Source organism: Papio anubis, chromosome 7, assembly GCF_008728515.1.
Source record: "Papio anubis isolate 15944 chromosome 7, Panubis1.0, whole genome shotgun sequence".
In the NCBI taxonomy this organism is placed as follows: domain Eukaryota; kingdom Metazoa; phylum Chordata; class Mammalia; order Primates; family Cercopithecidae; genus Papio; species Papio anubis.
This window is the reverse complement of record NC_044982.1, coordinates 83,134,680-83,241,650: the sequence shown is the minus strand read 5'-3', so window position 1 is coordinate 83,241,650 and position 106,971 is coordinate 83,134,680. Positions and strand designations below refer to the sequence as shown.

The 106,971-nt window shown below is 42.9% G+C and overlaps 3 protein-coding genes, 1 long non-coding RNA gene and 1 other non-coding gene across 27 annotated transcripts; 2 read left to right on the top strand and 3 right to left on the bottom strand.

Annotated features, from left to right (window-relative positions):
- Positions 1 to 35,709: 35,709 nt before the first annotated feature.
- Positions 35,710 to 74,773, top strand: RNF212B (ring finger protein 212B). 11 transcript variants are annotated; one of them, XM_009211196.3, is made up of 15 exons: positions 35,710 to 36,405; positions 38,635 to 38,735; positions 41,558 to 41,610; positions 42,605 to 42,679; positions 59,222 to 59,337; positions 60,554 to 60,614; positions 61,331 to 61,359; positions 63,933 to 63,979; positions 64,197 to 64,239; positions 65,784 to 65,844; positions 66,232 to 66,280; positions 69,877 to 69,916; positions 70,813 to 70,910; positions 71,881 to 71,942; positions 74,116 to 74,773. In XM_009211196.3, exons 2-15 carry the CDS (start codon positions 38,636 to 38,638, stop codon positions 74,182 to 74,184), a joined length of 903 nt encoding a protein of 300 aa, XP_009209460.1. In that variant the 5' UTR covers positions 35,710 to 36,405; position 38,635; the 3' UTR covers positions 74,185 to 74,773. The 11 variants fall into 11 exon arrangements, with proteins under 11 accessions (XP_009209460.1, XP_021796712.1, XP_031524104.1 ...); XM_021941016.2 differs by lacking the exon at positions 35,710 to 36,405 and having other exon boundaries at positions 38,144 to 38,735; XM_021941021.2 differs by lacking the exons at positions 35,710 to 36,405; positions 61,331 to 61,359 and having other exon boundaries at positions 38,136 to 38,735; positions 60,556 to 60,614; positions 74,116 to 74,223.
- LOC116276031 lies at positions 60,133 to 60,235 on the bottom strand. The gene has a single exon (XR_004185486.1). It is a non-coding gene; the product is annotated as a U6 spliceosomal RNA (small nuclear RNA).
- Positions 74,774 to 75,351: 578 nt separating the features above from the next.
- On the bottom strand, positions 75,352 to 88,420 carry HOMEZ (homeobox and leucine zipper encoding). 2 transcript variants are annotated; one of them, XM_003901592.5, is made up of 2 exons: positions 88,205 to 88,420; positions 75,352 to 78,478 (listed from the first exon to the last, which is right to left on the bottom strand). In XM_003901592.5, exons 1-2 carry the CDS (start codon positions 88,242 to 88,244, stop codon positions 76,872 to 76,874), a joined length of 1,647 nt encoding a protein of 548 aa, XP_003901641.1. In that variant the 5' UTR covers positions 88,245 to 88,420; the 3' UTR covers positions 75,352 to 76,871. The 2 variants fall into 2 exon arrangements, with proteins under 2 accessions (XP_003901641.1, XP_009209474.1); XM_009211210.2 differs by lacking the exon at positions 88,205 to 88,420 and adding an exon at positions 88,037 to 88,180.
- LOC103886137 lies at positions 80,709 to 85,030 on the top strand. Its single transcript, XR_001904673.2, has 2 exons — positions 80,709 to 80,925; positions 84,405 to 85,030. It is a non-coding gene; the product is annotated as an uncharacterized LOC103886137 (long non-coding RNA).
- An 885-nt stretch (positions 88,421 to 89,305) lies between the features above and the next one.
- Positions 89,306 to 105,631, bottom strand: PPP1R3E (protein phosphatase 1 regulatory subunit 3E). 12 transcript variants are annotated; one of them, XR_002523254.2, is made up of 6 exons: positions 104,847 to 105,631; positions 103,452 to 104,544; positions 101,869 to 102,009; positions 95,441 to 95,598; positions 90,641 to 90,848; positions 89,306 to 89,448 (listed from the first exon to the last, which is right to left on the bottom strand). XR_002523254.2 is itself a non-coding variant. In XM_021941025.2 (3 exons), exons 1-2 carry the CDS (start codon positions 105,261 to 105,263, stop codon positions 104,122 to 104,124), a joined length of 840 nt encoding a protein of 279 aa, XP_021796717.2. In that variant the 5' UTR covers positions 105,264 to 105,631; the 3' UTR covers positions 100,757 to 102,009; positions 104,084 to 104,121. The 12 variants fall into 12 exon arrangements, 2 of the variants coding, with proteins under 2 accessions (XP_021796717.2, XP_009209471.2); XR_001904670.3 differs by lacking the exon at positions 89,306 to 89,448 and adding an exon at positions 89,456 to 89,640; XR_001904669.3 differs by lacking the exon at positions 90,641 to 90,848.
- Between the last annotated feature and the right edge of the window lie 1,340 nt (positions 105,632 to 106,971).

Sequence of the window (106,971 nt, the reverse complement as noted above, 5' to 3'; positions counted from 1 at the left end):
GTACTTTTTAGTAGAGACGGGGTTTCACCATATTAACCAGGATGGTTAATATGGTGAAACCCCGTCTCTACTAAAAAGTACAAAAAAACTAGCTGGGCAAGGTGGCGGGCGCCTGTAGTCCCAGCTACTTGGGAGGCTGAGGCAGGAGAATGGCGTGAACCCGGGAGGCGGAGCTTGTAGTGAGCTGAGATCCGGCCACTGCACTCCAGCCTGGGCGACAGAGCGAAACTCCGTCTCAAAAAAAAAAAAAAAAAAAAAAAAAAATCAGATAACTTTTGACAAGAACTATGTATAAAGATAAAAATGAACTACCTACTAAATAAATTACAGATATTATGTATAATACCACATTTTAGTTTAAGTGTATATAATATATATTTATGTTGTGTGTTGGTATATGCATTGAAAGAAATTCTGGAAGGATTTATATGAAGGCTGTCAACCATGTTTGTCTTTGGGGAATAAGATCAGAGGTGATGGGCTTTCAATTTCTAATTTATAAACTTGTGGCTGGGCGTGGTGGCTCACACCTGTAATTCCAGCACTTTGGGAGGCCAAGGCGGGCAGATTACCTGTTTTGATACTATCAAAAGGAAATTTTAGATTACCTTTAGATAATGTTCCACGTTATCTAGGAATTTAGTCTAAAAGGTATAATTACAGGAATTTTAATTTCTTTTAAGGTTATTTGTGCCAGGCACAGTGGCTCATGCCTATAATCCCAACACTTTGGGAGGCCGAGGAGGGTTGATCACTTGAGGTCAGGAGTTCGAGACTAGCCTGGCCAACATGGTGAAACCCCGTCTCTACTAAAAATACAAAAATTAGCTGGGTGTGGTGGTGGGTGCCTGTACCATAGCTACTTGGGAGGTTGAGGCAGGAAAATCGCTTGAACCTGAGAGGCAGAGGTTGCAGTGAACTGAGAATGCGCCACTGCACTCTAGTCTGGGCGACAGAGCAAGACTCTGTTTCAAAATAAATAAATAAATAAATAACAATACTTTATAAACATGTGTTTTAATCTTTTTTAATAACTAAATGCAACGTGATTCTGGATAGAGAAAACACTTTTTTTCTCTCTCTCTTTTTCTTTTTCTTTTTTTTTTTTTTGTTGAGACGGAGTCTTGTTCTGTCGCCCAGGCTGGATTGCAGTGGCATGATCTCAGCTCACTGCCAGCTCCGCCTCCCGGGTTCATGCCATTCTTCTGCCTCAGCTTCCTGAGCAGCTGGGACAACAGGCACCCACCACCATGCCCAGCTAATTTTTTTGTATTTTTAGTACAGACGAGGTTTCACCGTGTGTTAGCCAGGATTGTCTCAATCTCCTGACCTTGTGATCCGCCCGCCTTGGCCTCCCAAAGTGCTGGGATTACAGGTGTGAGTCACTGCACCTGGTCTCTTTCTTTTTCTATAAAGGATATTTGTGGGAAAATTGGCAAAATTTGCATAAAATTTCTAGATTAGACAATGCAATATCAATGTTAATTTCTTGATTTTGATAACTGAACTCTGCTTATGTAAGAGAATGTCCTTATTTCTAGGAAGTACACACTAAAGTATTTAGGGGTAACAGGGCATTATGTCTGCAACTTATTCTCAAATAACACAGAAGAAAACAATAATGGAGAGAGAATAACAAAGCAAAGATGGTAAAATAACATTTGGAGAATCTGGATTACGGTAAACAGGAATTCTTTTTCTTTTTCTTTTCTTTCTTTTTTTTTTTTTTTTTTTTTTGCTAGTCAAGTGAAACAATAGGAATGGAGAAAGAACAAGGAAATCTGTAAGAGGGGTCAGGGTGCCGTGGCTCACATCTGTAATCCTAGCACTTTGCGAAGCTGAGGGGGAAGGACTGCTTGAGTCCAGGAGTTCAAGACCAGCTTGGACAACCTAGGGAGATCCCCACCATCTCTACAAAGAAAAAAAAACATTTTTTTAAAAAATTAGCCTGGGTCAGACGCAGTGGCTCATGTCTGTAATCCCAGCACTTTGGGAGGCCCAGGTGGGTGGATCACCTGAGGCCAGGAGTTTCAGACCTGCCTGACCAACATGGCGAAACCCTGTCTCTACTTAAAATACAAAAATTAGCTGGGAGTGGTGGCAGGCACCTGTAATCCCAGGTGCTCGGGAAGCTGAGACAGGAGAATTGCTTGAACCCAGGAGGTGGAGACTGCAGTGAGCTGAAATCACGCCATTGCACTCCAGCCTGGGTGACAAGAGCAAGATTCTGTCTTAAAAATAAACAAACAAACAAAAAATTAGCCTGGCATGGTGATGTGCACCTGTAGTCCCAACATCTTGGGAGGCTGGAGTGGGAGGATTGCATGAGCCCAGGAGGCAGAGACTGCAGTGAGCCGTTATCATGCCACTTTGCTTTGGCCTGGGTGACAGTCAGATCCTGTCTCAAAAAAAAAAAAGAAAAAAAAGAAATCTATAAATGGTTGTGCTCAATTAGTTGTAAACACCACTGTGCTTGGACAGCCCAAAATTCTTTGTTCTACATTTGTACTTTTCTGTATGTCTGAAATTATAAATGGAAAGTTTTAAAAGAGGTCTAGAACAAGATATAAAGTCGGTTACCATTTGTGTGTGTAAAAATGGAATATATGTAGATATTTGCAATATGCAAATGATCTGTGGAAAGATACACAAGAACTAGTACTATTAATGGCCTTTGGAAGTGAAAATTTGGTGACTGAGAACAGAGGAAAAACGAAGACTAATTTTTTATTGCAAGCCTTTTGATAGCTTTTGAATTTTCACTAATTTGCCTATTTTAAAAGTAAATATAATTAAATAAGTAAATTAAAAATTATTTTTAAAAAGCAAACATAATTTAAAAATAATACAAAATATTGTATAATAAAGAATTTCAAACATTCCCCAAAGGAGAGAGAATACAATGAACTCTCACACATCAGAATCATCACCCAGATTCTACAATTATCAAGATTTTGCTATGTTGTTTTATCTACCTATTTCCCCCTTCTATGTCTTGTCTTCTTTACTGAAATGTTTAAAAAATAACTACAGACATCATGCTATTTCATCCCCACATATCTCAATAAACACCTCTGAAAAAAATTATGGAATTGTCTTACATAACTCAAGGCCATTATCACACCTAATGAAATTAACAATTCCATTGGTATCAACTAATATCCAGTTTATAATAAAATATCTTCAAATATCAAAAAAGGTCCACATACTGGAGTCAAGCGTGATGGCTCATGCCTGAAATCCCATCACTCTGGGAGGCTGAAGTGGGTGGATCACCTGAGGTCAGGAGACCAGCCTGGCCAGCATAGTGAAACCCCCATCTCTACTAAAAATAAAAAATACTAGCTGGGCGTGATGGCAGGTACCTGTAATCCCAGCTACTAGGGAGGCTGAAGCAGGAGAATCGCTTGAACCTGGGAAGCAGAGGTTGCAGTGAGCCGAGATCGCACCATGGCACTACAGTCTCAAAACAAGAGCGAAACTCCGTCTCAAAAAAAAAAAAAAAAAAAAAAAGGTCCACACTGCATGTAAACACTATACTCTACCTGGTAAGTTTTTTTCTCATGGTATATGGATTAATAGTTGTCAAAAGGCTTTACATGTATACTGGGGCTGAACAAATAAGTAAATGTATAGTGGATTTTGGGAGGCAGGGTTTTCACTATGAGAAAGAGAAGTAACATAAGCAAGGAGGGAAAAATAGAATGAGCCCTTGGGTACTGGATTAGAGTTGGTTAGCTAGCTTGGTATATATATAGACAGAAATATGTGTATATTCATCAGTCGGTATACACACAAATATTACCTAATGCTATACCTCACGCTGTCCACTGAGAGGGCCTAGAGGCAAACACACCCCCATAGCAATGGGCACATCTTGTGTCCAGATTTTGGTTTCAAAATAATGTGAACTCCGAAAATTTGAGACAGGTCTCAGTTAATTGTTTATTTTGCCAAGGTTGGGGACATGTGTCCGTGACAGTCTCAGGAAGTCCTGAAGACTTGTGCCCAAAGTGGTTGGGGTATAAAACTAATACATTTTAGGGAGGCATGCGACATCAATCAGTATGGAAGAAGTACATTGGTTCAGTCTGGAAAGGCAGGAAGACTTGAAGTGGGGAGGGGGCTACCAGGTCACAGATAGGTGGTATACAAATGGTTACATTCTTTGAATTTCTGTTAACCTTTCCAAAGGAGGCAATCAGATATGCATCTATCTCAGTGAGCAGAGGGGTGACTTTGAATAGAATGGGAGGCAGGTTTGCCCTAAGCTGTCCCCAGCTTGACTATTCCTTTTAGCTTAGTGATTTGGGGGCCCCAAACTTTATTTTCCTTTCATATTTACCCCCTTTTAAAAAATATTTTGGAGAAGGCATTTTACAAGAAAATTAATCGCTGGTCTCAGGTTTCATTTGCTCTCTCATGGCAAGGATGGTTTATTACTAGACAGGTAGGTCCCGAAAACTGATTTTTAGCAGGTTGTGAAGTCTCATGTCCTATGAAGGGAAAATAGTGGGGAGGAAGGGAGAAAAAACAACAACAAACAAAAGAACACTCCTGGAAAATCTATATAGGCCACATTTCTCTGAAGTCTATAGTCAGCAGGCAGGTATGAAAGTGGCTTATGTAGCTGGGCGCGGTGGCTCACGCCTGTAATCCCAGCACTTTGGGAGGCCGAGGCGGGCGGATCACAAGATCAGAAGATCGAGACCACGGTGAAACCCCGTCCCTACTAAAAATACAAAAATTAGCCCGGCGAGGTGGCGGGCGCCTGTAGTCCCAGCTACTAGGGAGGCTGAGGCAGGAGAATGGCTGAACCCGGGAGGCGGAGCTTGCAGTGAGCCGAGATCGCGCCACTGCACTCCAGCCTGGGGGACAGAGCGACACTCCGTCTCAAACAAACAAACAAAACAAAACAAAACAAAAAAGAAAATGGCTTATGTATGTAAATAGGTTGCTGTTATTTTCTTCTGAAGTTTAAGTTGTTTAGTTTCAGTTCGCAGGGCTTTAAGAAAGCACAGCTAAGCCGGGTGCGGTGGCTCAAGCCTGTAATCCCAGCACTTTGGGAGGCTGAGACGGGTGGATCAGGAGGTCAGGAGATCGAGACCATCCTGGCTAACACCGTGAAACCCCGTCTCTAATAAAAAATACAAAAAACTAGCCGGGCGAGGTGGCGGGCGCCTGTAGTCCCAGCTACTCGGGAGGCTGAGGCAGGAGAATGGCGTGAACGCGGGAGGTGGAGCTTGCAGTGAGCTGAGATCCGGCCACTGCACTCCAGCCTGGGCGACAGAGCGAGACTCCGTCTCAAAAAAAAAAAAAAAAAAAAAGAAAGCACAGCTTAGTTTTCGGTGACTCCTAATTAGGAAAAATGGGGAAAAAAAGAAGGAAAAAAAGAAAAAAATTGAAAACATTATTTTGAAGACTTGTAACCAAGAAACAATTAGAATTCAGCCCAAACTGTAGAACATAAACAAACAAACAAACAAACAAAAAACTTAGGCAAGGCTAGACTCTAACAACAAGTGTACTATTGTCTTAAAACATATATATTTTTTTCTCTGTCTAGTTTCCCATTTTACTAGAGACAAATCATGGTAGGACTGGTTTGCTTATTATGCTTGGCCTAATTATTTGTATACAGTGCAGCAAGAATAATTATTTTTTTTTTTTTTTTTTTTTTTGAGACGGAGTCTCGCTCTGTCACCCAGGCTGGAGTGCAGTGGCCGGATCTCAGCTCACTGCAAGCTCCGCCTCCCGGGTTCCCGCCATTCTCCTGCCTCAGCCTCCGAGTAGCTGGGACTACAGGCGCCCGCCACCTCGCCCGGCTAGTTTTTTTGTATTTAATAGAGACGGGGTTTCACCGTGTTAGCCAGGATGGTCTCGATCTCCTGACCTCGTGATCCGCCCGTCTCGGCCTCCCAAAGTGCTGGGATTACAGGCTTGAGCCACCACGCCCGGCAGAATAATTATTTTTTATATAGGCTTTTAAATGGGCTTTGATGAAACTTTGTGCCATAGGAGGAATCTCAGATAAGATTTTAAAGCTGAGTCCAGCCCTGAATTTGTGCCATCAAATATCTACGAGTTGGGTGAATTTCCTCTCCCCCAACTTTTTTTTTTTTGAGAGAGATTCTTGCTCTGTCACCCAGGGTAGAGTGCAATGGCATGATCTTGGCTCACTGCAACCTCCCCTTCCCGGGTTCAAGCGATTCTCATGCCTCAGCCTCCCAAGTAGATGGGATTACAGGTGTGTGCCACCATGTCTGGCTAATTTTTGTAATTTCAGTAGAGATGGGGTTTCACCATGTTGGTCAGACTGGTGTTAAACTCCTGACCTCATGTGATCCGCCTGCCTCAGCCTCCCAAAGTGCTGAGATTACAAGCATGAGCCACTGTGGCTGGCCTTACTTTTAGTTTTTTAAGGAATCTCCACACGGTTTTCCCTAGCAGTTGTACTAGTTTACATTACCACCAGCAGTGTAGAAGTGTTCCCTGATCACCGTATCCATGCCAACATCTACTGTTTTTTGATTTTTTGATTATAGCCATTCTTGCAGGAGTAAGGTGGTATTGCCTTGTGGTTTTTATGTGCATTTCCCAGATCATTAGTGATGTTGAGCAGATGTTTGTTGGCCATTTATATATCTTCTTTTGAGAATTGTCCATTCATGTCCTTAGCCCACTTTTTGATGGGATTGTTTGTTTTTTTTTTTTTTTTTACTGATTTGTTTGAGTTCATTGTAGATTCTGGATATTAGTCCTTTGTCAGATGGATAGATTGTGAAGATTTTCTCCCATTCTGTGGGTTGTCTGTTTACTCTGCTGACTGTTCCTTTTGTCGTGCAAAAAAGCTCTTTAGTTTAATTAAGTCCCAACTATTTATCTTTGTTTTTATTACATTTGCTTTTGGGTTCTTGGTCTTGAAATCCTTGCCTAAGCCAATGTTTAGAAGCATTTTTCCAATATTATCTTCTAGAGTTTGTATAGTTTCAGGTCTTAGGTTTAAGTCCTTAATCCATCTGGAGTTGATTTTTGTATAAGGTGAGAGATGAGGATCTAGTTTCATTCTCCTACCTGTGGCTAGCCAATTATCCCAGCACCATTTATTAAAAAGTGTCCTTTTCCCACTTTATGTTTTTGTTTGCTTTGTCAAAGATCAGTTGGCTGTAAGTATTTGGGTTTATTTCTGGATTCTCTATTCTGCTCCATTGGTGTATGTGCCTATTTTTATACCAGTACCATGCTGTTTTGTTGACTATGACCTTATAGTATAGTTTGAAATCAGTTAGTGTGATACCTCCAGATTTGTCCTTTTTGTTTAGTCTTGCTTTGGCTATGCAGGCACTTTTTTCATTCCATATGAAGTTTAGAATTGTTTTTTCTAATTCTGTGAAGAATGATGGTAGTATTTTGATGGGGATTGTGTTGAATTTGTAGATTGCTTTTGGCAGTATGGCCATTTTCACAATATTGATTCTACCCATCCATGAGCATGGGATATATTTCCATTTGTTTCTGTCATCTATGATTTCTCTCAGCAGTGTTTTGTACTTTTCCTTGTAGAGGTCAACAAGGACTTTAAAAGCACATATACATGGATGTAATACCTTAGTTTAAAAAAATGTTTTATCTCGGTTTTTTTCCTAAGCAAACCAAAACTTAATAATAATATTTGGACTTTCTGGTTTGTCCTGAACATCCCTCCTTCTTAAACAACCAGTCATTTTATTTTAGGACTAAAAATTTACTATATAAGATTCTTTCTCATATACAATTATTTCTCTTTAAGTTTTCTTACCACACACACAAAAAAAATCTCTTTATTTTTATTTTACATCTGTTTTTATTTCCTGGTTCCTTTTACCTTGTTTTATACATAACCTTTAAATAAGCTTTGAATTAGACAAAAATTTTTCACCTTTTTTTTTAGAAAAGGACTTTTTTTTTTTAAAGCAAGAATGTTTTCCTACAATATATATTTATTGGAAAATACCCAAATAACAAAATACCTATTATTTAATTTAACTTTATTTCTAAATTACGACCAGTTAGTCTACAAGTATTTATCCCATTACATTTACCTAATTATTTTAATTTTTTACCTAGATTATTTATGAAAACTGTGATAGTCATGATTTAAAACTATGAAACTGCCATTGCAAAATTATAACTGAGACAGTGAAAAAAGATTTGACTTAACTGACTCCATATTGCTCTTAACCTCCAAGCTGTCCTTGTTCATTCCTGAACATAGGCTGAACTAATTTTGGGAAGGAACTGAGTTTATAGTTTTGCTTTGCAACAAAGACAATAACCATCCTTTCCCAAAACAAACCTCCTTACTGTCTGTGGACCAGACTGCCTAAAGCCACAGGTTTAGAAGTTATGGCAATCTTATTAGATTCAAAATGCAGCTATTTTTATTAAACCCATATCAATGTCTTATTTATTAAAAATTACACAAGCATAGATCATTCTGCTTTGGCCTAGGTTTATAGTTTTGTAATCTCTATGCCAAATTTTGACACCTCACAGTATTTGGCAGGGATAAGTATGAAATTTGGTTGATTAATAAATGCAAACAAAGTGTATGCTGGCAATTCTTTTTTTTTTTTTTTGAGACGGAGTCTTGCCTGCAGTCTGGCTGAGGCAGTGCCGGATTCAGCTCACTGCAAGCTCCGGCCCCGGGAGTTCACGATTCGCCTCAGCCTCCCAAGCTGGGACTACATGGCGCCTGCCACCGGCCTGCTTTTTGTATTTTTAGTAGAGACGGGGTTTCAATGTGTTAGCCAGGGATGGCCCCACCTCCTGAGCTCAAGGATCCTCCCGCCTCGGCCTCCCAAAGTGCTGGGGACGTAGGCTTGAGCCACCGCTACCGCCCAGCTGGCAATTCTTTTAGACATTTGACAGTAATTTTACCAGTAATTTTAAAGCTAGTTTACTTATTTGTTGTTGTTGTTGTTGTTGTTGAGACAGAGACTCGCTCTGTCGCCCAAGTTGGAGTGCTGTGGCCGGATCTCAGCTCACTGCAAGCTCCGCCTCCCGGGTTTACGCTGCCTCAGCCTCCGGAGTAGCTGGGACTACAGGCGCGCCCGCCTAGTTTTTTGTATTTTTTTTTAGTAGAGACGGGGTTTCACCGTGTTAGCCAGGATGGTCTACGATCTCCTGACCTCGTGATCCGCCCGTCTGGGCCTCCCAAAGTGCTGGGATTACAGGCTTGAGCCACCGCGCCCGGCCCAAAGCTAGTTTACTTCTTAAAGATTTTACTTATTACAAAAACTTGAAAGAGCATTTGACTAGTCTTTTTTTTTTTTTTTTTTTTTTGAGTCGGAGTCTTGCTCTTGTCAGTCAGGCTGCAGTGCAGTGGCACGATCTCAGCTCACTTCAGCCTCTGCCTCCTGAGTTCAAGCCATTCTCCTGCCTCAGCCTCCCCAGTAGCTGGCATTATGGGTGTGCACCACCATGCCCACCTAATTTTTTTATTTTTAGTAGAGACAGGGTTTCACCATGTTGACCAGGCTGGTCTCAAACTCCTGACCTCTTGATCCACCTGCTTCGGCCTCCCAAAGTGCTGGGATTACAGGCGTGAGCCACTGCGCCCAGCCTAGTCTTTTTTTTTTTTTAGTATCTGATTTGCATGCTTGTATTTTTCTTTAAGCCAATTAATTAGAGCTCTTTCATATATTTTTAGTAGTGAAACATTTTGTACACAACACATAAATACTTATAAAGACATATTAGGCATGCTGACAGAAGTACATTTTACAGATTTATAAAGACCCCCCCCCCCTTTTTTCCTATCTTAGACTTTCAGATTCTTGATAACCTGTTTCACAAGCCTAGGCAGCTGTCAGCTAAATAGCCTTAAATTTGCCCATTTAAGGAAACAACTCAGGTGAAAATCAAATAGCAAAATTTACATCATAAGGTACAGAGAGAAAAAAATCTGGTGGTGCTAGAGGGAGACACTTTTATTTTTCTTTGAGTCAAATTAAACATAAAATTAAACTACATTCTGTCTTAAAAACCCAAGAGTAGCTTCTGTTGCAATAAGTATTTTAGTAAAAAAAAAAAAAAAAAATCAGGTGAAAACAGGATTCAGATAACTGAGAAGAAAAAGAAAAACTTTTGCTAAAAAAATAAAGACAAGGTCTTAGGAGAGAAAAACAAACAAACAACAACAAAAAACCAAAAACATGAAGGCCTTTCAAATACAAACATGCACACATACACACATGTATCTTGAGTGTGTTATCCTTTTAATTAAGCTGACTTTTAACCATTGAGCTCCTTAAAAAAAAAAAGTTTCTTTAACTCTTATTACTATATTTCAGCGAGGATAAAATGCTGCTATTTCAGAAGTACAGTCAACAACAAGAGTTAAGCAAAACTAACAATGATCACACAAATTATACAATTTCTGAGTGTTCTAAGTGTAAATAGAAATTAACACCAGCTGGCTGGTAAATGCTAACTTTAGTCACTTAAAAGGAATTTGCAAGACAGAATCCCAAACCAGTTTCTTACCTAGTGATTGGTTTTGGGCTGTAGACTGCTCTCTACCAGCCTAGAGGCAGGAAAAAAACCCTCATCTTCCCTGTTGGAAGCCGGCTCAAACTCCATAAAGGAGTTACCTGCCTTTCATCGTCACAGAAGCAGGAAAACTTGCCTTCCTGTTGGAAGCAAGTAAAACTCCAAAAAACAAAAAGAGGAGTTGTACAGCAAAATAAACTTTAGACCTCCACCAAATTTGGGGAGATCAGGCATTTTCTGTAGAGGGTATTTCAGACCTCAGCAAATTGTCCTATTGGTTTGAGGCATAGAGTTAGCTCATGCTGGTACCATGCACCGATAGGAGATTTGTCAAAGGTGGGGGGCACCTCCACTCAGAATCCCCCCGTGGTTACCAAAATGTGAATCCTGAAAATTTGAGACAGGTCTCAGTTAATTTAGAAAGTTTATTTTGCCGAGGTTGAGAACACGCGCCCGTGACAAAGCCTCAGGAAGTCCTGACAACATGTGCCCAAGGTGGTCGGGGTCCAGCTTAGTTTTATACATTTTAGGAAAACATGAGACATCAATCAATATATGTAAGAAGAACATTGGTTCAGTCTGGAAAGGTGGGACAACTTGAAGCAAAGGTAGGCAGACTCTAAGCGGAGAGGGGGCTTCCAGGTCACAGACAGATGAGAGACATTGCCTTCTTTTGAGTTTCTGTTAGCCTTTCCAAAGGAGGCAATCAGATATGCATACAGGGGTGACTTTGAATAGAATGGGAGGCAGGTTGGCCCTAAGCAGTTCCCAGCTTGACTTTTCCCTTTAACTTAGTGATTTGGGGGCCCCAAGATTTATTTTCCTTTCACAATAAGGGCAACCTGGGCTCCTTGGAGAAATGGCTGATTTTAGAGCTGGGGCAAGGAAAGCACAGGATAAATCTGGCACATTTCAAAAGACTTAGGAGTCAGCCGGATGTGGTGACTCATACCTGTAATTCCAGCACACTGGATGAGAAGACCGCTGGAGGCTGGGAGTTTGAGACCCTGTCTCTCCAAAAATAAATAAATACATAAATTAGTCCGGAGTGATGGTGTGTCCCTGTAGACCTAGCTACCTGGAAGATTGAGGCTGGAGAATCACTTGAGCCCAGGAGTTCAAGACTGCAATGAGCTATGATCACACTGCACTCTAGACTGGGTGATAGAGTGAGATCCTATCTCTAAAAATATATATTATATACATATTTATATATACATATATATGTATATACACACACACACATATATATGACATAGGAGTCAACCTGAAAGTGCTTTTCCATCGCCAAAGCTGGAATAATTTGAGCAACAAAATAAGTAGCATAGTATTGTTACAGGAAAGGGGTCCAGACCCAGACCCCAAGAAACCAAGGGTTCTTGGATCTCACGCAAGAAAGAACTCAGGGTTAGTCTGCAATGCAAAGTGAAAGCAAGTTTATTAAGAAAGTAAAAGAATAAAAGAATGGCTACTCCATCGACAGAGCAGCCCAGAGGGCTGCTGGTTGCCTTTTTTTTTTTTTTTTTTTTTTTTGAGACAGAGTCTAGCTCTGTCGCCCAGGCTGGAGTGCAGTGGCGGGATCTTGACTCACTGCAAGCTCCACCTGCCGGGTTCACGCCATTCTCCTGCCTCAGCCTCCAGAGTAGCTGGGACTACAGGCGCCCGCCACCAAGCCTGGCTAATTTTTTGTATTTTTAGTAGAGAGGGGGTTTCACCATGTTAGCCAGGATGGTCTCAATCTCCTGACCTTGTGATCCGCCTGCCTCGGCCTCCCAACGTGCTGGGATTACAGGCGTCAGCCACCGAGCCCGGCCTGGTTGCTGTTTTGTTTTGTTTTTTTTTTTGAGATTGCACCACTGCACTCCAGCCTGGGCAACAGAGTGAGACTGTCTCAAAACACAAACAAAAAATACCCCTATGACTAAGTTGAATCATGATACAAGCATCAGACAAGCCCAAACTGAGGGACATTCTACAAAACACCTGACCCATTTTCCTTAAAACTGTCAAGGTCATGAAACACAACGAAAGATTGAGAAACCGTCACTGACCAGAGAATGCTGATGCGACATGACAATGAAATGCAATGTGATACATAGGATTGGATTATAGAATAGAGAAAGGATATTAGTGGGAAAATATGAGATTTGAACAAAGTCTGGAGTTTAGTTAATCATAATGTGCCAATGTTGGCTTATCAGTTTTGACAAATATCACATAGAAATGTAGGATGGGGTGGGCGTGGTTGCTCACGCCTATAATCCCAGAACTTTGGGAGGCCGAGGTAGGTGGATCACGAGGTCAGTTTGAGACCAGTCTTGCCAACATAGTGAAACCCCGTCTCTACTAAAAATAAAAAAATTAGCTGGGTGTGGTGGCGTGTGCCTGTAATCCCAGCTACTCGGGAGGCTGAGGCAGGAGAATTGCTTGAACCTGGGAGGCGAAAGTTGCTGTGAGCCAAGATCGCGCCACTGCCCTCCAGTCTGGGCAACAAAGCAAGACTCTGTCTCAAAAAAGAAAAAAACAAGCAACGAGTTGAACAACTTAGATGAAAATGAACAAGCTCCTTGAAAGACATAAACTTGAAAGACATAAACACAGGCAAGATGAATAGACAACCTAAATGTCTCTGCATCTATTAAAATAATTGAATTTGTAGCTAAAAATCTTCCCACAAGGAAAACTCCAGGCTTAGATGGTTTCACTGGTAAGTTCTACCAAACATTTAAGAAAGAAATAATGCCAGTTCTACACAAATACTCCCCAAAAATTAAAGAGAGAGGAATAGTTCCCCAATGATTCTTAGAGGTCAGCATTATTCAGATACCAAAATCATACAAAGATCATACCAGAAAACTAAAGACCAGTTCCTCTCATGAACATAAATGCAGCAAATAAAATCAAACAATGCATAAGAAAGATAATACGCCATGAACAAATTTATCCCAGGAACACATAATTGGTTTAACATTCAAAAACAATGTAATTCACCATAGAGACACACTTAAAAAACAATAATAATAATAATTATTATTATTATTATTATTGAGACAGAGTCTCCCACTGTCACCCAGGCTGGAGTGCAGTGATGCAATCTTGGATCACTGAAACCTCTGCCTCCAGAGTTCCAGCATTTCTCCTGCCTCAGCCTCCCAAGTAGCTACAGGCACACGCCACCATGCCTGGCTAATTTTTTTGTATTTTTTTTTAGTAGAGACAGGGTTTTGCCATGTTGGCCAGGCTGGTCTTGAAGTCCTGACCTCAAGTTATCTGCCCGCTTCAGCCTCCCAAAGTGCTGGGATTACAGGCATGAGCCACCGTGCCCGACCAAAAAAGAAAAATTATGTTAACAGATACAGCAAAAGCATTTAACACAATCCAATATCCAATCCTGACTTTTAAACAATCTCAACAAATTAGAAATAGAAGGGAACATCCTTGAAAGGGCACTTAGAAGAAAACTGTAGCCAGCCTTATACATAATGGTGAAATACTGAATGCTTTTTCCCTATGATCAAGACTAAGACAAGGATGTCTGCCTTCACCACTTCTCTTCAACATTATGCTGATGGCTATGGCCACTGCAGTTAGGCAACAAAAAATAAAGGTATACAAACTGGGAAGGAAGAAATAAAACTGTTTTTTCTTTTTTTGAGCTCTACTGCTTAAGAAGTAAAACTTAAAAGTGTTTTTACTCACAGATGGCATGATTATCTATCTGGAAAATCAAATGAAATCTGTGAAAGAGCTCTATAATAATGGGGTTTGACAAGTTTGTAGAATACAAGATCAATACCAGAAAAATCAATTGTATTTCTATACAATAAGCAATCAGAAATTTAAATTTTATTTTTTATTTTTAAATTTTATTTTTTAATTTAATAGAGTTGGAGTCTTGCTGTGTTGCCCAGGGTGGTCTCCTCCAACCTCAGCCTCCCAAAGTGCTGGGATTACAGGTGTGAGCCACCAGGCCCACCCAGAAATTTAAATTCTAAAAGACAATACCACTTTTTAGGGTTTTTTTATTTTTCTAAAATTATTTAATTTCTTTTTACAATTTTTTGAAATAATTTCTTTTTTGCCAGCCTAACAGTAGATTTCAGACATTATCATTTATGATAGTATCAGCAAATATAAAATTCTTAGGGATAAATCCGATAAAACATGTGAAAGACCTGGACACTAAAAATTATAAACCAGGCTGGGCGCGGTGGCTCATGCCTGTAATCCCAGCATTTTGGGAGGCCGAGGTGGGTGGATCACGAGGTCAGGAGATTGAGACCATCCTGGCTAACACGGTGAAACCCCGTCTCTACTAAAAAATACAAAAAATTAGCCTGGCGTGGTGGCGGGCGCCTGTAGTCCTAGCTACTCGGGAGGCTGAGGCAGGAGAATGGCGTGAACCCGGGAAGCGGAGCTTGCAGTGAGCCGAGATTGCGCCACTGCACTCCAGCCTGGGCGACAGAGCGAGACTCCATCTCAAAAAAAAAAAAAAAAAAATTATAAAACATTACAGAGAGAAATTAAAGAAGACCAAAAAAAAAGAAGAGATATACTTTGTTCATGAGATGGAAGACTCAATATTGTTAAGAAGTCAATTTTTCCCAATTTGATCTATATATTCAATGCATTTCCAATAAAAATTTCACCAGGAGTCATGAGGTGGAAAGAAGTATTGAGACAATTAATCCACATTCTCCTGCCCCTCTGGGTATCAGCGTATCACTGCAGAGAGCTAAACTTCCACCCCGACTTGGCAGCAAGAAGGTGGTGGGAGTCAGTGCTCAGCTTTCCCTGGAAAGGTGTCAGTGGGATCCAGTGGGGAGCTGAACATTTACCACTTTTAGGAACTGTGTGCTATACCTAAACAGGGTGACTGCATGCTGAATGAAGAAAGAAAGAGAGAGAAGGAGTGAGGAAGAGAGGTAGAGAGAGAAAAAATGATTCAGTCTCACAAAATAATACTCAAAATGTCCAGTATATAATCAAAAAGCACTCATCATACAAGAACCAGGAAAATCTCAATTTAAATGGAAAAAACCCCAATAGTCAACAGGCACTAACATTTCAGTGTCACATAGATGTTAGCATTATCTAACAAGGATTTTAAAGGAGCCACCATAAAAAGTGCTTCAATGAATTGGGTGTACCTGTAGTCCTAGCTACTTGAGAGGCTAGCACAGGAGGATCACTTGAGCCCAGGAGTTCAAGGTTGTAGTGTGCTATAATGTAATCCATAGGCAACATAGTAAGACTCTGTATCTTTTTAAAAAAAAAACTTCAATAAACAATTACAAAAACACTTATAAAAACTTTTTAAAGTAGAAAGTCTCAGCAAAGAAATAGAAGATACAAAGAAAAACTAAGGCTGAGCACAGTGGCTCAAGCCTGTAATCCCAGCATTTTGGGAGACCAAGGCAGGTGGATCATTTGAGGTCAGGAGTCTGAGACCAGCCTGGCCTACATGGTGAAACCCCATCTCTACTAAAAATACAAAAGTTAGCCGGGCATGGTGGTGCATGCCTGTAATCTCAGTTACTTGGGAGGCTGAGGCAGAAGAATCATTTGAACCCAGGAGGTGGAGGTTGCGGTGAGCCAAAATTGCACCAATGTACTCCAGCCTGGGCAACAGAGTGTGACTCAGTTCTTTTAAAAAAAAGGAGAACCAAATAGAAACCTCAGACCTGAATAATGTAACAACAACAAAAAAAATGTTTAAACTTCATTGGATAGAATCAATAACAGAATGAATAAAGCACAGGAAAAAGTCAGTGAACTTGAAGATAAAATAATAATCTCATCATCGAAATAGAGAGAAAATGGGCCTAACAAATGTTAGGACTTCAGAAATCAGATCTAACATTTGTGTCATTGTAGTCCCAGAAAAAGAGGAGAAAGAGCGTAGGGCTGAAAACATATTAGAAGAAATAATGGCTGAAACCTTTCCAAACCTGGTGAAAGAAATAAGCCCATAAATTCAAAAAGCTGAGTGAGCTTCAAGAAGAATAAACCCAAATAAATCCATGCCAAGACATATCATAATTAACACTAATAATTTTCAGAAAAAAATAAAGACAAAGTCTTGATAGCTAGAGAGGAGTGATATATTACTGATATGGTTTGGCTCTGTGTCCCCACGCAAATCTCATCTTGAATTGTAATTCCAATGTGTTGAGGGAGGAACCTGGTGGGAGGTGATTGGATGGTGGGGGCAGTTTCCCCCATACTGTTCTCATGATAGTGAGTGAGTTCTCATGAGACATGATGGTTTAAAAGTGTTTGGCAGTTCCCCCCATCCCTCTCCCTCTCCTGTTGCCATGTAAGGTGTGCCTTGCTTCTCCTTCATTTTCTGCCACGATTGTAAGTTTCCTGAGGCCTCCCTAGCTGTGCAGAACTGTGAGTCAATTAAACCTCTTTTCTTTATAAATTTCCCAGTTCTTTATAGCAGCATCAAAACAGACTAATACAGTTACTTATAGAGAAACAAAGATTCAAATGACAGTGTATTTCTCCTTAGAAACCATCAATGCTTAAACCAAGGAATTTGAGCTTACAATGAACCATGATTGTGTCATACCCTTCTAGCCTGGGTGACAGAGCAAGACTCTGTCTCTTTAAACACACACACACACACACACACACACACACACAAATAAACAAACAGAAATAATCAATGCCCAAAGAAAATTGCACAACATTATTCAAGTGCTGAAAGAAAAGAACTGTTAATCCAGAATTCTATACTCAGCAAAAATATTCTTTAGGAATAAGGGGAACTCAAGACATTCCCAGATGAAGGAAAACTAAGAAAATGTGTCAAGAGCAGATGTACCCTAAAAGAATGGCTAACGGAAGTTCTTCAAACAGAAAGGAAATGATAAACGAAAGACACATGGAACACAATTAGTGAAAAAAGAACAACAGAAAGAGTAAAAACATGGGTAAATATTGACTATCCTTCTCCTAGTCCTTATCCATTCTTAGTGAGTTATCTAATTATGTTTCATATTGAATTATATTGACACCACTAGACTAAGTTATTTTATGCATGTACAATGTAATCTCTACAGCAACCATTAAAACATTTACTGGGTGTGGTGGCTCACGCCTGTAATCCCAGCACTTTGGGAGGCCAAGGTGGGCAGACTGCTTGAGCTCAGGAGTTCAAGACAAGCTTGGGCAACATGGTGAAACCCCATCTCTACCAAAAATCCAAAACTTAGCTGGATGTGGTGACATGCATCTGTGGTCTCAGCTACTTGGGAAGGTAAGGTGGAAGGATTGCTCAAGCCTGGGGAACAGAGGTTGTAATGAGCTGAGATTGCACTACTGCATCCCGGTCTGGGTGACTGAATGTGACCCTGCCTCAAAAAAAAAAAAAAAAAAAAAAAAGACCAATCTCAAAGGTTACATATCGTGTGATTCCACTTATACAGCATTCTTGAAATGATAAAATTATAGAACTGGAGAACAGATTAGTGACTGACAGATGTTAAGAATGGGGTCAGGTACAGAAGGGTGATGCAACAAGCAGGTTCCTGGGGTCCCTGAATCCAGGCCTAGGCTCTTGGACAGCATTTCTGAACCTGCCATGGGCCAGAGTGGAGCCCCCTGCCCTGAAGGATGAGTTTTAGGCCTAGCAGAATTCACCACAAGCTGACGGAGAAGCCTCTGGGTTTCAAGTGAACATCAGCAGTGGCCTGGCAGAACCACCGTGGACCAGTGATGGCAGTGGTGGCCACATGGAGGGGCTCCTCTGCCTGTGGAAATGGGAGGGAAGAGTGGGAAGAACTTTATGTTGTGGTGTGAGTGCCAGCTTAGCTGCAATAGAACATCAGGTAAACTGCTAAGATTTTTAACTTCAATTCCTGGCTCCCAGACAGCATTTCTGGACACCTCCAGGTCCCGGGGAACTCGCTGCCCTGAAGAGAAGGGCCTTGGCCAAGAACTAGTGCTGTGCTGGCTTCATGCCTGACCCAGCACAGTCCCAGTGGTGGTTACCCCATGGGTGCCTGCATCACCACACCCACAGCTCCATGTGGCTGAGCACAGAGAGAGAGAGATTCTATTTTGGGGTGGGGGAGAAAGTAAGGGAAAAGAATAAGAGTCTCTGCTTGGTGATCCATAGAATTCTTCCAGATCATATCCAAGACCACCAACGTGGTACTTCTATGAGTCTGCAAAAATCACATTATTATAGGGCTTGGGGCCCAGGTCTGTTTGAATACCTAGAAAGCGTTCCCAAGAAGGACAGGCACAAACAAGCCCAGAACGTGAAGACTACAATAAATAACTAACTCGCCAGTTCCCAGACACTGATGAACATCTACAAGCATCAACACCATCCAGGGAAACATGACCTCATCAAATGAACTAAATAAGGCACCAGGGATCAATACCGGAGAAACAGGGATATATGACTTTTGAGGCAGAGAATTCAAAATAGCTGTTTTAAGGAACTCAAAAAAACTCAAGATAATACGGAGAGGAAATTCAGAATTCTATCAGATACATTTAACAAAGAGATTGAAATAATTAAAAAGAATCAAGCAGAAATTCTAGAGTTGAAAATTGCAGGCGGGATGCTTGGCTCACATCTGTAATGCCAGCACTTTGGGAGGCTGAGGTGGGCGGATCACGAGGTCAGGAGATCGAGACCATCCTGGCTAACACAGTGAAACCCCATCTCTACTAAAAATACAAAAAAGTAGCCAGGCATGGTGGCACACACCTGTAGTCCTAGCTACTCAGGAGGCTGAGACAGGAGAATTGCTTGAACCTGGGAGGTGGAGGTTGCAGTAAGCCAAGATTGCACCACTGCACTACAGCCTGGGTTACAGAGCGAGACTCTGTCTCAAGAAAAAATAAATAAATAAAAAGAAAATGCAATTAACATGCTGAAGAAAGTCTCTTAAAAGTAGTCTCTTAAAAGTAGAATTGATCAAGCAGAAGAAAGAATTAGTGAGTTTGAAGACAGGCTATTTGAAAATACAGAGTTACAGAAGAAGGAATTATGTGAGTCTGGGAAGTTGAGGCTGCAGTGAGCCATGATCACACCGCTGCACCCTAGCCTGGGTGACAGGAGTGAGATGCTGTCTCAAAAGAAAATACAGAACCAGAGGAGACAAAAGAAAAAAGAATAAAAAACAATAAAACACACCTACAAGGTCTAGAAAATAGTCTCAAAAGGGCAAATCTGAGTTATTGGCCTTAAAAAGGAGGTAGAGAAAGAGCTAGGGGTGGAAAGTTTATTCAAAGGGATTATATCAGAGAAGTTCCTAAACCTAGAGAAAGATATCAACATTCAAATACAAGAAAGTTATAGAACACGAAACAGATTTAACCCAAAGAAGAGTACCTCAGGGTATTTAATAATCAAACTCCTAAAGGTCAAGGATTTAAAAAAAAAAAGGATTCTAAAAGTACTAGGAGAAAAGAAACAAATAACATACAATAGAGCACCAATATGTCTGGCAGCAGACTTTTCAGTGGAGACTTACAAGCCTTGAGAGAGTGGGATGGCATATTTAAAATGCTGAAAGAAAAAAACTTTTACCTTAGAATAATATATTCAGTGAAATATCCTTCAAACATGAAGGAGAAATAAAGGCCTTCCCAGACAAACAAAAGCTGAGGGATTTCATTAACACCAGACCTGTCCTACAAGAAATGCTAAAGGGAGTTCTTCGATCTGAAAGAAAAGGATGCTAATGAGCAAGAAGAAATCATCAGAAGGTACAAAACTCACCGGTAATAGTAAGTACCCAGAAAACCACAGAATAGTGTAACACTGTAATGGTGGTAATTTCTACTCTTGTCTTAAGTAGAAAGACTAAATGACGAACTAATAAAAAACAACAACAACTTTTCAAGACATAGACAGTACAATAAAACATAAAGAGAAATAACAAAACGTTTAAAAGCAGAGGAATGAAGTTAAAGTGTAGAGCTCTCCTTCTCCTTCTCCTTTTTTTTTTCTTTTTTTTTTTTGAGACAGAGTCTCACTCTGTCACCCAGACTGGAGTGCAGTGGCATGATCTTGGCTCACTGCAACCTCTGCCACCTGGGTTCAAGTGATTCTCGTGCCTTAGCCTCCCAAGTAGCTGGGATGACAGGCGTGCACCACCACGCCCAGTTAGTTTTTGTATTTTTAGTAGAGATGTTGGTCAGGCTGGTCTCAAACTCCCAACCTCAGGTGATCTGCCTGCCTCAGTCTCCCAAAGTGCTGGGATTACAGACATGAGCCAGCCTTTATTAGATTTCTTTTAGTTTGTTTGTTTGTATATGCAATTAGTGTTGTCATCAGTTTAAAATAACGGGTTCTAAGATAGTATTTGCAAGCCTCGTGATAACCTCAAATCAAAAAAACACACAACAAGGGGCTGGGCACAGTGGCTCACACCTGTAATCCCAGCATTTTGGGAGGCCAAGGCAGGCAGATCACTTGAGGTCAGGAGTTTGAGACTAGCCTAGCCAAAATAGTGAAACTCCATCGCTACCAAAAATACAAAAATTAGCCAGACATGGTGGCACATGCCTGTAATCCCAGCTACTCCAGAGGCTGAGGCAGGAGTATCCCTTGAACCTGGGAGGCAGAGGTTGCAGTGAGCCCAGAAGGCACCATTGTACTCCAGCCTGGGCAACAAGAGCAAAACTCCGTCTCAGGAAAAACAAAAACAAAAACCATACAACAAGGCCAGGCACGGTGGCTTATGCCTGTAATCTCAGCACTTTGGGAGATCGAGGTGGGTGGATTGCTTGAGGCCAAGAGTTCAAGACCAGCCTGGCTAGCATGGCAAAATCCCATCTTTACTAAAAATACAAAAGTTAGCTGGGTCTGGTAGTGCACACCTATAGTTCCAGCTACTTGGGAGGCTGAGACACAAGAATTATTGGAACCCAGGGGATGGAGGTTGCTGTGAGCTGAGATCACACCACTGCATTCCAGCCCAGGCAACATAGTGAGACTGCCTCAAAAAACAAAACAAAACAAATACACAACAAATAAAAGCAAGAAATTAAAGCATACCACCAGAGAAAATCACTTCACTAAAAGGAAGAGAGGAAGAAAGGAATAAAGGAAGAGAAGACTGCAAAACAACCAGAAAACAAATACAATAGCAGGAGTAAGTTGCTATTTATCAATAATAACATTGAGTGCAAATGGACTAAACTCTCCAATCAAAAGTGGCTGAATGGATGAAAAAACAAGACGCATTGATCTGTCACCTACAAGAAATACGCTTCAGGGCAGGCGCAGTGGCTCACGCCTGTAATCCCAACACTTTGGGAAGCTGAGGTGGGCGGATCACTTGAGGTTAGGAGTTTGAGACCAGCCTGGCCAGCATGGTGAAACCCCGTCTCTACTAAAAATAGAAAAAAAAAAAAGAAACATGCTTCACTTAGAAAGATACCCATAGATTGAAAATAAAGAGATGTAAAAAGATATGCCATGACAATGGAAACCAAAAAAGAGCAAGATAGCTTTACTTATAGATTTCAAGACAAAAACTGTAAGAAGAGACAAAGAAGCTCATTCTGTAATGATAAAGAGGTCAATTCAGCATGAGAGTATAACAATTGTAAGTATAAATGTAACCAATGCTGGAGTACCCAGATATATAAAGCAAATATTATTAGAGCTAAAGAGAGAGATGGACTCCAATACGGTAATAGCTGGAGATTTCAACACTCCATTTTTAGCATTGGACAGATCTCCCAGGCAGAAAATCAACAAACATCGGACTTAATCTGCAATACTGAGCAAGTGAACCTAATAAACATTTACAAAACATTTTATCCAACAGCTGTAGAATACACATTCTTCTTTTTAACACATGGATGATTCTTAAGGATAGACGATATGTTATGTCACCAAACAAATCTGAAAACATTCAAAAAACATTCAGGCATCTTCTCTGACCACAATGGAATAAAACTACAAATCACTAACAAGAGGAATTTTGGAAAGTATACAAACACATGGAAATTAAACAGTATGCTTCTGAATGAACAGTGGGCCAATGAAGATATTAGGAAGGACACTGAAAAATGTCTTGAAACAAGTGATAATGGAAACACAACATACCAAACTCTATGGGATATAGTGAAAGCAGTATTAAGAGGGAAATGTATAAGTGCCTACATCAGAAAGGAAGAAAAACTTCAAACAAATAACCTAATCATGCATCTTAAAGAATTAGAAAAGCAAGAGCAAATCAAACCCAAAATTAGGAGAAGAAAGCAAAAATATGGATCAGAGCAGAAATAAATGAATTTGACATGAAGAAAACAACACAAAAGGTCAATGAAACAAAAAAAAGTTCTTTTGAAAAGATTAACAAAATTGATAAACATTTAGCCAGACTGAATAAGAAAAAAAAAGAGAAGACCCAAATAAATAAAATCAGAGAAGAAAAAGGAGACATAACTGATACCACAGGAATTCAAAGGATTATTAGTGGCTACTATGAACAACTATATGTCAATAAATTGGAAAATCTAGAAGAAATGGATAAATTTTTAGGCATATACAACCTACCAAGATTGAACCATGAAGAAAAACCAAAACCTAAACAGAAAAATAACAAGTAACACGGTAGAAGTCACAATAAAAAGTCTCTCAATAAAGAAAAGTCCAAGACCCGATGGCTTCATTGCTGAATTCTACCAAACATTTAAAGAACTACTACCAATCCTATTCAAACTGTTCTGAAAAGTAGAGGAGGAGAGAATACTTCCAAACTCATTCTATGAGGCCAGTATTACCCCTGTACCAAAACTAGACAAAGAAACATCAAAAAAAGAAAACTACAGGCCAATATCTCTGAGGAATATTGATGCAAAAATCCTTAAGAAAATGCTAGTAAACCAAATTCAACAATACATTAAAAAGATTGTTCATCAGCTGGGTGTGGTGGCTCACACCTGTAATCCCAGCATTTTGGGAGGCCGAGGTAGGCGGATCACCTGAGATCAGGAGTTCGAGACCAGCCTGGCTAACATGGTGAACCCCCGTTTCTACTAAAAATACAAAAAATTAGCCAGGCGTGGTGGCACGTGCCTGTAATCCTAGCTACTCGGGAGGTTGAGGCAGGAGAATGGCTTGAACCTGGGAGGCAAAGGTTGCAGTGAGCCGAAATCACACCATTGCACTCTAGCTTGGGCAACAAGCGTGAAACTCTGTCTCAAAAAAAAAAAAAAAGGAAAAGAAAAGAAAAGATTGTTCATCATGATCAAGTGAGATTTATCTCAGGGATGCAAGGACGGTTCAGATATGCAAATCAATATATGTTATACATCATATTAACAGAACGAAGGACAAACCATATGATCATTTCAATTGATGCTGAAATACCATTTGATAAAGTTCAATGTCCCTTCATGACAAAAAAAAAATCCTTAAAAAACTGGGTATAGAAGAATGTACATCAATATAATAAAAGCCACGTATGACAGACACACAGCTAATATTATACTGAATGGAGAAAAACTGACAGCCTTTGCTTTTCGATCTGGAACGTGATAAGAATGCCCATTTTCACAACTGTTATTCAACATACTGCTGGAAGTCTTAGCTAGAGTAATCAGACAAGAGAAAGAAATAAAGGGAATCCAAATTGGAAAGGAAAAGGTCAAATTATCCTTGTTTGCAGATGTTATAATTTTATATTTGGAAAAACCTAAAGACTCCACCAAAAACTATTAGAATTGATTTTTAAAAATCCAGTAAACTTGCAGGATACAAAATCAACATACAAAAACCAGTAACATTTTTATATGCCAACAGTGAATAATCTGAAAGAGAAATAAAAAAGTAATCTTATTTACAACAGCCACAAATAAAATTAATTACCGAGGAATTAACCAAAGAAGTAAAAGATCTCTACAATGAAAACTATAAAATATTGATGAAAGAAATCGAAGAGAACACACACACACGCCAAGGAAATATATTTCATGTTCACAGATTGGAAGAATCAATATTGTTAAAATGTCCATGCTACCCAAAATAATCTACAGATTCAATGCAATTCTTATCAAAATACCAATGACATTCTTCACAAATGTGGAATGTCAAAAGACAAAAAAAAAACTATCCTAAAATTTATATGAAACAACAAAAGACCCAGAATAGCCAAAGCTATCCTGAGCAAAAAGAACAAAAAGGGAGGAATCATATTATTTGACTCCAAATTATGCTACAGAGCTATAGTAACCAAAACAGCATGCTACTAGCATAAAACCAGACACACAGACCAATGGAACAAACTAGAGAACCCAGAAACAAATCCACACACCAACAGTGAACTCATTTTGGGCAAGGATGCGAACAACGTACACTGGGGAAAAGACAGTCTCTTCAGCAAATAGTGCTGGGAAAACTTGATGTCCGTATGCAGAAGAATGAAACCAAACCACTATCTCTTGCTCATATGCAAAAGTCAAATCAAAATGAATTAAGGAATTAAATCTAAGACCTCAAATTATGAAACCACTACAAGAAAACATTGGGGAAACTTTCCAGGACACTGGTCTGGGCAAAAATTTCTTGAGTAATACCCCACAAGCTCAGGCAACCAAAACAAAAATGGACAAATGGGATCACATCAAGTTAAAAAGCTTCTGCACAGCAAAGGAAACAATCAACAAAGTGAAGAGACAATCCACAGAATGAGAGAAAAATATTTGCAAACTTTCCATCTGACAAGGGATTAATAACCAGACTATATAAGGAGCTCAAACAACTGTATAGGAAAAAATCTAATAATCTGATTTTTTAATGGGCAAAAGATTTGAATAGACATTTCTCAAAAGAAGACATACAAATGGCAAACAGACATATAAAAAGGTGCTCAACATCATTGATCACATAAATGCAAATCAAAACTACAGTGATCAGATTAAGACACCTTGATGTCCCCCCCCAAAAAAAACCTACAATAAGATATCATCTCACCCCAGTTAAAGTGGCTTTTATTCAAAAGTCAGGCAATAACAAGTGCTGGTGAGGATGTGGAGAAAAGAAAACATTTGTACACTGTTGGTGGGAATGTAAATTAGTACAACCACTATGGAGAACAGTTTGGGGATTCCTCAAAAAACTAAAAATAGAGCTACCACATGATCCAGCAATCCCACTACTGGGTATATACCCAAAAGAAAGGAAATCAGTATATCAAAGAGATATCTGCACTCCCTTGTGTGTTGCAGCACTGTTCACAATAGCCAAGACTTGGAAGCAACTTAAGTGTCCATCAACAGATGAATGGATAAAGAATGGGAAAAGATGCCTTGTGCCATCTTTTTGGTGCTGGACCAGTTTCCCCTCCCTTCCCCTCCCCTCCCCTCCCCTCCCCTCCCTTCCCCTCTCCTCTCCTTATCTTTCCTCTTTTTTTTTCTTTCCTTTCCTTCCTTTCTTCTTCTCCTTCTCCTTCTCCTTCTCCTTCTTTTTAATAGATAGGAGGTCTCCTGTGTTGCTCAGGCTGGTCTTAAACTCCTGAGCTCAAGTAATCCTCCGGCTTTGGCCTCTCAAATTGCTAGAATTACAGACATGAACCATCACACCCTGCCCTTCAACCTGTTTCTTGATTGTAGTGGTGGCTTCACAAATCTTCACATGTGATAAAATTGTGAACACACACACAAATGAGCGTATGTAAGACTAATGAAATCTGAATAATGTCATGATGTCTGTGGATGGTACCAATGTCAATTTATTGGTTTTGATATTGTATTATAGTTATATAAGAAGTTATCACTGGGGAAATAAATGAGTCAAGGGTAGATGGAACTTTTCTACACTACTTTTGGCAATTTCCTATGAATCTACAGCTATTTTATTTTATTCTTTTTTTTTCTTTTTGTAAACCAGAGTAGAAACTTTATTTGTTGATCAGGGAATGGAGAAGGGGAGTTTGTGCTCAAAGCACCTTCTCTCTGTAATTATTTTAAAACAAAAATTTACAATTTATAGTATTAGAAAGCAGGACAGTGGTTGCCTTTAGGGTAGATGGTGTATGGAAGCAGGCACAGGGGTTTTCTGGGTGTTGGGAATGTTATGATTTCTGATCAGGGTGGCTGATTACATGGGTGTGTTGAGTTTGTGGAAATTCAGTAAGCTATATTTGTAAGAAATAGGCATACTTCCGTATGTATATTATACATCAATATACATTGAATATACATTAAATATCAATATACATTGAATATATGTTCAATCAAACAAAAAGTGTTTTTTTGTTTGTTTTGAGACTAGGTCTCGCCCTGTCACCCAGGCTGGAGGCAGTGGTGCAATCACCGCTCACTGCAGCCTCAACCTGCAGGTTCAAGAGATTCTCCTACCTCAACCTCCCTAGTAGCTGGGACTACAGGCACGCATCAGCATGCCTGGCTAATTTTGTATTTTTTGTAGAGACAGGATTTTACTACATTGGCCAGGCTGGTCTCAAACTCCTGGACTTAAGTGATTCACCCACCTCAGCCCCTCAAAGTGCTGGGATTACAGGCTTGAGCCACCACACCTGGTCAATAAAAAGTTCTAAAAATATAAAAGTTTTTAAAAAATCTCATCAGGAAATTCCAGGCATGGTGGCTCAAGCCTGTAATCCCAGCACTTTGGGAGGCCGAGGCAGGCGGATCACCTGAAGTCAGGAATTCCAGACCAGCCTGCTCAACATGGAGAAACCCCGTCTCTACTAAAAATACAAAATTAGCCTGGTGTGGTAGCGCGTGCCTGTAATCCCAGCTACTCAGGAAGCTGAGGCAGGAGAATCGCTTGAACCCAGGGGGTGGAGATTGAGGTGAGCTGAGATCGTGCCATTGCACTCCAGCCTGGGCGACAAGAACGAAACTCTGTCTAAACAAAAAAACAAACAAACAAACAAAAAACCACAACAACAACTCATCAGACTCCTTTTAGAAATCGTTTATCTGATAATAAAATTCACTTGGAAATGCAAATGAGTTAGAACAGTCAAAGCAACTCTGAAAAAGAAGAACAGGCTGGCCAGGTGCAGTGGATCACAGCTGTAATCCCAGAGCCTTGGGAAGCCAAGGCAGGAAAATAACTTGAGGCCACGAGTTTGAGGCCAGCCTGGACCACATAGTAAAACCCTGTCTCTACCAAAAAAAAAAACCAACAAAAAAACCTCACAGGTGTGGTGGCATGTATCTGTAGTCCTAACTACTTGGGAGGATAAGCAGGGAGGATCATTTGAGCCCAGGACTTCCAGGTTGCAGTGAGTTGTGATCACATTAATGCACTCCAGCCTGGGTGATAGAGCAAGACTCTCTCAAAAAAAAAAAAAAACCAAAAAAAAAAACAAAAAAATCACAAGAAGAAGAAGAAAGAAAAGAGAACAAAGTTAGAGGATCAAGACTACCTCATTTCAAGACTTATCATAAGGCTACAGTAGTGACAGTATGGTGCTGGCATCAAGACAGACAAATCGATCAGTGGAACAGAATAGAGCATGCAGAAATGGGCTTGGATATGTAATAGACAACTGGTTTTCCTTTTTATTTCGGTAAAATATATATAACATAAAATTTGCCATTTTAGCCATTGTTAGTGTGCAATTCAGTAGCAATTGGTACATTCACAATGTTGTACAATCATCACCTCTACTTCCATAATTTTTCATAACCACTAACAGAGACTCTGCACCCATTAAGCAATTACTTCCTATCTCTCATTCCCCAAGTTCCTGCTAACCTCTAATCTACTTTCTGTCTGTATAAATCTGACTGTTCTAGATATTTCAGTGAGATTATACAATATTTCTCTTTTTGTGTCTGGTTTATTTCACTTAGCATAATTTTTTCAAGGTTCATCCATGTTGTAGCATGTGTCAAAACTTTATTTCCTTTATGACTGAATAATATTCCATCATACATATATATGTTGTGTGTATATATATGTGGTATATACATGTATATATAACACATTGCTTATCCATTCATCTACTAATGGACATTTGGGTTGTTTCTATCTTTTGGTTATTGTGAGTAATGCTGCTATAAATATTGGTGTATACATATCTGTTTGAGACCCTGTCTTAAATTATTCTGTATACACCTAGGAATGGAATTGCTGGGTCACATGGCAGGATAGTTCTATTTTTCACTTTTTGAGGAACCACCAAATTGTTTTCCAAAGCAGGGGCATCATTGTACATTCCCATCAGCAATGTACAAGGGTTCTGATTTCTCCATATCCTCCTAACACATATTTTCATTTAGAAAATTATAGCCATCCCACCACGTGTGAAATGATATTTCACTGTGGTTTTAATTTGCATTTCCCCTATGACTAATGATACTGAGCATCTTTTCATGTGTCTGCTGGACACTTATATATCTTCTTTGTAGAAATACCTATTCAAATATTTTGCCTGTTTTTAATTGAGTTGTTTGACATTTTTGTTGTTGAGTTATTCTTTTTTTTAAACAAAAGGTCTTACATATTTATTACTGAACCCAGTCTACTAGCCCACAGCAAATAAACAAACAGAAAAAATATATTCCCAATAAAACATGCCCAATTGTCCAGACAGTGGTGACATTTTTAGCTTGATATAGTAAGATGGTTATGACCCTGATACTGCATAAATATGTGTGCCATCTCGTGTGCAATTCCTTATGGATCCAGCTTGAATCTTCTCCAATGTCTCCTTTTAAAGTTGTACCTGATTTTATAATCAGTTTTCATCCAAATCCACTGGGGAATGGGATGATTTTGCTTTTGTTTCTTGGTAAGGAATTGCTTAATACTGAAAGTCTTGTGAGAAGACATGGCGAAGAAGCGAAGTCGAATACACACCACAATGGTGGAAAAAGGAAGAGAGAGAGAGTTGTAGTTCTTTTTATATTTTGAATATTCAACCCTTATCAGATATATGATTTACTAATATTTTCTCCCATTCTGTGGGTTGCCTTTCACTTTCTTGATAGTGTCCTTTGTTGCACAAAAGCTTTTAATTTTAACTAAGTCCCTTTTATTTATTTTTCTTTTGTTGCCTGTGCTATTTTTGTATTTAAAAAAACATTGCCAAATACAAGGTCATGAAGATTTTCCCCTATATTTTCTTCTAAGAGTTTTATGGTTTTCACCTACACATTTAGGTCTTTGATCCATTTTGAGTTAATTTTTTTTTTTTTTTTTTTTTTTGAGACAGAGTCTCGCTCTGTCGCCCAGGCTGGAGTGCAGTGGCCGGATCTCAGCTCACTGCAAGCTCCGCCTCCCGGGTTCACGCCGCCATTCTCCTGCCTCAGCCTCCCGAGTAGCTGGGACTACAGACGCCCGCCACCTCGCCCGGCTAGTTTTCTGTATTTTTTAGTAGAGACGGGGTTTCACCGTGTTAGCCAGGATGGTCTCGAACTCCTGACCTCGTGATCCGCCCGTCTCGGCCTCCCAAAGTGCTGGGATTACAGGCTTGAGCCACCGCGCCCGGCCTTTGAGTTAATTTTTGTATATGGTGTAAGTTAAGGATTCAACTTTATTCTTTTGCATATGGACATAGATTTCCCAGCACTGTTTGTTGCAGAGACTGCTCTTTCCCCTATTCAATGGTCTTGACACCCTTGTCAAAAATCATCTGACCATAGATGTGAGGGTTTATTTCTGGATTCTCAGTTCTATTCCATTGGTCTATATATGTCAATCCTTATGCTAGAAACACACTGTTTGGATTACAGTCACTTTGTAGTAAGTTTTGAAATTGGGAAATATGAGTCTTCCACATTTGTTCCTTTTTAAGATTGTTTTGACTATTCTAAGTTCTTTGAAATTTTATATGAATTTTAGGATGGATTTTTCAATTTCTGAAAAAAACAGTTGGAATTTTGATAGGGATGACATTGAATCTGTATATAGCTTGGGATGCTATTGTAAACAATATTAAGTAGTGTTCTATGTACAAACAAGTCTTGTGCCTCTCCTTGATTAAATTTATTCCTAAATATTTTATTATTCTGGATGCTCTCACAAATGGAATTATTTTCTCTGGGCAATCAATTTTTGACAAAGGCAATTTAGTTGAGAGAAGTTAATCTTTAAAAAAAATGATGCTGAAACAATTGGATATCCACATGAAAAACACACGCACATACACACATGCAAATTTTAATCCATACCTCACACCACATAGAAAATTAACTCAAATGAATAATATACCTAAATGTAAAATCAAAATCACAAATCTACATTTCTAGAATTTTTGAAGAAAATTTCCAGAGGTACCCCATTTTCCTTTCAGAGTAGAAGATAATAATATTTAAAGAAAAGAAAATTTTGTCTGGGTTTGGTGGCTCATGCCTGTAATCCCAGCACTTTAGGAGGCTGAGGTGGGAGGATCAGTTGAGCCCAGGAGTTTGAGACCAGCCTGGACAACATGGTGAAACCCTATCTCTATCAAAAAAAAAAGAAAAAGAAAAATTAGCCGGATGTGGTGGTGTGTGCTTTTAGTCCCAGCTACTCGGGAGGCTGAGGTTGGGGGAATCATTTGAGCCTGGGAGGTTGAGGCTGCAGTGAGCCATAATCATGACACTACACTTCAGCCTGGGCAACAGAGTGAGACCCTATCTCAAAAAAAAAAAAAAAAAAGAATTCTCAAAACTCAACAGTAATAAAATAAACAACCCAATTAAAAATGAGTAGGCTGGGCATGGTGGCTCATGCCTGTAATCCCAGCACTTTGGGAAGCCAAGGTGGGCAGATCACCTGAGGTCAGGAGTTCGAGACCAGCCTGGTCAACACAGTGAAACCCTGTCTCTACCAAAATACAAAAATTAGCCAGGCCTGGTGGTGCATGCCAATAGTCCCAGCTACTCAGGAGGCGAAGGCAGGAGAATTGCTTGAACCTGGGAGGCAGAGGCTGCAGTGAGCCGAGATAGTACCACTGTACTTGCACTCCAGCCATATATACCATGTTTAAGAAAGCACACCCAAAAAGCCCAGAACACTCAAAACCAAGATATTTTCTAGGAAAACTGTTGGTCTCTTTTTTTTTCTTCAACTGTTCAAATTTCTATTAAGTTGTTGGTTTTCTTTTTTAAAAAGCTCTTTGTATATTAAAGCTACTAGCCCGGCCAGGCGCAGTGGCTCACGCCTGTAATCCCAGCACTTTGGGAGGCTGAGGTGGGGAGATCATGAGGTCAGGAGATCGAGACCATCCTGGCTAACATGGTGAAACCCTGTCTCTACTAAAAATACAAAAAATTAGCTGGGCATGGTGGCGGGTGCCTGTAGTCCCAGCTGCTTGGGAGGCTGAGGCAGGAGAATGGCATGAACCCTGAGGGCAGAGCTTGTAGTGAGCCAAGATCATGCCACTGCACTCCAGCCTGGGTGACAGAGCAAGACTCCGTCTCGGGAAAAAAAAAAAAAAAAAAAAAGCTATTAGCCCTTTATAATTTAAGTTGATTTTTTTGTAATTTGTCACTTTGTGCTTTACTTTTCCTGTATGTGTGTGTGTGTGTACATGCAAAAAGTTTTTTTAAATTACTTAGTCAAATTTGTCAATCCTTTCTTTTCTTTCTTCTAGATTTTTGGATCCTAGGAAGATTTCCTGCACATCTAGGTTATAAGAGTATTTACTCATATTTTCGTCTGGTACTTGTCTGTTTAGATTTCTGATCCATTTGAAATTTATCCTGGTAAACAGTATGAGAAACAGACTCAATTTTATATTTTTTCAAATGGCTATTCAGTTGTCACAATTCTATGTATATAAAAATTCAATTCCCCATGCACACTCACCAATTAAAATTTATTAACGTACTTGGTTCTATTTCTAGACTTGATTCTGTTTCATTGGTCTACATGTTTATGCACCAATACCACACTTTAAATTACAGATGTTTTATAATATATTTTAATATTGGATGGGGCTAACACCCCACTCCACATGGCATTAAAATATTTTCAAATGAAAACTTTTATTTAAGTAGAATTAAGATTACTCAAGCATGATGCCACATACCTGTAATCCCAGCTACTGGGAAGGCTGAGGCAGGAAGATCATTTGAGGTTAGGAATTTGAGACCGGTCAGGAATTTGAGACCAGCCTGGGCAACATAGTGAGAACTTGTCTCTTAAAAAAATATAAAAAATTAGGGCTGGGTGTGGTGGCTCATGCCTGTAATCCCAGCACTTTGGGAGGCCGAGGCAGGTGGATCACGAGATCAAGAGTTCAAGACCAGCCTGGCCAACATGGTGAAACCCCATCTCTACTAAGCATACAAAGATTAGCCAGGTGTAGCGGCGAATGCCTGTAATCCCAGCTACTTGGGAGGCTGACGCAGGAGAACTGCTGGAACCCAGGGGGTGGAGATTGCAGTGAGCCAAGATGGCGCCATTGCCCTCCAGCCTGGGTGACAGAGCAATACTCCGTCTGGGAAAAAAAAAAAAAAATAGCCGGGAAACGTAGAGGAGGCTGAGGCAGAAGGATCCCTTGAGTTCAGGAATTCTAGGCTGTAGCAGGTTATGATTGTGCCACTAAACTCTAGCCTAGGCAGCAGAGGGAGACACCCATCTCTTAAAAACTATTATATTTAAGAAAAGTATTTATGGAATAGTTTGATTTGTAACCTGAGCTAATCACTTTGTTCATGGAATATTGTTTTTACTTGAAAGAACATCTAACATACAAACTATTCACACTTGGGTATTTGGTAGGCATTTTCTCAAAAAAAAACAAAATGGCCCTGTCACTTCAAGGAAAACCAGTGACAGTATTTGTTGCCAATGATAACATTCAAGGTTTCAGATAAAAATTAGAATTTTGGAAAACTTATACCTGCAATTGTGAGCTTGACAGCTTCCCAAGACTCAAATACTCACCTGATGAGATAGGTAGTGATATTAACAAAAGTGATTTTTTATATTGTATAATGAATGGTGTCAATATTTAATCTTCTATAACAAAATGCACCAATGTGTATAACTCAGTGAACCAAAATTTTTCAGATGACTAGTTTGGTCTAAATGTATGATGTTACAAAATCGTGCATGGGCAAAAGATCCATTTAAAGTGCAAAACAGACCAACTCATTTTAATGTAACAGGCTATAAAAAGTTCATTGATATGGTTTCAGATCCCACTTTGCAATCAACTTTTAACTCAGACTTCCTGAATTTTGATGTGATATCAAAGAGAAATGTTCACAATTATCTGAAAAGGCCATTTAAATACCATTCTCTTTCCCTACATATTTGAGTGAATCCAAATGTTCTTCACATACTCCAACCAAAACAGCGTACTGCAAAAGTTAAAGCAGAAGCAAATATAGGACTCCACCAGCTTTCTATTTAGCTACATAGTAAGAGATTACAAAAATGTAAAAACAATGCCACTCTTTTCACTAAATTTTTCTTGTTTTGGAAAATACATTTTCCATAGATTATTTATATTAACATCGTGGCCGGGCGTGGTGGCTCACACCTGCAATCCCAGCACTTTGGGAGGCCGAGGCGGGTGGATCACGATGTCAGGAATTCCAGAGCAGCCTGGCCAACACGGTGAAACCCCGTCTCTATTAAAAATACAGAAAAGTAGCTGGGCCTAATGGCAGGTGCCTGTAATCCCAGTTAATCCGGAGGCTGAGACGGGAGAATCGCTTGAACACAGCAGGCGGAGGTTGCAGTGAGCCGAGATGGGCGCTACTGCACTCCAGCCCGGGCGACAGAGTGAGACTCCATCTCAAAAAACAACAACAAACAAACAAACAAACATACATTTAATGGGTTTATTATTGTTTTCAAATGAATTAATAAATATTTTAAAAATTCTCTTTTAATTGCTAATCTGGTAAATATTGGTAGATGCAATTTACATTAACAAAAGCTCTTTGGAGGGTCTTCAATAATTTTGTAAAGGAAGCCTGCAACCAAAAAGTTTGAGAACTACTACTCTAAGTGGATTCCTCAGGAAAAGCTCATTTGCATGCTTTTTGCCAGTGGCCTTTACACCTGAACACAATATAAGGGAATATAAATTTATTGGATCATAATTTCCGTAAAAATCTGGAAAACGTTGTTTCATTGCTATCTAGAATGCTTCTGTGGAGACATCTGATGCCAATCTTATTCTCTCTCTCTCTCTTTTTTTTTGTTTTTGTTTTTGTTTTTTTTGTTAGTTTGAGGCAGTGTCTTGCTCTCTCAACCAGGCTGGCGTGCAGTGGCGTGAACACAGCTCACTGCGGCCTCGACCCCCTGGGATTAAGTGATACACCTGCCTCAGCCTCCCAAAGTAGCTGGGACTACAGGCACCTGCCACCACACCACCGGCTAATTTTTTTTTTTTTTTTTTTTTTTTTTGAGACAGGTCCTGGCTCTGTGGCCCCAGGCTGGAAGTGCAGTGGCGGATCTCAGCTCCACCAAGCCTCCAGCCTCCCGGGTTTCATGCCATTCTCCTGCCCCTCAGCCTCCGGAGTAGCTGGGACCACAGGCATCGCCACCTCACCCGGCCTAGTTTTTGTATTTTTTAGTAGAGGCGGGGTTTCACCGTGTTAGCCAGGATGGTCTCGATCTCCTGACCTTGTGATCCATCCGTCTCAGCCTCTAAAGTGCTGGGATTACAGGCAGGCCAGCCCGGCTTTTTTTTCTTTTTTTTAAGCGGGCCTCTCCTCTGTCTCCCAGGCTGGAGTGCAGTGGCTTGGCGATCTTGGCTCACTGCAACCTCCACCTTCCGGGTTCAAACGATTCTCCTGCCTCAGCCTCCTCAGTAGCTGGGATTACAGGTGCGTGCCACCACACTCGGCTAATTTTTGTATTTTTAGTAGAAGTGGGGTTTCGCCATGTTGGCCAGGCTGGTTTGTAACTCCTGACCTCAAGTGATCCGCCTGCCTCGGCCTCCCAAGGTGCTGGGATTACAGGTGTGAGCCACCCACTGCTCCTGGCCAAAATTTTCTGAATAAAGTTTGACCTTTTCTTTTTCTTTTTTTTTTTTTTTTGAGATGGAGTCTCGCTCTGTCGCCCAGGCTGGAGTGCAGTGGTGCGATCTCGGCCCACTGCAAACTCCGCCCCCCGGGTTCACGCCATTCTCCTGCCTCAGCCTCCCGTGTAGCCGGGACTACAGGCGCCCACCACCTCCCCCGGCTAATTTTTTTTGTATTCTTAGTAGAGACGGGGTTTCACCGTGTTAGCCAAGATGGTCTCGATCTCCTGACCTCGTGATCCGCCCGCCTCGGCCTCCCAAAGTGCTGGGGTTACAGGTGTGAGCCACCGCGCCCGGCCAAGTTTGACATTTTTTTAACTGAAATTTGTTAGTTCTCAATTAATATCACATTGTTCTTTGTCCACATCATTTTAAAATTTTCCTATTTCTGATTTTACGCTATTCTTTCAAAGCACCCATTATTTTCATTTCATTTTAGAATATTAGGCAAAAGTTTTCGCCCACTTTATGACCACATTTTATATTGCGTTCTCATCGTTTATTGGAACATTAATTAGGCTTTATTTTCACTTTTTTGTTTCCACAGTAACATGTATGGGATTAGGTTATAGTGTTTGTTTGCCCCAATCTTTTAAGCGAGGTGAATTTTCCTCGGCTGCTAGGAAAAGTTCCTACACCCCTCTCCCGCCACCGCGAGCCGCTCCTCGCCCTGTGAACGCCTCTGCCGGCCCCGCCCACGTCCCGTGAACGCCACGGAGCCACGTCCACTCTTTTAGCATAGCGCCAGGCCCCGCCCACATCTCACACACCACCCCGGCTGCGCTTAGTCTCTTGCCTCACCCGGTGCCAAGCCAGCTGTTTATTTTCCCGCCATTTCCAGCTCTTCGTGAGGAGAAGTGGATGATTTCCTGAGATCTGAGGCCTTCTGGAATCACAGCGGCCAAGCGGGTAGGGAGTGTAGCCAGAAAAAGAACTGGTAAGTTTGAGACGGCTGAGGCCACATCGCCTCTGGAAAGCAGGCGAGTTTTGCCCTCGGGATCGCCTTAATCACTCTGTTCACTGCCTTTTTTATGTTGGATTCATCTTGTCAGTTCAGGTTATGACATTGTTGCCGCCCTTAAACAAACCTGGGCATATAGAACGGGGCCTTTTCAGTGGTTTTTTAAGACTCACTTACTGATGAAAGTTAGTGTATTAGGAGCAAACAAATAGGACAACGAAGCTCGTGGCACTGTGAGATGCGTTTGCGTTGAGCTGTTTATTCAGTACTTTTTTTTTTTAATCGTAAATCTTACGAAGTTTGTATCCCTCCGCGGTTACACACACACACATCCAACGAAAAGGCCGGGTGCAGTGGCTCCCGCCTGTAATCCCAGCACTTTGGGGAGGCCGAGGTGGGAGGATCGCTTGAGTCCGGGAGTTCCAGACCAGCCTGGTTAACACAGAGAGGCCTTGTCTCTACGAAAAATAAAAACAAAGATAAAAAATAGCCAGGCGTGGTGGTGCTCCTGTAGTCCCAGCTACTCCAGAGGCTGAGGAGGAAAGATTGCTTGAGCCCAGGAGTTCCAGGCTACAGCGAGCCCTGATCTGCCTCTGCACTCCAGCCTGGAGACAGAGTCAGACCCTGTCTCAAAATAATAATAATTATCCCACACACAAAACAAACCTTACAAAGTCATATTTACTCAGGTATTTAACAAAGTATATGAAATTGGTATTGGCAGAAAATACAGGATATATGGTTACCATGTCTAACACAAAAGCTATTTAATGTGGGAGCAAGAACTTTACGTAGGGAATCAGGAAACCAATAATTAAAGATGGTACTTTTGGCAAGTCATTTAATTTCGCTGAATATCAGGTATCTCTTTTGAAAAATGGTGGGAATGAACAAAACTTTAAGTGATTTTTCAAAGCCCATTTCAGATCTATGATTCTGAGTTTCTTTTTTTTGAGACGGACTCACTCTGTCACCCAGGCTGGAGTGCAGTGGCATGATCTTGGCTCACTGCAACCTCCTGGGTTCAAGCAATTATCCTGTCTCAGCCTCCCAAGTAGCTGGGAGTACAGGCGTGCACCACCACGCTCAGCTAATTTTTTTATTTTTAGTAGAGACGGGGTTTTGCCATGTTGGCCAGGCTGGTCTTGAAACATCTGACCTCAGGTGATCCACGTGCCTCGGCCTCCCAAAGTGTTGGAATTACAGGCGTGAGCCACCACACCTGGCCTGATTCTGAGTTTCTATAGAGTAGAAGGAAAGTATATAAACTGAGACCATACTATCATTTATCAGCCCTATTTTCCTTAGATAAAATGTGTCCCAAGTGGCTAATATGTGATCTTCTCTTTCTGGTTCACTACCTTCTCTTGGCTCTACTCTCACCATATCACAGGAAATAATTAAAAAAGAAATGGATAATTCGTTTTTTGTTTTTATATTTTTAAGATTGTATTTTCTTTTTTCTTTTCTTTTCTTTCTTTTTTTTTTTTTTTGAAACAGAGTCTGGCTCTGTTGCAGGCTGGAGTGCAATGGCGCGATCTCAGCTCACTGCAACCTCTGCCTCCCATGTTCAAGTGATTCTCCTGCCTCAGCCTCCTGATTAGCTGGGATTACAGGCACCTGCCACCACGCCCAGCTAATTTTTATATTTTTAAAATGTAGAGATGGGGTTTCACCATGTTGGCCAGGCTGGTCTTAAACTCTTGACTTCAGGTGATCCACCTGCCTTGACCTCCCAAAGTGCTGGGATTACAGGCGTGAGCCACTGTGCTTGGCCAGGATTGTATTTTCTAATTACAAATTGGCACATGTATTAATCCAGAAAACCTGGGGAAAAAAAGTAAAGGAAAACACACACACACACACACACACACACTCTCATAACCTTGCTACTCAAAAAAAAAAATCTCACCACTGTCCATTACTTTTCTAAATGTGTGTTTATATGTATATATATGTATATGTATATATATCCACATTTATATATAAAATGTTATAACAGTCTGCTGTTATAAAAAGCAGTCTGCTTTTTTTCCACTTTATAGGTACATGTACTTCTTCACAACCAACTGGAATACCCACAATGATATGCCGCATCCCAAAAAGCTATCAGAAGCTAAGCAAGCATAGTTACATAGATTTTGGAACAGCTACAATTATGTTATGCCCTAGGCTATTCTTACTGTTTCTCTTTATCTGCTCCAGAATGGATTGGTTTCATTGCAACCAGTGCTTCCGAAAAGATGGAGCCCATTTCTTTGTCACCAGCTGCGGTCATATTTTCTGTAAAACATGTGTGACTCTGGGTGAGTGATTCAACTGTTTTCAGATTCAGGGAAAAATGTTTTCATGTAAGGATGTAAGCAGTAGCCATTTCTATGTGTGTCTTAGGATAAAAATCACTTATTAGGTCAATGGTGATACAGATACTGTAGAAAACTGTCAATTTTAGAAATTGAAGGAATCCATTAATAAAGAATGGTGCTAAATTATTTAGCAAATGATTTAGCAAATCTATTACTTGAGGACCAGAGTGTACTCATTAGTGTTTTGAAGTCTGGCAGGGAAAGCCACAAGGCATCAGACTCTTCAGGGAAAAGAGATAGAATAAGTATAATGGATGGGAATAGAGGAAAGTTTGGCTGATAGAAGAGCCATTTCTAAAGGGGAAGTGGTCTAGTATGTGACATCAATTTGATTAGAAATGATGATGATGATACCTTTGCAGCTTAAAAAGCAGTTTCATGTCAACCAATTTTATGTAAGCCGCGCCACACGCCCCAGTGGTAATTATTAGTAGAACCGTTTTACAAATGAAGAGACTGGCTCAGAGAGGATAAGTGATTTGACCAAGTTCTTATTGCTATTAAGTCTTAGAAAGGATACGTAAATTTAAGTTTTCTTTCTTTCTTTCTTTCTTTTCTTTCTTTCTTTCTTTCTTTCTTTCTTTCTTTCTTTCTTTCTTTCTTTCTTTCTTTCTTTCTTTCTTTCTTTCTTTCTTTCCTTCCTTCCTTCCTTCCTTCCTTCCTTCCTTCCTTCCTTCTTTCTTTCTTTCTTTTCTTTCTTTCTTTTCTTTCTTTCTTTCTTTTCTTTCTTTCCTTCTTTCTTTCCTTCTTTCTTTCTTTCTTTCTTTCTCTCTCTCTCTTTCTTTCTTTCTTTCTTTCTTTCTTTCTTTCTTTCTTTCTTTCTTTCTTTCTTTCCTTCTTTCTTTCTCTCTCTCTCTCTCTCTCTCTCTCTCTCTCGCTCTCTTCTTTCATGCTGCAATACTTACAAGGTGTGTAAATCCCTAGAAGAGGGACTTGGGGTAGGGTGTTTTGATCATAGAAGACATCACAGAAGGAGTGATGCTTCAATAGAGTTTTGAATGATAAAATGGAATTTACCAAGTGGATAAGGCAGGGAAGATTTATTCTAGTTTAAGAGAACAGCATGTACAAAGACGTATTACATCATAAAACCATAGTGCAGGGGACTACACATAATTGGGATTGTTAGAGTATAAACAGTAAGGTAAGACGTGGTGAGAGATGAGGCTAGTGAAGTAGGGAGTGTCGGATGATGGAAGGCTCTATGCACTGGGCTAAAGAGCCTGAACTTCATCCTGCAGGTGATGGAGACCTGTGGAAGTTTTTGTTTTGTTTTGTTTTTGACACAGTCTCACTTCGTCACCGAGGCTGTAATGCAATGGTGCAATCTTGGCTCACTGCAACCTCTGCTTCCCAGGTTCAAGGATTCTCATGTCTCAGCCACTTGAGTAGCTGGAATTATAGGCATGCACCACGATGCCGGGCTAACTATTGTATTTTTAGTAGAGATGGGGTTTCACCATGTTGGCCAGGCTGATCTTGAACTCCCAGCCTCAAGTGATCCACCTGCCTCAGCCTCCTAAAGTGCTGGGATTACAGGTGTGAGCCATTTTTTGTTTTGTTTTGTTTTGTTTTAAGAGAAGAATGTTATGTACTTGCTAGCTCACTCTGGCAACGATATGGACTGGGAAAAAGAAAAACCTTTAGTCCCCAGAAAAAGAACAGTCAAGTTAAGTAGCCTCAGGGGAAGCTTTTTTCTCTGTACAAATCTCATGACCTTTTAAAGTTGTCGCTAATGTAAAAAGCTGTTTACTATGGTAACAGCAGCTCACTTTGGAGTGGTTTGTCTCCATAAAGCATATGCCATGTGATGTTTTCTGCTGACATGGCATTTGTCTTAATCAATGACCAGTCCCACTACTAAAATTTCACTTTACAGGGAAAGATTAGGAATCTTAATTTTTGCTTCTTTCAGATTGGGTTGATTGGGGAATGAGAGTAGCAGAGCTTCAAAGCAAGATTAACAAATATTAGCAAAGTGATGACAAGGTAGGCATAACTGGGGAGTTTCTTACAGTACCCAATGTGTGCCTGCTGTCAGGTCAATAGAATACAAAAGAGTAACTTAAAGATCTTTGGTATCTTGTACTTTTCCCTACTCTTGTAAACGTACTGCAGTACTTCTGCTGGGAGTTTAGAATTGTCCTTTCTGTTCCACAGAAGAAAACTGGGAATTTATAAAAAGATGGGGCAGGAGGTGCTGGGATGGTGGCTCATGCTTATAAACTTACCACTTTGCGGGGGCCAAGGTGGGAGGATCACTTGAGCCCAGGAGTTCAAGACCAGCTTGAGCAACATATGGAGACTCCATCTCTAAAGATAATAACAAAATTAAAATGAGCTGAGGTGGTGATGTACGCCTGTAGTCCCAGCTAACTGGAAGACTGAAGCAGGAGGATCACTTGAGCCTGGGAGGTTGAGGCTGCAGTGAGCCATAATTGTGCCACTGCATTCCAGCCTGGGTGACAGAGTGAGACCCTGTCTCAAAAAAAACATAAAATAAAATTTTAAAAGATAGGGAGATGGGTAGAGGTACAGTGTGAAAGCCCTACTTATACCTCAACATACTAGTTTGGAAACACTTACTTAGAGAACAGACCTTAAGTTGGTGTCCTTTTATAACACAATGATATTCTAAATTCAGTAAGAACCCTTTTTTTCTTCTATTGCTAGCATACTAGATTGTTGCCATGTACTTTAAGTCTTTAAATCTTACCTCTTGCTCATGAGAGCCAAACATTTTTTTCCCCTTTTCCTTCCAGAAAAATGTGCTGTTTGTGGAACTGCCTGCAAGCATCTGGCTCTTTCTGATAATGTAAGTTTTTCTCCCCCTGCCACAAATGGTCTCATCCCATTTCTGGCCTGTAGGAAGTATATACAAAGTACAGATGATGAATTGTTTTAAAAAGAAAGAGAAGAAGACCGGGCGTGGTGGCTCACACCTGTAATCCCAGCATTTTGGGAGGTCAAGGCGGGTGGATCGCCTGAGCTCAGGAATTTGAGACCACCCTGGGCAACATAGTAAAACTCTGTCTCTACTAAAATATAAAAAATTAGCCAGGCTTGGTGGTGCGGGCCTGTAGTCCCAGCTACTTGGGAGGCTGAAGCACGAGAATCACTTGAGCCTGGGAGGCGGAAGTTGCAGTGAGCCAAGATCGCACCACTACACTCCAGCTTGGGAGTAAGACTCTGTCTTAAAAAAAAAAAGAAAAGAAGAAGAAAAAGAAAGCAAAGAAACAAACTTGCAAATAGCCATTTGTAAAAAGAGTGTAAATAATAGGCCAGCTGAAGAGGCTCGCACCTGTAATCCCAGCACTTTGGGAGGCTGAGGTGGATAGATCACCTGAAATCAGAAGTTCGAGACCAGCCTGGCCAACATGATGAAACCCCCATCTCTACTAAAAATACAAAAATTAGCTGGGTGTGTTGGTGGGCACCTGTAATCCCAGCTACTCAGGAGGCTGAGGCAGAAGAATCACTTGAACCCAAGAGGCGAGGGTTGCAATGAGCCTAGATCACACCACTGCACTCCAGCCTGGGTGACAACAGCAAAACTCTGTCTCAAAGAAAAAAAAAAAAGAATATAAACAACAGATGGAAGCATTATTTGTGATCACTGTTACAGATGCACAAGGTAAGGAGAATTGGACATATAATGTACATCTAGAACAGTGGTGATCTCCCTTTTATACAGAGTGGAGATAATGCCAGGTACATTAGAAAAGGTGGTACATCCTTTGTCATATTAGTCAGTATTTTATTTTATTCAATTGTGGATATTCTCACAGTGTGTATTGCTCTCTTTATAGCTGAAGCCTCAGGAGAAGATGTTTTTCAAAAGTCCTGTGGAGACAGCTTTGCAGTATTTTAGTCACATCTCTCAGGTATGAGAAACAAAAGTGAAGAAAATCTGATTCTCCAGGCAAATTCTAATTGCATCTTATTTCTTTATCAAAGGTTTTCTTTAAACTGCATTTGTACACAATGGAGGGAAATTAACTGCTTTCTTTGCTTTCTTCCTTGATGATACAAATTTCAATCAGTTAACTTTTTATTGACCCAGAATCTGTGATAGGCTGTAAAAATCACTATGTAGCTAACATCTTGCCTTGTATTTCCTCGTTGTATTAATTAATTTCTAAGACTAAAGGTTGTTCTAGGGAGCTTTATCATTTTTCTCAGCAGATAGATGCATCTTCTAAAAATTGCTTTGAGTATATAGGCCTGGCCCTGCAAACAATGGGTGTGATGGTTTAACTCGCAACCAGTAACTTATAGCACTAAGATCATGAGACTACTTCTTGTTTCCCATTCTTACTTTTCAATAACCTTTTTAGTAATACTTAACTCTTCATTTAGTGTTAATAACTGGTTTCTTGAATTTTAGGAAATATTTGTCTTTTCCTGATGTGTCATATGTTGGCATACAATTGACTTGGTCAGGAGCAACAGGAATGTAGAAGAAGGTAGAGAGAAGGCAGGACAACCATTTGAGAGAATTCCCTAGTTGTAAAAACTTTGATTTTTTTCTTTCTACTCCCCAGTTATCTTAGATCATGCTACTGCCTCATGGAATTCCTATTGTGGCATATTTCTTGAGATTTGTATCACTGTTCCCTTTCTATACTCTTACTTCTTATTCTTTTGAAAGTACCCCTTTTCTAAACCTCAAGATGATCCTTAGTCATTTTCTGGTTGAAGATTTATTTTTCAGTGTCCTGCCTCTCAATCCTCACTCTAGAGATAGAGTAAGGGGAATTAAGGCTTGCTGCTTGCTGTCTTTAGCTGCTGGGTTGAGCCATCATATTTGACATACACTATATTTAACATTATAAGTATATTAAAATCCAGCTGAGACTCAAGGAGAAATGTAAACAAGGTCATAGGAACAAGAGAAAGAGCAGACCTTTGGTTAATAAATAAACCTAGGCATAGTTAATGATCAGTAGAGAAATCATATGTAGTCTGAATCCTAACCTGCCTGATCATGGGACCAATTACACATGGTCAAACAATCAAGATAAAAGAAATGGAAAGGGTCAGTTAATCATCACTGTAGTGAAGGGTCAATTTAGTGAAGTCAGCAAAGTCTAAAAATGTGTTTTCCTAATTTGTGAAGCTGAATAACTGATCCAGTACCTAGACTGTTTCATTCAGGCTTCTGCTCAAAACATTCTTCTTCAGTCAGTCCTTTAGTGACTCTCATATTTCAAATAGTAGCCCCAGCATTTTCTACTCCTTACCATGCTTTTTTTTCATCATAGTTCTTTTCTCTAACATTATGTTATATAATTGTTGTCTGAATCCTGCACTGGAATATAAGCTCCATGAAAACAGATTTGGTTGTTTTGTTTATTGTTCTCTTTTAATAGTCTTTAATAAGTAGTGGACACTCAAAATGTTGTCATTGAATGAATGATGGAATGTTGCTCTAAATATCTATTTATGTTCCAATTTTAGTATTTATGTTCTTACGTTCTCCAATCTCTACAATGACTTAAGGCCATTTCTTCTGCTGCACTTTGTGCTAATAGTTGATCAAACTGCCTGTTTTGAATCCTTTTCCCACCTCAAGATAATCTTTCTGAGGGATCGGAGAACCTCATGTAGATCTGTAAGTTTTCTTTTCTTTTCTTTCTTTCTTTTTTTTTTTTTTTGAGTTGGAGTCTTGCTTTTGTCGCCCAGGCTGGAGTGCGGTGGCGAGATCTCAGCTCACAGAAACCTCTGCCTCCAGGGTTCAAGCAATTCTCCTGGGGGCAGGGGCAATTTCAGTCTTATTCATTTTATATGACTCCTAACGTAGCACCAGGAACATAGAAGGATTCAATAAATACTTTTTGAAAGAATTAATGAAATAATCTTTCCTATTGAAGTTATCCTTTAATGTATATGAAATACAGTAAAGTGATAATACTGGGAAAACTGTTGGTGTAGAAATCTAATGACCAACTCGGCCTGCTAACTTATCGCTTTATTTCTTTGAGCCAGTCATACTTCCTCACATGTAATATGAAATAATAATACTCATCCTACTTCTTATGAAGATCCAATGAGACAATGTTTATGGAAATATTCTAAAAACCATAAAGTACTTAAAAAAAAAAACAAAAAAACCCCACAAAAACAGAGACAGTCTTGCTATATTGCCCAGGCTGTTCTCAAACTCCTGGCCTCAAGCAGTCCTCCCACCTTGGCCTCCCAAAGTGCCAGGATTACAGGTGTGAGCCACCACGTCCAACCTGAAAATTGTACTTTATTAGTTTAAAAAATAATGTGGAAAAGTCATGAAAGGTTATGAGTGATCACAAACTCACTTAAAAATAGTTAAAGATCATATACGTAAAAAGAAGTTTGTGTTTTAAAAAATTGTTGGCCGGGCGTAGTGGCTCACGCCTGTAATCCTAGCACTTTGGGAGGCCAACGTAGGCAGGCGGATCACCTGAGGTCAGGAGCTCGTGACCAACCTGGCCAATATGGAGAAACCCCTTCTCTACTAAAAATAAAAAATTAGCCAAGTATGGTGGCACATGTCTGTACTCCCAGCTACTCAAGAGGCTGAGGCAGAATTGCCTGAACCCGGGAGGTAGAGATTGCGGTGAGCCGAGATCGCGCCATTGCACTTCAGCCTGGGCAACCAGAGCAAAACTCCATCTCAAAAAAAAAAAAAAAAAAAAAAAAAAAAAAAAAAATTGTTTTCAAAGGGAAATATAAACACCCCATGTGCTTTTTTTTTTTTTGAGACGGAGTCTCGCTCTGTCGCCCAGCCTGGAGTGCAGTCAGTGGCTTGATCTCAGCTCACTGCAAGCTCCGCCTCCCGGATTCACGCCATTCTCCTGCCTCAGCCTCCCAAGTAGCTGGGACTATAGGCGCCCACCACCACGCCAGGCTAATTTTTTTATATTTTTAGTAGAGACGGGGTTTCACCGTGTTAGCCGGGATGGTCTCCATTTCCTGACCTCGTGATCTGCCCGCCTCGGCCTCCCAAAGTGCTGGAATTACAGGCGTGAGCCACTGCACCCGGCCCTTTTTTTTTTTTTTTTTTCGGTCCACTAGTTTTCATGCAATCTCCTACTTTTTTTAATAACAGCTTTATTGAGATGTAGTTAACATACCATAAAATTCACCCTTTTAAAGTATGCAATTCAGTGGTTTTTAATACATCCACAGAATTGCACAAACACTACTGCCTAATTTTCAAACATTTTCATCTCACCCCAGAAAGAAGCTCTGTACTTATTGGCAGGCACTTCCCAAACCCTTCCCACCCTCCCCATCCCCAGGCAATCACTAATTTACTTTCTGTTCCTATGGTTTTGCCTGTTCAGGACATAAATATAGAATCATGTAATGTATGGTCTTTTGTGACTTGCTGCATTCACTAAGTATAATGCTCTCAAGTTTCATCCATGTCGTAGCATCTATTAGGACTTTATTAATATTTCATTCCATTTTATGGCCAAATAACAATCTATTATATAAATGGATGTACATTTTACTTATGTATTCATTAGTTGATAGACATTTGGGTTGTTCCTACTTTGGGGCTATTATAAGTAATATTGCTGTGGAACATTTATGTACAAGTTTTTTTTTTTGGGGGCCCAGGTCAGCTGTCGCCAGGCTGGGAGTGCAGTGGCGGATCTCAGCTCACTGCAGCTTCGCCTCGGGTTCACGCCATTCTCCTGCCTCAGCCTCCCGAGTAGCTGGGACTACAGAGGCAGCTGCCACCTGCTTGGCTATTTTTGTATTTCCTTAAGTAGAGACGGGGTTTCACCGTGTAGGATGGTCGGTCTCCTGACCTCGTGATCCGCCCATCTCGGCCTCCCAAAGTGCTGGGATTACAGGCTTGAGCCACCGCGCCCGGCCATATGTACAAGTTTTTACATGGACATATATTTTTATTTCTGTTGGGTATATACCTAGGAGTGGAATTTCTGGGTCAAATGGTAACTCTATATTTAACTTTTTTAGGAACTGCCAGACTATTTTCCCAAGTGGCTGTAGTGTTTTACATCCTTAGCAGCTGTTTTAGTCTGTCTGGGCTGCTATAATAAAATACCTTAGACTGGACAATTTCTAAATAACAGAAATTTAATTCTCACAGTTCTGGAGGCTGGGAAGTTCAACATGAAGGCCCCAATAGATGCAGTGTCTGGTAACGGCTTACTCTTTGCTTCCAAGATAATGCCTTCTTGCTGCATCCTCACATGGCAAAAGTGGCAAACAGGCTTCTTTTTTACTTATTTTTTTGAGACAGGGTCTCACTCTGTCACAAAGGCTGGAGTGCAGTAGTGTGGTTGTGGCCAGTGGTGCAATCATGGCTCCCTGCAGCCTTGCCCTCTTGAGCTCAGGTGATCCTCTCACCTCACTCTCCCAGGTAGCTGGGACTAAAAGCACATGTCACCTCACCCAGCTAGTTTTTGTATTTTTTTAAAATAAATACAGGGTTTCACCACGTTGCCCAGGCTGGTCTTGAACCTGGGCTCACGCAGTCTGCCCGCCTCAGCCTCCCAAAGTGCTGCAATTACAGGCGTGAGCCACCGCGCCCAACCCCAAGCCTTTTTTTTTTTTTTTTTGAGACAGAGTCTCGCTCTGTCGCCCAGGCTGGAGTGCTGTGGCACGATCTCGGCTCACTGCAACCTCTGCTTCCTGGGTTCAAGCAATTCTCCTGCCTACACCTCCTGAGTAGCTGGGATTATAGGCGTGCGCCACCACGCCTGGCTAATTTTTGTATTTTTAATAGAGACTGGGTTTCACCATGTTGGTCAGGCTAGTCCGGAATTCCTGACCTCGTGATCCGCTCACCTCAGCCTCCCAAGGTGCTGAGATTACAGACGTGCCACCATGCTCACCCCCCAAGCCTCTTTTTATTTATAAGGCACTGATCCCATTTATAAGGCACTAATCCCATTCACAAGAGCAAAGCCTTCAGGACATAATAACCTCCTAAAGCCTCCATATCTTAATACTATTGCATTGAGAGTTGAGTGTCAACAAATGAATTTTTGTGGGACACAAACATTCAGACCACAGCAGGCCAGTAAATATTTTAAGCTTTGCAGGCCATACAATTTCCGATGCAGCTATCCAACTCTGCTGTTGTAGCATGGAAGCAGCCATAGACAGCATGTAAGCAAATGGGTATAATTATGTTCCAATAAAACTTATTTATAAAAACAGACAGCTAGCCCAGCACGGTGGCTCACGCCTGTAATCCCAGCACTTTGGGAGGCCAAGGCCGGCGGATCACGAGGTCAGGAGATCAAGACCATCCTGGCTAACACAGTGAAACCCCATCTCCACTAAAAATACAAAAAATTAGCTGGGCGTGGTGGCGGGCGCCTGCAGTTCCAGCTACTGGGAAGGCTGAGGTAGGAGAATGGCATGAAACCCAGGAGGCAGAGGTTGCAGTGAACTGAGATGGCGCCACTGCACTCCAGCCTGGGCGACAAAGTGAGACTGTCTCAAAAAAAAAAAAAAAAAAACCCAAAAAAACAAAACAGACAGCTGGTCATGTTCAGTTGTTTGCTGACTATTGGTCTATGTTATGTTTTTAAAGGATTTTTGAAGTCTCATGTTTTTACTAATATATACATCCATAATTGCTACATATACTGTTGGAATAAAATCAGGTCAAGATTTGATCTCATCAATAGACCAGAGCTTCTCCATCCCTCATTTGAATTAAGAATTTGAACAACTGAGGTACTCAGTGGGCCAGATGCAGTGGCTCACACCACTTTGGAGGCCAAGGTGGGAGGATTGCATGAGGCCAGGAGTTTGAGACTAGCTTGGGTAACATAGTGAAACCCCATCTCTACAAAAAATTTAAAAATTAGGTGGGCATGGTGGCGCACACCTGTAATCCCAGCTACTCAGGAGGCTGAGGTGGGAGGATCGCTTGATCCCAAGAGGTTGAGGTTGCAGTGAGCCGTGATTGCACCACCGTACTCCAGCTTGGGTAAAAATAGAGAAATTAAAAAGAGATACTCAATGGTGCTTTTGAAGAAAAGTTGTATTTAGTTTAATGTTATTTTACCTAAAAAGGAAAAGCTGTCAGTATTTAGGACTTCTGAAACAGTGTAGTTGAATTCTTCATCACTACTGAGCAGGGGATGGAGGAGCCTTAGGCCAGTGTGAGGTTGTATTCCTTTGATCATACAAACTGTGCAACCCAAAACATAACTCTCCGCCTGGTGGGCTGCTGTGGCTCTCATTCAGAGTGGGTACTTCAGACATCTTACTAACAATCCTCCAGTTGCTTTTGCTAAGAAAGCATTTTTAGGGTTCTTTTTTGCTCTACTCTGTTCCCTCTGAGCCATCATGATGATCTATTTCAATTGCAAATCTGAACAAGTAACTGCCTTTTCAGAATCCTTTGGTGGCTTCCTATCACTAAGTTTCAGACTGCTCAGAGTAATACATAGTTACCTTAATGATCTGGTTCCTCCTAAACTCTCCAATTTCAATCACAACTACCACCTCACATCTCATATACAAACACAAGTTTTTACATAAGGTTATTTATTACTGAATCTATTAGGCAGATTTAGTTCTTTGCAGTTCTTTTACAGACCATATACTTTCATACCTTTATATCTGAAACACCTAACTTCTACACTTTAAAGACTAAGTTAGGCTGGGCGTGGTGGCTCACGCCTGTAATCCCAGCACTTTTGGAGGCTGACGGGGGTGGATCACCTGAGGTTGAGGGTTCAAGATCTGCCTGGCCAATATGGTGAAACCCCATCTCTACTAAAAATACAAAAAAAGTAGCCGGGTGTGGTAGTGGTGTGTGCCTGTAATCCCAGCTGCTTGTGAGACTGAGGCATGAGAATCACTTGAACCTGGGAGGCAGAGGTTGCAGCGAGCCTAGATTGCGCCACTGCACTCCAGCCTGGGTGACGGAGCGAGACTGTCTCAAAAAAAAAAAAAAAAAACTGAATTAATAATTACCTCTTAATCATTATCTCTATCTTGTAAATTCTTGTGTTCTGCATATAACATAGTGTTTTACTTATTGGTTCATGTGTCAGAATGTCTCTTCTACTAGACTGTGATAAGCTACTATGAAACTGGAAAATCTCAGACGAGTCTCAGTTAATTTAGAAAGTTTATTTTGCCAAGATTGAGGACATGTGCCCATGACACAGCCTCAGGAGGTTCAGACGACATGTGCCCAAGGTCAGAGCGCAGTTTGGTTTTATACATTTTCGGGAGACATGAGACATCAATCAACATATGTAAGATGAACGTTGGTTCGGTCTGGAAAGGTGGGACAGCTCAAAGTGGGAGAGGGCTTCTAGGTCCTAGGTAGATAAGAGACCAATGGTTGCCTTCTTTTGAGTTTCTGATTAGCCTCTCCAAAGGAGGCAATCAGATATGCATGTATCTCAGTGAGCAGACCGGTGACTTTGAATAGAATGGGAGGCAGGTTTGCCCTAAGCATTTCTCAGCTTGACTTTTCCTTTTAGCTTAGTGATTTGGGGGGTCCAAGATATTTTCGTTTGACACTACTAAAAGACAAGAACCCATACTGTTCATCTTAGCATTTCCAGTTCTTATGCCTGGCATAAAGTGTTCAGTAAAGTTTTGCTAAATGAAATATAATCTTTGCACTATATATTTTCTGCCCCTGTGTGAGACATTTTCTGATACCAACCGGTTCTCTGACACCAACTAGGTGTGGAACAATTCAATTCAATTCAATTCAATTCTAACACTTAATTCCTAGAGTTTTAGTGTCATACTTCACATGTTTAGGGCTCAGCCTCACAAGACTGCCCCCACTCTGGACACCAGCCACAAATGGGGTACCTAGGCTACAATACTTCAGACTGGCCAACCACAAACTTGAGGATTCTCATGAACTTCCTCCTGCTCCCCCAAGCTTCAATAACTTGCTAGAATGACTCACAGAACTCAGAAAAGTACTTTACTTATTATTACCAGTTTATTATAAAAGATACAACAGCCGGGCGCGGTGGCTCAAGCCTGTAATCCCAGCACTTTGGGAGGCCGAGACGGGCGGATCACGAGGTCAGGAGATCGAGACCATCCTGGCTAACACAGTGAGAGCCCGTCTCTACTAAAAATACAAAAACTTAGCGGGTGAGGTGGCGGGCGCCTGTAGTCCCAGCTACTCCGGGAGAGCTGAGGCAGGAAATGGCGTAAACCGGGGAGCTTGCAGTGAGCTGAGATCCGGCCACTGCACTCCAGCCTGGGTGACAGAGCAAGACTCCGTCTCAAAAAAAAAAAAATAAAAAAAATAAATAAAATAAAAGATACAACATAGGGGCCAGGTGCAGTGGCTCACACCTGTAATCCCAGCACTTTGGGAGGCCGAGGTGGGTGGATCACCTGAGGTCAGGAGTTCGAGACCAGCCTGGCCAACATGGTGAAACTCTGCCTCTACTAAAAATACAAAAAGTAGATGGGTGTGGTGGTGGGCACCTGTAATTCCAGCTACTCTGGAGGCTGAAGCAGGAGAATCACTTGAACCTGGGAGGCGGAGGTTGCAGTGAGCCAAGATCATGCCACCGCACTCCAGCCTGGGTGACAGCGCAAGACTGTGTCTCAAAAAAAGAAAAGGAAAGAAAAGAAAACAATACATCATGGGAATAGCCAAATGGAAAAGATGCAAAGTATGTGAGGAGGGGTGCAGAGCTTCCATACCCTCTCCAGATGCACTACTCTCCCAGCACCTCCAAGTGTTCACCAACTTGGTAACTCTCTGAACTCCCTTGTTCAGGAGTTGTTATGAAGGTTCCATTACATAGGCGTGATTGATTAAAGAATTGGTCGTTGGTGATTGAACTCAATCTCTAGCGCCTTTTCCTTCTCTGGTTGTCGGGGGTGGGGGTGGGGTGGGAAGAAGGGTTGGGACCCCAACCCTCCAAACAGTGTTTGGTTCCTCTGGCAACAAGCCCCCATTTTGATGCTATCTAGGACCCCACCAAGAGTCACCTCATTAGCACAAATTCAGGTATGGTTGAAAGGGGCTTGTTATGAATAACAAAAGATGCTCCTATCACTCAGGAAATGCCAAGGGTTTTAGTAACTCTGTGAGGAACCAGGGACAAAGACCGTATATATATTTCTTTTTTTTTTTTTTTTTTTTTTTTTTTGAGACGGAGTCTGGCTCTGTGGCCCAGGCTGGAGTGCAGTGGCCGGATCTCAGCTCACTGCAAGCTCCGCGTCCTGGGTTTACGCCATTCTCCTGCCTCAGCCTCCCGAGTAGCTGGGACTACAGGCGCCCGCCATCTCGCCCGGCTAGTTTTTTGTATTTTTTTAGTAGAGACGAGGTTTCACCGGGTTGGTCTCGATCTCCTGACCTCGTGATCCGCCCGTCTCGGCCTCCCAAAGTGCTGGGATTACAGGCTTGAGCCACCGCGCCCGGCCCCGTATATATATTTCTTACACCACACCCTGTTCAAAAGATCCCCCTCAAAATCAGCCCATTAAAAAAAAGTTTATTATGATTTTATCACATATAATTTCAAATGTCTAAAAAGAGTATAATCATATGTATAATATAATTAATTTCTGAACCGTATCAGTTTCATTGCCCCGTGCATGGCAAGTTAGTACACCAAGACACTGGGTTGCAGCAGAGAAAGAGGTTTAATCATAAGACAGCTGAACAAGGAGATAGGAAACCTCAAATTTGCCTCTAGGAGGAGTTCGAGGCTAGAGGTTTTTAAAGAGTTGGATGAGTAGTAAGCCATGGTGTGGGGATCATTGCTTGGTTAAAGAATGCAGGGTGGAGTCATGAGAAGGGTAGATGAAGAAACTGCATTCTCGAAAATGTGATTGTAAAAGTTTACAAAAACCCCAATTCCCCAGAGAGCTATGAAATGAGCAGAGTGCAGAATATATTCTGTCAGTCTCTTGAAATATTATTTGCCCTCTTAACTGATAAGGCAATGGAGGAAGAAAGTAAGAATGTAATAAAAATATGAAAAAAGTGAAAAAAAAAAACCCCTGCATTCTCATGCTGATTCGATTCCTCTGTGAGGGTCTTCAGACTTGCTAGTGTCAGCTGTTCCACTGGAATTCAAGATCTGAAAAATATCTTAAGCAACTTTTAAGCAAAAGCCTTATGATTCTAATATCATATTCTGTTTATGAGAACAATGAGGATGCAGATGGTCAGCATCTAGTGTGATGTGACTTTCGCAGCTAAAAGGAAGTGTGCCAAAGTGCAGCCTGATTAATCCTTAATTATAACTATATTTCTGTCCAGCACCAAGCATGTAATTCTTGTTAAACCCTATGAGGACGGTTTCATTTCTATGCATCCATCACTCCACTTCAACAATTATCGGTGAATGGCTGATTTTCCTCCATCCATACCTCTTGCCACCCCCACCCCGATTATTTTAAAGCCAAAACCAGATATTACATCATTTCAATCTGTAAATATTTCAGTGTGTATCTCTAAAAGATAGGAACTTTTTTCTTAAATATAACCACATCCTGCTAAGATAACAATTTTATAATATTATCAAATAATCAGGCTGCATTCACATTTCTCCGGTTGTCTCAGTTTTAAAATGTTCCCACATTTTGAACTGAGTTTCAATAAACGTATATATTTCAGTGGTTATGTCTCTTAAGTTTCTTTTACACTATAAGTTTTCTCTCATTTCTTTTTAAGTTATTGTTGAAGAAAATGGTCTTTTGTCCTATAGAGTTGTTCACAGTGTGGATTTTGTTTATTGTACCTATGGAGTCATTTTATATGTTCCTCTGTCCTCTATTTCCTGTAAATTGATAGGTAGGTTTAGGGTTAATCACCATCATTGGTTTGGGGGCAGGGGAAGGTAAGGCAAGACCACTTTATTCCAGTGTCGTATTCCACCAAGAGGTACTTAATGGTCTGTGTCTCTTATTTTGTGTGAGGGTAGCCATTGATGAACTTTGCAGAGATCCTTAATTCATTAGAAGTTGTAAAATTCCAATTCTGTCATCCTTTCTCATTTTTTTAGTTGGAGTACTTAGAGAAATGTCCTTTTATCAAGTGAATGATTATCCAGATACATAGTTCAAAAATACTAAGACTTGCTTGTAGATATTGTGGAATGAGGGAGTTTCACAAAAGATAGATAAGGCAAACTAATAGGCTTTGAATGTCAAAGAGAGATCGTGAATTTACCATTATCTTTAAAGTGAATTTCTAAAACTTGGTGACTTATTTACAGATGTTCAAAAATTAAATTGCATGCAAAAATAAATCTTCAACTAAATAAAAATGCTGACATTTAAAAATAAGAACTAAGGCTAGGCACAGTGGCTCATGCCTATAATCCCAACACTTTGGGAGGCCGAAGTGGGAGGACTGCTAGAACCCAGGAGTTTGAGATCAGCCTGGGCAACATAGTGAGATCCTTTCTCTTAAGAAAAAAAAAATTAAAAAATTAGAGGGGTATGGTGGCATGCACCTGTTGTCCCAGCTACTCGGGAGGCTCAAGTGGGAAGATCACTTGAGCCTGGGAGGTTGAGCCTACAGTGAACTGTGAACAAACCCCTGCACTCTAGCCTGGTTGAAAGGGCAAAACTCTATCTCAAAAAAAAAAAAAAAAAAAAAGAACTAAGACTGGGCATGGTGGCTCAATTCCAGTAGTTCCAGCACTTGGAGGATGACCTGAGGCCAGAAGTTTGAGACCAGTTTGGGCAACACAGCAGGACCCCATCTCTATCAAAATAAAAATAAATAAAAATAAGAACTGGGAAGGTCCTTCTTTAGTACAAAAATGATAATCAAACTGATATTCATTTCCAAAGCATATATTACTTTTTTGTATGTGTGTGCTTTTGGTAGAGATAGCGTTTTGCCATGTTGCCCAGGCTGGTCTCAAACTCCTGAGTTCAAGTGATCTGCCCACCTTGGCTTCCCAAAGTGGTAAGATTACAGGCATGAGCCACTGCACCTGGCCTACTTTTATAAACAAACAGGAATGTTTTGTTTATAATAACCCACATTGGACCAAAACGTCTTATTGTAGTAAACCTACTAAGCTCCCCCTTTGCTTCCATTACTGTGCCTCTCTCGGTATTTTTCAGTTATTTCTCCTTTACTCTTTCTACCCTTTTGTTGGACTTAATTCAGAACTGAAGTTTTAATATACTCTCTCAAGCATATAAAATAAAAATTATGTTTCATATATAAAATAAAGTTTATACAAGGCTGTTGGTTTGGACTGAGTTTCTGCACTAGGTCCAGCAGTCCAAACCAAAATGGAATTACTCATGCTGACAGTTAATCTGATCTTCCAAGAAATCAGGAGACAGAGAGGTAATAGGTAAATCTCCAAACAGGCCAATTTTAGCTGGCATAATAAAGAAGTCCCCTCTGCTTTAACCTTTACAAGGAGAGTAACTTTGAACCAACCCATGCACTTTTTGTTCTCTGTTTCTGCTTTCTTCAGCCCTTTTCTGCCTAAAAAGCCAACTTGTCTTCTCAGTTAATCAGAACACTCATTCTGTTTTTTAGAACAATGTGTTGCTCAAGTCTAGAATTGCAAATCGAAGCCAGTTAAAATCTTTAAACTAGCTGGGCATGGTGGCTCATGCCTGTAATCCCAGCACTTTGGGAGGCCGAGGCAGGCGGATCACCTGAGGTCCGGAGTTCAAGACCAGCCTGACCAACATGGAGAGACCCCGTCTCTACTAAAAATACAAAATTAGCCAGGTGTGGTGGTGCATGCCTGTAATCCCAGCTACTCTGGAGCCTTAGGCAGGAGAATGGCTTGAACCCGGCAATTGGAGGTTGCTGTGAGCCAAGATCGCGCCATTGCACTCCAGCCTGGGCAACAAGAGCGAAACTCCATCTCAAAAAAAAAGAAAGAAAAAAAAAACTAAATTTGTTGTAATTTTGTATTTTGACACGTTATCAATAGTAAAATGGTAGGAATCTAGAGCGTGAAGACCATTATATCCTTACCTGGTCCTATTATGGAGATAAAGGAAAGGAATCAGGGTATAGAAGTAGACAGTTTCATACCAATAAAATGTTGGTATCAACGTTCCAATAAAACAATATTTAACACTTGAATTATCCAGACAATGTTAAGTGTTATCATCAATAGAACTACTTTTATTATTATCAGCTCTGTGTTACTGTATTAACAAAATAATCCCACCTTTAAGAAAAAGTAAGTGATTGGGAGGCCAAGGCAGGAGGATTGTTTGAGGCCAGGAGTTCAAGACCGGTCTGGGCAATATAGCAAGCTATCATTTCTAAAAAAATTTTTTAAATTTTTAAAAAAGCAAGTGAGCAAGCAAAAGTTAATCTTCTTTGGAGAAAGGAAAGAGACCAACCTTTTCATGAGGCTGAGGGATTTGAAGGATTGCTAACTATTGGTAATTTTTTTAAGTACTGTACTGAGGTACATTACTGAGTTAGATTTTAGAATCTTCTTCAGTGAATGTGTTTGATATAGGCTAAACATTTGTACCCTGGTATCAGGCAAAATCACTTCTTCTTCTTTAATACTCCTTGCTGGTTGTTTTCTGGACTGGTCTTTCTTCTTCTTGGAATGATGAGTTTTTTGGGACAAGTAGATAAAGTAGGTCTGCTTAGGCCTGGCAAAAGACCTTCCCGGGGGCCGGGCGCGGTGGCTCAAGCCTGTAATCCCAGCACTTTGGGAGGCCAAGACGGGCGGATCACGAGGTCAGGAGATCGAGACCATCCTGGCTAACATGGTGAAACCCCGTCTCTACTAAAAAATACAAAAAACTAGCCGGGCAAGGTGGCGGGCGCCTGTAGTCCCAGCTACTCCGGAGGCTGAGGCAGGAGAATGGCGTAAACCCAGGAGGTGGAGCTTGCAGTGAGCTGAGATCCGGCCACTGCACTCCAGCCTGGGTGACAGAGCAAGAATCCGTCTCAAAAAAAATAAAAATAAAAATAAAAAGACCTTCCCATAATCCAGTCTGGCTCCCTGGAGTTCCACAGTGGGGTCTGTTTATGCACTTATGACCCTTGGTAATGTTAAACGGAGGGCTAACTAATCTAGGGTAGGATTTGGCTTTTCTTGATGCTAGCCTGATTTTGACTTAATTTTACTTCCAACTATCCCCAAGGGTAGGATTAGGATATTTGGGATACTAACACTGTGATTTGGCTGTCTATTATATAGCTTTATCTCTGTTGCTTCTCATCCCTACCCCTGCCATTTTAGGTAATTCCCAGGATTCAGAGTAACTTTTATTTTGCTTCTCCACTGTTCAATTTTTTTTTTTTTTTTTTTTGAGATGGGGTCTCACTCTGTTGCCCAGGCTGGAGTGCAGTGGCACGATCTTGGCTCACTGCAACCTCCACCTTCTGGGTTCAAGTGATTCTCCTGCCTCAGCCTCTCCATTAGCTGGAATTTCAGGTGCACACCACCGTGCCTGGCTAATTTTTGCATTTTTAGTAGAGACGGGGTTTTGCCATATTGACCAGGCTGGTCTCAAACTCCTGACCTCAAGTGATCTGCCCACCTTGGTCTCCCAAAGTGCTGGGATTACAGGCATGAGCCACCACACCTGGCCTCCACTATTCAAATTTTCTAAAATAATTTTTTTAAGTTGGGCTCTTGCTCTGTTGCCCAGACTGCAGTGCAGAGGCACAATCATGGCTCCCTGCAGCCTCGAACTCCTGGGTTCAAGCAATCCACCCACTTCAGCCTCTCAAGTAGTTGAGATTACAGGCATGTACCATCGCCCCTCCTAAATTTTTAAAATTATTTTTTGGCTGGGCACAGTGGCTCACGCCTGTAATCCCAGCACTTTGGGAGGCCGAGGTGGGTGGATCAAGAGGTCAGGAGTTCGAGACCATCCTGACCAACATGGTGAAACCCCATCTCCATTAAAAGTACATATATTAGCCAGGCATGGTGGCAGGCGCCTGTAGTCCCAGCTACTCAGGAGGCTGAGGGAGAATAATCGCTTGAACCTGGGTGGCGGAGGTTGCAGTGAGCTGAGATCACGCCACTGCACTCTAGCCTTGGTGACAGAGTGAGACTCAGTCTCAAAAAAAAAATTAAATTAAATTAAATTAATAAATGAAATTATTTTTTTGTAGAGACAAGGTCTTGCTATGTTGCTTAGGCTGGTCTCAAATTCCTATCCTTAAGCAATCCTCCTGTCTTAGCCTTGGCTTCCCGAGTCTCTGAGATTATAGGCGTGATCACCATGCCTGGCTTAAAATAAACATTTTCTTTTCACAGCTTAAAATAAACATATTAGTTTTATTAAAAATGAGGGTTTAAAAAAAATAGACTAGAGTAAATTCTTATCTATCTAGAACTAGTTTAGTTTACCTTTAAGTAGAACGGAAACTCTTAAGTACAATTCTTTAGTAAGGTGGCAAGAGCAATTTGAAAATTGAGTGAGAACAAAAAGTTTATGAGAAGAGTACCAAGATCTAGGAAAGGACCCTAGACAAAAGAGGGTTTATAGTCTGAACAGGGAGGAAGCAGATGAGACATAAATACTGCTGTGTACTCAAAAGTAGAGCCTGACAAAGCTAAAACACTTTCTAAATATTAACTTTTCATCTGATTCAGCAATCCCATGATAGACACATCAGTATAGCAAATGGTAAAGTGAGGCAAAAGATAAAATTATGTGTGCATGCCCAGAAAAAAATTCAAGCATAGTTAATCTCTTTCTGTGCCTCTCCACCCTTTCCTATAGCAGCATAAGCAGCCTGCAGGTGACTCTGTGTAGGTGTCTTTAGGGAAAGTAAATTGGTCACTAAGGCTCTGTAATAGCTATGAATGTGGAAGCTGATCCAAACTAATAGTTGACAAGTTAGAACCAATTCTAAGCTCGAAAAACAGTTTTTAAAAAAATCTCTCTTCTTGCACGGGATGCAAAACCATATTTTTAAAGGGTCATTCTGCTATGGTAGAATATTCTCATTAAGATAGTAGAAGGGGCCGGGTGTGGTGGCTCACGCCTGTAATCCCAACACTTTGGGAGGCTGAGGTGGGCAGATCACCTGAGGTTGGGAGTTTGAGACTAGCCTGACCAACATGGAGAAACCCTGTCTCTACTAAAAATACAAAATTAGCTGGGTGTGGTAGCACATGCCTGTAATCCCAGCTACTCGGGAGACTGAGGCAGGAGAATAGCTTGAACCCGGGAGGCAGAGGTTACGGTGAGCTGAGATCACACCATTGCACTCCAGCCTGGGCAACAATAGCAAAACTCTGTCTCAAAAAAAAAAAAAAAAAAAAAAAAAAAAGACACTAGAAGGCTAGTATCCTGGAAATAAGTGCTGAGCTCTCTAGTTCTGGGATGTTGTTTATTAGGCCAGACATTCTAGAAGAAAATGAGCAGTATAATAAAGTGTGATTTGATGGCTTTCCCTTTGTTGCCAGAAGTGAAGGGAAAGGAGTTATGGGAGAGTATGTCAAAGGCTTGTTCTTCCCTAGTAGGTGTGGAGTTTCCAGAAGAAACAAACAGATCTCCTCGTCGCCTTTTATAAGCATAGAATTACAAAGTTAGAAACAGCCATGCAGGAGGCACAGCAGGCACTGGTCAGCCAGGACAAGTAAGTAACATATCAAATCACAAGAGAGCTTTTTTTTTGCTTTCTAAGAAGTGACAGTCTTTATTTCCTTGTGTTTGCAAAACCTGGAAATTGCTCCATATGTATTTGTTTGTTTGGGAAAATCGGGTACAGAATTTTTGATCCCCTGAATCTCCATTTTTTTCTTTCTTCCCTCCAGAGGCTCTCCTCACTTTATAGTTTTCCTCTTCTATTTCCCGGTATCAAAAACTGTTTCCCAGGCCAGGTGCAGTGGCTCACACCTGTAATCCCAGCACTTTGGGTGGCCGAAGCAGGAGGATCACTTGAGGCCAGGAGGCGGCCAGCCTGGCCAACATAGCGAGACTCTAAAAAAAAAAAAAAAAAAGTTTTTAAATAAAAAATTAGCCAGACATGGTGGTTCACACCTATAGTCCCAGCTACTTGGGCTGAGGCTGGAGGATCCTTTGAGCCCAGGAGTCTGAGTTACAGTGAGCTATGATCACACCACTACACTCCAGCCTGGGTGAAAAAGTGAGACACTGTCTCAAAAACTAAAACAAAAAAAAATCTGCTTCCTTGAGAAGTCAGATATAGCTGATTCACACCGATAACACTCCTTGTAGCCTCAATCTCCTGGGCTCAAGTGATCCTCCCACCTCAGCCTCCCAAGTAGCTGGGACTACAAGTGCACGCCACCATGCCTGGCTAATTTTTGTAATTTTTTTTGTTGTCGAGAGGAGTCTCTCCATATTGTCCAAGCTGGTCTGGAATCCTTTTTTCTCTTCTTTCAAAGTTTATTATTATTATTATTATTATTATTTTATGGAATGCTTCAAGCATTTACATGTTAACTTTCTTTGGGGGCCATGTTAATCTTCTCTGTATTGTTCCAATTTTAGTGTATGTGCTGCCAAAGCAACCACAAGATGGAATCCTTAATAAAAATTTTTAGACATCAGCAGGCGAGGGGTGTGTGTGGGGGGGGGAGGAAATGGAATTCTTTGCAAATTCCCCTGAAATCATACCAAGTAATTGCTTATTTTGTCCACCTAATTGTTCTCATTATCAAAACCCTGCCATTGTCTCCTTGAATCACCAAATTCCTGATAGAAATAGCTTGTATAGCTGCAAGCATTTCTCAATAAGTATTAACTAAATGTTAATAGTTATAATAATTAAAAAATCAGGTTTTTAATCCCTGATTTGCTGCAGCTGATTGGTTCCATCTTTTGCCTAGAGAATTGTCAGTCTTAAGGAAGGAGAATGGAGAACTGAAGAAATTTCTAGCCATTCTAAAGGTGAATGAAATAGATTTTCCTTATTATTATTTTCTCTCTTACTTTTCTCATCTATCTATCTGATTATATAGAATAGTGTTTCCTAATCTTTTTCTCATCATGGCACACACAGAAATTGATATTTGTACAATAAGCGCTCTACAGTAAATGGATGAGGTCTCAGCAGACCTTGGGGGACAGAAAGGATCAACTTATAGCACACTTGTAACCCATTCCTGAACATCAGTGAGTCATGAACATCAGTGAGTTGGAAAGTTCTCTTATAGAAGAAACAGCTCTTGCAACTTAAAAAGTTCTCTTCGAGAAACTCAAGACACCTCAGGACGCTTCCTCTGCATCACACTCTACTTCCTAAATAGTTTTTCTTCCTAAGAATATTCTGTGTATTTATATAATTTTCCTATTGATCCCACTCCTGTAATTATTCTAGCACATTGTAGTGTGTCATTTTCCTTTCTCTCCCCAGAGACTCCATATTTCCCCACTTATGTTAGTCTATGGGATTCCCTATGCACTCTTACAAAGAACTAAAATTTTATCTCCTCAAAGCTAATAATATCCTAAGGAAATACTGCTGCTACTTTTCCTCCTACTGGGAATCTTAGCAACCATGACTAAGGGGCACTGAGCTTAGTTAGCGAGCAAGTAAGACTGAAGATCTGTTGATTAGGATCCTCAGTTGTAGCCTTCTTCACTCCTGGTTTTTTCACCTATAGGAATCTCCAAGTCGGTACCAAGGAAGCAGGTCAGTTTTATCAGCTCCCATACTAACCCAACCCCCTGAAAACTCCTGTTCTTTCTTGACTCCTGGCTGTGTGAACTCTGAGAGAGAGAAAATGGTTAATGCCTTTGGCTTTCACTTCTGCAAGAAAGAGTTATTGAAAGTGCCGAAGTAAAATCTTCATTATAATGCTCACCCTTGACTGTCATCTTATGAAATACTACTGTTTGAAATGCTGGTTCCTCAGTGCCATAAAGAAATAGCATTTGAACATAAATTTAATTTACTCAGCAAGGACATTTTTACTTCCTGCAGAAAGGGTACACTCGCCAGCAAGATTACACTGAACAAAGGAGACAGGGTCATTTATAACCTGACGCATCTACCTTACTGCTGTGTCCGGTTTCCATTGGCTGGAACGGGACCTCACATTCTGTATGTGTTCCGATTGGCTAACAACTTAGAACTTTTTAAAAGAGGCAAAGGTAGAGGAGAACCAAGGAAGGAGGAAGTAACTTGTGGAATGCTGAGAAGGGTAAAAACATCTTCAAATAAGGAAGGAACAGGCTATAACCTAACGCTTGCTTGGACCAATGGAAGTGTACCAGGGCAAATATTTAGGCTAAGTTGTGGTAGCTAAGAACATAAAGTACATTGATTTCTTTATTACGGCTAGCAGATATTTAAGAATGTTAGTACAGGTCTTTAAATAAAATTTGCTTTTAAGAGAAGTTACTGTTTATTCCTAATTAGACGAAGAGGAAAGCCTTTAAAGAGGAACCTCTACTTTACTTTTTACACTACTCATCCTTAAAAATTCAACTCAGTCATTTCCTCTGTGAAGACAGCATTAGGTGGAATTAGATAGTCTATTCATTCATTCAGTAAATATTAAGTGCCTACTGTTTATCAGGTACTATGTTATGGGCTGGATATATGCTACCGGTCCTTTCTAATTAGTGATATATATGCTCTACCAACTCTTTTTTTTTTTTGAGACGGAGTCTCGCTCTGTCGCCCAGGCTGGGGTGCAGTGGCCGGATCTCAGCTCACTGCAAGCTCCGCCTCCCGGGTTTACGCCATTCTCCTGCCTCAGCCTCCCGAGTAGCTGGGACTACAGGCGCCCGCCACCTCGCCGGGCTAGTTTTTTGTATTTTTTAGTAGAGACGAGGTTTCACCGTGTTAGCCAGGATGGTCTCGATCTCCTGACCTCGTGATCCGCCCGTCTTGGCCTCTCAAAGTGCTGGGATTACAGGCTTGAGCCACTGCGCCCGGCCAACTTTTTTTTTTTTTTTTTTGAGACAGAGTCTCGCTCTGTCGCCCAGGCTGGAGTGCAGTGGCCCAATCTCAGCTCACTGCAAGCTCCGCCTCCCAGGTTTACGCCATTCTCCTGCCTCAGCCTCCCGTGTAGCTGGGACTACAGGCGCCCGCCACCTCGCCCAGCTAGTTTTTTGTATTTTTTAAGTAGAGACGGGGTTTCACCGTGTTAGCCAGGATGGTTTCGATCTCCTGACCTCATGATCCGCCCGTCTCGGCCTCCCAAAGTGCTGGGATTACAGGCTTGAGCCACCGGCCCGGCCATCTACCAACTCTTAAACATATTTTTAGTATCAGCCGGGCATGGTGGCTCACGCCTGTAATTCCAGCACTTTGGGAGGCCGAGGCAGGCGGATCATGAAATCAGGAGATTGAAACCATCCTGGCTAACATGGTGAAACCCTGTCTCTACTAAAAATACAAAAACAAAATTAGCCAGGTGTGGTGGCGGACACCTGTAGTCCCAGCTGCTCAGGAGGCTGAGGCGGGAGAATGGTGTGAACCTGGGAGGCAGAGCTTGCAGTGAGCGGAGATCACCCACTGCACTCCAGCCTGGGTGACAGAGCGAGACTCTGTCTCAAAGCAAACAATTAAAAAAATCTATATATATATATGTGTGTGTGTATATATATATATATTTATATATATTTTAATATCAGCCCTGCATTATGGATTAAAAAGACACGGTCCTACATTCATAGAAGCTACCATCTACTGTTGTTTTGTCCTTCTGTTCTTCTGATAAGCCCATTACAACACTTAAACATTGCTCTGATTTTTTTTTTTTTAAATCTCTCCCACTAGCCTGTAAGCCTCTCAGTTATTCTAGGTATTTTTGTAATCTCAGGATCTAGGAAATATAGACCCAAATATATGCTCGTTGGATGGCATCCTTCTTTCTGGTTATTTTGGGTTTAGTTCTTTTTCTAGTTTCTTAAGGTGGATGAGACAATGGAGGGATGTATGAATGGGTGGATAGATGTATGGTTGAGAGTACTTGATAAGGCACTGAGGAGGGAAGAAAGGTGTACTTTAAAGCTTCTATTATAGGCAACACAGGGGTGGAGAAAGCTCCAATTAGGGAGTTGGAAAGCAACGGGTTTTATGTGGAAACTTTGCTTCCATATTTCAGGATGCTACCTGTGATACATGAGAGTAAGCAGTTTGTGCTCAGAGAGGAAGCTATTATTTCTATAAACAGTGATCTGATTGATCCTCTAAAGTTGCACTTAACCTCTGCCCAGAGAGATTAGAGCCACCTCTTTTTTTTTTCCTTGCAGGTCAACCACACCTCGACCAGTGGGCATTACTTCCCCATCACAGTCAGGTGGAGAACACTTTTCCCCTAAATATCTGTGTGAGATGAATATCCTTTCCTTATGTAGAAGATGGTTTCCTCTCAGAGACAATAATGTGATCTTCCTAACTTTATGTATAATATGAAAACATTATATCACCAGATAATCATGCACAGCAAATTGGCCAGGCAAGGCAGGTGCACGATTGATGGCAATTTTTTTATTCTGTAGTTTATTCTCTTTCAGTTACCCCACGGCCCAGCTTCCAGCATAGCAGTCAAGTGGTCAGGTAAGCTTACACAGCAACATTAAAACTGTTGGCAAAAGTTGGAAGATAAAAGAAATATCTAGTTGTAGCTCAGATTGGGACTGATAAAATTTTAGGTCTATGTAGAAGTTTAAAGCTAGGGTTTGTTTTTTTTTTTCCCGTGCCAAACTGTATCCAGCTTTATTAAAGATACTATCCATAAACGATCATGATATTTCAGGCAGGATATGGGCAGACAATCATTAACAGTATACAACAACTTTCAAACTCCCTTCTTCAATGGACTACCAAAAATCAGAAAGCCACTATAAATCCCAATGAAATCTTCATCTCATGCTCTGAACAGGGAAAGTTTAGAGTGAGGGTTGACGTTTCACATTTAGCATATTGTTTAACAACTTTTCACAAGCCAACCCTGACTTTCAGGAAGTGAAATGAAAATGGCAGAATTTGGCTGGGCGCGGTGGCTCAAGCCTGTAATCCCAGCACTTTGGGAGGCCGAGACGGGTGGATCACGAGGTCAGGAGATCGAGACCATCCTGGCTAACATGGTGAAACCCCATCTCTACTAAAAAGAATACAAAAAAATTAGCCAGGCGAGGTGGCAGGCGCCTGTAGTCCCAGCTACTCGGGAGGCTGAGGCAGGAGAATGGCGTGAACCCGGGAGGCGGAGCTTGCAGTGAGCCGAGATCGCACCACTGCACTCTAGCCTGGGTGACAGAGCGAGACTCCGTCTAAAAAAAAAAAAAAAAAAAAAAGAAAATGGCAGAATTTATCTGAGGATCCACAATCTAGAAATGGAACCACTGCTCTTTTGACAGATGCCATCTCAGTGGCATCACTGGAAAGTCCAGATTGCCTGACAAACTGGTAATCAATGACTAGGGGTCAGGTTCCAACAGATGTCTGGGCTTAAGGGAGTTAAGTCTATGCTGAAAGATGGAAAGGGAGAAGAGGACATAAAAACGAATTTGTTTTTTAATACCACAAGGCTTTTGTGCCAAGGTGGCCATGTGTGTCAAAGTCAGAGAATCCCTCCTTCTGGGAGCCAAGAGGAAGTCTCTCAGAACTAGAAGGGGAAGGTGTTTTCCTTGCATCAATCCAGCTTCGGAGACTTTCTATTAGTGGCGTATGCCCCTTCCCCAAAAAACAACAAGTGTTCTGTGTTCTAATAGCATATAAAGCTAGGTTTTTTTGAGGCTGGGCACAGTAGCTCACGCCTGTAATCCTAGTATTTTGGGAGGCCAAGGCGAGTGGATCACTTGAGGTCAAGAGTTCGAGACCAACCTGGCCAACATGGTGAAACTCAGTCTCTACTAAAAATACAAAAGTTAGCCAGGCATGGTGGTACACACCTGTAGTCCTAGCTACTTGGGAGGCTGAGACATGAGAATCACTTGAACCCAGGATGTGGAGGTTGCAGTGAGCTAAGCTTATGCCATTGTGCTCTAGCCTGGGCAACAGAGCGAGACTGTGTCTGAAAAACACAAAAACAAAAAAACAACAACAATAACAAGTAAAACTAGGTTTTTGCCTTTTTTTTCTTTTTGTTTCACCTTATACAGTCGGTCCTCCTCAGCGGAATCTATTCCTTATAGAGAGGCTGGCTTTGGTGGCTTGGGACAAGTAAGTAATGTTCACCTTATCTTTCAGATTGAAGTTTCTAATGCTAAATGAAAGCAAAGGTTTATCAAGAACTTAAATTTATATTGGTTTTGGCATAAATTATCTGATGTCTTACTGGACCCTATTTTCTTCTGGCAATGGAGACCTGATGTTAGAAACTGACAGAGAATAAATAGGGGTGGAAATAGTGAAAGTGTTTAAGGACTGAATCAACAATGTCCATGGTGTTCATTTTGGAAGGAGTGAAGTATGGATCTTTCTTAGACTAGTATGCCCACTGTAGTAGAACAATATATGCTTGAATGTGTAGCTATAGATAAATAGGGAATAGGGAAGCCAGGTAACTGAGATATATTTATTAATTGATGCTTATTATTTGTCTATCAGGGAGGCAGAGGTCTGCAGGGACGGAGAACTCCCAGAGACTCTTATAATGGTGAGGTGGGGGGGAAAGGGTGTCAGAAATCAACCTACTCTATGCAGAGATCTGCAGATTTCTGGTTTTCTATGCATAATATAATGCCATTTCACTTGTTTTTTTTCCAGACAGTGATTCCATGTATCCATACATACATTACAAATTTTTCAAATAATGATATTTTTGTTTTCCAACTAATAAGGGGAAAATAAAGATTTGAGTGATAGAAACTCATTGAAAACCTCTGGTTAGGAGATGGAGGATAACTTTTCAGTAAAATTGACTTGGATTTTTTTGAATTGCCACAAGATGGCATTATAAGCTAAGTATAAAAAGAAGGTTCACAAGATGCCGATTGTTGGCCTGAAGGGTATCTGGCTTCTTTGCTGTGTTTTAAACATAAAAATATTCCAGTGAAGGAATATTTTGGGTCTGCTTACTTAATTTCTTACCTAAAGCCCCTTAAAATTATTACTGTTGTTACCATTTTCAAGGGCATTAACCAGTACCTAAAGAATATGTATCAGAGAGGACTTTCACAAGAAATCATTTGAAATCCCCAAATATCTTTTCTTTAATTCTCCAAATAGTCTCCCACTAAATCTCCCACATTTGAAATCTCTCACTCCTTTGAAAAACATAGATGTTCTAGACAATTTATTTCTCTCAGGTTAGTAACAACAATGTTCTCTTTTTCATTCTTAATTTTAGTAATTTGAGTCTTTTTCTCTTTTTTTTTTTTTTTTTTGGTCAATCATTTCAAAGAATTCGTTTTGTTGAGAGTCTGTATTATTTTTTCTATTTTCTGTTTCATTTACTTCTGGTTTAGTCAGTTTCCTTCTCATTATTTTGGATTTACTTCTTTTTCTAGTTTCTTAAGGTGGAAGGTTCGATTATTGATCTGAGATCTTTTTTACTATTGATGTTTCCAGTCATAAATTTCACTGTAGCACTGCTTTCACTGCATCCTATAACATTTGGCATGCTGTGTTTTGTTTTCATTCATTCCAAAGTTTGTTTGTTTGTTTGTTTTTTGAGGTGGAGTCTCACTCTGTCGCCCAGACTGGAGTGCAGTGGCGCCTTATCAGCTCACTGCCACCTCCACCTCCTGCGTTCACCCTCCCAAGTAGCTGGGACTACAGGCTCACGCCACCACACTTGGCTAATTTTTGTATTTTTAGTAGAGATGGCGTTTCACCATGTTGATCAGGCTGGTCTCCAACTCCTCACCTCAGGTGATCTGCCCACCTCAGCCTGCCAAAGTGTTGGGATTACAGGCATGAGCCACCACGCCCGATCCCATTCCAAAGTATTTTTTAATGTCCCTCGTGATTTTTGTTTTTTGGACCCATTGGTTGTTTATCAATGTGTTGTTTAATATCTACACATATGTGAAGTTCCCAAATTTCCTCCTGTTATTGATTTTGACTTTCAGTAATTTAAATCCTTTTAAATTTATGACATAACATGTGGTCCATCCTGGAGAATGCTCCATGTGTATGTGGGAAGAATGTATATTCTACTATTTTTGGGTGGTGTATTCTATAGAGTCTGCTAGGTTTAGTTAGTATATCGTGTTGTTCAATTAGTACGCTTCTGTTTCCTTTCCTTGCTGATCCAGTCCAGTTGTTCTGTCCATTATTGAAAGTGGGGTATTAAAGTCAACAACTATTATTGTGGTTTTTGGTTTTTTGTTTTCTTGTTTTTTTGAGACAGAGTCTCGCTCTGTTGCTGATGCTGGAGTGTAGTGGCACAATTGTGCCTCACTGCAGCCTCCACCTCCCACGCTCAAGCGATAGTCCCACTTCAGCCTCCTGAGTAGCTAGAACAAAAGGCATGTGCCACCACACCTGGCTAGATTTTTTATTTCAATTTTCTTGTCTTTGTAGAAATGAGGTCTCCCTGTTCTGCTCTGGCTGGTCTCGAATTCCTGGGCTCAAGCGATACTCCTGCCTCAGCTCCCAAAGTGCTGGGATTATAGGCATGAGCAACCATGCCAGTCCTTATTATTGTCAAATTGTCTTATTTTCTCTTCAATTCTCAATTTTTGCTTAATGTATTTTAGGACTCTATTGTTAGATGCATATATAAATGTTTCTCTTCTTGATATAAATGGACCCCTTTATCATTATTTAATGCCTTTGTCTCTTGTAACTTTTTTTTTTTTTTGAGACAGAGTCTCACTCTCCTCTTGGAGAGTGCAGTGGCAAAATCTCGGGTCACTGCAACCTCTTCTCCCAGCTTCAAGCGATTCTCGTGCCTCAGCCTCTTGAGTAGCTGGGATTACAGGCATGTGCCACCACGCATGGCTAATTTTTGTATTTTTAGTAGAGACGAGGTTTCACCATGTTGGCTAGGCTGGTCTCAAACTCCTGGCCTCAAGTGATCTGCCGGCTTTGGCCTCCCAAAGTGCTGGGATTACAGGCATGAGCCACGATGCCTGGCCCAACAATTTTGTCTTAAAGTCTATTTTGTCTGATATTAGTATAGCCACTCTTTTGTTCACTGTTTTTTGCATGGAATATATTTTTTCATCCTTCTCCTTTCAACCTATATGCATCTTTGAATCCAAAGTGAGTCTCCTGTAGACTGTGTATAGTTGGACTTGTTTTTTCTTTCATCTGTTCTGCCAGTTTCTGCCTTTTAATTCATTTACATTTAGTGTAATTACAGATAAGGAAGGACTGATTTCTGCATTTTGTTATTTGTTTTCTATATGTCATGCTTTTTGATTAGCCTTTTCTTTGTCCCAGCTGATATTTATCTCCTTAGGCAGCCAAACAAGTGCTTCTAATTGTTTTCAACAGACTGGAGAAAGGTTTTTCTGCACTTGGTAAGCTCTGAGCTCCAAGTCCTGGTGAACTTGAGCTCCAAATCCTGGTGCCGTCAAATAAAGACAACCTTGAAAGTGGGGTCTTCCAGGGAACCACTAGACAGGTCAAATTATAACAATTCTCTGGGAATGAGTCCTTCAAAAAGCTCCAACCCTGTTCCATCCCCTCTAGTGATTGCCAGACTGTTGGTTTTCACCATGAGTGTGCCCTGTTGGTTTTCAAGGCTACCATGGAGCCAGAGAAGGAGAAATGGCAATAAAGCAAGTTAAAATGCCACAAACCTTGCTGTTTTTACTAACATTCTGCTATTTTTCTTGAATAAACATTCTCCAGATTACTACAAGCCCTTTGTTAATTTCCAGATTTCTGAAGAAGTTGATTCTGACCATTATGCCAATTTTCTCATTGCTTTTATGGAGGAGGAAATTTTTGGAGGTCTTTGCTCTGCCATTTTTGTTGATGTCACTTGTAACTAATTTTTGTCTTTACCCATTCTTTCTGGTGATGTCCATCTTAGAGGGGAAGCCAAGGCACAGATACATTAGAGCACATGAAGGCAGTGAGGGATCTCAGTCCACAGACTCATGAAAGGGAGAGGAAAGCACCTATAAGAGATACTGCTGTGTGATTTGTGAGCTTTTTCACTTGGCATTAGCCCCCAACCCTAACGTATATACTAAAAATCTTTTATCTCCATTTCCTTTGCCCTGGCCCCAAGTATACCTGAATCTCTTCTCCAGTTCATGGGTGATCTCATAGGCTTATTTTTATGCTTTCCAGAAACCCCTTCACCAGCTTCAACTCACAGCCTATCTTATAGGTGAGTAACACTGCGCTTCCTTTTTCTTGGGATGTGTTCATACTTAAACTCTGCCAGCAGGCTTGGTGCGGTGGCTCACGCCTATAATCCCAGCACTTTGGGAGGCCGAGGAGGGTGGATCATGTGAGGTCAGGAGTTCGAGACCAGCATGGCCAACATGGCAAAACCCCGTCTCTACTAAAAGTACAAAAATTAGCCGGGAGTGGTGGCAAATGCCTGTAATCCCAGCTACTCAGGAGGCTGAGGCAGGCGAATTGCTGAATCCGGGAGGTGGAGGTTGCAGTGAGCTGAGATGGTATCACTGCCCTGCAGCCTGGGTGACAGAGTGAGACAATGTCTCAAAAAAACAAACAAAAACAACAGAACTCTGCCAGCAGTCCTGGGGTTACTTCTCCACTGGCTTGTACCACTGAAGTTTATAATGTGCCTTATAAGCAAAAAGGAAGTTGGATAGCACTGTGTTTAATATACATCCAAATTACTGTATTTTGGCCAGGTAGTGGCTCCCACCTGTAATTCCAGCACTTAGGGAGCCCAAGGTGGGAGGATTGCTTAAGCCCAGGTGTTGGAGACCAGCCTGAGCAACAAAGCGAGACCTAATTACCCGGGCTTGGTGGGTGTATGCTAGTGGTCCCCGCTACTTGGGAGGCTAAGACAGGAGGATTGCTTGAGTTTAGGAAGTCAAGGCTGCAGTGAGCCATGATCATACTACTGCACTCCAACCTGGGTAACAGAGTGAGACCCTATCTCCAAAAACAAAAAAATTATCCTCAGTTGCAAGCAGGGGATTTTTTTCCTCTCTGGCTGAACTGTATAGGCTCTTCCATTACATATGCTTTTTATTTTTACTTTTACCTTTCCTTTTCTCTGCTGATGCTTTTATTTCCTTTCCTTAGACCTTCATCTGCCTCCTCTGGACAGGGGATTTTTTCTTTCAGACCATCCCCAAATGGGCATTCAGGCCACACAAGAGTCCTCACCCCCAACAATTTTGGTAAGTTAAATAACATTTCCAAAGGAATGGAGCTTCAACTATAGACACATATACTAAACTGAAGATTTTCAAGATGACAAGATGTTGAGGTTTGCCCCCCAGAGAGCATTGTCTCTAGTTGGCTCCTTAATATTCTTTAAGAGCCATCCCATTTTCTTCAGAGTGAAGGGAAACTCTGGGTTTTGCCTGGTTAGCACTCATCCTGTCACCAGTCGAGTCCTACTGTTTAGCCAGAAGGTTGGCCTGTAGGACTAAACTGGCTTCTCAAAAGTCCCTATATTGAAAATGCTGGGCACTCAGTTCTGAGGATTATAAGGCCAATATCCATTCTTCTCTGCATCTTTTTCAGTAAAGGTGGTACCACCAGTCCTCTTGTTAAGAGGCTGCCATCTTCCATAGCTCACCTAAATCTTTATATTGCCTATCTTTCCACTCATAGTTAAATCTCAGACCTCTGTCAGTACCTGGTCCTCACAGGAAAAGAACAGACTTTATAACCCATTTCTTAAATTGATAATTGTGTTTCCCTTCTGAGTAGTGTTCCTTTAAGAACTACTTCGTGGCCGGGCACGGTGGCTCAAGCCTGTAATCCCAGCACTTTGGGAGGCCGAGACGGGCGGATCACAAGGTCAGGAGATCGAGACCATCCTGGCTAACACGGTGAAACCCCGTCTCTACTAAAAAAAATACAAAAAACTAGCTGGGTGAGGTGGCGGGCGCCTGTAGTCCCAGCTACTCCGGAGGCTGAGGCAGAAGAATGGCGTGAACCCAGTAGGCGGAGCTTGCAGTGAGCTGAGATCCAGCCACTGCACTCCAGCCTGGGCGACAGAGTGAGACTCCGTCTCAAAAAAAAATAAAAAATAAAAAATTAAAAAAAAAAAAGAACTACCTCGTTACCCTGACCCACAAGTAACACCGCCGAGAAATTGCCCAAGGAAGTCATCTTTCACTGTTCCATTCTATCCTTCAGCTCAGAGGGAGAGCAGAACCACACTAGAGAGTCTTCCTAGTTTCCAGCTTCCAGTCCTGCAGGTGAGACCTGGCTAGTCTAACTTGTCTGTGCATAAAATCTCACATGGTTAGGCCTGCACACTAAATGCCTCAGGGTAGTGGAATATAACCAGTGAAGAACGATATGAGTTTCAACTCTGGTAACTGTATGTTCACAACCTTCCAGAATGGTCTCAATTCTAGATTTTATCCTACTGTTGGATTAGCTTCCTGGTTTGGGGTTTTAAAATGAAGTCACATGCTAGTGAGAGGCTTTAAACTGAGAGGTCTTGGCCAGGGTGAAACAAGTGTGGACACACTGACATTTTCAGTAGTTCCACAATCAAGTATTTTCTATGAAATATATCTTTTGGGTAGAGATACTACTTGAACTAGGAAAAACCACATTTACTTCTCCAGAGACAGCTAGAGTAATATTTTATAAATTTATGGGACTATGATTCCGATTCCAGTAACAAAAGGAAAAGGGCATGGTAACAAGGAAAGGTTTGTAAAGAGTTCTGTTAAATGAAAAGTCACCGGGGGCGGTGGCTCACGCCAGTAATCTCAGCACTTTGGGAGGCCGAGGCGGGTGGATAACCTGAGGTCAGGAGTTAGAGACCAGCCTGACCAATATGGTAAAACCCCATCTCTACTGAAAATACAAAAATTAGCTGGGTGCGGTGGCAGGCACCTGTAATCTCAGCTACAAGAGAGGCTGAGACAGGAGAACTGCTTGAACCTGGGGGGCGGAGGTTGCAGTGAGCTGAGATCATGCCACTGCACTCCAGTGCCTGGGTAAACAGAGCGAGACTCCATCTCAAAAATAAATAAATAAATAAAAATAAAAAAATAAAAGTCCAGTCTTGCCTTTTTTTTTTTTTTTTTTAATGGCTTGGATTTTGAGCATATTTAGGCCCTTTTTTCACTCCAAGCTCCTGGTGTCCCCAGGGACAGTTCCTTCATACTAAGGTAGGTATATATTTTGTTCCCATATTCCAAGATGCCCTTTTATTTTCATCAGTAAGAAATTAGGGTCGAGGCCGGGCGCGGTGGCTCAAGCCTGTAATCCCAGCACTTTGGGAGGCCGAGGCGGGTGGATCACGAGGTCAGGAGATCGAGACCATCCTGGCTAACATGGTGAAACCCCGTCTCTACTAAAAATACAAAAAACTAGCCGGGCGTGGTGGCGGGCGCCTGTAGTCCCAGCTACTTGGAGGCTGAGGCGGGAGAATGGCGTGAACCCGGGAGGCGGAGCTTGCAGTGAGCCGAGATCGCGCCACTGCACTCCAGCCTGGGCGACAGAGCGAGACTCCGTCTCAAAAAAAAAAAAAAAAAAAAAAAAAAAAAAAAAAAAAAAAAAAAAAAGAAATTAGGGTCTAAGCCTTAAGAGGCAACACTGGGGAAATAACAGTCCTCCCTAAGATCCTCACAAATGGAGGGATTAACCTACAGAGGAAAAAATACTTAAAAGCTCAATAAACCGTCTACAAATATTTGGCCCCTAACTGGATCCTGACTGAAACAAGCTGTAGAAAAAAAAATTAAAAAAAAAAAACAATTCATGAGACAGTTTAACAAAATTATCTATTGGACATTTGATATTAAATAATTGTTAATATTGGAGAGTTTTTGGTATGATGATATTGTAGTTATGTTTTTAAAAATAGCCATTCACTTTTATAGATACATACTATTTATGGATGAAAAGTCAAATGATGTCTGGGGTTTGCATCCCTAATTTAGTAGGGAGGGACAGTGGGAGAGTAGAAATAAAAGATTGGCCATGAATTATTTGTTAAAGATGGACAATGGGCACATGAGTTCATTATACTATTCTATCTATTGTTTGAAAATGTGAAAAAATTTTACAGTTATTGAAGGAAATGCCACCTCCTCAGAGGCCTAAGTACTCTGCCTCCCTGGTAGTCATCTCTGGGTGTGGTAGTCATATGTCCCAGATTTTCCAAAATAATTTTCAAATATTCATCCTTATTATTATCACCATAGCCACTGAAATGTTCCAGAGACTGTCACATTAGATGTAGTAAATTCCAGTTTGGAAAAACTAGTTATCATGCAATGAAGAAAACTATGGGGAAGCAAAAGCAGTGGTGTCTGTCTCGATAAGCTTCATACAATGAGTTCAGAGAGACTTTCTTGCCCTTTTTGTTGTTATAAACACCCACATCTACCTTTTTGTCCTCTGCTGCAGACTCTCTACCAACAACAGAGGCAGATGGGATTACCCAGTGGGAGAGAAGCATGGACCACTTCCAGATAGATCATCTTCAAGGTCTGATCTATACATACTGCTGAAGGATGGACTGTAGCTTCCAGTACCCATTAGGGGTGATGGCCCCGGAAAATTTATCCCTGCATTGTTTCCTAGTTTCACTCTATACCTTATGCTCCCTCCATCTTTACCCTATTCACCCTTATCACCTCCCAGGACAGTGGTCAGGTCTTACAAAAGGCTAGTGCTTCAGGAAGATGTTTATAGCTCTTCCAGAAGACCTTGGTAGCTCCCCTCATTTCCTACAATTTGAAACAAAGGTCATAAAAATAATTATTGGCATCATGCTTGGTTGGGAGTTGGGAATGGGGATTGTGATGGATCATATACTCATCACTGTTTCATTTCTGGATTTCATTTTTAGCTATGGATATACTGTCACATTGCCAATGTTAACAAGTAACATCTCTGTTCTTTGTCCTTATTATACATTTTCTATTTGCCTATTGTTTCCTCTATGCTTAGTTACTATTAAATGCTAATTTTCCTTTCTATTGAAAACAACTGTTGGAGACACTGATTTTCAGTTTAGTATATAGATAGTAAAATTAAGACGACACCCTTTTATTGCTACAATTCTATCACTATTACAAGTTCTAGAATGGTGGAATGGGCAAACAACACTACCACTGAGATCAAACATGTATTCTACTTTGGGTACTAAAAGGCAGAAATGAGGAATTAAATAGGTTAGCCACTCACAAGTTGGCCTTAAGCAAAAATACTGGGAAAACAGAAAATAGCAGGCATCTGCCAGAAATAAATTAGCTCTTGGGAATGACCTTGTATCTGAATTAGGAGCCCTATACCCTTTCTGGTACTCTGAATTTATTTTAAAGGCATTTCTAGACACCTTCTCTTTTAGGCAAGAGCCTGTCCTGTAGCAAATGGAGTTACCTCCAAGATTGTTGTATCTCCGTTACTCCTGAAGCCTCAGAAATTTCAGTCATTATCATTTGATGGCTGAGAAACAACCTGGCTGGTGACAGATGCTGAACTATTTCCTTTAAAGTTTTTATTCTTCTTTTAATTTACCTCAATAAGTCCTGCCCCTCCAAACAATAAATTAAAAGTATGCTGAGTTAGAATGTTAATGGATTTGGTTCCATTAATCCCTAAACCATAGGAGTGGCAAAGTGGATGAGAGAGAAACAATTTTATTTTTGGCCTTTTTATTATTCTTCTAGCATTCTAGGGCTTCCACTCTTTTATTTTTAGATGGTTAACTCATTGATGATACCTATTTGCCATATAGCTGATCCCAACTGATGAAAACCATTCTAAAACATCAATAATTAATTCACTTAAAGACGATGGTCCCTCTGTCCCTAAGACAGATCCTATAAAGAGAGGGAAAAAGTCTCTTTTTCAGAAACAAATTGACAGCAAAAAGATGAAAATTTAGTCTCTGTCAAGTTGGACAGGAGGTAGTTATCAGGTTTGTAAAACCAAACCTGGAACCTACCTCCACTGCCCTTCAACAAGGGGAAACTATTCCCTCTTTCACCCCTTTGTAACACAGTTCTACTTTTTAAAACGACATCTTCCCTAATTACAACCTCCAATAAATATCCATTCTAAATTATTCTCTACCCAATTATTAAAGTTTTTCACAAGCTCGGTGGGGGAAGATTTACCCTGAGACAAACAGTGAACAGAGTGAGGATTTTGGAAAGACAGAAAAAACTACAAAGCAAAGTGGTCCCAGCATAAAAACTGAAAATAGCCGGGTACAGTGGCTCACGCCTGTAATCCCAGCACTTTGGGAGACTGAGGCGGGCAGATCACGAGGTCAGGAGATCAAGACCATCCTGGCTAACACGGTGAAACCCCATCTCTACTAAAAATGTAAAAAAATTAGCCGGGCATGGTGGTGGGCGCCTGTAGTCCCAGCTACTTGGGAGGCTGAGGCAGGAGAATGGCATGAACCCGGGAGGCAGAGCTTGCAGTGAGCTGAGATTGCGTCACTGCACTCCAGCCTGGGTGACAGAGCAAGACTCCACCTCAAAAAAAAAAAAAAAACCCGAAAATATTCTGCCACCTGTGATTTAGTCATGAAGCAGGTGAAACATAGTCAAGTTGGTATGAGGAAAAGGAAATACTAATATTTGTGATGAGATTGGGACTTACTGAGAATCTTGGTTGTCTAGGAAATGATCAGTTATTAAGAAAAAAAGTAAGAGTCAGTTGCATCATGCACAGACTTGTGCTCAGAAACGGGGTGCAAGGCAGCCTTATATTCCAGGTAAGATGGTGGGATTGGGGATGCACTGGAATCATCAATCAAATCAGAATCCTTTACTCCTCCTTTCCAATCCTCCTGGAGAGGTGGAGCCAATGTCTGGCCTCTCTATAGTACACTAAGGGAAAAGAACAGCAGACACGAGGTGAGCAAGAGCAGTTTGCCAGCCCATGGTTTCCCCAGATCCTTAGCACTCTCTACACTAAGGTTAGAGCTCTGGATTTCTGCTGATCCAATCCTAGCCTTACTTAGTGCCCTATGGTCATCCTCCCTGGTCCACCCTCACTATATTCCCCTGCCACCCACCCTGAAGAACACAAAGCTTTTTAGTTCTCTGCCACAAGGTAATTTTAAAAATGTGGTTTCTTTGTTTAAACAGTTACTAAGTTGTTTCATCTTTTCATAACAGACCTCCCCTCCCCCAGCTCCCCACTCAGTCTTGTATGATCACATCATCATCATCATCATCTTCCTCCTCCTCCTCTTCTTCCTCATCACCTTCTAGCAGTTCTTCCTCCTCCTCTTCCTCTTCTTCATCTAGACAAACTACCACCTCAGCTGGCTGAGGTAATCGAGAGTCAAACCAATCCAGTACCTGCTGGGTGCTAAGCCTTGATGCCTGACTCAATTGAGGGATATCAGTTTCCCGTAGCTGTTGGTGGGCTGCCCAGTACCTCTCCAAGGGTTGTATATCCGGTGGGGGTGGAGGGATCGGCAGAGGTGATGTCTCAGCCCTTTCATTCAAGGAGCGGGTTGATGGTGGTGGTGTAGGAATTGCTAGGTCTTGGAAACTAGGGGCACCAGGTACTGCGTTGTCCCGAAACCATTTTAGTTGCCCATGCTTCAAGGCATAACGTGTGTCACCAAACCACTGAATGATCTCAGGCCGAGGTAAACCAGTGATCTGTTCTAACTTTTGGTAATCCTCACGCCGTGCCCATTGGCACTGTAAAAAAAAGGATTTGAGGATAGCCAGCTGCTCTTTGGTTTTGCGCTTGGTCTTTCGCTGGCGTTGCATATCTGGGGAAAGGTACTCTGTGGGGCCAACCCTACCTGGTACTGAATTATGCCGTAGCCCTTGGGGCCAGGCTGGTTCCAGATGTGGGGGTAATGCCTGTTCACTGGGTGACACTGACTGTGGGATACAACCTAATGGCTGGAGGGGTTTAGAGGTGGCAGTAGCTCCATTAGCCAGTACCTGGAAAGAAGAAGAGGAGGTAGAGGAAGAAGAGGGAGTAACACTAGATGCTGACTCCTCCTTACAACTACTGGCAATTAATGCAATTGGTGGGGGTTTATCCCGAGCTTGTGGTGGGGGGACAGTTGTGGAGTGGTTCCAGGAAGCAGTACCTATGCCATGTGATTGGTTGGGACCCCTGCCTGCCTGCTCCTTTGAGAAGCCACTGCTTTGACGATGTTGCCAAAAATCTGATTGGTGGGGGAATGCTCCACTGCCAGGTGTCATCAGGGACTCCTTTAATTTCTGGTGACTCTGTGGCAGTGGTGGCATCTGAGAGGACTCCTCAGGCTCTACCTTCAATCCTTTCGTCTGGGTGGGCTTGCTAAGAGACGGAGGACCTATTCCAATACCAACTTGTTCTGGAGCTGGCATTGGAGGAGGAGGCACCTCCTCTGGGGGCCGTCCTGCATGATGAGTAAAAGAGAGAAGGGATTTGAAATGGAGTTGGTCCCGACGGTAGACTACTCGGGCTCGAGTTTCTTCTATTTCTTCAGATGACCAGCTAATACCACAGCGGAGGCGCTGGGCCATAAACCAAGTCTTGACTTTCTCCATCTGCAACCCATAACGTAGGCAGAGAAGGGCAATGTCTGCTAGGCTGGGATAGGGAAAGTAGCTGAAGGTTTTTAGCAGGTGTTCATTGCTGTCTAGCTCACTGGTCTGGGCTGCTTGGGTCCACACAAGCTGTAGCTCCTCAGAGATTGGAGGGAGGCAGATGAGCCCCGCTGGTGAACTACTGAGACCGCTGGCCTCTTTATTAGGAGGCATGGTGCTTTCTGATTTGTGCCCTTCAGAGATAGCTGTAATAAGAAAAGAAACAGCTCAATCACTGGGTCTCCTCTTCTGACACATTGCTCAATTTCTACCAAACTAACTGCTGGACACCAAAACAATTAAGTTTCTATTTGCATCATGTTGTATTGCTTTTTAAGTGCTTCAACAGTTTCTTATTTAATTTTCATAAACAAGTCATCAGATCCTGCTTTAATTCCAATTTTCTGTGGACTAAAGTCCATAGATGTTAAATTACCCCAAGTCACATGACTGGTGAGTGTTGTTCCAAGAAAAAAATCTGTCTTTAAAGCCAGTCATGGTGGCTTATACCTGTAATCCCAGCACTTCAGGAGGCCTAGGTGAGAGGGATTGCTTGAGCCCAGGGGTTTGATACCAGCTTGGGCAACATGGTGAGACTACAAAAAATTTAAAAATCAGCTGGGCATGGTGGTTCGTGCCTGTAGTCCCAACAACTTGGGAGGCTGAGGCAGGAGGACTGCTTGAGCCTGGGAGGTCGAGGCTGCAGTGAGCTATGCTTGCACCACTGCACTCCAGCCTGGGTGATAGAATGAGACCCTATCTAAAACAAACAAAAAAAGGTACAGTGGCTCATGCCTGTAATCCCAGCACTTTGGGAGGCCAAGGCGGGAGGATCACAAGGTCAGGAGATCGAGACCATCCTGCCCAACACAGTGAAACCCTGTCTCTACTAAAAATACAAAAATTAGCTGGGCATGGTGGTGAGCGCCTGTAATCCCAGCTACTCAGGAGGCTGAGGCAGGAGAATCATCTGAATCCAGGAGGCGGAGGTTGCAGTAAGCCGAGATCAGTGCCATTGCACTCCAGCCTGGGTCACAGGGTAAGACTCCGTCTCAAAAAAAAAAAAAAAAAAAAAAAAATCTGTCTTTAGAGGTTAAGAAGGAAAACTGATCCTGATACAGTTTGTGTGTGTGTGTGTGTGTGTGTGTGTGTGTGTGTGTGTGTTTGAGACTGAGTCTCGCTCTGTTGCCAGGCTGGAGTGCAGTGGCACGATCTTGGCTCACTGCAACCTTCACTCCCGGGTTCAAGCAATTCTCTGCCTCAGCCTTCCGAGTAGCTGGGATTACAGGTGCCCACCACCACACCTGGCTACTTTTTGTATTTTTAGTAGAGATGGGGTTTCACCATCTTGGCCAGGCTGGTCTTGAACTCCTGACCTCGTGATCCACCTGCCTCTGGCCTCCCAAAGTGCTAGGATTACAGGTATGAGTCACCACAGCCAGCTGGTGGGGTTTTGTTTTTTTTTTAAGAGATAATATTGCTCTGTCATCCAGGCCACCCAGGCTGGAGTGCAGTGGCACCGTCATATAGCTCTGATACAGCCTTCATCTTTCCTATTCAAACCCACTTCTAGAAGCTATCCACCAACTCTCACCTTCTAAATTCATGGAACAAGAATCACACAGTGAAGACTCAACCACAAAAACAAGAGGAGCAATAATTTCAACTTGTTTGTGTGTGTGTGTACATTTTTGTTTTTGTTTTTTCAAGAGACAGGGTCTCACTCTGTTGCATAGGCTGGAGTGCGGTGGCGTGATCATGGCTCATTGCAGCTTTGAACTCTTAGGCTCAAGCAATCCTCCCACCTCAGCCTCCCAAGTAGCTAGGACTACAGGTATATGCAGCCCTATCTGGCTAATCTTAAAATTTTTTGTAGACAGGGTCTCACTATGTTGCCTAGGCTGGTCTCAAACTCCTAGCCTCAAGTGATCCTCCCACCTCAGCCTCCCAAAGTGCTGAGATTACTGGAGTGAGCCACTGCACCTGGCCCTGAGAACTGTTTTTTTTTTTGTTTTATTTTGTTTTGTTTTTTTGAGCAGGGAGGGTCTCGCTCTGTTGCCTAGACTGGAGTGCAGTGACATGATCTCAGCTCACTGCAGCCTCTGCCTCCTGGGTTCAAGTGATTCTTGTGCCTCAACTTCCCGAGTAGCTGGGACTACAGGCGTGCGCCACCATGCCCTATTACATTTTGTATTTTTAGTAGAGATGAGGTTTCACCATGTTAACCAGGATGGTCTCGAACTCCTGACCTCAAGTGATCCACTGGCCTCAGCCTCCCAAAGTGCTGGGATTACAGGCCTGAGCCACGGCCCCTGGCCAGAACTGTTAATAACTATTTTTTTTTTTTTTGAGACAGAGTCTTTTGTCACCCAGGCTGGTGTGCAGTGGCGCGATCTTGGCTCATTGCAACCTCCACCTCCCGAGTTCAAGCAATTCTCCTGCCTCAGCCTCCCGAGTAGCTGGAATTACAAGCGTGCACCATGATGCCCAGCTAATTTTTGTATTTTTAGTAGAGACGAGGTTTCACTATTGTTATAAATAAGGTTTCGGTGCCACAAAAGAAATAGCAATCGAATATAAAATTTTCTTTTTTTTCTTCTCAGCAGGGCAATTTACTTCTATAGAAGGGTGCGCCCTCACAGATGGAGTAATGGTGAGCACACACCTCTACAAGGGAGGAGAAGGGGTTCTTACCCCTGACACACGTGGCCCCTGCTGCTGTCATTCCCCTATTGGCTAGGGTTAGACCGTACAGACTAAACTAATTCCGATTGGCTAATTTAAAGAGAGTGACCGGGTGAGTGGTTTGGTTATGGCAGAGCAGGAAATCGGAATGAGTCAGGGTGGAGAATGAGTCAGGGTGGAGAATGAGTCAGGGTGGAGCAGGTAATCGGAATGAGGCAGGGTGGAGCAGGTAATCAGAATGAGTCAGGATGGGGCAGGTAATCGGAATGAGTCAGGGTGGACCAGGTAATCGGAATGAGTCAGGGTGGAGCAGGTAATCGAAATGAGTTAGGGTGGAGCAGGCAATCAGAATGGCTCAGGGTGGAACAGGTGATCGAAAAAGGTTGCTTTACAAGGAAGTTAAGTTTAAAAGTAGAAGGCAGAGAATTGAACATACTGACATATTGATTCTTTGAAGAGAAATTTAGAACTGCTATCTAATGCTCTGTTGGCCAGGCTGGTCTCGAACTCCTGACCTCAGGTGATTCACCTGCCTTGGCCTCCTAAAGTGCTGGGATTACAGGCATGAGCCACAGCGCCCGGCCACTATTTTTTTTTTTAGAGACAAGGTCTCGTTATGTTGCCCAGGCTGGTGTGCTATGCATAGGTGCAATGATAATGCACTATAGCCTCGAATTCCTGGGATCAAGTGACCCTCCTGCCTCAGCCTCCTGAGTAGTTGGAACTACAGGTGCACACCATTGTCCCTGGCTTGTTACTAACTCTTTGGCTGCTAACGATTTATAATTATATTTAGAATGTGGAGCAATAGATTGGGAATACAACTGATGAATATCTGGAAGGTAGGACAGCACTGTCCTCTGCCCAGCCCCCCTTTTTTCTTTCCCTTCTTGGTGGTGGAGTGTTGGGGGAAGGTGATTGACAGTACCTTTAAGCCCTAAGCCCAAGTCTCATAGCTTTATTTTTTCCATCTCTTGGTTGGATGAGAGATGTGGGTCAGAGATCTGGGATAAATGAGGCTCACTCCCCTACCCCTTTATATCATGTGAAAATGGAGAGGGGAATGTTTCCTCCTCCAAGTCAGCCTTGGAACAAAGGTTATCCCCTCCCCCAGCCTTTGTCTCTTCCAACAGCTCAGCTTCTCCCCAGAGAGTTCCTTCAGTCACTAACAGCCCCCTCTACACAGGGCAGAAGGTCTCCTGTGCTTATCTTTTCAGCCCAGCTTTCTCCTCAAGACCAGGTGGATAGGCTCATTATAAATTGTAAGCAGCTCCTGCAAGCTACCCAGCAGCACACTGCTCCCAGGGTTATGGGTATGGGGACTGCAGGGATAGCCCTTGACTGTGCTTCTTTCCTGAAATAACTGCTCAGTTATTTCCCAGAATATTCTGTTGACAATTTTTAACTCAGCTTCCTGCATGGGCACTAGAGACCCTTTAACACATCCATCACCCTTTACTCTTAGGGGAATCCCATCTGTTTTTATTTTATTTTATTTGGAGACGGAGTCTTGCTCTGTCACCAGGCTGGAATGCAGTGGCACGATCTCGGCTCACTGCAACCTCCGCCTCCCAGGTTCAAGTGATTCTCCTGCCTCAGCCTCCTGAGTAGCTGGGACTACAGGCACGTGCCACCACGCCCAGCTAATTTTTTGTATTTTAGTAGAGACAGGGTTTCACCATGTTGGCCAGGATGGTCTCGATCTCCTGACCTCATGATCTGCCTGCCTCAGCCTCCCAAAGTGCTGGGATTTCAAGCATGAAACACTGGGCCCAGCCTTCCATCTGTGTTTTTAAGTATTACTCCTGATCTGCTAAGGATAGGACAGGATTCCTATGTAAATGCTACATGATGAATTGCAAAAATAAACCTCAAGTCCATAAATTTAGAGCAATGTGGTAGCAAGGATTGTACACCATGATTTTTAAAATTCAGAAACATTTTAATACATGTCACCATTTCCTTTTAACAAGCAAATCTAACCAACTGAGGCCATGCAGACCCTGAAAGCAATACTGCTTGAAGAGCCCCTTAAGAGGGTCAATGGAGGCAGCATGGCATGACGGGTAGAAATATAAATTCTTCGATAAGGCCAGCCTCTAAGTTTGAATCCTGGTTCTGCCACTTATCAGCTATGTGATCTCAGGCAAGTTACTTAACTTACATGAGCCTGGTTTCCTCCTATGTAACAAAGTAACAGTGCAGAGAGTACGTAATAGTACTATGTGCTAGGTGTTATGCATAGACAGGGCATAGAGCAACTGTTAGGGGATGGATGTCCAGGGTGAGACAAATTGATGCAACTACACTTTCTAGAATGCTGCTTGTCCTTGGGCAGTTATTTAACTCCTCTAAGCCTTAGTTTCTCATCAGAAAAAAAAGCACCTTGGGCCAAGTGCAGTGGCTCACACCTGTAATATCACCACCTTGGGAGGCCAAGGTGGGCAGATGGTTTGAGCCCAGGAGTTTGAGACCAGCCTGGGCAACATGGTGAAACTGTCTCTACAAATAATAATAATAATAATAATAATAATAATAATACAAAATATTAGCTGGGTATGGTGGTGCAACTGTAGTCCTAGCTACTCGGGAGGCTGAGGTGGGAGGATTGCTTGAGCCCGGGAGGTGGAGGTTGCAGTGAGCCAAGATTGTGCACTGCACCACAGTCTGGGTGACAGAGAGAGACCCTGTCTCAAAAAAAAAAAGAGAAAAGCAAAAAAGCACCTACCCAGCAAGTTTATTACTAAATGAAAAAGTGCACTTGACATTGTAACTAGAACAAAGTAAGGGCTCAGTAAATAGCAGCTTTTATCATGACTTTAACTTCATGGAGGTGATTTTGATGTAAAGTAATGCTCCTCCTAGACAATGGGGTAACTGGGACAAAGACTGAATCATTTAAAAATCACTGTTTTCAATCTATTTTTGCAGAGCCCTAATTCTAGCTAGTGATGAGGAAACCAGTGTATCTATGATTCTATGCTTTTTATATTTTGGGGTTTAAATACAATTTCAGAATGTATTTATTGCTTAAAAAAATGTATGAAGGCCGGGCGCGGTGGCTCAAGCCTGTAATCCCAGCACTTTGGGAGGCCGAGACGGGCGGATCATGAGGTCAGGAGATCGAGACCATCCTGGCTAATACGGTGAAACCCCGTCTCTACTAAAAAATACAAAAAACTAGCCGGGCGAAGTGGCGGGTGCCTGTAGTCCCAGCTACTCGGGAGGCTGAGGCAGGAGAATGGCGTGAACCCAAGAGGAGGAGCTTGCAGTGAGCTGAGATCCGGCCACTGCACTCCAGCCTGGGTGACAGAGCAAGACTCCGTCTCAAAAAAAAAAAAAAAAAAATGTATGAAAACCACTGCTTTAGAATTGCTTCCATAATTTGGATCCTTTGTGATTGGTATGTCAGTTGCCTATGTGATAGTTCCACCTTTGCCCTTTCAGGTTCATCCAGGACACAGCTGAAATGGCCTGGGAGGCACTGCTTGCATGGCCAGGTGCTAAACTAGTATTTAGAAACTGTGGCCCACCGGGAACACCATCAAATCCAAGTTGGAGAATACTTTATGATGGTAACGCTTGACATCTACTTAACCTCATTTGCGTCCTATTATATAAAGACACAATAACACTTTAGAGATAAGGAAAATAAAGCATGAGGAACAAAGCAGTCCAGTGTGAGGATGATGAATACTGCCAGATGGGAATATAAGGCAGGCACATTTATAAGTATTAACAGTTGTAAGGAAGCATTTTACTTTCATTTATGTGGCTTGATGTCCTTCACATTCTCGGCATCAGCTTGATATTTCAGTGTAACATACAGTACTGAAAACAACATATTTGGTGTACTATACGCATCCAGTTTTCACTTACACAAAACACCAGTTATGGAACACTTCCTGAAACAGAGTGGTGGCTTAAATCAAGGCACAGCTGTATAGCTGGTACTTCCCTGGAAGAATCTGGCTTTGAACTAAGAGAAAACTATAACCAGAATGGCTCATGAGAATTATAACAAGTAGGGCAGACCCTATAGTAATCAAAATCATAATAAAGACACTATAGTATCTTGTGTTCTTGTGTGTCCATTTTGGATTAAGTAGAAAAAGAAGGGAATCAAAAGCTGAAGTGAGGAGTCCTAGCACAGAGGAGGTAGTGGTGGTGGTGGTATCTATTCTGAACAACTTCTAAATTTGTATCCTTATTAAATATGCCAGATGTGTCCCACTGCTACTTAAAAATCACTAATAAAAATATATGGAGTCATGGCCAGGTTGCAGTGGCTCATGCCTGTATTCCCAGCACTATGGGAGGCAGGAGGATCACTTGAGCTCAAGAATTCAAGACCAGCCTGGGCAACATAGCAAGACCTCGTCTCTACAAATAAATATATAAATTTTAAAAATAAAAAAAAATTCTCAGCCAGGCATGGTGACTCATGCCTATAATCCTAGCACTTTGGGAGGTTGAGGCCAGCGGATCACGAGGTCAAGAGATCGAGACCATCCTGGCCAAATTGGTGAAACCCCGTCTCTACTAAAAATACAAAAATTAGCTGGGTGTGTTGGCATGTGCCTGTAGTACCAGCTACTCGGGAGGCTGAGGCAGGAGCATCACTTGAACTCAGGAGGCCGAGGTTGCAGTGAGCCAAGATTGTGTCACTGCACTCCAGCCTGGCGACAGTGAGACTCTGTCTCAAAAAAAAAAAAATTCTCTCTCTCTGAGTCAGTATAACACCCTTCTTTCCCCTTGGGCTTTCCATATCCCTGGACAGATGGCAGACAAGAATGGACTGTCTTAAACTTCCAGTTTCTGTGTTTACACAGTCCTAGGAAAAAGAGGACTCTAGAACTTTAGGTTTGAACCTAGGCCTATCGTTAAATTAGGAGACAGTTAAAGTGGGAGGCAAAGCTGGGTATAGTGGCTCACGCCTATAATCCCAGCACTTTGGGAGGCCGAGGCGGGAGGATCACTTGACGTCAAGAGTTCGAGACCAGCCTGGTCAACACGGTGAAACCCGTCTCTATTAAAAATACAAAAATTAGCCAGGCATGATGGTGGCATGCGCATGTAGTCCCAGCTACTGGGAAAGCTGAGGCAGGAGAATCGCTTGAACCTGGGAGGCAGAGGTTGCAGTGAGCCATGATCACACCACTGTATTCCAGCCTGGGGGACAGAGTGAGACTCTGTCTCAAAAAATAAAAAATAAAAATAAATAAATAAAGTGGGAAATGAGATATGATCCTGCAGAGTTCCCTAAATCTTTATTTAGAGGCAGTCTGAAGTACTCCTGAAATGTGTTTGGGGATACAGTTTTAAGGGCCTTAAAGATGTATAGTGATATTCAGCTTATATGCTTCTTAACTTTTTAGTTCATGAACCTCTGAGAATCAGACAAAAGTTACAGACCCTCAGAAAGTTATGACTAACCTTCCCAAAATAAACATTCACACTTACACAGTAAACTCAGGGCCTTTAGTGACTGCCAAGAAGCCAGGTTAAGGATTACTGCCTCATATCCTTCCAGCTTAACAAAGGCAATATGGTAATCACTTAAAGATGAACAGTTTGATGTGAACGAATGTAAAGAGTTGATGGAATACTCAGGAATTCAAGTGCGTTTAGAAGGGACAAGGTATTTGTGATATTAGTTGGAAAGAGTGGAAGGGAAGGATGCTCACCTGGGCCAGGAGCCTGGCTTAACTGACCCACTGGATTACATGACCAATACCATGGTGCACTGGAAACTAAAGGCCAGTAGGCTACTACTAGTGCGCCAAAATCATCTGCTTCATTCAGTTGTCCTGTGTGCTGGGGCCAGTTTTGTGTGATTACAAACCTGCTTATGTCCACACTTTTTCAGTGTCTGTATAATAATGTAATTAAACCTCATGTAAACCTATGAAAAATCACTGCATTGAAAACTGTTCCTTCAGGAATACTGATTTTTAAAAAATTGGTCCTATGAAAACTAAGTCAAATGTTTTGGAGAGACATAACGCAAAGAAGAGTATGCATTTTAAAAATTGTTGAGTTGGGAGTGAGCAAGACAACTGTAAAAGATTGAGGGGTGGGACTTAATCTCAAAAGTACTCTGCACTCAAAAGCGTCTGAATTCTTACTTCACTTTAAATAAAGCAAAACGGGAAATCAAAGATGATGAAAGTGCCTGAGTGGCTCTCATCTCAGACTGCACTGTAGAATTACCTGGGAAGCTTAAAAACCAGGCCACTCTCCTCCCCATTCAGATTCAATAGTCTGTACTGGGGTCCAGGCATCCACAGTTTTTTTAAAAGTTCTCAGGGTACAGCCAGGTTTGAGACTCCCTGTGTAGTCAACACTGGAAAGAGAATTGGGAACTCCGAACAGCAGTCTTAGACACAAGAACAGTCTCACCACTACATCAAAAGATTGGTGAAATGGACATACTTTTAATTATAATGTTCAAGATATGTATGCATTATCTTTAAAATTCCCAATCTGGTTTTTTCAATTACAACCATCTAACCTAATCATGTAATATAAAAGGGCTTCAAGTGTATGATGGGAAGGAGGCTCACATGACAAAAAAAAAAAAAAAAAAAAAAAAATCTCCTGATCTGGGCCCACATTACCAAACAGGTCTCAGCTTGAGTCTTCTTTCAGTTTAGGAGTCTCAGAATAGGACGCAACACTAGGAACCCCAGAGGACTCGGGTTCTCAGTTTCCTGGTTGGTTTTCTGAGTATGGCTGGGTACGGGAATCAGAGGGACAGTTTCTTCTAAACCTTTCATTCCCAAAGGCCGCTGATCCCCCAGAAGCAAGGCCAGGTTCTGCACGTGTGTTGAGGTCGCCAGGAGGTAGCCATGGGGGTTGGGGGTTTGTGTGGCGGGGGGGGGGGGGGGGGCCTGGGAAGGAAATGTTTCTCCTATCCTCCATTTCACAGGCAGTCCAGAAGGCTCCGAACTGGGTCAGGGAACAAAAAGTTGTTGCACTTGGGACGATGAGCCCCATGAGGCAGGCGAATCTCAATCCTACTCTCGCCAAGGGCGCCCCAACCCAACCTTCTTGCCCTCCCCTACACAGACACTTACCCTCCCCTAGTTACAACAGGGAACCGAAAAGTCCAGAGGAGAAAAAAGAGAGAACCGAGCCACTTCGAACCTAGAATTCTCCCCCCACCAGCGCGGGGATGGGACTCCAGAGGTGGGAGACCGTACACGAGCTGGGAGGGGAAGTCCAAGGGGCTGGGGATCACTCACCGCGGTCCAGCCCGGGCGGCGGCTCCCAGCCTCGCACCATGGGCCGGGGGGAAGTGGGGGAGAGGGCAGGGGGCCTCCGAGTGGGAGTGGGGTTGCTGCCCGGTGCGGCCGCTCCGAGCCCACCCGAGCGATGGCCGAAACCGGGACTGCCCCCCCACACCGCCCCCGGGAGTGCGCCGGTCTACCCAGCCCTGCTCGAACAAGTTGGAGGCGGGGCGGATGGGTGGGGTGGGCGTCCAGAGGCGGTGCCAAGGTGGCCCGAGTCCTGATTGGTGGGCGCAGGCGGGCGGGCACGGGCGAAGTGCACTGGGCTGGCCATTGGCTGCTTGGGTCTCGGCTGAAGTCGGCTATTGGCTGCGTGGGCCTCAGCTGGGGTCATCTATTGGATGCGTGGGGCAGGGAAGATGTCCCCTGGGGCCAAGCTGCGGTGCCTGGTACCTCCCCCTACCCTCGACCTATGGGCGCTGGACCTTTGGAGTACACCGGGCCAGGATGCCTCCGAAATTCCCCAAGGAGGGACACTGCACTTTGCCGAACTGTCTGGACCGCCAACAACTCCCAATTTGTTTCCTTCTGAAGGAAGCCCTCCAGGAAGACCTTTTCAGTGCCCCCTCCCGAGCCATACACACGAGCTGCGCCTTTCCCAGCCGAGAGCCCAACCGCCACCAGCAGCGTCAGCAGTAACAAAGCGCCTAAAGCAACCGGGAACTTGTTCTCGAGATGGATCAGATGTCTTGCCACCCGGAAAGACGAGGACCTTAGGAGCCTGCGGGCGACTTAGGCCGTTCCCTGGGTCAAACTGGCACCAGACCGATGTTCCCAAAGATGAAGTGCTGGAGCAGTCAGCTCATTGGGACCTACCAGACCCTCCGGCTCCCCTCCTTGCCCTAGAAAAGAAGACCCGGAGTTCTGCATAGTATTTGTTTTTCACTAGCTAGAAAGGGATGAAGACTGAGGTGGGAGAATGACTTGATTCCAAGAGTTCGAGGCCAGTCTGGGCAACATAGTGAGACCTTGCCTCAAAAAAAAAATTTTTTTAACTTACAAAAAGAAAGGGATGACAATAAAACGGACTTCACCAAAGCAGTATCCCACACAGTATGAAGTTATAGGCCAAAATTTGTATTTTAGGATTCCCCATCTTCTGTGAGACAAAGTAACAAATGTAAGAAGCCAGACTTGCTCAATTCTGCTTGGCAACATAATTTCACAAAGCCTCTGACTCTGAAGTCTCTGGGATGACCCTTTGAAGACAAAAGAGGATAGGGCACACAGTCAACCATGTCTCTTGCCTGAGTCACTATATTCCCTAAAAGATAAACGGGCTGGGAGCGGTGGCTCACAAACCTAATCCCAATGCTTTGGGAGGTCAAAGAGGGAGGATTGCTTGAGGCCAGGATCCAAGACCAGCGAGGCAACATAGCGAGTCCCTGTCTCTGCAGAAAAATTTAAAAATTAGCTGGACTTGGTGGCGTGCACTTGTAGTCCCAGCTACTCAGGAGGCTGAAGCAGGAGGATCGTTTGAGCCCAGGAGTTGTAGGCTGTAGTGAGCTATGATTGCACCACTGCACTGCAGCCTAGGCAACAGAGTGACACCCTGTCTCTAAAAATTCATAATAATAATAATAATAAAAGATAAATGACCCTAGTCCTTGCCTTTTCTTGCACATAAGATGACGTCCAACGGGGTTAAGGATGTTGCCTCTATAATCTATAACCAAATGTACTCTTACACCCAAACTTTTATGTGATTCTGCTTTAATGTAACTTGTGAGCAAATTTGAGGTAACTGCTGAGCACATACTGAACCCCCACTACCTGTATGTAAGCTGTAGATTAAAATAGCGTCAGAGCAGTCTGAACCTTTCTATTTAAAAAAAATAGAAGTGAGACTGGGTCTCACTCTGTCGTCCAGGCTGGAATGCAGTGGTGCGATCTTCACTCATGGTGGCCTTGACCTCCCAGGCTGAAGCAATCCTCCTGCCTCAGCCTCCTTAGTAGCTGGGACTACAGGCATGCGCTGCCATGACTGCCAAATTATTGTATTTTTTTGTAGAGATGGGGTTCTGTCATGTTGACCAGGTTGGTCTCAAACTCTCGGGCTCAAGCAATCCACCGATCTCTGCCTCCCAAAGTGCTGAGATTACAGGCATGAGCCACCACGCCCGACTGAACCTTTCTAAAGGGCTGCTTGCTTTTGGTCTATAGACCCGAGTCTATAATCCTCAGTAAGATTTCTGATTACAACTTTTCTCTAGTAAACATGCCTAAAACTTGGAAACAATCTTTTCTGAAGTGACTCTTCTGTTCTCATGTTGGTCTTTGAAAAAGTCTCTTCTTGCCTACTTAGGTAATGTAACACTGTATATATAATACAAAACATTTTCAGACTTTGTCCTGTATTCCCAGACCTCACCACTCCGCCTCCTGACATACCTCCAAGAAGCCATCATAATGTATTCTTCATGGCTGCATTCTAAGGTACAGAGCTATTTTAAGGTGGCCAGGCATCATATATCTCCTGCGGAATTGAGCTCTATTTTCTGTTGCTGTAGCTGTATTTGCCCCTGCCTCCTCTGCTCCCTCATTTCACTTAGTAACAATCTCAACCTAATAGCCAGTCCCACATCCTTCAAACTGATATCTGGCAAAAAACATAATGGGGTAAACAATGGAAAGACATATAAATCAGCTTTAAGGTTAGACACTTTCGATCCTTTAGGGTTTGAAGCAAGGCTGGTGACATACACAAACCTTTTCATAAATCATGATTATCCGCAATGCCTTATTGGTTTGTATGTAATGAAGGGAAAAGTGAAACATTTTAGGCAGCAGTAGCAATTCTGTTATCTGTGGAGAGGTCATTCCCTTATAATCCAAACAATGAATGAGACTGCATTGACTGAGAGGAATTCATGTGTGTTTGACTAGAAAGCCAGGTAAGAACTGTCAGTGGGAACCAAAAACCTGACCCTGGAGGGTTCAATGAGTCACTCTGGATGTCACTAATCATGGACTTGGAATTACAAAAGGTGAATGGCCCAGTTACCTTTCTTGTCTCAGAAAGATACTGCCAAGAATCAGGAGTGGGGGACAGAATTGAAGACAGATTTAGGAATAAGGGGAATCCAAGGAAGGGAAAAGAAACTTTCCTGCCTCAGTTCTAAATGTAGGCTGAAGCCTCCTCCTCCTATGTGGGCTTCTCCCTATAGCTTTGGATGGAATGGACTGGGCTGGGGAAGTGAAGGGAAGGGAGATGTCCAGGCTGACAAGGGTCCCACCTTTAGTAACACAATAACCTCCCCCAACTCTTCCAGGGATCACTGCTAAAGAATGGGGACTCATGTCATCCTCACTGTAGATATGTTAATGCTCCATCTCTAGTGAAAGCTTTCTTTCCCTTCGCATGAGTGAGACATTAGCAGAGCTGACCCTCCGGAGCCATGTTTTACTCTACAGCAAGCTTGTTCAACATGTGGCCCAGGACAGCTCAGCTTTGAATGCGGCCCAACACAAATTCATATACTTTCTTAAAACATTTTGAGACTTTTTTGTGTGATTTTGTTGTTGTTATTGTTGTTCATCAGCTATCATTAGTGTTAGTGTATTTTATGTGAGGTACAAGACAATTCTTCTTCCAATGTGGCCCCAGGGAAGCAAAAAAATTGGACACCCCATTCTATAGCTAAGGAATCTAAAGTTTCAGAGTCCTTCCCTGCACAGACTCACCCAAGGCATGGGAGGAGCCCCAGCAATGTGTTAACGCAATTGTAGGCTTTTGTAAAAGTTTGACAAAATATATTTAAATGGTAATTGGTTAAGATTGAGGTCTCCTAGATGACAGGTTGACCGGGGCAGCAAACCACCATGGCCCATGTATACCTATGTAACAGACCTGGACGTTCTGCACATGTAACCCAGAACTTAAAGAAAAATTTTAAAAAAGAGAAATTTTTGAATCTTAATTTTTATTCTGCAATATGGATGTAGAAGTCAGTAGAAAAACCCAGCATATTAATAATTTCACATTTCTTGACTAACCTCAAACTTTTTTTTTTTTTTTTTTTTTTGAGACGGAGTCTCGCTCTGTCGCCCAGGCTGGAGTGCTGTGACCGGATCTCAGCTCACTGCAAGCTCCGCCTCCCGGGTTCCCGCCATTCTCCTGCCTCAGCCTCCCGAGTAGCTGGGACTACAGGCGCCCGCCACCGCGCCCGGCTAGTTTTTTGTATTTTTTAGTAGAGACGGGGTTTCACCGTGTTAGCCAGGATGGTCTCGATCTCCTGACCTCGTGATCCGCCCGTCTCGGCCTCCCAAAGTGCTGGGATTACAGGCGTGAGCCACCGCGCCCGGCGACTAACCTCAAACTTAAATGAGCTAAAGTTTACTTTTTTTTCCTCCTCTAGTTGCTTTCACACTTTTAAAGATAGTAACCAAATTATTCCTCTGAGACATTTCTGGTAAGATGTATATCTTTACTGTTGGATTGTTTAACAAACAATTAAGCCTAGAAGTTATTTGAGTACATAAAGGTGTAAGAATGATACAATGGAATTTTGGGACTGGGGAGTTGGGGGGAAGAGTGGGAGGGGAGTGAGGGATAAAAGACTACACATTGGTTGCAGTGGACACTGCTCAGGTGATGGGTGCACAAGAATCTCAGAAATCCCTACTAAAGAACTTATCCATGTAACCAAACACCACCTGTTCCCTAAAACCTATTGAAATAAAAAAAAATTTTAAAGGCAAAAAAGAAAAAAAAAGATTGAGGTCTTTTTCATTTATGATTTCACCTCTATCACATGTCTCCTTTTGTCAGGTGGCAATGGAAAAGCCATGGACATTTTGGGATTGGCAATGGGAGTTGGGAATACATTTTTTTTTTTTTTTTTTGAGTCAGGGGTCTCACTCTGTCCCCCAGGCCGAAGCGCGTTGGTTCAACCATGGCACACTGCAGCCTTGACCTCGCCAGGCTCACGTGATCCTCCCACTTCAGCTTTCCAAGTAGCCCGGACTACAGGCACACTGCCACAGCTGGCTAATTTTTTGTATTTTTTTGTTGCCCAGATGGGTCTCAAACTCCTGAGCTCAAGCAGTCTGCCCACCTTGGCTTCCCAAAGTGTTGGGATTACAGGCATGAGCCACTGTGCTGGGTGGCAATACATTTAGTGTGGGTTTAGTAGGTATACTTAAGTGATTTGCAGTTACTTCTGTGACTAAATTATCCCCATGTAGTTATAATGTTATGAACTGAACTATATCCCCCAAAAAATTCATGTTAAAGTCTTAACCCCTAGTATTTCAGAATGTAACCGTGTTTGGAGATAAGATCTTTAAAGAGGTAACTGTGTTAAAATGAGGTCTTTAGGATCCGGGCGCAGTGGCTCACACCTGTAATCCCAGCACTATGGGAGGCCAAGGCGGGAGGATCACTTGAGCCCAGGAGTTTGAGACCAGCCTGAGCAACACAGCGAGACCCCGTCCCCTGTCTCTACAGAAAATAAAAAATGAGCCCAGTGTGATGATGTGTGCCTGTAGTCCCAGCTACTTGGGAGACTGAGGTGGGAGGATTGCTAGAGCCCAGGAGACTGAGGCTTCAGTGAAACATGATCGCATCACTGTTCTCCAATCTGAGTGACAGAGCGAGACCCCATCTCAAAATAAAATAATAAATTAGGTCTATAGGGTGGATTCTAATACAGTGTCACTGGTGTCCTTATGAGAGGAAATGTGGACACAGTTGTGTACACAGAGCAAAGAGCGTGTGAAGGCACAGGGAGAATATAGCCGTTTAGAAACCAAGGAGAGACCTCAGAACAAAGCAACTTCCCCAACACCTTGATCTTGAGCATCTGGCTTTCAGAACTGAGAAAATAAATTTGTTGTTCAAGTCACCCAATCTGTGCTATTTTGCTATGGCACCCCTAGTAAACTAATACGCATAGCTTCCAGAAATAATGTCACCAATTCGAATAGTATATGGCATTAGTTATTACAAATTTGAAACACTACGTTTGACAAAAATCCTAAAAAGTTGTGACATTATCACTTACAAGGTGTGAAGATAAAATTTTTGTAAATTATCAAGAATTTTTAAAATGTGGCCTGGTACGTGGCTCATATCTGTAATCCCAGCACTTGGGAGACTGAGGCAGAAGGATCACCCTGGGCAACACAGCGAGATCCTGTCTCTCTCTCTCTCTCAAAAAAAAAAAAAAGGCCAGTCGCGGTGGCTCATGCCTGTAATCCCAGCACTTCGGGAGGCCAAGGCGGGCAGATCACAAGGTCAGGAGATTGAGACCATCCTGGCTAACATGGTGAAACCCCGTCTCTACTAAAAATACAAAAAATTAGCTGGGCGTGGTGGTGGGCACCTGTAGTCCCAGCTACTCAGGAGGCTGAGGCAGGAGAATGGTGTGAACCCAGGAGGCGGAGCTTGGAGTGAGACAAGATTGCACCACTGCACTCCAGCCTGGGCGATGGTGCGAGACTCAGTATTAAAAAAAAAAAAAAAAAGCTGTGGTAGTGCATGCCTGCTGTCCCAGCTACTTGGGAGGCTGAGGTGGGAGACCCACTTGGGCCCAGGAGGTTGAGGCTGTAGTGAGCTGCACTCCAGCCTGGGTGACACACTGAGACCCTGGATTAAAAAAAAAAAAAAAGGTGGGGGATTTTTGAAATATGATCAATCTTTCTGGAAGACTGAATTACTTTTCTCTTTAGGAAAACGTATTTATCATATGAAAAGGCTATCAGAGCAGGCAGCTTAAAAAAAATTGTAGACTAATATATAGGTTTGTCAGGTAGACAATTTTTGACAGCTTTTAAAAAAATTATTCGTTGACAGCTTTTCTCATTCTAAAACAAATATTCACGTTTTTCCCCTAATCTTGTATTTATTTTTCTTAAAGGGGGCTCTAAAAGTTACACATTTCAGGCACCCAAAAAGCTGGATCTACCCCTGGGACTAACCGAATGGATATGGGGAGTTTCTGGGCCATTTGGGGAAATCATACTCCAGTACCCTGGGCTCTGTCTCCTAAGAAATATCAGAGCTGGAGGGCTGTTTTAGTACGAACTGCAATGATTGAGGATTTCGGATAGACTTGGGATAGCAAAAGCTGCATTGAAGGTTAGTGGAGAAACGAGTTCAGACACACCTAACCAAAAATGTGAGAAGTCTGCAATGAGGTTGGGGCCACAGAGACCCTGGACAATAAGCCATGGAGCGAACCCACTTACCTCTCCTGGGGTGTCTGCTCCTCATGCTGATTCTGCTCTTCAGCATATCTTGTTTCACTTACAACACTTACTGACCAGTAAGTGCTCTGTGCCGACATCACAACTTGGCCATTATGATGTAATGAGGAGGCATCTGTTATTCTCAGGGTAGGGCTTCCCTAGTAGGAACATTCTAATTACTTTGAGGGTAATTGGATTCTTTCATTATTCAAGTGATGTAGAAGTCAATCCTGTTAGAACTTAATCTTTTTCAAGGACCTCTTCCTTGTATAATGGATCACTCCATTCTGAATTAGGCAGACATCCTTGCTTTTCCTTTCCATATTTCTCCTCCTCCGCCTTAGGGGGTTGCATTTGGTAGGTGCTTTGCTCTTCCATCCAGCACTTAAGAAGTAGAATGTAGGCCGGGTGCGGTGGCTCAGGCCTGTAATCCCAGCACTTTGGGAGGCCGAGGGGGGCGGATCACGAGCTCAAGAGATAGAGACCATCCTGGCCAACAGGGTGAAAGCGTGTCTCTACTAAAAATACAAAAATTAGCTGGCCGTGGTACTGCACGCCTGTAGTCCCAGCTACTCCAGAGGCTGAGGCAGGAGAATCGCTTGAACCCGGGAGACGGAGGTTGCAGTGAGCCGAGATTGCATCACTGCACTCTGGCCTAGCCACAGAGTAAGACTCTGTCTTAAAAAAAAAAAAAAAAAAAAAAAAAAAAAGCAGCAGCAGAATGTAATTCAGATGGCCTCCTTAAGGAAGGATTCCCCCACCCAAGGAGAAACGCAGGGCTTTCCCCAAGCTCTTCCCTGGTTAAAGCAGTTGGTACTGGGTTCCAGAGAAGAGCTGGGCCTTGGTAAATTTCCCACTACCCAAAATGATGATAGGATCCCGTTGGGAGTGTCTTACGTCAGGCCTGCCTGAGTCCTCCAAAAATCCTTCCCCTCGGCGTTTGCATAGCCAGAGGGCACTCCAGTAGAAAGAGAATAGGACTTTTAGGAAATAAGGTAGCTCTCTAACCAGGGCCATCTCTAGCTCCCTGAGCTCTAGCTGAAGAAGGGGAGTAAATAAGGAGGTCTCTCTCACAGTCTCACACAAAGCAGACTGCTCACAAATTGACTGGAGGTAAAGCACCCAGGAAGCAACTGGCTACAAAAGCTGCTCCAGCCGGGCGAGATGGCTCATGCCTGTAATTTCAGCACTTCAGGAGGCCGAGGCGGGCGGATCACGTGTGGCCTGGAGTTCGACACCAGCCTGCCCAACATGGCAGAACCCCGACTCTACTAAAAAAAATACAAAAACGGCCGGGAGCGGTGGCTCACGCTTGTAATCCCAGCACTTTGGGAGGCCGAGGCGGGCAGATCACGAGGTCAGGAGATCGAGACCATCCTGGCTAACACGGTGAAACCCCGTCTCTACTAAAAACATAAAAAATTAGCCGGGCGTGGTGGTGGGCGCCTGTAGTCCCAGCTACTCCGGAGGCTGAGGCAGAAGAATGGTGTGAATCCGGGAGGCCGAGCTTGCAGTGAGCCGAGATCGCGCCACTGCACTCCAGCCTGGGCAACAGAGCAGACTCCGTCACAAACAAACAAACAAACAAACAAACAAAAACTGGGCGTCCGGCGCAGGGGCTCACGCCTGTAATCTCAACCCTTTGGGAGGCCGAGCGGGTGGATCATCTGAGGTCAGGAGTTCGAAACCAGCCTGGCCAACATGGTGAAACCCCCATCTCCACTAAAAATATAAAAATTAGCCTGGCGTGGTGGCACGCACCTGTAATCCCAGCTACTCTGGAGGCTGAGGCAGGAGAATCGCTGGAACCCAGGAGGCGTAGGTTGCAGTGAGCTGAGATGGCGCCACTGCACTCCAGCCTGGGAGACTCCAGCCTGGGAGACAGAGCAAGACTCCGTCTCAAACAAACAAACAAATAAGCAACAACAACAAAAATTGGCCAGCCACAGTGGCTCACGCCTGTAATCCTAGCACTCTGGGAGGCCGAGGCGGGCAGATCACTTGAGGTCAGGAGTTCAAGACCAGTCTGTCCAACATAGTGAAGCCCCGTGTCTACTAAAAAAAAAAAAAAAAAAAAAAAAAAATTAGCCAGGTGTGGCAGTGCGTGCCTGTAGTCCCAGATACTCAGGGACTGAGGCAAGGAGAATCGCTTGAACCTGGGGAGGCTGAGGTTGCAGTAAGCCGAGATCGTGCACTACACTCCAGCCTGGGCGACAGCAAGACTCTGTCTCAGGAAAAAAACCCAAAAAACAACACACACACACTCCCCCCGACCTCCCACAAAAACTGCTCACAAGGGTGCGCCCTCTACTGGAGGGTGAAGAAACCTCGTCATTACAGGCCTGGTACTGTGGTACTCCCTGAAATTAGACATTATCAGACATCTACTAAACTGATTCGCAAACTTCCCTTCCAGCATCTGGTGTGAGAAATTGCTCAGGACTTTAAAAGAGATTTGCCCTTCCAGAGTGCAGCTTAGTGGTGCTTTGCAGGAGGCAAGCAAAGCCTATCTGGTTGGCCTTTTGAAGACACCAACCTGTGTGTTGTCCATGCCACACGTGTAACACCTATGTCAAAAGACATCCAGTTAGCATGCTGCATGCGTGAAGAATGTACTTAAGAATCCATTATGATCGGGGAAACTTCATTCTCAAAAAAAAAAAAAAAAAAGTCTCTGCTTCCTGTTATTGGCAGTTCTGAATGTTAGATTTTTTTCCCCCATGGGGTCAAAAGGTACCTAAGTATATGACTGTGAGCAGAATAGGAGACAGAAGTCAGGTGTTGTCAGTTTTTCAATTTTCATGTGTGTGTGAATTTTTAATAAAAATGTGGGTGGGGAAGTAAAGCATTAATGCAAGTCAAAATGTTTCAGTGGTTCAACTTTATAATAATTATAAGCAAACTTACTAAATTTTTCTGGACACACACACAAAAAGAAACAAGGTGACCAAGAAATTGAGTCAAGGAGGGAGTCTTGCTTCTGAGTCTCTTGTTGCCCTTAGCCCCAAACACACAATACTTCTGAATATCTTATTACATACTTTCTTTTCATATTTCAACTTTATTTAAAATGTGAGGTTTTATGTCCAGAAGGGAGGGCAGTTGCCCATGGAAGTCGAAGTGAGGCACAATACTATTGGGTTGAGGGCCAAGTGCACAGGGTTGATTTGGGGAGATTCACATGGGAAATTTTCATTTCCTCCCCAGGTTAGCTATTCAGTGAATGGATTATTCTTTTTAGCAAGGTCACTGCTCCTTAGCAACATCAACAAAAGTGCCAAAGTTGGGGACACAGAAAATACTGTCATTGTCTTTTGTTTCTCTTTTTCGCCTGGATGGGGAAAGGAATGGAAACTAATAGCAGAAAATGAAACATTTATGATGTTATCCCTTGCCATGGAAAATCACGGGTTTGTGTAGAGACCTCCTTCTTTTCTTATTTTTATTTTATATATTTTTTGAGGGTCTCACTGTCACCAGGCTGGAGTGTAGTGGTGTGATCATAGCTCAGTAACCTCCAACTCTTGCGCTCAAACGATCCTCCTGTCTCAGGTTCCCGAATAGCTGGGACTACAGACGTGTGCCACCATGTCTAGCTAATTTTTTAAGTTTTTCTAGAGACAGGGTCCCACTATGTCGCTAAGTCTCAAACTCCTGGACTCAAGCAACGCTCCTGCCTCAGCCTCCCAAAGTGTTGCGATTACAAGTATGAACCACTACACCCAGCACAGACCTGTTTCTTAGCCTGGGAATGGGATGCGATAAGGAGGCCTGAGTTTAAGTCCCATCTTGAGCTGCACTAACAAATTCTATGACCCTGCTAGAGTCGTTTCTCACCTCTGGACCTGTGTTCTCATCTGTAAAGGAGCCTGGAGCCAATGATGTCTGAAGAGAAGCCTTTTCAGGTCTGATTCTGTGACCTGCAAACTGTAAAGACCCCAACAGGCTCCAGAAAAACATAGCAGTTAGAAACAAGGGAATGTAGGTGTTAGATGGAGAACCGAGGAGCTAGGGCTCACAATGAAATGTTTTTCTACATTCACAAAGAAAAACAAACAAAACAGGACGGAAGCTATGGGACAGGTAGGTGTAGGAAGATACCTGCGGTCTGGATGAGAGGAATGGGCAACAGAGCTGGATTGCCTCAAGGACCCAAGCCTATGACCTTGGTAGTGTTTTCTCTTACAGCACTTCCCAGTGCACCGCTGGCATGTTATATTCCAAATTGCTCCTGTTCATACAGTCATGAGCCGTCAGAGGAGTTTCCACCATAACGCCTAATGTGTGACACATTAATAGGGTGGCTGAAGATTCCGCTAAACTTCTAGCGTTCCCTGTGTCAGATTAGACTGCACCTGGCTGGGAGAAAGCAGTGGATGCAGCTCTCTCCTAGCACACTCAGCTTTGCTTACTGGGGGTATGAGAAATACAGATGGAAGTTTTGGAAGAGCAGTGCCAGATGGAAAGGGCATACTGACTAATCTTGGTTGATTTGCAGATGGTGGGGTTTGTGGTAGTGCTGAATCAGCTCAACCCAACGCGAGAGAAAGCCAGGGTGTTGGGAAAATCTCAGTGCTGAAGTCCTGGGAAAGGAGTACACACCAAAGGCATCAGGGCAGGGAATCTCTCCAGAGAGCCACTCAAGAAATATTAGTTTCTTCCCTATTTTACAAGGTTTGGTAGCACTGACAGTTATGTAAAGTCAGGTTCCAAGGAGACACCCATTATTTGTGTGCATAAGAAAGTAGCTCAGCCAGATCCAGCCCTGAGGCAGTGGGGAAACTAACAGCTTACCCAAGCCTTGGGGCAGCTCAATATGGGAATAATCAAGACCAAAATGTTGTTCTATAAAGCTGAGATTGGGGGCAGTGAGCCAGGGTACTTCTCAGAGAGAAAGAGCTTAGGGAACAGGATTATCATTAGCATTCTGCCCACAGAGTTGGCACTTACCCAGTAACATCAGGATTCCTAGAAAAGGCCCAAGCACAGACCCTCTAGCAGGTGTCTCAGTCATGGACCCAACCTAGTGGCAACAGTAGGGGGTTTATCTGTTCAAGGCCAGTGGGGGAAGAGGGAGGGAGGTGGCACACCAACAGGTGTGGAGCGCTGGCTAGGGCCAGGAGACAATTCCAATGTATGGAAAGGCTAGAGTGTAAGTAGGCAGGTGAGGGGGGTCCCGTGCTGATGGGACACTGACACAGGAGACAGCAGCAAACTCCTTTAAGTCACAGATGAAGCTTGGGGGCCCCCCGTCTTCTCCAAGCCAGTCCAGAAGATTGGCAGGATGGGAAGGCAGAGCACAATCAGAAACTATGGTCTTTTCATAAGAGATTATAGCAAGGTTTTTAATTTTGTTTTAAAAGAGGAAAAAAATATAACATCATGGTTACACAGAGGCTCTGGAGATTCCCTGGGTTCACAATCCTACTTCTGCCATTTACTAGCTGTGTGATCTTGAACAAATCACTGAGCTTCTCTGATCCTGTTTCCTCATCTCTAAAATACAGATAATGATAATGTTCTACTCATAGGGTTGTTTTGGGCATGCATGCAAACAAAACAGATTTTACGATCGAGTCATAGTTCTGGAAAGAAAAAAAAACCAGATTTTAGCACACAAGTATTAAGTAAATGTGAGCCCTCACTATTGTTAATACAACATGGCAGTGACACACATACATTAGACAAGAGATTATTACAAACTGAGCCTCCACCCAGTCTCCCTATTATCCTCCTGTGGGCTCCTAATTGATGACTAAACAGTGCATTGCTGGGTAGCTTCCAGTAGTTTCTTTCTTCACTTTGCTGCAACTTTGAACTGAAGGTGATCCACGTGGTACATGACATTCTTCCTGTTTTCTTCACAAGGATGATGTTTAAATGGGCATTTGTTTGAGGAATGACTTGGAGGGTTCCTCTCTTTCAGTCATCTTTTCTCAAAGACTAAGGTTGTGGACAGGAGGGGCATGGTAACAAGCCCCATATTCTATTCTTTTTTTTTTTTTTTTTTTTTTGGTACGGAGTCTCACTGTCACCCAGGCTGGAGTGCAGTGGCACAATCTCAGCTCACTGCAACCTCCATCTCCCCGTTAAAGTGATTCTCCTGCCTCAGCCTCCTGAGTAGCTGGGACTACAGGCATGAGTCACCATGCACGGCTAAGTTTTGTATTTTTAGTAGATACAGGGTTTCACTATGTTGGCCAGGCTGGTCTTGTACTTCTGACCTCAAATGATCCACCTGCCTCAGCCTCCCAAAGAGCTGGGATTACAGGCGTGATCCATTGCACCCACCCCCACACTCTATTCTGAATGCATGTATGGGCACATGTGCATGCCCGTCCCCCTTCACTCAGTGATAAGGAAGAAGGGGAACCAGAAATTTCTCTTTGAAAAATTAGTAACAGAAATGGGTGTGGAGAGTTGGTTACCTGGGAGATCCTTGTTCATCTGTAACATCAGAAACTGCTTCTTTTCCTCCTTCTCTCTTCTAGAAGACTGTCAAGGAGCCCGAGTGAGGAAAGTAGACCAACCACAGTCTTGGAGAAAAGAAAATAGGGTTTCCATCCCTTCTGGAGGGAGAAGGAATAACAGAGATGAACAAGAATGAAGAAGGAAACAAATGGAAATAGACAAAATGAAGGTAAATGCCCTGTATGTTAAAAGAAAAAAAGTGATGAGAAGGGAGAGACACAAGTAAAGAAAGAGAGAAGCAAAGAGGTTAGGAATAGGGTAAGAGGGCCGGGCGCGGTGGCTCAAGCCTGTAATCCCAGCACTTTGGGAGGCCGAGACGGGCGGATCATGAGGTCAGGAGATCGAGACCATCCTGGCTAACACGGTGAAACCCCGTCTCTACTAAAAAATACAAAAAACTAGCCGGGCGAGGTGGTGGGCGCCTGTAGTCCCAGCTACTCGGGAGGCTGAGGCAGGAGAATGGCGTGAACCCGGGAGGCGGAGCTTGCAGTGAGCTGAGATGTGGCCACTGCACTCCAGCCTGGGCGACAGAGCGACACTCTGTCTCAAAAAAAAAAAAAAAAAAGGAATAGGGTAAGAGAAAAGGAAAAGCAGCAACCAGCAGAGGAATCACTCCCCTCTTAAGGTTAACCAGGAGGAGAGACATAAGGCATGAATGTGAGTGGGTATGAGAGTCCAGCTTTCCCACTGCACTTGCTCTGGTTATGGAGCAGACTGCCATCTTCTGATGCCATTTACTATTCAAGTTGCTTAGGTGTTTTATTTGTTTGTTTTGTTTTTTTACAACCAAGTGGATTGATTGAAATGTTTTGATTCTTCATTTGAAATGTTTCTATTCCACATACCCATTATCTTTTATCCCCACAAAAGCCCCTAACATTGTTTCCTTTAATCTTTTGGGTTCTCAAGCATCATTTTCACCAAAAGAGATGTACCTATCCACAGTTGTCTCAGAGCATGGAGGCTGAAAGTCTGTGAGGGCAAGAGCAAAATGGAGCAGATGATGGGCTGATGGTTGGTTATGGGATGCTTCGTGGGCTCTGGAATATCTGTGCCAAGAACTGGAGGACCCATCCTCGGCCCCAGCCAGACGCTTGGGGTACTATGTATTCTGAACCATAGCACTAGGTTGCAAAATGTGGCTTCTAATCTATACTCTGCCATGTACAGATCACAAAATATCATACAAGGAGCCTTAAAAGATCATCTAATCTAAATCCAGTTTTCCAAGGAAAAAACTGGGGCACAAAGAGGTGAAGTAACTTGCCCAAAGTTATGTAGTCAGGGAATTCCTTTTCGGAGACAAAGGAAATCAGAATAGTCATTCTCCTGATTCACCGTCCCTCGACAAACAGTCCATAAAGTGCTTGGAGGTTATTAAAAGGCACTCCAGAAAGGTAAGGTTGGCATTTTCCTGGAAGCCCCTGAGTGTACAACCCCGGAGGCACCACAGTATTTGGCTATAAAAACAGGTCTGGAGTTGCTTTGGCCTCCATTTTAATCCCTAAAGCTGCCTGGAGGCTGGAGCTCTGATGGCTACCTGTCATCACTCCCCAGCCAGTCCGCGGACACTGCAGCCAGGAACTGTCAGAGGTGACAAGGGAATCCCGTCCTAATGCCAAGGACCAAGGAGCAGTGGCCAGGTTCCTGGGATTAAGCAAGGCAATTATGGCTGAGTTAAAGCTAGGATGGGTAGGACGGGGGATCTGAGGTGGAAAAGGTGGGTAAGAAGAGGGAATGCGCCAGCAATCTAAATTACTTCGACTGGGTGGGCTACTTCACATCATACCTCCTCCGTCTCCAAAAGGTTCTTAACCTTCTTCAACTGCCTAGGCCTGATGGACCTCCTCCCTTTCTCCCAGTGCCCACTCACTGAAGGGAAAGCCACCATCATCCCCATTCTTTTCCTTTTTTTCTAATCCCTCCGGTGCCGTTTCGGGTCTCCTTCCTCCTAGAGTCTGGGTCCCTTTCACTCACATCCAACCAGCTTTTAACACCCGGATCTCCCCGAGCTTCGTTGGTTCCGCCCACTCCCCCGGCTCCCCCGCCCCCATGCCCCTGATTTCCCCACCCTTCTTGCCCTCCCCGGCTTGACTCCCTTGGACTGCTCCCCACCAATCCTGGTCTCTCCTATTCCTCCCCGCCACATCGGGTCCCCCAGCCCCCGGGTGCCTTTGGTGTTTTCAGCCGTCGGCCACAGGCGCCTCGTCTCAGATAAAGTGGATCCAGCCCTGGGGCTCCGGGGCTCCGCCACTGCCCGGGTGCTCGGGCCCACGTAGAGCATAGTCACGGCCGCCGTTGTTGTCCCAGAACTCGTGACCTGTCACACGGTAGCGCAAAGCGAAGAGCAGGACGCCCCCAATCGGCGGCGCGGGCAGGCGGAAGGCGAAGCGGTCGGCGCGCGGCGGAGGCGGGGCCGGGCCGGCGTAGGCCGCGGGCGCCTCGCGTTGGCTCCGCCAGCCGTCGGCACTCCAGCGCACGCTCACGCGCTTCTCGTAGGCCAGGTCCAGCACGCGCGCGCTCCCGGCCACGCCCATCGGGCCCGCCTCCGCGCGTTCCAGGCAGATGCGCTGCGCCTGCAAGCGGGCGGCGAAGCCGGGCTCGCTGGCTGGCTCCAGGGCGGCGCGCGCCTCCTGGAGGAAAAAAGAAGCGGGAGGAGGGAGTCCAGGGCGGAGAGAGGGGAGAGAGAGGGGGCGGTGTCAGAGCGAGGCACTGGGCCAATCAGAGGCCGACTCCGGCGTCCACGCCCGCAGAGTGCGGCCTCGCTGCCAGGGTGGCCTAGAGCCACTCGCAAATGGTGTACCGCAAAAGGGATGGGCCGGCGCAAGCCCAGGGATGGGATGGAGATGGGTGCTCTTTGGCAAATCCACTCCCACACGCCTGCTGCGGCCGACTGAGGGAGGTCCCCAGGAGGGGAGGTGCCCCCGCCGCCTACCTGGAGGCCGCGGGCGCGGGGCTGGCAGGGCGCGAAGTGGCGGAGGGCGTCCCTCTGCAGTTGGATCTGCACGTGGCGGGGCACCCGGGGCAGCTCACCGGGACGGAAGCGGCGCACGGCAGCCAGCTCCAACCCCAGTGCGTCGGCGAAACGCACTCTCTTGCGGGTGTCTGGGCTACGGCTGCGGGGCGCCCGAGCCCCGCCGCCTCCGGCTGGTGCTGAGCGGGCCCGGCGGCCCCGACTAGGTGCGTGAGCGCGGGATCGTGCCCCGAACCGCGTCCCGCCCTCGCCTGGCTCCTCCTCTGGCTCCTCCTCGAGGCTGGGCCGCTGGCTACGGTAGTAGGCGCGCTCCGTTAGCGCGGCAATAAAGCTCAGGTTGCGGGGAATGTCGGTGCCCGGGGGCCGCTCACGGGACATGGCAGCCCCCTCCCCGGCGGGGCCAGCCCGCAGCGCCACCGCGCTCCCCTCTCTTCCTCTCTCCTGCCTGCACCGCGTCGGCGCAGAAGTCGCTGGGTCCGCTTCTGCAGCCCCTCGCCACTGCGTACTCTCCTTGCAGTCACCTCCAGGATCCTCCACCTCCCGTTGCTTTGCCTCTCCTCTGTGACCACCTTTCCCTCCCTCTGGCCGTCAGCTTCCAGGGTCTTAGACTATCACATCCTGCCTCCTGCTAGCGGTCTGCTCTGAGCGTGCGCTCAACGGCACTCACCCTCCGGTTCCAAGGCCCTCACGGCCCGGGTCCCCCCGCCCACAGCCCTCTCACAGGTGGCTCCGTTTGTCTTCGCTGCTGCACCGGGGGCGGGGACTCCACCTTTTCGGTCCCGAGTGAGGCCACTCAACCTTTTTAAAAAAACACTCACGGGCCGGACGCGGTGTCTCACCCCTCTAATTCCAGCGCTTTGGGAGGCCGAGGTGGGAGGATTGCTTGAAGCCAGGAGTTCAAGACTCAGCCTGGGCTACATAGTGAGACCCCTAATCTCTACAATAATAATAATAATAATAAAATGTAAAAAGTCCTCCACCTTTCCGGCATAGCATAGGAAAGGTTAACGCTGGGAAGAATAAAATAACCTTTCATTTTCTTGCAGGGGAAGGTTCAAAACGTCCAGCATGTGACTTTATCTTTGGGGTTCACTGTTTTCTGAAACCTAGGCTCCTGGTTTGGGCAGAGGGTGATGGTGGGTGCAAAGAAGGAAAGGTCATGAAAGCTAGGTAGAGTCTTTCAAATAGAAGGTGAGAATGTGGCACCCGAACTGAGAACTGCGGGAAGACCTAGCTTCTAGTGACCTTGAGCAAACAAGGCATAACTTCTCTGGTAACTTCTCTGGACTCAGTGTTCGTGTGTGTGTGTGTGTGTGTGTGTGTGTGTGTGTGATGGAGTCTCACTCTGTCGCCCAGGCTGGAGTGCAGTGTCGTGATCTTGGCTCACTGCAACCTCTGCCTCCCGGGTTCAAGTGATTCTCCTACCTCAGCCTCCTGAGTAACTGGGATTACAGGTGTCTGCCACCATGCCTGCCTAATTTTTGTATTTTTAGTAGACACGGGGTTTCAGCATGTTGGCCAGGCTTGTCTCGAACTCCTGATGTCAGGTGATCTGCCCGCCTTGGCCTCCCAAATTGCTGGGATTACAGGCATGAGCCACCACACCATACTCTGAACTCAGTGTTCTCGTCTATGAAAAAGTGGTGGAGTTCTGATTTCTAACCCAAGTGTAAGCCCTTTGAGGGCAGGGGCTTTGTCTGATTCATGGTGTTTTAGTATATGGTAGGCATTCAAATTATTGAATGAACAAGCACTCAACAACTCTCTTGGAGTTGGGACTGTGGAATTCCCAACTACTGGGAGCTTCCAAGAAGGACAGACCTGGCTTTTTCCTCTCTCTTTCTTTCTTTCTTTCTTTCTTTCTTTCTTTCTTTCTTTCTTTCTTTCTTTCTTTCTTTCTTTCTCTCTTTCTCTCTCTCTCTCTCTCTCTCTTTCTTTCTTTCTTTCTTTCTTTCTTTCTTTTCTTTTCTTTTCTTTCTTTCTCTTTTTTTTTTTTCCTTAGTGGAAAAAAAAAAGTGAAGTGTTTTTAGTTTTTTTTTTTCTAACTTTCCTACTGATCTTATATAGCACTTAATGTGCTAAGTAC

Bases quoted from the DNA above. Each gene is read 5' to 3' on its own strand.
- HOMEZ (XM_003901592.5), bottom strand. From the start codon at position 88,244: ATGGTGCGAGGCTGGGAGCCGCCGCCCGGGCTGGACCGCG. The intron at 78,479-88,204 runs GTGAGTGATCCC...TTCTTATTACAG, and splicing joins GCCGCCCGGGCTGGACCGCG to CTATCTCTGAAGGGCACAAA.
- RNF212B (XM_021941016.2), top strand. From the start codon at position 38,513: ATGATATGCCGCATCCCAAAAAGCTATCAGAAGCTAAGCAAGCATAGT. The intron at 65,845-66,231 runs GTAAGTAATGTT...TTTGTCTATCAG, and splicing joins GCTTTGGTGGCTTGGGACAA to GGAGGCAGAGGTCTGCAGGG. The intron at 69,917-70,812 runs GTGAGTAACACT...TCCTTTCCTTAG, and splicing joins ACTCACAGCCTATCTTATAG to ACCTTCATCTGCCTCCTCTG.
- PPP1R3E (XM_021941025.2), bottom strand. From the start codon at position 105,263: ATGTCCCGTGAGCGGCCCCCGGGCACCGACATTCCCCGCAACCTGAGC. The intron at 104,545-104,846 runs GTAGGCGGCGGG...TTTTTCCTCCAG, and splicing joins CCCGCGCCCGCGGCCTCCAG to GAGGCGCGCGCCGCCCTGGA.